General features: G+C 40.5%; 10 protein-coding genes and 2 long non-coding RNA genes across 13 annotated transcripts; 5 read left to right on the top strand and 7 right to left on the bottom strand.

Annotated features, from left to right (window-relative positions):
• Nucleotides 1-2,208: 2,208 nt before the first annotated feature.
• LOC146380628 (uncharacterized) lies at nt 2,209-6,149 on the bottom strand. Its single transcript, XM_084939947.1, has 3 exons — nt 6,140-6,149; nt 4,422-5,326; nt 2,209-4,096 (listed from the first exon to the last, which is right to left on the bottom strand). Exons 1-3 carry the CDS (start codon nt 6,147-6,149, stop codon nt 3,404-3,406), a joined length of 1,608 nt encoding a protein of 535 aa, XP_084796073.1. The 3' UTR covers nt 2,209-3,403.
• Nucleotides 6,150-29,259: 23,110 nt separating this feature from the next.
• Nucleotides 29,260-30,729, bottom strand: LOC146380627 (uncharacterized). Its single transcript, XM_084938775.1, has 4 exons — nt 30,571-30,729; nt 29,979-30,114; nt 29,545-29,617; nt 29,260-29,369 (listed from the first exon to the last, which is right to left on the bottom strand). Exons 1-4 carry the CDS (start codon nt 30,644-30,646, stop codon nt 29,334-29,336), a joined length of 321 nt encoding a protein of 106 aa, XP_084794901.1. The 5' UTR covers nt 30,647-30,729; the 3' UTR covers nt 29,260-29,333.
• Nucleotides 30,730-32,019: 1,290 nt separating this feature from the next.
• On the bottom strand, nt 32,020-36,303 carry LOC146380626 (uncharacterized). The gene is made up of 4 exons (XM_084938774.1): nt 36,184-36,303; nt 34,509-34,623; nt 33,572-33,650; nt 32,020-32,193 (listed from the first exon to the last, which is right to left on the bottom strand). The coding sequence occupies exons 1-4, from the start codon at nt 36,266-36,268 to the stop codon at nt 32,125-32,127; spliced, it is 348 nt and encodes a 115-aa protein (XP_084794900.1). The 5' UTR covers nt 36,269-36,303; the 3' UTR covers nt 32,020-32,124.
• An 8,656-nt stretch (nt 36,304-44,959) lies between these two features.
• On the top strand, nt 44,960-52,174 carry msl2b (MSL complex subunit 2b). The gene is made up of 3 exons (XM_084939824.1): nt 44,960-46,258; nt 48,536-49,902; nt 50,754-52,174. The coding sequence occupies exons 1-3, from the start codon at nt 46,117-46,119 to the stop codon at nt 51,051-51,053; spliced, it is 1,809 nt and encodes a 602-aa protein (XP_084795950.1). The 5' UTR covers nt 44,960-46,116; the 3' UTR covers nt 51,054-52,174.
• Nucleotides 52,175-56,306: 4,132 nt separating this feature from the next.
• On the bottom strand, nt 56,307-68,110 carry LOC146380624 (tumor necrosis factor ligand superfamily member 10-like). Its single transcript, XM_084939823.1, has 6 exons — nt 67,925-68,110; nt 66,813-66,938; nt 62,872-62,929; nt 62,663-62,758; nt 61,919-62,160; nt 56,307-59,778 (listed from the first exon to the last, which is right to left on the bottom strand). Exons 1-6 carry the CDS (start codon nt 68,030-68,032, stop codon nt 59,569-59,571), a joined length of 840 nt encoding a protein of 279 aa, XP_084795949.1. The 5' UTR covers nt 68,033-68,110; the 3' UTR covers nt 56,307-59,568.
• Nucleotides 68,111-69,648: 1,538 nt separating this feature from the next.
• On the bottom strand, nt 69,649-89,625 carry LOC146380623 (uncharacterized). The gene is made up of 4 exons (XR_014801329.1): nt 89,442-89,625; nt 83,368-83,698; nt 75,601-75,931; nt 69,649-70,152 (listed from the first exon to the last, which is right to left on the bottom strand). It is a non-coding gene; the product is annotated as an uncharacterized LOC146380623 (long non-coding RNA).
• Nucleotides 89,626-99,184: 9,559 nt separating this feature from the next.
• On the bottom strand, nt 99,185-110,451 carry LOC146380622 (neutral cholesterol ester hydrolase 1-like). Its single transcript, XM_084939822.1, has 5 exons — nt 110,225-110,451; nt 107,524-107,746; nt 106,799-106,868; nt 103,888-104,059; nt 99,185-103,119 (listed from the first exon to the last, which is right to left on the bottom strand). Exons 1-5 carry the CDS (start codon nt 110,357-110,359, stop codon nt 102,499-102,501), a joined length of 1,221 nt encoding a protein of 406 aa, XP_084795948.1. The 5' UTR covers nt 110,360-110,451; the 3' UTR covers nt 99,185-102,498.
• Nucleotides 110,452-111,450: 999 nt separating this feature from the next.
• On the top strand, nt 111,451-113,316 carry LOC146380621 (uncharacterized). The gene is made up of 3 exons (XM_084939821.1): nt 111,451-111,560; nt 111,645-111,691; nt 111,763-113,316. Exons 1-3 carry the CDS (start codon nt 111,544-111,546, stop codon nt 112,659-112,661), a joined length of 963 nt encoding a protein of 320 aa, XP_084795947.1. The 5' UTR covers nt 111,451-111,543; the 3' UTR covers nt 112,662-113,316.
• Nucleotides 113,317-114,326: 1,010 nt separating this feature from the next.
• On the top strand, nt 114,327-115,683 carry LOC146380620 (uncharacterized). 2 transcript variants are annotated; one of them, XM_084940382.1, is made up of 5 exons: nt 114,337-114,437; nt 114,509-114,561; nt 114,651-114,733; nt 114,819-115,314; nt 115,440-115,683. In XM_084940382.1, exons 1-5 carry the CDS (start codon nt 114,421-114,423, stop codon nt 115,556-115,558), a joined length of 768 nt encoding a protein of 255 aa, XP_084796508.1. In that variant the 5' UTR covers nt 114,337-114,420; the 3' UTR covers nt 115,559-115,683. The 2 variants fall into 2 exon arrangements, 1 of the variants encoding a protein (XP_084796508.1); XR_014801400.1 differs by lacking the exon at nt 114,509-114,561 and having other exon boundaries at nt 114,327-114,437.
• Nucleotides 115,684-118,110: 2,427 nt separating this feature from the next.
• On the top strand, nt 118,111-118,824 carry LOC146380619 (uncharacterized). The gene is made up of 3 exons (XR_014801328.1): nt 118,111-118,187; nt 118,282-118,328; nt 118,411-118,824. It is a non-coding gene; the product is annotated as an uncharacterized LOC146380619 (long non-coding RNA).
• Nucleotides 118,825-123,100: 4,276 nt separating this feature from the next.
• On the top strand, nt 123,101-125,805 carry emc9 (ER membrane protein complex subunit 9). Its single transcript, XM_084939819.1, has 6 exons — nt 123,101-123,276; nt 123,516-123,718; nt 123,952-124,028; nt 124,476-124,545; nt 124,716-124,810; nt 124,962-125,805. Exons 2-6 carry the CDS (start codon nt 123,524-123,526, stop codon nt 125,140-125,142), a joined length of 618 nt encoding a protein of 205 aa, XP_084795945.1. The 5' UTR covers nt 123,101-123,276; nt 123,516-123,523; the 3' UTR covers nt 125,143-125,805.
• On the bottom strand, nt 125,206-140,160 carry irf9 (interferon regulatory factor 9). The gene is made up of 10 exons (XM_084939818.1): nt 140,053-140,160; nt 139,534-139,609; nt 138,056-138,178; nt 137,786-137,966; nt 132,062-132,192; nt 131,688-131,754; nt 130,447-130,506; nt 129,916-130,305; nt 128,579-128,694; nt 125,206-127,905 (listed from the first exon to the last, which is right to left on the bottom strand). The coding sequence occupies exons 2-10, from the start codon at nt 139,588-139,590 to the stop codon at nt 127,738-127,740; spliced, it is 1,293 nt and encodes a 430-aa protein (XP_084795944.1). The 5' UTR covers nt 139,591-139,609; nt 140,053-140,160; the 3' UTR covers nt 125,206-127,737.
• Between the last annotated feature and the right edge of the window lie 794 nt (nt 140,161-140,954).

Here is a 140,954-nt window from a genome sequence, read left to right as displayed (position 1 = left end):
TCTCCTGGTTTCATCCTCATGTTTCCCTCTCACCACATATCCAAACCGACATCATGACCAGCAGCTTTACAGCTGTGGCTCCAGCAAACATCAGCTGATACTAGAAAGTAATATTAAATAAATTCTAACAACAGCTGATCAAGCTTAAACATGCTGCTGTTGTTTAGCGCGACATCCGCTGGTTTCCTGTTTCTGGCGCAAAGTGGGTGATAAACAAACAAGAGAGACGATCAGCTGATCATTGATCAGTTTCATGATTGAAGTAGCAATAGAAGAGGCAGCTGTAAAGACAGAATAACTCCAGCTTTGTGTCTTTTTCCATCCTAGCTGAAGTACGGGACAAACTGCGTTTCTTCTCAGCTCAATACGAAACGCGTAATATTTTCTCTGAATGAGGGACCATTCCATTTTTTAAGGAGCTGTTGGCAACTCTACTAACTAACCTTATGAATAAAATAAAGTTCACTATCAGTAACATCATAGCAACCGAACAGCTGTATAGAAACTCGTCATGCTAGCTCACGCAGTATGAGGTATTGTAACTGACTGTAAAAAGTCAGCACAACGAAAATAAACTGCACCTAAACTTGGTTTATATCTGACCCAGATAGATTGCAGGTCATAACTTCTTACCTGAAGTTCAGTTCACCTGACACTTGGACCGGCGGCCGCCTCGGGTCTCTCCTCCTGCCTCACCTTCCCTCATCCACCTGTTGCCTCTGTGGAAGCTCCGCCATAGCCACCACCAAACAACTGAGTTATTTTTACACATCGGCCAGCATCTGGACAATCCACCACCTCTCATTGTTCATGCCGTTACAAAAATAAATAAATAAATAAGTCATCAGCCCACCATGGAAACGTCCGATGGCTAGTCCAGCTATGTTAACTTGTTAATCTTTCGCCGAAAAAATGTTTTCTGCGGTGCCGTCTTTCGTGCTTGGCTCTCCTACCTTTGCTAACATGATGCGCATAGTGCAGAAGCCGGTGCTGCATTCACTTACCCTCGGATATCTGAGCTTCACTGTGAAACCATAATCGTACATTTTATATTTCATTAAATGTTATTGTTTTAGCTTCGGGGTGGCACCTGGGGTGGCCAGTCTGGTTGGGGGGGTGGCCTGTGCCCCCCCCAAGCCACCCTGCTGGACACGCCACTGCTGGGAACTGATAAAAAAAACGGAACCAGGTGACCTGAGGGATCTGGAAGGTTCATACTGGGTCAGGAGGTCACTGATGTATTTTGGTCCTAAACCATTCAGAGCTTTATAGACCAGCATCAGAACTTCAAAAATCTATCCTCTGACGGATAAGCAGCCAGAGTGAAGACCTCAGAGCTGGACTGGTGTGGTCCACTTTTTTGGTCTTAGTGAGGACTCGAGCAGCAGAGTTCTGAATGAGCTGTAGTTGTCTGACTGATTTCTTAGGTAGACCTGTAAAGATGCTGTTACAGTAATCAAGCCTACTAAAAATGAATGCATGGACTAGTTTTTCCAGGTCCTGTTGAGACATATCAGTACTTACTTTTAAACGTTTACTCTTTGGCCGCTCCGCTTCCACCGTTTTTTTCGGCAAACTTATCCACAGCCACCGCCGCGCTATGCAATCTGGGATATGTTGGGCCACGAAGTCTACACCGCCACATCCTTAGAATTCAGGGAAATGAAGGACGCATTTGAGGGCCGCATTTCGAGCAGCCTTTGAATTGGGACAGCCTTCGTCGCGTTGCTGTGACGTAATCGGCCTTAAAATGCGCCCTCTAAGGCTGCAGACCCTGAATTGGGATACAGACCAGGAGTGACATGTTTAGCCACATGTTCTCCTTAAGTTGCTGGCTGTCTGAGTGGTGTCCAAGACACGATGTGGGCTTCATAGATAATTGGAAAATCTTCTGGAGGAAACCTGGTCTTGTTAGGAGAGAGGGCATCGATCCCACTTTGGATGGAGCAGATCTCATTTCTAGAAATATGGACAAATTTATTAAACCCACTAAAATATGACTATCCAGAGCTGGGACCAGGAAACAGAGTTGCAGTCTTAAACACCTATCTGCAGCTTCTCTCCTCCTGAAACGACAGCCTCAACACAGCATTTAATCTGTTATTAGAATATTAAATATTTCACTTTAATGTTGCAACTACGCGGTCACTTCTGTCTTTAAACAAAATATTTTCCAGTTACAGAAATCATGAAATCCAAACTAAAGTGTTACTGTTGTATTATGCATTTAATATAAATAATCGATGATGGTACTGACATGAAGGAAGAGAAAGTTACAGGTTGCATCCTTTGACTTTGTCTCTGTGCCTTTGGGTGATTTTGAGAAGGACAGATGTTTCTGTTCAATTCTTAAATCCATTTTTTCAAACACAAACACTATTTTAAAGCTTCTAAAGATTAAAATATTAATGATAATTATAATAACAGTAATAAAAACAAAACCTCTCAGATCCATCAAACCAAGCAGCAGAAAGAACAATAACTGAAGAGAAAACTTTAACCTTGTAGACTTCATTATGTTCCAGCTGCTCTACAGACGCTGTGACCTCGAACTTAAGCAGGTCGTAAAGTATGTGCAGCTCAATAACTTCATAATTACACCCTGTGGTATTTAGGCAGCAGAACAACTAAGAATAACAACTACAAATAATGTTTTTAGGTTTCTGTTGTACTGCAAGGTTCTGTACAGGAGAACCAAACCAAGAGCAAATATTACGTCTCATTTACACCCGAGCACGAAGAGCCTTCAAAATTTAGCAAATTGAATCATCTTTGTTTAGATGCAAGAAGAATCATATAGAAATGAAAAAGTATAAATATAAATCCAGAGCAAAGATATCCTCTAAGTCAGCGTAGCACATGTGCAGCTGCTGGGATTCACGTAAGCATTCGGCTCGTCGCTGTTGCAGATTTTTCTCTCGCTGTTCTGGCTCACAGCGCTGCAAGCACAAAAATAAATATCCCCAAAGGTGTGAAAGGGAGCTAATTAGTAAGAGTATTGTTACTCTCCCCAGGAGTAGTCCAGCAGTAGAAATCAGTCCAATAACAAGGTGTGTAACATCTAGCAGGGTGACAGAAAAACCAAGGGTAACTTCTAAGGACCTCAACGTCTCTCTCACATTGCGTTTTTTAAACATGTTTCCATTTGTCACTTCAGTCTTTACTCTGAAATACAGGAAGAGAAATCATGGCTGAAACAATTTCTCATGAAACCAGGGGTGTGGTCCAACAGTCAGTTTTGGTGAGGAAGGTTCCTAACTGAGAGAAGTGACCCAGAAGTATCTGTGTAGCAGCCACAATGAATCAAGATCATGAGCTTTATTAAATGATCAAAGTCTATTCTTTCATTTTCTGTATTATTCAGTTTGCATTGGTAATGCAGAAGTTCGGCCCAGCAACCAGTTCAGTTCAACACAAGTTTAAATGATTCTATCTGAACTCTGTGGAGCCTGATCTCAAGCTTTTTGAGTCTGACACTGAAACCAGAGGATCTTTCTGTCTCTTCAGATTCACTGTGATCCAGTGATGGGAGTGATTTCAGCCCTGAGTGATCACGCTGATGTTTGCACAGAGCAGACAATGAGGTGAATGTTTTGGCACATTGGTAACAGTGAAACAGTTTATTAGTAACGTGGGATCGTTTGTGTTCAGAGTATGAACTGAGAATCCTGAAGCTCTTGTCACACTGGTCACAGCTGTAGTTTCCTTCCATGTGTGTACTTTCATGATAGTTACGACCATTTGACTGTGAGAAGCTTTTGTCACAGTGTCTGCACTTGTATGGTTTCTCTCCTGTGTGGACTCGTTTGTGTCTTTTAAGCTTACTTGTAGTGGTGAAGGATGACCCACACTGATCACAGAGGTGCTTTTTAACCCCACTGTGAATCAGTTCATGTCGTTTTAAGTCACCTGATGTGGTGAAGCTTCTCCCACATTCTTTGCAGTATTTCAGTTTGTCTCCAGTGTGTCTACGTTGATGTCTTTTTAGGGTGTCTTGTCGACTGAAAGTTTTTCCACAAAGGTCACAACGAAAGTCTTTCCCACCACCACGGTGATGACAGGGTTGAGAACTGGATCCATCTGTGTCGCTCTGCTTCTAAACAAAGACACAAAGACAGTGTAAGTCAGTCCTTCAACATTTTTATCCTGAACGTCGCCTGAAATAAAGAGCATCTCTGCAGACGTCCAATTACATTTGACTGTTTCAGTTAACACACTCAGTTTACTGGGCTGCAATAACTACAATACTACCACCATAATACTACAGTAATACTAAAATCATAACTGACATGAAAATCTGAATAATCACTCAGAGCTGCTTTTCCATGCAGTAGAATTGCTAACATGCTAACACAGTTTAATGAGCAGAGTTGTTCCAAACAGTCAGGCTAAAATGACAAGATAACAATATAAATACATACCTCACAGTAACTGCACTTGTAGAGTCTCTTTCTGGTGTGGATCTGTTGGTGTCGTCTCAGGTTACGTAGAGCTTTAAAAGACTTCTCACACAGGTCACATTTATAAGGTCTCTCCTCAGTGTGGGTAAACATGTGTCGTTGTAACTGTGCATCTGTTGTAAACTCTTTGCCACACTGTTCACAGCAGTACACAACATGTCTGGTGTGAATGCGTAGGTGTATATTTCGGTTTCCTCTCTGGCTGAAAGTTTTTCCACAGATGTCACAGCTGTATGCCTTAATTCCAGAGTGGGTAACTAGATGATTCTGTAAGCTGCTACTTTGAGTAAAAGCTCTGCCACACTGATCACAGCTGTACGCTTTAACTCCACTGTGGCTGAGTTGGTGGTTTTTTAGAGCACCCTTCCAGGAAAAAGACTTTCCACACAAGTCACAGCTGAACGGTCTCTCTCCAGTGTGGATGACCTGATGATGTTTTAGTGAAGCCTTCACAGTAAACTCCTTCCCACACTCGTCACAGCTGTATGCCTTAATTCCAGAGTGGGTAACTAGATGATTCTGTAAGCTGCTACTGTGAGTAAAAGCTCTGCCACACTGATCACAGCTGTACGCTTTAACTCCACTGTGGATGAGTTGGTGTTTTTTTAGGGATTCCTTCCAGGAAAAAGACTTTCCACACAAGTCACAGCTGAACGGTCTCTCTCCAGTGTGGATGACCTGATGACGTTTTAGTTCAGCCTTCCCAGTAAAACCCTTCCCACACTCGTCACAGGTGTATGTTTTCTCTCTCTTTCTTCTGTGAGGTTTGTCGGCCTCCTGAGAGCGCTGACTTCTCGCTCCATGTTGGTCCTGCAGTGACAGAGATACAAACAGAGGCAGTGAGTGAAATGCAGTCGTGGAACAAACTCAACCTTCAAACTCCCTCCATTAACACTAGTTTTAAACCTGAAGGTGGAGTGTGGCACCAAACACCTTAAAGGTCTCTTATCCCCACCTGCTGGTAGTTCTAACACATTACATCCAACCTGGTGTTAAAAGTAATTCATGACTGTTCAAACACTAAAATCATGCCCATCCCTCCTGATTGCACACACACACACACACACACACACACACTTTTATATTATTTTATAATTTATATTATAGTGTTGTTTCCTATTACATATTTCTTAAATTTTTATAGATTTATACATAATTATTCAGTGATAATAAATCCTATGTTTGTTTATTTGTTTATTCAAAAAGAACCCCATTAGCTTCCACAACAGATGTTGCTCATCTTCCGTCAAATACTATCACATAAAATATTATACAATAAAGTGGATTCAAGATATCCACATAATTTGGCTCTTACATCCACAGTGAGGTTTCACAATTCTTAAAATATAAGCAATCAATAATAATAATATAATAATAATATCAATAACATTCAGGCACATTACACAAATTTCAAAAACAAATCATCTCTTACAATATTTACAACAACTAAAAGCTCTGTGAATCGGCTTTTAAGTATGGAAGCCCGTTTCCGCCACTAAATAAAAACAAAACAGCCAGTATCCATAAGTCAAAATTTCGAGAAATATAACTCAAAATTTCGAGAAATATAACTCAAAATTTCGAGAAATATAACTCAAAATTTCGAGTTACTTTTCTCAAAATTTCGAGTTAGCGCTGCCAATCAAAAATATAGGTGAATGAGGTTGCTTTCTTGTTACCCGGAAGCATATGGCGCAGAGGAACGTGCACTCAAAAACGGATCCCAACAAATTGGCGCTTTCGCGAGTACGTTTGCTGATAGTAACACCATGTGATTCAGCTAATAAGGGATTTCATCATTTGTGAAGCCAGGCTGAAAACACTCAGCAATCTGTGCATTCACGACTGGATGTAATACCGGTAGCTTAGCTGTAGCATTTGTAGCTGAGGGCTTCAGCTTCCGGGTAACGAGGAAATGACGTCATTCACGTAGATTACTGATTGGCAGCGCTAACTCGAAATTTCGAGGAAGTAACTCGAAATTTCGAGAAAATAACTCGAAATTTTGAGTTATGGATCCTTTTTTTTTTTTTTTTTTTTAGTGGCGGACACGGGCTTCCATATTTAAGTGTTCATTGAAGTTTTGAATAGTTTGAATAATTCTCTAATTTTATAAGGCAATTTATTCCACTTAAAAGTTGCTCTAAATGTAACAGTTTTACAAAAAGTTACTTTTAACTCTAGGATTTACTAAATTGCAGTTTGTTGAAGACTGTGTAACATGATTATGTATTTCATCTGGATACTGCAGCTGAGCAGAAATAAATGTGGTGTGTTTAACAGAATTGCTTTCTTTATAAATACAAGTAAGCCATAGAATATTTTAGTCTGCACAGGAAGCCAAGAAAGTTGATTATGCATTTTATCGATATTAGTATAGTATGAACATCTTAACACTAATCTGGACGCCTTATTCTGGACTAACTGAAGTCTGTTAAGATCTGTCTTATTAGCTGCTGACCAAATGATTGAACAATACTCCAGATGAGACATTACTAGTGCATTAATGACATCTTTCATAATTGAAGAAGTGATACAGAAAGAGCATTTCATAGCCATAGCTATGCCTTGTCCCATTTTCTTAAAAACAATCGATGTGCTGAGACAATGAAAGGTGGTGATTTATGGTAATGCCGAGTATTTTAATCTGGGTGACGTGTGTTAGAACACTGGCTATGGAAAGACTCAGGTGTGGGCTGTTGACTAATCTGCTTCTAATTAACATAGATTTGGATTTAGATACATTTAAAATCATGTTGTTTTTACTTATCCAGTCAAAGACATTCAGCAAATTTTGTTGTGACACGCTGATCAATTCAGAATTGTCACTGGCTGAATAAAACAAGGTGGAATCATTGGCATACCCAAGATTAAGCCAAGACATATTGCAGATCGTTAGTGAAAACTGAATAGAGAAGTGGAGCGAGGCAGCTGCCTTGGGGTAAACGCAGTTCATAACTGAGAAATAACCATTACAATAAACCTTCTGCTATCTTCTGTCCAAATAATTTTTTTTCCAGCACAAAGCAGCTGGTGAAAATCCATAACATTTTAGTTTATCAATCAAAAGATCAAAATTTATCAAATCAAATGCAAGAAAAATGTCTGATTGTAACCTAAGGGGTTTTTTTTTTACATTAAGGAAAAGGCACCAAACATCAAACACATTTAAGCCTAAACAGTAACACATGAAAAATCCATCAATATATTTTCACTTAAACAAGCAGCTGTTTTTTATGTGCATTAAAGTTATATAAAAATTTAACAGTGCAAATGCAAATTGCTTGCTGACAGTTTAACCAAAAGGCATTTCCAGAGGAAATTGGCCGACATTTGCTCCAAGGCATTTGCATTTGCACTGTTAAATTTTTATATAATTTTAATACACATAAAAAACAGCTGCTTGGTTATGTGCAAATACATTGATGTTTTTTTTTTTTGCACTAATAAAGTTGTGGAGTTGTAAAGTATTTTGTCTAGTGTCAATTATATCGTCAGTTATATCGTTATCGCACATTTTCAAATGTATATCGTGATAAATATTTTTGGTCATATCGCCCTGCTCTGTCTGTCACCTTCTGTGTTGAGCTCATTGTTTTCTCTGTAGTGGCTGAGCTGAGTCCAAGTAGCTGAAAATGTTCCTCTGCTGCTCCGTCAGACTCTTCTCCTCCTGCTGATCAGCTGGGACACAAAACAGATCTTTGTTAGGCTCCACACTGCACTGAAGAGTCAAAGTGTCTCATATGTTCATCTGACAACAAAAACAACAAATTTTGCTTCCCGAGGTGGGCAAACAGACACAAAAGGTTTGAGCACGGATACCAAATTTAGCAGTATGGCAGACCAGTAGCAGGAGAGACTGAGGCCTGTTATTGGAATCAAATGCCCAGTGGGCCGACACACCGATTTGCACCGATAAGACAAAGACAGCTATGTTTTATCCTGGAATACTTTTTTTTTTTTTTTACATTTCCTTGAAATGTTTTTCATTCATTGTAGCACATATCAGGTCCCCATAAGGAGAATCATGTGCTAACGGTTGTCTAAATGACTCGGGTAAATTCTGTAGCATGCATGCTTGTTGTTTTTGTCTGCTTCCACTTGTCTTTGCATTAGGATGATGTCGCCGAAAATGTGCAGTGATATTCGCTGTGTTCCCACTAGTGCTGTCAGCGTTAATCTCGTTAAAATGACATTAACGCTATAACGCCGCAAATCTCTGTTAACGAGTTACCGCGGATCACCCCGTGCGTGGGGCTGGACGGCGTCAACACATTAACAAGCTAACTGCGCTAACGCACTAGTTCCCACCAATTGAGCATTGCGTGGCACATCCGACATACTGTTTTACTTTTGTCCATGACGCGCTTACCTTCAGGGTCATGCTTCACATGAACATCAAGATAGTTCTAAACGCCAGATCTGAATGAGGGTGGGGGAGGTTCAATTTCGGGTAGCGTTGAGGCAGTTGCCATGTTGCAACGAGCTTAGCTTCTGTCTTGCTAGCTTGCACTACGCTTAGTGGATCTGCACTCGACAGTGCAGCCTAGGCGGGGTAGTCGAACGCAGATCCACTGAGCGCTCAACACAGACAGCATCGTCGGAAGAAAAGTTGATAAAACAAATAAAAAATTTTGTATTGTTCGATACATGGTAAATGGTAAATGGCCTGCATTTGTATAGCGCTTTTCTAGTCCTTAAGGACCCCAAAGCGCTTTACACTACATTCAGTCATTCACACACACACATTCACACACTGGCAATAGCAAGCTACATTGTAGCCACAGCTGCCCTGGGGCGCACTGACAGAGGTGAGGCTGCCGGACACAGGCGCTACCTCTGACCACCACCAGTAGGCAAACATGGGGTTAGTATCTTGCCCAAGGATATTTGGCATGCAGCCAGGAGGCAGCCTGGGATCGAACCACCGACCTTCTGATTAGTGGCTGACCTGCTCTGCCACCTGAGCTACAGCCACCCCATATACATATGCGTACCGAACCGAAAGCACTGTATCGAACGGTTCAATATTGATACAAGTATTGTTGCACCCCTACTGCCAACATGCTGTTTGTTTGTTGTTTTTTAAAAACACACACTCCCTTCACCTCTTCTACATTCCTATGTTTCTCCCAGAGCAGATCTGAGGGACAGTCGCTCAGTCATACACATATACTTTTAATCTCACCCTTAAGGGGTGGTCCCCAGGAGTTTCACAGCATGGTTTAGAACAGTGGTTCTCAAACTGTGGTACACATACCACTAGTAGTACTTAGTCTCTCTCTGGTGGTACACGGAAAATCTAAAAAACTTTTTAAACACTAAACAATATGTAATTGTGGAGGTATGCAAAGACGACACAAGCGTTCCCGGGGCTCTTCTGGGAGAGAGAGTGGACCAGAAAACGTCTCCCCAAGCATGAGTCCTCTATAAAGAGCAGCATTTCCTTATTGCCAGTGGTCGCGGCCACTTCTGCAAGTGAGTAGTAATCCTTTGCAGCCAGCAACAGTGAATTGGTGAAGCCAGCTGTCGGAGGAAGACTTGAGTGAAGAGGAATCCGCCTTCATCTGTCTCTACATGAGCTCAAGAGCAATACCGTCACCCAGGCCCGAGAGAGAGGAGTTTCTCGGTCCGAGGGAGTAGCGCCATAGACGTGGACAAAATTGTTGGTACCCTTCAGTCAATGAAAGAAGAACTGACAATGGTCACAGAAAAAACTTTAATCTGACAAAAGTAATAATAAATAAAATTCTATGAATCTTAACCAATGAAAATCAGACATTGCTTTTCAACCCTGCTTCAACTGAATTATTTAAATAATAAATGGATGAAACAGGGCTGGACTAAAATGATGGTACCCCTAGAAAAGAATGAAAATAATGTGACCAAAGCGACATGTTAATCCAAGGTGTGTCCACTAATCAGCATCACAGGTGTCTACAATCTTGTAATAAGTCAGTGGGCCTATATATAGGACTCCAGGTGTTGTTTGGTGACAGGGTGAGTACCACACTCAACATGGACCAGAGGAAGCAAAGGAAGGAGTTGTCTCAGGAGATCAGAAAGAAAATCATAGACAAGCATGTTAAAGTTAAAGGCTATAAGACCACCTCCAAGCAGCTAGACGTTCCTGTGACTACAATTGCACATGTTATTCAGAAATTTAAGATCCATGGAACTGTAGCCAACCTCCCTGGATGTGGCCGTAGGAGGAAAATTGATGACAGATCAAAGAGACGGATAATCCGAATGGTAACAAAAGAGCCCAGAAAGACTTCTAAAGAGATCCAAGCTGAAGTTCATGCTCAAGGAACATCAGTGTCAGATCGCACGAGCCGTCATTGTTTCAGCCAAAGTAGGATACATGGGAGATGACCAAGGAGGACACCACTGTTAAAATCATATCACAAAAAATCCAGACTGGAATATGCCAAACTACGTGTTGACAAGCCACAAAGCTTCTGGGAGAATGTTGTGTGGACAGATGACACAAAAATTGAACTTTTTGCCAAGGCACATCAGCTCCATGTTCACAGATGGAAAAATGAAGCATATCAAGAAAAGAACATTATCCCAACTGTGAAACATGGGGGAGGCTCGGTTATGTTCTGGGGCTGCTTTGCTGCATCTGGCACAGGGTGTCTTGAATCTGTGCAGGGTACAATGAAATCTCAAGACTATCAACGGATTCTAGAGAGAAATGTGCCGGCCAGTGTCAGAAAGACAGGTCTCAGTCACAGGTCATGGGTCTTACAACAGGACAATGACCCAAAATACACAGCTAAAACCCAAGAATGGCTAAGAGGAAAACATTGGACTATGCCAGCCCTCCCAATTTTTCTGGGAGAATCCAGAATTTCATTGCCCCTCCCGAAACACACACACACACACACACACACCTTTTGAATGTTGGCAAATATGCTTATGTGGTGTCTGTGAAGGTTCTCAGTCATCCAGGTCATCGTAGTCTAAGAAGCTTGGAAAGAGAAGCGTCTGGACTTCTTCAAGTAGCTTGAAATACATTTAAATCTGGGACTCTCCACCATTTGACCCTTAGAACGGAAGAGGCTTCTCGGATAAGAGGTGAAACGTCTTCATGTGTATGTGGTGTTAAATAGGCCTATACTACTGCGCTTCGATGTCGCTCGTAAGGGTGAAACTCATTGTGAAACGTTTGAGAACCACTGCTACAGAACAATGGAGATTTCCGTTATATGGTAACACCTGCACCTCACGTGACGCCCAGAATTGTACAATACTGATGCTTGAGAGCGCGCGTGTGATGCAAGTATGTGTAGAGTGTTGAGCGCGTGATCAGTGGTGAGAAAAACAAATCACGAAACTTGACCTTTCTTTACTCGTGGCTCACTTGCACTTCTAATCTATTCGTTTGCACACTTACACACACCCAGCTGTGGTTTCCTGTTTTGCTACACTCTGGAGAGCCTCGCCTTTAACGGTCTTCTCTCACAGAGAGCAACAGAAAACTTCATTCAGAAAACTTCGAAAAACTCGAGATTGACTGAACTCAGTTCAAAGTTACCTTGACACTTACCTTTAGATGTGAGAGGTAGTGATGGTCCGCTTGAAGCTGACACTCCGGTGCCTGTGTGAAAAAGATCAACACACTGCTTCAGAAGCACTTTGTCGAGGCTTGATTCGTTTGGCCAGAGTCACGTGATTAGTGACGTCTGACGCTTCATTTAGAACGTATTTTTTTTTACTGAACTTTATTGAACACACAATAAGTATACAACATACAAACAGATGAAGTTTAAGAAAGAACAGAATATGAACATACAGAACCAGGGGTAAAAAAAAAATTATTATATGAGTGCGCGCAAAAATCAACATATATAAATATTGTTCTGAGAGCCTTTTTGTTGGTTGAGTCTGATATTGATTGTATGTACAATTCCATATCCTTATAAAAAGGCAGAAATATGGTGTTTTATTAATAAACTTACATTTATGGATAGAAAATTTAGCTAAACGTATTAAGAAATGTATTATAAAAAACATTTATCATTCTTCCTGGAGAACTTAAAGAAACAGAATAAAACATTTTCCCATCATTAAGAAAACTCCCTTAAAATATGGACAATAACAAAATTGCTAAATTCTTCCAGAATCTCTGTGTAGAGGAACAGTACCAAAAAAGATGTGCTACAGTTTCTGGATGATCCCCACAGAAAGTTCAATTAGTATTTATGTCTCTTTTAAATGTTACCATATAGTGACTGGCTGGGTAACATTTATGAAGAATTTTACATGAGATTTCCTTCACCTTGTTTACAATTAGATATTTATGGGATCATCCAGACTGTCTTCCAGGTGATATCTGGAACATGTCGGCTCCAGTAAGATATTATATATATGGGAGAGACATGATATCTTCTTGGAATAAACTACGTATTCTCTTATTGCTGTTACCAAGTTCCTGTGAAAAGCAGATTTTTCCCACTGCTGACTCAGCTGGATCAGGGAGAGTGACTGAGGTAGATATTGAACTGTCAGTGTTTTTATATAACATTAAAGTACCTGAGGGTATGGCACCAAGCACCATTGAGAATTCCCAAACACTGACGGGAAAATTATATAGTGTAAGGAATTCATTGTAAGTAAGCAGTACTCCCTCTTTATTAACCAGCTGAGCCACCAATAGGATCCCATTTTGGACCCAAGTTTCCAGGAAAAGTGATTTATTTTTAAATAAAATATCTCTGTTGTTCCAGATGAGTTATATGTGTGGTGAGAAGTTGTGTTTATAAATGAGGGTCCACGCTAAGAGGACCTGCTTATGGTTTTTCCATATAAAATTAAAGAGCATGCGGTCGATGTCTTTACTAATTTTCTTATCCAGATGTAAGGAGAGAGCAGCATATGCCAGTCGGGATATCCCTTCAGCTTTAGTAACTAAAACTCTACCTTTCAGAGATAAATCCCTTTGCAGCCACTGGTTGAACTTTTTTTGTGTTTTTTTGTATAATCGGAGTGAAGTTTGACGAGCATCTTGACTTTTGGTCTTTGGATATTAACAGTCCTGGGTATGTGACTTCTTGATTAACAGAACTGTTACAGATAGCATTTGCAGTGCAGTCTTTTATTGCTAGTAATTCACATTTTTTTAGATTTAGACATAAACCAGATGCCTCAGAGAAATCACTAATAACACTAAGGGCTGGACGGATTTGATTTGCATTCTTCAAGAAGAGTGTGGTCTCATCAGCTAGCTGGCTGATGATGAGCTCCATATCAGCTGTGGTGATTCTTTGTACAACAGGTCAAATCTCAAGGTGGAGTCTTAATCATTTTTAATTGAGCTATTGCCATTCGTGTACAAGGTTTTGAAGCTTTACAGAAAAATTCCCCAAAGCCAAATTTTTCCAAAGAGTGGAAAATAAATTGATGTTCAATTGTGTCAAAAGCCTTTTAAAAATCCAGGAAGAGAATGAAGCTATTGTCAGATACCAAATCAGAGTAATCAAGTAGATCTAAAACCAGTCTAATGTTATTAGAAATGTGTCTATTTCTCATAAAGCCTGATTGTGTCTCATCGATAATTGTATCCAAGAACTCTTTAATTCTGTTAGCAAGTACTAAAGCCATAATCTCATAGTCATTATTGAGCAGACAGATGGGTCTCCAATTATCAATAAGAAGTAAGTCTTTGTTTGGCTTTGGAATAAGTGTTATGAGACCCTGAGTAAGAGTAGGAGGGAGGGTGTTATTCTCTATACTTTCTATGAAAAGCTGCAGTAAGAACGGAGCCAGGAGATTAGAAAATGATTTATAAAACTCTGCAGTTAAACCATCTGTGCCAGGAGATTTGTTGGCCTTAAGTGCAGAAATAGAATTACAAACTTCCTCCTCAGTCAGAGGGCTGTCACAGAGACTTCTATCTTCCACAACAATAGTTTTTAGGTTTTTAATATTATTGAGAAACAGCGTTGAGACATCCTCATTATATTTTGAGTTGTACAGTTTAGTATAGAATTTGGCACAGAAATTTGAAATTTCTCTAGGATTGTCAGAGACAATGCCATTAATATTTAGTTGATTTTGGAATCTGTATTTTTCAAGCCTGAAAAAGCAGAATTTTGTTCTCCCTCCTCCAGCCACCTCTTCCTGGATCTTATAAAAGCACCCTCAGCCTTGTGTCGATATAAACCGTCCAATTTATTTTGAAGGTCTAGTAAAGTTAATTTATCTTCCTCTGAGATTTCTTCTGGGGAATTCTGGTAATAAGAGGCAATTTTGCTGATCACTTCTTCCTCTTCAGCTTTCCTTGATTTAATAATTTGACTCCCATATCTTCTCAAGAATTTGCATGCTTCAAATTTAAAAAGTTCCCAATTGGTACAAAAGGACTTCTCTCTGTTAGCTTTATTCCATAATGAGCCATTAATTTATTAATCTGCGTTCTAACCATTTTATTTATTTATTTTTTAGTAAGGAGTTATTCATTATTTCTTCTAAGGAGTCAAGTAATTTATCATTTTCAGATTTATTATTGTAACCATATATATTTGTTGTTTGCAAAACTTTTGCATATGATTTTAAAATTGTCAATTAATATTTGCATTTAAAATTATGAAATATGATTCATTAAACATGTTTGTGGTTGTTACAGTAAAATATATAACTTTTTCTACTCGGATTTATGTTTTTGTCTGATTTTAGATCAATTGTGTTAGTACAGTATGTCAAAATGAAAACATAACTGTAAATTCAGACACTTGAGGTTGTGCTGAAAAGAATGATACCAAACAAGGCAAAGTAAATCGTTTGTAAAGGTGAAATATGGAGGTAAAATCAAAAGTAGTTAAAAATGGCCAATTATCCCCTGGAGCCCAGAGGGTTAAACGTTTTTTTAAAGTAACACAATAGTTACTTTTCAAGTAATTCATTACTTTCAGAATCTTGTAACTCAGTTACTAACTAAGTGACTTATTTGAAGAAGTATCTAGTAACCAGTGTTGGGACTAACGCGTTATTAACTAACGCGTTACAGTAACTACGTTATTATTGTGGTAACGAGCACGGTAACTAGTTATTATGCCAAAATCAGGAACGCGTTACTCGTTACTGGGATTTAGATAGGCTCGTTATTCGTTACTTCTTGCGGTGGCTATCGCGGAGCTTCCACAGATTCAGTAACATTAGCAAGTGGTGGAGGCCAGCAGGTGGATGAGAGAAAGGGGAGGCAAGAGGAGAGACCCGAAGCGGCCACCCGTCCGAGTGTCAGGTGAACTGAACTTCAGGTAAGAAGTTATGACCTGCAGTCTATCTGGGTCAGATATAAACCAAGTTTAGTTGGAGTTTATTTTCGTTGTGCTGACTTTTTCCTACTGCGTGCTAGCTAGCATGACGGGGTTTCTATACAGCTGGGTGGTGCTATGTTACTGATGTTGAACTTTATTTTGTTCATACGGTTAATTATTAGAGTTGCCAACCATTTCCTAAAAAATCTCGTATTCAGAGAAAATATTATGCGTTTCGTCTTGAGGTGAAAAGGAACAGTTTGTCCCGGACTTCAGCTAGAATGAAAAAGGCACAAAGCTGGAGTTATTCTGTCTTTGCTGCACAGCTGCCTCTTCTTCTCTCATTCTCTCCCCTCCCTCTCCTGTTGCTACTTTAATCATGAAACTGATCAATGATCAGCTGATCGGCTTTTCCCTCTTGTTTGTTTATCGTCCACTTTGCGCCAGAAAGAGGAAACCACCGGATGTCGCGTTAAACAACAGCAGCACATTTGATCAGCTGTTGTTAGAATTTATTTAATATTACTTTCTAGTATCAGCTGATGTTTGCTGGAGCCACAGCTGTAAAGCTGCTGGTCATGATATCGGTTTGTATATCTGGTGAGAGGGAAACATGAGGATGAAACCAGGAGATGTCCTTACTGAATCATCAGAGCTGAACAGGTGATGGAGAAACAGGTTTACCTTTTAGGTGACATGAATGAGTTGAAGGGAAGTTATGAACTGTTTCTGAGAGATAAATAACACCAGGATCCTTTTCTATGTAGCTGACAGCTGGTAACTGTGCAGGGGCGGATCTAGCAAAGTGTTGCCAGGGGGGCAGGTAGGGCATTAACAGGGAAAGGGGGGCACAAAGAAATACTTTCTTATTCTCATTTCAAATGTCTAGCTTTTAATAAATAATTATCTGAATCTTACAACAAATGATTGATAGATTGATACATATATACCATCAAGACTGTGTACATCACTGTCACAACAGTGTTTGTTTTCATTCAAAGGCTTTATGATTTTTGCTATAATGGCGGGCCGGTCTCTAGTCAAAATGCCCGGGCTGATTTTTTGTCCCAGTCCAGCCCTGTATGCAGCTCATCTGCAGTCTGGTGTTACCTACATCTTCCTATTCAGAAGGCAGAATTTCCGAGTTCTGAGTACAATCAAAAGCACCACGACTGCGGTTTTTGTGTTAGATGTAAAAGGCGCACATGACGCTGTAACGTAGGCTAGAATCATGGCGGCGGTCAACGACGGTCCAGGCGTGGGATTTCTCTCGTGGAAATATGCACATTATTTTTTCCTTTGGTAGGTGGCACAGTGCACTTGTGGCAAGTAAGCAAGCTAGAAGACTGGCACTCTTGCTGGGTATCCAGTTAGCAACACATTAACAAGAGAAGTCTGAGTAAAACCAAAGTTACTTTCCCTAGTAACTAGTTACTTTGAAAGTAACGAGTAACTTGAGGTAACTAAGTTACTTTTGATGGAAGTAACTAGTAATGTAACTAAGTTACTAATTTAAAGTAACTTACCCAACACTGCTAGTAACTATAATTAGTTACTTTTTCAAAATAACTTGCCAACACTGTTTATAAGGAAGTGAGTCATTCGCAGGATTTGTGGAGCGTTCTGATGGTGAGAGATAGCAAACCACAGATCGTTCTATTGAGAGATATGGAGCCAGAGAGGCAGAGGAGAGGTTCTGTCGTGTGGGAGTATTTTTGGTTGATTTTGGTCAGTTTTGGTTGGGTTTGCCAGTTTTGTGTTCTTGTTGTTTGTTTTTTGCGTGTTTATTTTATCTAAAAAAGTAAAAAAACTTAAATTGTCAAAAATCTGCTTTTCATAATATAAATATCATGAAATAACTTTACAAAGACTTCCATTTGACTCTTTACATTTAATGTAATAAAAAATATATTTTATTTATAAAGTAATCTTAAATGTTATTCTACAAATGTGCAGCTATTTAATGTGTTTATTCTTTTTAGCTGATAGTCTGTGGAACCCAGGACGACCAGATACCTGCATCTCTACCAGTTTCTGTGCACTCCAGCCTCTTCTGAGAGGGTTTTTTTTTAAGGCAGGAGAAATTACTCCATGAAAACAAGCAGACTCGGCCATCACACAGTGGAACAAATTCTCTTCTTAAATAAAAATGAAAACGGGTTACCTTAAATGCATTGTTTTTTTAATTTGCAAGTTCATAAGCATTTTCCCTTTCCAGTTCACAATCAATTCTGCCCCCAGGTCAAAAATATGTATAAGAATATTGGCCTAATATAATATTATTAATAAACATACCAGTTCAGCTGTCCAGTGATTAATTGTATTCAAAAGGACTTCTCCCTGTGACTTTGTCTTTAATAGCATTTAAAGAGTGGTCTTCACAAAAACTGCTTCTTCAGTTAGTAGTTGTCAATAGGGATGGGTATCGTTTAGGTTTTATCTGATACCAGTACCAAACCGGTACTTTTGAAACGGTGTCGGTACTTAAACGGTCCTCAAACCAGTGCTTAAAGAATGAAGAACACACACTTTGTCCAAAAACCTCTCATGTTTAGCTGTTTTCCACTTTTTCTTTGGTCATTTTAGCCTTTTTGGCCGGGGTGAAGGGAGTATCTGCCATCAAACACGAAGACAGCCGCATGTAACTATGACGGTGTTTGCTAGTTCACCCTACATGCGTTAATGTAATAACGTGGTTAGCCTACTCAATGTAAATTACACACAAACAACATTAAGCTACTCACACAGAGAAGAACAGCTGCTGCTGCTGCCATCATCATCTGTCATCATTTCTGCTACACTGGCAGGGCTAGGGGCCAGGACTCTTCTCTTCGGGTTTTTGGGGGATGTTGCTAACTCCGGGTCCGATAACAGGCAAACCACCCACAGTAGATGTGCACGGTGTGAGGTCTCGCAGCAAGCTATCAAATACGGCGCATTTCTTGGCTTTTAAAAACCCGCTATGCGTCGACAGGTGTTTCATCAGATTGGAGGCGTTACCTCGTTTGCACATTATCACCTTATAGCACTTGTTGCAGACTGCTGAGTTTGCATCTTTTGCTGTGAAGTACAGCCAGACTTTTGACCGCTTCGCCTTGGGCATTTTAATCTGTAGCTCTGCTCTAAAAGAACGTACGTACCTGGGCCCGCCTACTACGCTTGCAAAGGTAAAATGATTGGCTAGAATCCAAAGAGTATGACATCTCAGGAAAAAAAGCACCAAAATAAAGCACCGAAATGTGCACTGCTTTTTGGTCTGGTTACTACCGTTTATGTCAGAACTGGTGCCATCATGGCACCAGATACCGGTACCCATCCCTAGTTGTCAACAGACCTTAAACTAGAGGTTTAAGATTACCATTTCGTAATCTTTAAAACAAACCTCAACACAGTGAAATGAAGTTTCTATCAATAGTTATTTAAACTAAATTAGCCAGCTGTATAAATTTTGGCACCCCAACAGAAAATTTACATCAATATTTAGTAGATCCTCCTTTTGCAGAAATAACAGCCTCTAATTGATTCCTATCGCTTCCAATGACAGTCTGGATTCTGGTTGAAGGTATTTTGGACCATTCTTCAATTTGTGACTCTGCTCTTACTTTGGATGTTCATATCAAATCTCTGGTTCAGTCCTGCTTCTATTATTTAAGACACATTTCTAAATCAAGCCCTATTGTATCTCGTTCTGAACTGGAGATTATTATTCATGCATTAATTTCATTCACTAGGAGGTCCCTGCGATCATGTGATCAGGACCTACTTGTTATTCAACATACAAAGCTGAGAACCAAGGGAGATAGAGCTTTTGACTGTGAAACTCTTCCTTGGAGTTTAAGATCTGTGCAGTCAGTGATCTCTTCTAAAAAACAACTAAAAACACATCTTTTTAGAATTGCATTTTGTTAACTTTTAACGTTTTATACTCTGTCATCCCTTTGAGAAGTACTTTGTGATGTTTTTACTTACTTAACGTCTGCTTCCTCCATGCATACCGCCTCTTGTTATGTCCAAATAACTCAATTTTAGTTTCATCAGTCCACAGCACCTTATTCCAAAATGAAGCTGGCTTGTCCAAATGTGCTTTAGCATAGCTAAAGCAACTCTGTTTGAGGCATGTGCGCAGAAAAGGCTTCTTCTGCATTACTCTCCTATACAGCATCTCCTTGTACAAATTGTTGTGCTGAATTGTTGAACACAGTGACACCATCTGCTGCAAGATGATGTTGTAGGTTTCATCTTACATTAGTTATTTTATTTTGTATACAGCTACATTTTATACATATCTCACATGCAGCACCTCAGTTTTGCAACTTTCTCATCACTTTAATATTTTCATCCAGTTTAGTTCATCTTCTAGCTGAACATCTTTGTGTTTCTAGATTTCAGATCATGTGTCTTTGTGTTGATGGTTTATGTATTCGTGAAGAACTTTCCAAGTGATTTCTGAATATTTACTTTTACTTCTGACATCTGTGCCTCCTGGTGTCCTGTGATTGTGACATCATCATGAGAATATGTTGTTACAGCAAATACTAAATAATCACACACACCATTATAAATCTGAACCACGGATTAAGTACCAAACTATCCAGTTGGCTAAAGACAAAGGGGGGTTTGGGGTTCCCATGTTTGAAAGATTATTATACTTCAGCTCAGTTGGGGATATTAGTGTGTTGGTGTAATGTAGACTACCAAGCGAGATGGAAAGAAACAGAAACAGGAACAGTGGCCTTAAGAGATTTTCCAATTCAGGCAAGCTTAGGGGATGTGACACTTATTAAAAAACAAATTAATCAAGGAAATCAATGGATTAACTTGCCTTTAAAACTTTGGTTACAATTTCTTAATAAGAATGATTGGAATGAAGAGGCCAGGATTTTAAGATGGTGCGCTTTTGATTTTGATTTTTTACCCAATAAGTTAGATGTAAGATATAAAAAATGGGCAGGACAAGGCTTAATGGCATATTGTATGTTTTATGATAAGGGAATTCTTAGGGACTTCCAATCAGTAAAAGATCAATACCAGTTAAGCAAAACTGATTTTTTTTTAGGTTTCTTCAAATTAGGCATCACCTACATAACTTTATACCTAAAAGAACAGATCTTTTCTCTCTTCCTGTTTTGAATATATTTGTCAAGGCTTACCAGGCAGACCCTGGCCTCAAGGTGATTTCTAGATTGTATAGGGGTCTACAAGAGGTTAAGAAGCGGAATACTACCTACATTAAAAAAATGGGAAAGGGAAACAAATACAGCAATTTCAACTGACATTTGGTATCAGCAGTGTGCTTTTCAGTGGAGAATTTCTAGTGCTAATATATGGAGATGTTTTGGTTGGAAGAGTCTCTGTAGGTTTTTTATTACTCCTGCACAAAGTAAACATTATTCTAATCACTCTAGCTGCTGGAGAAACTGTGGGGCCCAGGGAATAAAACACTTTCACTTGTTTTGATCCATTGATCAACACTTTTTGGGTATTGATTCATTCTGAGTTACAGATCATTTTTAGTATGCAACTTCCCTTTAATTGGGATGAACTTTTGTTTGGATATTTATACTCAGTGAATGTAGATAAAATGTCCAAGCTGTTGTATGGTATTCTGAGTCTGGCTGCCCGTAAGACTATTACCAAGAAATGGCTTAGTGTGAAAATTCCATCACTAAATGACTGGTATGAGATTGTTCATGGGATGTTTAAAATGGAAAGAATTACCTTCATTAATAGACTCCAATATGACATATTTAGTGATATTTGGGATAAATGGAAACATTACATTTTGTCAAGGAGACCCGATTTTGTTTGAATCTCTGTAATTATGTATGCCATATTTCTGAACTGTTATGTGTATATTTGTATATGTCAGTATGTATGAGTGTATAGGCGAATACATATGTATGTAGGTATAAGTATATGGGTGTGTATGTGTACGTATGTGTGTGTGGTTATATGTGTATGTGTATGTGTATGTGTATGTATGTATATATATATGTATGTGTATGTATATGTGTGTGTATATGTATATATATATATGTGTGTGTGTGTGTGTGTGTGTGTGTTTGTGTGTGTGTGTATACACACACTAGATGGTACACCCGTTTGTTTATTTTTGATTATTTGTTTATTTTGGTTTATTTGTGTTCTTATAGGTTGTTTATTAAAAAAATATATATTAAAAAATAAATAAATAAATAAATCTGAACTTAAAGGCTTTTATTGATTTATCTTTCTTCTCAGATTGAAGACAGAATAAAAAAAAATTCAAACATTCATATTTAATGACATTTTTAATAAATATAATATATAAGACTGTTTTTAAGTCATATGAATAATTTACAAAAATAATCTAAATTTCTTAACAAATATTTCTGTAAAAGTGTGAACTAGTAAGAACTAGCAGAAATGGTTCCAGTTGCTGCTTCAACTTTGTTTCATCATTTCCATCATCATCATTTAGGAATCACTGGAGGACACAGCAGAGTTTTCTGTGGTGGTGAAAGAGAGAAGGTGACATGAAAAGAAAAAGAAGAAGCACCATTACACAGATATACACAGTGTCTTTTTATTACCTATATTATAATCTTCACATGTTTGCCAGAAAGTCACTTTTGGTTTTTCTAAATTATTTTTATAAATAATTTGTTTCTCACCTCATTTATTTTCCTTTTAAGCCACTCGGTGTTTGGTCTGAGGAAAAATGTTCTTCCTCTGCTTGTTTTGACCCTGGAAGAAAAAAGAAGTTTATAATGAGAGGGAAATAAATCAAAGGATTCGACATTTTCACTTTATTGTTAACTGAACATGTGCAGTGTCCATTTTGCATTATGCTGTGAGAGAACAGCTCAGGTTTCCTCCAAGCTCATAAGCACAAACTCACAGATTCCCCAATGTCACCAAATTAGAAACAATCACAGAGCAAACAGTAATGCTGTATTTTAGAGAGGGGAACATTTATCTGCTACATCAAGGTTTCAGTGCAAATCTCATTTTCATTGTTGTGTTTGTGGATTTTTAGTCAAGAATTAATTTCTACATTTTATTTGGTTTAAGTGTATTTAGAAGTTCTACTTACTCATAGCCATGCAGGCAGCCATGTCTGTCGTCTTCAAAGCAGCTGATAATGTTTTTTGCCCATTTAGGTGTAGACATGTTTATTACACCACTGTTAGAATATGTTTTATAGCAGGTTTTCCCCACGAGGTCAGCCCCTGCAGCACATCATCACACACATTGTGATTATTCTTCAGAGCAAAACTTCACAAAACTGACAAAAAACTACAACTGGCTTTAATCAATCATATAGATTTTATTAAATGTAATCGACTGTATTTTGTCCAGAAACAGCTGCTCTGTTACCGTTTGTAAGAAAGTTACATTAAGACCAGATAGATTTATAACCGTGTTAAGAAACAGATTTTTAGCTGGTGTTACTGAACTTTCACAACAGAGAAATAAAAACTGTACCTGATACAGAGATGAGCATCACCACACTCAGGGAGATCAGAAGAATCAGGTGGCTGGTGGAGAGACTCGAACACATGTTGAGACGCTGAAAGGCACCAAATCTGAGTCTGGATCTGAGCCGTGAACAGGTTTGTTACCAGCTGATGAACTTGTCAAAGTGTGACAGCAGCTCATCTTATATACTGTAGCTTGTGACTGAATTAGGGGCTGTTTGGTGATGTATTTACACAAAAATAAACACTGATGGAAACACGACAACCACAGACTGCTGTGGCGTGCAGCTTCCTTTCTCATGTTGAGGTTTGTTGTACAGCTTAATGTGTCTGTAATGGGTTTAAACCTGATAATATGTACTATAAACTGGAAATATATGAACAGTCATCCCACAAGTATTGACATTTTATAGTAGTAGTATTAACATTACTAACAGCAGTTGGAGCAGCAGTACGCTGCTGTGAAACAAGTGTTGTTCTGCTGTTGGACAACATATATTATTTATCCAATAGCAATAAATAAAATCAAGATGTAGGTTTTGTATTTCTGGGCTCATGAACAACTGTTTGTTTTTTAATCTTTCCTTTTTAGAGATCGTAGATCTTCAGACGACAGCCAGTACAAACAAATGATTTATTAAATATGATGCTGGACATGAAACACAAGTGTATGAGTTTAACCTTAAACATAAGCTGCTGTAATATCAATGCATTTAACACTGAAGGGAAACATTTTACTAATTATTATTTTTATTTTTGATACTTTTTCACAGTTTTTCAATAACACAGTTTTGTGTATTATTGCAAGCGGTATAGCCCCCCTTTGTTTTAGAAGAAAAAGTTGCCCCCACCCCACCCCGCGCACGCGCACATCCTTCAAACACGCACACACATATTTTGTTTTCAAACTCCATTGCGGTTTATTTCACACCTCATACAGAGTTCGTCACGCATTGTCAAAGGTATGTGCCTTTTTTCACGTCACGCTGTGCGCCACGTTATAGACCCTGTGCACGAGAAAATGCTAACTTCCTGTTTTAAGACCAGATGTAAGGTTGTACAGTTCTGATTGCTTTATTTTGCAGTCAACTGCTACTGCGAAGGTGGACTCAAAAGTCATGACCAAAACTCGAAAACGGAAAGATTACGTTAGGTTACAAAGAGCAGAGGGTGGGAACACTCACCACTGCTGTGTCATAAAAAATCAAATGATCAATTTTGATGTTCGAAGTGTGTAGATCGATTGTTTGTTTACATCACTCAACATAAGCAGAACTGCATTACTGCAGCAGAAGACACATCGTCCACATTCAGAAGCACATCTCTGTATAGTGACTGTTCTTATGATTTAACAGGCCAATGTCCAGCATTCAAACTACAGGTGAAGAATAGTCAAAGCCAGATGTTTCCCTATTATGTCGATATCAGTACACACCTACACAGCATGTCAACAAACCGTGAAAAAAAGCCACAGGACATAAAAAAATACATGAATGATTGTGGGCAAGGGTCTCTATATGTTAGTATTTACGAAGGGTATGTTGGAACTTATCTTCACAATTACAGTGGTCCCTCGCTATAACGCGGTTCACCGTTTGAAGCCTCGCTGTTTCGCGAATTCTTTTAGTGCAATTTTGCATGATTTTTTTTTTTTAAAAGCGCATTGTGATCTGTGTCCCGATCGGCTGTAGATCATTGTCATCTCCCCCGTGCCATGCCGTGCTCCCCTCAACAGCACAGAATCGCTACATTGATCACTAGCAGTGTCCAAGCGTTCCATTTTTTTTTTCCTTTTCATACCGTGCCCCCCCTGCAATGGCTCTGCGCCCCCCCTCCCCCACAGGGGGCAGGCCCCACACTTTGGGAAGCTCTGGTTTAAATGGATTGTTGAGTAGTCCTGCGCATCTCTAATAAACAGATGGAGAATGAATGTTTTTGTTTCACTCTTTTGTTGGCTTGTTGGAAACTTGCACACAACTTAGTTTATTAATGACAAATCTTTAGTTTAATCCTCTCTGAAATGTAGAGAAAAGAAAAGAGAGAGCAGGAAAGGTAAAGTTAGTTATTTTATTACATACAGGGAAGTATTTTAACATGTTTTATTACAAATGTTCCCTCGGTCTGTGGAAAGGCTTTGCATTGGCTGAGCACGGGGACTCTCTGTGACGCGATCTTCCACCAGTTTCGTTCCTGTTAATCTGTGGGTGTTGATTTTATTAGTGGTTTGCACCTCCTACATCTAAATTCATGGTGGTTTCCTTTCAAAGACAACTCAGAATAAAACAGTGACATTACTGGGTGATCAGCTTCTGTGGCCACATTTAAGAGGACTTTCCCTGTGACTTTGTCTTTAATAGCGTTTAATGAGTGGGCTTCACAGAAACTGCTTCTACACTTAGTAATTGTCAACAGGTACAGACCTTAAATTAGAGGCTTAAGATTACCATTTAGTGATCTTTAACACAAGGTACGTGATGATCTATTTCCAAACTTTATTAATAAAGTGTTTGAGCTCAGGGGAAAAATATGTTTAAAAAAGCAGGTGGAAGAGCACAGACCACGGCCCGCGGGCCATTTGCGGCCCACATCACCTCTACTTGTGACCCGCATATTGATGTGAAGAAATGTTTTTTAAAAATATTATTCGAAAAATGATTTAATATGAAGGCAATAGGAGCAGAGTGTTACAGGCATGGCCCTTTACGACTGTAGCCGCATGGACGGTGTAGTCCGTGCTGCAGGGAGAACGTGTGGGACCGCCCCTCCCGCTGTTTGTGTGCGAGCGCGATGGTGGGAGAAAAAGCAAAGTCGAAAAGTACGAGGTGCTAGCGACCACAAACGGGAGATGGAAGCATGTATATATTATGATAATGGCCACTGCAGCCAAAAAGAGTGCCTGATGAGCCCAGTTCTAAGTAAGCTGTTAAGACTCGACTCTACACCATGTTCGTGTTAAAACAAACGAAACATTACATTTTTGGAAATATTAGTGGGGTTTTTCTTTTCTTTTCTTTTTTTTGTACTACTTGAACACTAAAGTGGCCCTCCAATGAGATGACGGTGCTAGAAGTGGCCCGCGGCTCATTTGAGTTTGAGACCCCTGCCATAGACAGTAAGACAGAGGTAGCCATGACAGTGATGTCATCTACTGGTTTCCTTCTGGGTTGTTCCTTATTGTCCTAATTAATTTCATCTTACAGCAAATTGATTACACAGTCAAAGAATTTGTGTTTATATACAATTGTTTGAACCTTTGACCCCACACTTGGTTAGATGGCTCCACAAGTCATTCTAGTGTAGTATAAATATACAGTGAGTTCTGTCGTTCAAAAGTCAATCCAACGAAGACTGTCAAACAAATTCCTTTTATGTTGCTGTATTAGGGACTTCTTTGTGGAAAATATTACACTTGTGTGTGCCACCAACTGTTCAGGGTCAGCTGGGATGTTAAGTTCATCTTGGTCACAGACATGTAGAGTTCATGTAGCTGTTGGGTCACATTTGATGATTCCTTTTCTGCCTGGCACCTGTGGACCGTGTTCATTTCACTTATAGTTGTTTGGCTGTGTGATGTACCAAGCAGCGAAGGAAACTTAGACACAGGTTAAAGTCCAAAAAAAGGATAAAATGGAATTTTTATGTGACCCCAAAACATAATTGGTTAAATCAGGCAAAAAAAATCAAAATCTTGGGCCCATAAAAGAGGTCAAAATAACAGAACTCTACTCAAAGTTAAAAAAAAACTAAAAAAACATACTGATAACTAAAAACTGACCTAACTGAAACTAACATAATGAACTCCTAATTCCCTCCCATGGTCCCAAGTTATGGCTCGCTCCGCCCCTTTCCCACCTATTGGCTCCTTAATCAAGGGACTGAAGCAGCTGCAACGAAGGTAACTCAGAAAACAAAGATTAATCATACATAACAGTGTAAACTAAAATGTGCACACGCATTTTAGAATGCAGTGTTATGTGGATATGTGAATTAATTCTAAACCAAAACCAGTTATTCAGTGTCCTGTAAATTAATTCTGTAAATATTGCTCCCCCTGGAGGTTCTTCCTACCTTTACACACGCATTCATACTCTGATGGATTCATCCAAGAGCAACATTGGGTTGGTATACAGACTGGGATTGAACCCCCAACCTTCTGTTTAATAGGTGACCCACACTATTGTCTGAGCTACAGCCACCCTGAAGTCATTATGTGTTGAAAGTATGATCGTTATTTACTCATTAACCTCACTGTGTTTGTAAAACTATGTTAACACCTTAGCTACATCAGAGCAAACAGTGGAAAGCACTGGAATGTTTCACGTTTTGTAATGAACCTTATCAAACACGAGAAATATCATTTAGAAAAAAACTAAAAGATAAATATGACCACAAAACTGTTTTTAAAGCTCTCTCAATAATTCACATGAAAACTATTTACATTTCATAACAAATATTTCTGTAAAATATTTGAACTAATAAATAAGCAGAACTGTTTCCAGTAGCTGTGTTGCTTAGAGAGAAGGTGACATGAAAAGAGAAATAAGAAGCACCATTGGACAGATATACAAAGTGTCTTTTTATAACCTTTTATTTCATTTATAATCTTCACACTTTAGCTAAAATGTTACTGTTGGTTTTCAGTGAGCACCCACTGCTTTACACTCTCTCCCTTTAATCCCCTGGGTCCTAAAGTATTTCCAGCAAAATATGTTCAGTTTTCTTGTCCAGGTTATCTACGTATCCCTGTCTCTGACTGGTCACATGCTGCCAACATCAACATCACCTCTTACCACTTGCATTCATAGCTGGAAAGATAAACTGTGGGTTTATGTATCCAAGCTACATGGATCTTAGTTTAATTGTCATGTTAGCATAATGTATGGATTGATTGTAGTCACCACCTTCACAAATGGCCACATGTTGTTGGATACAGACAAAAATATCAATGAATGAAGCAGTGGAAATAAACTTTCTCTAAAGGGTTTCTGGGCTCAGTCTCAGAAATCATTCAGAAGGCGCTCAGAGTAGAGCTCCAGTATTTTGGGCTTCTAACGAGTACACCCTCTGAGTGAGCTGCTCTACCACTTTGAAGAGATTAAGAATTTTATTTCCCAGATTTATTTGTAAAAATAGGAGAAAACAAAGACAAGACATAAAGATCAAACTCTACACAACACAACAGTAATATGGAAGTACAGAAGAACAAAGGAAGTGTAACTACAAGAATCCACAATCACTATAGCAATAAAAGACAAGTCACCATTCTTCTTTCTCTGATTCGTGCCTGTTCCCACTCCAAGTTGAAAGATGTCGCAACCTCTAATATGTATTTAGTGGACAGAGTGAGGAGGCTGCAGGAGGAGCTGTAATCAAGAAGGTACAGGTGTGTCTTTTCCTGATGTGTTTTTATGTTTTAAAACAAGGTGAGGATGTCTCATTGTGTTGACTTCCTGTTTCATCTGCTCTTATATCTCTTTCTCACCTTTTCCACTGGCATCTGTAGTGAGAGGTGCTAAAGCGTGAGGAGTAGGATTTTTCATGTGCAGCATAAGGAATGATAACGGTGCGTGTTTCTTGGCTGACTTGGGAACACCTCATTGTTTCCTTAAAGGAGCTGGAGGAGGTGGCTGAGGAGAGGGAGGCATGAGTGTCTGTGCTCAGTCTGCTGCTCCTGCAACCCAACATTAATAAAATAAGACTAATGAAATTTAACATAAACAGGAAATGTGCATTCTCCTCCACTAGAGTCATGGGGGTATCTGATGTGTTCATTTTAATTTTATATACATCTACATTTTATTCACATCTCACATGCAGCACCTCACAGCTGTGATACTCTCTCATTAGTTACATGTTTTACAGTAAATAGTAAATGATCACACAGAAACCATTAAAGAATGCAGTTTCAAAGGCTTTTATTGATTTTGTCTTTGTTCATAGCTTGAAGAAAGAATAAGAAAAATTCGAACATTCATATTTAATGACATTTTTACTAAATATGAAAACAAAAGTGGTTTTTAAATTCTATCTATAATTTACAAAAAATAATCAACATTTCTTAACAAATATTTCTGTAAAAGTGTGAACTCATAAATCTGCAGAACTGTTTCCATTTGCTGCTTTACTTTGCTTCATCGTTTCCATCATCTTCATTTAGAAATCCCTGGACGACACAGCAGAGTTTTCTGTGGTGGTGAAAGAGAGAAGGTGACATGAAAAGAAAAACAAGAAGCACCATTAGACAGATATACACAGTGTCTTTTTATAACCTATATTATAATCTTCACACTTTTGCTAGAAAGTCACTGCTGGTTTTTCTAAACTTTGTGTCCACATTTTTATAAATCGTTTGTTTCTCACCTCATTTATTTTCCTTTTAAGCCACTCGGTGTTTGGTCTGAGGAAAAATATTCTATTTCCACTTGTTTTGACCCTGGAAGAAAAAATAGAAGAATAAAGAAAGAAGTTTAGAGAGAGGAAGAAAAATTGAAGGATTCGACATTTTCACTTTATTGTTAACTGAACATGTGCAGTGTCCATTTTGCATTATGCTGTGAGAGAACAGCTCAGGTTTCCTCCAAGCTCATAAGCACAAACTCACAGATTCCCCAATGTCACCAAATTAGAAACAATCACAGAGCAAACAGTAGTGCTGTATGTTAGAGAGGGGAACATTTATCTGCTACATCAAGGTTTCAGTGCAAATCTCATTTTCATTGTTGTGTTTGTGGATTTTTAATCAAGAATTAACTTCTACATTTTAGTAATGTAGAAAGTAAGTAAGTTCTACTTACTCATAGCCATGTAGGCAGTTTGGTCTGTTGTCTTCAACGCAGCTGGTGATGTTTTTTGCCCATTTAGGTGCAAACGTGGTTCTTGTACTTTGTTTAGAATATGTTTTATAGCAGTTTTTCCCCACGTGGTCAGCCCCTGCAGCACATCATCACACACATTGTCATTATTCTTCAGGGCCTTTCAGATATCATGGAGCATGAAATAAACTGAGCTTTCAGATGTTGTATACATAATTTACTGATCCAGTTAGTATGTGTAATATGAAAAATCACATTACTGAAAAAAATACACCTGTCTTTTATCAGTGGTACAGATTTTGAAGTTGTGTTTTAAATTTGTCCAGAGTTGCTCCCTGTAGCCAAAAAAAACCCCAAAACCCTCTTTTAGTCAGTTATAATTTGTCCAGAAACACCTGCTCTGCTACAGTCTGTGCTAGCTTTAGTCTCTTTAGACACTATTAGTTATCAGGCAGTAAGTTGCATTAAGACCAGATAGATTTATAACCATGTTGAGAAACAGACTTTTAGCTGTTGTTGCTGCTGTTGTCCTGAACTTTGACAACAAAACAAACTCCAGAAATAAAAACTGTACCTGATACACAGATGAGCATCACCACACTCAGGGAGATCAGAAGAATCAGGCGGCTGGTGGAGAGATTCGAACACATGTTGAGACGCTGAAAGGCACCAAATCTGAGTCTGGATCTGAGCTGTGAACAGGTTTGTTACCAGCTGATGAACTTGTCAAAGTGTGACAGCGGCTCATCTTATATACTGTAGCTTGTCACTGAATTAGGGGCTGTTTGATGATGTATTCACACAAAAATAAACTCCCACAGAGTTGTGTGGTGGGTAGCTTCCTTCCTACTGTGTTGAGGTTTGTCATATAGTTTATTCCAGGTTAATAAGTTTCTGTTATGATTTTATACCTGATAATATCTATTATAAACCCCAATGGACTATATGTTGTCACACAAAAGGGACATTTTAGAGTGGTAGTTCCAAAGTAAGCTGCTGTGAAGCAATTGCATATGTGTTGTTTAATAACATATTTATAATTACAATATCGGGCTGCACTGTGATAAAGTGATGAAGTATTTTGTGTGCATTTATTTCCCAGTATAGAGGCAAATTCTGCATCCTAAGTGATTTTGTCAACCGTCTGTCAAATGGCATCAAAGTGCAGTTATTGGATGGTGACTGATATTATAATATGAAACTCCTCACCTAAAGGTAAGAGAAATAAGCAGACAGAATCATGACAGCTGACTATCTTAAGGCTCCAGCACTGAGGACGTCAGCAGACCTCAGCCCAAATGTACCATCTGTGAGGAGACGCTGGCTGCTGCTAATATACCAAGAAAGCTGCACAGATGCTGGGAAATCAAACTTCCCTTCTGAGAAGAAAATGGCCTACTTCATATACAAGGCTAAAACAGAAGAAACAATGTAACTGACACTGATGAGCCAAGTCAGATGTGTTTTCTTCTTTCATTGACTTTTGCTCTCTATGATTTGCTTGTTTGGTAGTATTAATCTTAATAAAATAAAAGTTGTCAGGGTGTGCTGTAAGGTCGAAAACATGCTACCTTCAATGAACTTCGGCATCTGGATGAAATGAGAGCTCACTAAAGAGTACAGGGCATCATTCATCATCAAGCAAATTATCCTGTGTGGACATTAGGAGTTTACTCCACACATGTGTATAAACACTCACAGGCTCCAAAACTGTATAACTGGAGATGGCAATAACATTGCCTGGGTTGATGAATCTAGACTAGTAACAACATGTTTATGTATAATCGACGAGTTATGCACATCCCAGTTAGATACATGGACAATAAATTTGCACCTGTTTAAATTAATGTGTCTGCTTGTCATATATTTGTTCTAAATGCTACTGTTTTACACAGAAGTCCCTTCAGCACTGCCATCACAGACAAACAAGAGAGATGCCAAACAGACACATTTTCCTTTTAACATGCAAAAAGACACTTTTATTGTTGAAATGTACAACAACTTAATAAAATAATGCCACCACAATGATCATTTTTCCAGTTACTTTAAAAAAATATCTTGTATTTTAAATAGATATGTATGTAAAAGAAATAAATAGTATTTCAGGATAAAACGTTGCTGTTTTACTTCATGCTGTTGTTGGCTTGTTGGGAACTTCATTTAATAATGACAGATCTTGAGGGCAGTTTAATTCTCCCTGCAAATGTAGAAAAAGGAAAGATACAGTTAGATGAGTTTATTACATACAGAGAAGTATTTTAATACGTTTTATTAATAAATGTTCCCTCGGTCCGTGGAACTAGCTTTCCACGGATCAAGCAGGGGGACTCAGTGTGGCGAGATCTTCCACCAGCTTCATACCTGATAACATGTGGGTGCTGCGCTTATTAACAAGTGGTTTGCACCTCCTACATTTCACTTTATGGGGTTTTCCTTTCAACAGGCATCTCTAATTAAAGCGATGACATTATTGGTTGACCAGCTTTTGTGGCCGAATCTGAAAGTACTTTCCTAAAAGTACTTTCCCCTGTGATTTTCATCTTTGACAACTTTTAATGAGAGGTCTTCACAAACACCTCCTCTACACCTTTAACCTGAGTGGTTGACAACAGATGTAGACTAGAGGTTAAAGATTACATTTAGTAATCTTTCACATGGCGCTGATCATGTAAAAAGGAGATGATCTACTTCAAAATTTTATTGATATATTGTTTAAATACAGGAGAATTACATTATTAAATGGTAGCTGTGACAGTGATGTCTCCCATTGGTTTTAGATTCATCGCTACGATGGTGATTGTGGTGTTTTGGAATGGGACATGATGAGTAAAGCTGTTAACCAAAGAGCATATTTTGAATATCCATCTTTCTAATTCTCAGCATTATCACAATTTACAAATTGAGCTTGTTGTTCTATCCAATATGACCTGAAACGAGCAGCTTTTATACAACAAGAAGTCTTTTTGCAATCAGACGGGTCGCCCCCTGCTGGCCATTAGAAAGAGTGCAGGTTTAAGATATTCAAAACAACTAAAGGACATCATAAAAACAGTCGATGAGCTAAATGGAAACACTAGATTGAAAGGACACGAGCTTGTTACAAGCAGCTGAACTTTGGTGAAAGAACTGATGAGTGCCCACTCTCCACACAGCAGTACACTGATGACACTATCTCAGATAAAAAGACAAACCACAAACCGTATAGTGGTAAAATGTAAATCTGCAGTGTGACTAGCATCTGAAACTATGCGATAACTAGATAACATGTGCAAATGAGGCAGAAAAAAAGAAATGTTCAGCTATTTCAGGGCTGTACTAATTTATATTACTAATAGAGCTAATAAATAATGTACATAAATTACATGTGTAGATGAGTAGATTAAGACAAAGTTCCATTTTTCCTTAATCCTCTATCCTTGGTCTGAATTGACTTTCTTTGGTTCAGATTTCAACGCAAATAATTATCTGAAATTAAATAAAATCACAAGCCATTTAATGTGGTATGACAAGGTGAACCACTAATTTACACTTTTTTGGTAGTTCAGACACAGATCTACAGTCTGGCTTCATGTTACCTTCTGTATTTTGTCCTTGAGCCACTTAGAATTTGGGTTGACACACCACGGTTTATCTTTATGGCGCTGGTTTGCAATCCTAGGAGCAGAAACATCAGTTAAAGTCAGTTACAAAATTTATGATATTAATGTCAAATCTGGTCCTCCAGGTAATAGGTATGTTACCTCTTTACAATTTTGGCCTGCTTAGCCGTAGGCAGCAAAGGCAGCTAACAATCTAGCTAACAGACAGCTTCAGGTGAGGTGACAGACTGTGCAGCCTTCATCTTTACTGAATGTGAAGAGAGGCATGCATGTCTACCTTGCCCGCAACAGTTTCATTTTTACTGTTTTCTTCTTTTGAGGTTTAATTCCACTTACCAGCAAAGACACAGTCATGCATGTGAATCAGAAGCTTCAGAAAGTTACAGAACTGGAAAGAGCATGTTTGTTCAACCGAAGTTTTAAAACTTTAGGCTGGTTTAATTTCCTCACATTGCTAAGCTGTACAGGTAAATTGCCTTGGTGGATGTTATAAAAGTTTTGTGGAGTTGCTGAGGGCGAATATGTTAACCAAATTGCACAGAAGAAGGCTATAATGAGCATTTATTTTCAATTACATGAAAATACACTGGAAAACTATGGTAGACCTTGATGTCATTGTCATTTCTCAGTGTAGCCATCAGTGAAACTGAATGTAACACCTCTGCCCCAGCAATATTGTATCTTTATTTCCCCCTGTTCTTATCTAGATTTAAGATCAACAGTGGGAATCACACTAACAGTTCTTCCCACCACATTAAACTTTAGAAAAAAAGTTCATACATTATTTATATTTACGGTGAAGCCCACGGTGGCAAATGTTGGGCGAGAAAAAGTCCAGAGACAGCTATTTAATATTTACATGTATGGAAACATTGTGAGTGGCGTGAGCGTGTTTAAATTATGATGATCTTACAAGAAAGCATGGCGGTTGCAGCCCTCGCGTGGTTTCTGCTCATAGCACCATTTGATCCGTGCTATCTTCCTGGTGCTGACGTTACGGCAGCAGGACAGACCTACAACCGAATCCGCTGCACAGACGAAAAGAGAGAAAAAAGAGAAAAATAAGGAGATTAGTCAATATTACAAGAATTCTTCTTTGGTCAGCTGTGGCGAGAATGAGGCGCTAAAAAGTAGAAGCACTTATGTAAAGCCATTTCACTGTGGTTGATGGTTAGATGGCTTCCTGTTGTACTGATCGAACCAGCTAGACAAGAAATGTATGAAATGACGGCTAATCTACGAACACTTTCATTTGACACTCATTCAGTAGTTAATTTTCCTAAAATCATGAGATATTGTTTCAGTTTGGGTCACTAGTTTTATTTTAAAATCAGTTACCATTGCTGTGTCTCAAATTTCTAACTCTTTTTAATAGCGCTCATGCTAACAAGGGCAGAATTTTGACTGTCTTCGAGTCACTTAGGCACTTCTAAATTGGCCTTATTTTTAGGCCAAGACGCAGCTGCTTGGCAAAGCTGCACATAACATGTTTTGTTGTATTGTTTGATGTCTGCGCATGTTAAATCTTCAAGGTTTAATGTTGTGGATAGTTAGAGGCTCAACAGGTAACAAAAAGCTCACAAAATAGAGCAACTAGCAAAATAATTACAGTTAACTGTGTTTGATTCGAGAAAAATGACTGTGCCATACAAGTAAATACGTCGAATACTGAAGAAGACTACATATAAATGTGGCAACACAAGTATCTACATTGCGACATACTGTTATCCCTGTTTGTTCTGCTTTCAGTCTTTGTTTGATTTCCAGCCTTCTGTTATTGCCTACCCCACCCAGTAGCACGTGTTTCCTATTATCCACACTGTTCTTTGTTCCCTGCCAGATTTGTCATCCTACCCACAGATTATTACATCCAAATTTAAGCATTCCTTCACTACTTACTTGTTACTGTAGAGGGAAGTCTTTACTCTTATTATTTTATCCCACAGTTACATACTGACAAATATTTTTGCTGAAATAAAAAAGCTGTGAGATGCTTTTTTGTGATAAACAAACCAGCTGGGTGTGTTTTTCAAATCACATAAAAAGGCTTTGTGGTGGTTTATGTTGTGATGCTCTGTTTTCATTCCTCTCATGCAGCTGTGTTTTTTTCAGCACATTGCATGTTGGTTTGGAGTGCTTGGGTACTTACCATTGATTGTACACTGCTTTTTTAAGAGGTGTTGTGGGATACATTGATTTCAGTATGAATTTAAAAAGCACTACAAAATGCCGAACTTACTATTGAGTGAGTCATGAGGGATTTCAGTCAGAGCCTGCTCGGTTTTACAACCATTTTCTTATTTTTAAAACCACTAATGTTCTCCGTTTGATTTCACCTGTTTGGGGATTTTTACTTTGGTTTCATTCCTACTCTCAGTATTTATTTACGTCCTGTTTACTGACTATTTACTGATCTCCTGTTAATAACCTCAAATGTAGGAGTTTTAACCCTTCTCTCTTTTGATCACAAGCACAACTTTTGACTGTTTCTCTGCATATTTCCTTTTTTTGTTTTGCATTGCACAGTGAGACCTGCAGAGGTTTAACATGACACATAAGACTGCATTCAATCATGAGTTCAGGCTTACCTTGAGATGCTGAGAAGAACATCACAACAGACAGGCTGAGGAGAAAAATCCAGCGGCTGACAGAGAGGGCCGCCCACATCTTCATGCTGACAGAGTCCCAGCAGTAAACAGCTTCCTGTTCTTTCTGTTACTTTGTGCAGAATTTGCAAAAGTCTGAGGATAAATGAGCCAGAGGAAGGTGATCTTTTATACTGTAGCTGCACACAAAAAGAGGAACAATATAGGAACTATATATGTCACGCAACATTTTTTGAATGGAAATACTCATGCACCAAAAATGACGAGACAGAGGACAAAGACTCATGCACTCAGAAAAGACTGGATCATATCCATATATGTGCAGATCCGTTTCAGTATCTCAGACAAGAGCTCATCGTTTTTGAGAACTCTGGTGTCCACCTTGTACTATTCCTCTCATGCAAAGTGACTTAATTTTCAAGATTTTGCCTTCAGAGCTGTCTTAATTCTTCATGTCACATACTCAACATGGTGCCTGAAACATTCCTCAAAGAATTTGGTCCATTTTTATTTCTCATAACATTTGCATGTCATGTTGTGTGAGTATCAGAACGTTTCTGCAGATCTGCACATGCATTATGTGAATCAGCACAGCAATCCCAAAGGTGCTCGATTGGATTGAAATCTGGTGATTGTGGAGTACAGTGAACTCATTATCATGTTCAAGAAACCAGTTTGAAGTGATTTGAGCTTTGTGATATGGTGTGTTATCCTGCTGGAAGTAGCCATCAGAAGATGTCCAATGTAATGGTAAAGGGCTGGTTCTTATGTAGCACATTTCTACTCTACCTGAGCACTCAAATCGTTTTATACACCATTGAACTACCAACCTACAGCCTGGTCTACCACCTGAGCTACAGCCAACACAATGTGGTCATAAAGAGCTGGTCAGCAACAGTACTCCTATTCAGTATTCAGGTAGGCAGTGGTGTTTAAATTATGCTCCACTGATACTAAGCCCCCATGCTATTACTTCACTGCCTGATTCGCTGCTAGAAGGCAGGATGGATCCATGCGTTCATGCTGTTTTTGCAAAATTGTGACCCTGTCATCTCATCAAACCAATAAATATTTTTACAGTCTTTTATTGTCCAACTTTGATGCAACATAGATGCTCATTTTCCTGTTCTTTGCAGACAGGAGCAACTGCTGTAGCTCATCTGCTTCAAAGTCAGGTTTGTATGCATTAAGAGATGTTCTTCTGCAGAACTTAAGCATTAGCCTAATGAGTGGGTTTTTGAGTTAATGTTGCCCATCAACTTGAAGCAGTTCACCAAGAGAACTGCTTCTGACTGGATATTTTCTCTATTTTAGACAGTTCTCTGTAAACACTAGAGATGATTGTGTAGGAGAATCCCAACAGATCAGAACTTTCTGAAGTAGTCAGACCAGCCTTTCCCCTTTCCGTCATTTTGATGTTCAGTTTAAATGTTAGCAGATAATTCTGACCATGTCTACATACCTAAATGTAGTCTTTGCCATATAATGAGCTGATTAAAAATTAACAAGAAGTTTAACACGTGTACCTAATGAAGTGGCCGTTGAAGAGAGATGGCTTAATGGCTCTCTCGAGTGATGAGAGTTTTGGTTGAAAAAGCATTAAAAATACAAGCTAGACTTGAAAATCAACTTGTAAGAACTTTAGAGAAATAAGAACACACTGTAACTGTTCTTAGTGTTGTTTCTGTATCATAATACCTTTTCTGAACTTCTTGAATCCTGCCTAAAACAAAAAAACAGATGAATCAGTGAGTTTAAACAGAAACTGCTGTATTTGTTTATAGAACATGTTCATTTCATTGGGTTTATCCCAAAATACACAAGGCAGATTAATCCATTTGTATCACTAAGTCTCCAATTTCCTGTCCTTTTATGGTGATATCTGTGACCAGGAGAACGTGTTTCCCAACTTTCTGCTGGAACAGAAAATACTGCTGAGAACTAAGAGAAACCCTTTGGTTTTTATTCCCAAATAAAAGCACATAATCGGGATTAAACTTTTAATAAAATCCTCCAGGAGAGTATAGATGCAGATGATTATATGTCTGTATGTAAGGCAACTGAGTATCAGTTCTTCCCATTTAGTTTGTAATTTTTATACAGTTTGCACAACTTCATTAAACATTTCAGTTTAGAGCCAAATGTTTTTGGCTGAAAAAGTCAAAAGATATACAGACAATTGTCATTAAATGCATAATGTAGGTACATAAACTTGGTGCAAATTGGACATGTTTTCTTGTTTGCATCTGCAAACGTGTCATTTTATCTGTAAACAAAAAAGCTCAAAAGAGTTTTGAATGGACTAAAGTCAAAAGTTCCAGAAGTAATTGGCATCTAAATACATATATATATATGCACATATATATATATTTGTGTAGTAGCATTCCAACAACGCCCTGTTTTCGTCTCTTGCCTACCGATGCCTTCTTGTTCCAGTAGCCCACTTGTCGTCAGGGTGCCCTGGTTCCTCAACACCTGACGCGGACCTTGTTGATCCGGGCGACGTCCGAGCCGGCATGCCTTCATATTTATCTGTCTCGCTCATGTCTGCGGTAGGCTCGCTTAGCATAGGGGGTCTAGCCTTAGGACCCTTACTGGATACAGACACCCCAGGCAGGAGTCGAACTTGCGATCCTCTGCTCCAAAGGCGTGTAGTCTAACCACTACGCTATCCAGCAGTTGTCAGCCACCTCCTGTACATGGATGACATCAAGCTGTATGCCAAGAGTGAACGAGACATCGATTCACTGATCCACACTACCAGGCTATACAGCAATGACATTGGAATGTCGTTCGGACTGGAGAAGTGTAGTCGAATGGTAACGAAGAGAGGGAAGGTAGTCAGAACTGAGGGGATTGAACTACCAGAAGGCAACATTGCAGACATAGAGGACAGTTACAAGTACCTGGGGATCCCGCAGGCGAATGGGAACCATGAAGAGGCCGCTAGAAAGGCTGCAACCACCAAGTACCTGCAGAGGGTCAGGCAAGTCCTGAGGAGTCAGCTGAACGGTAAGAACAAGATCCGGGCCATCAACACCTACGCCCTGCCCGTGATCAGGTACCCTGCTGGGGTAATAGGCTGGCCAAAGGAGGAGATAGAAGCCACTGACATAAAGACAAGAAAGCTCCTTACCATGCATGGAGGGTTTCACCCCAAGTCCAGCACCCTGAGGCTGTACGCTAAGCGGAAGGAAGGGGGCCGGGGACTGGTGAGTGTCAGCACCACAGTCCAGGATGAGACAATGAACATCCAAGAATACATTGGGAAGATGGCCCCAACTGACCGAGTGCTCAGTGAATACCTCAGGCAGCAGAAACCCAAGAAAGAGGAGGGAGACGAGGAACCATCATGGAAGGACAGGGCCCTGCACGGTATGTACCACCGGCAGATAGAGGAGGTGGCTGACATCCAGAAATCCTACCAGTGGCTGGACAAAGCTGGACTGAAAGACAGCACAGAGGCACTAATCATGGCAGCACAAGAACAAGCTCTGAGTACAAGATCCACAGAGGCTGGGGTCTATCACACCAGGCAAGACCCCAGGTGCAGGCTGTGTAAAGATGCTCCAGAGACAATCCAGCACATAACAGCAGGGTGCAAGATGCTAGCAGGCAAGGCATACATGGAACGCCATAACCAAGTGGCCGGCATAGTGTACAGGAACATCTGTGCCGAGTATAACCTGGAAGTCCCGAGGTCAAAATGGGAGATGCCCCCAAGGGTGGTGGAGAATGACCGAGCTAAGATCCTGTGGGACTTCCAGATACAGACGGACAAAATGGTGGTGGCTAACCAACCGGACATAGTGGTGGTAGACAAACAGAAGAAGACGGCCGTAGTGATCGATGTAGCGGTTCCAAATGACAGCAATATCAGGAAGAAGGAACACGAGAAGCTGGAGAAATACCAAGGGCTCAGAGAAGAGCTCGAGAGGATGTGGAGGGTGAAGGTGACGGTGGTTCCCGTGGTAATCGGAGCACTAGGTGCGGTGACTCCCAAGCTAGGCGAGTGGCTCCAGCAGATCCCGGGAACAACATCGGAGATCTCTGTCCAGAAGAGCGCAGTCCTAGGAACAGCTAAGATACTGCGCAGGACCCTCAAGCTCCCAGGCCTCTGGTAGAGGACCCGAGCTTGAAGGATAAACCGCCCGCAGGGGCGAGATGGGTGGTTTTTTTTTTTTTTTTTATATATATATATATGGAGAAAGACAGAGATGGAGAAAGACATTTTATAAAAGTTTGGCCTTATTTGAACTTGACAAAGAGATCCTGACATCCAGAGTAGCGTGATTTTTAGAATCCCCATGACCTTTGACCTTCTTATATGCTTATATGTTGTCAGTACAAACAGTGGCAGTGAGAAACATAATTTTAAATAGCTCTATATAGTATAATTATCACTTTAACATTCAGATGAATCTAATGACCTTGAAGGAAAGGTCAGAGGTCAGATTGGATATGATCTTTATATGGCACTTTCTATAATTTGGCAATAACTGCCACACTTGTAAGAATCGTAGTTTCTAAGTTATAAGGCATTTTATCAATTTTCGGCCAATAAAACAGTGAGCTGTCCTTGAAGGCCCAGACAGATTATAACGGCTTGTTAACATGACCCCACTCTAAACACCTACAAAGAATTCCTTTACAACTTTTCACACGATTGTGTTTACAGACAGAACGTCACGCACACATGCAAATACTACCAAAAATCATCTTGGGGCAGCAGTAATTAGCCCATAGAGCTTTTTAATGGAAAGCACTGTAATAAAAGGTCAAATCTTATGATAACACCTCAAATTAGAAGTAACGGAAAAACAATCCAATCACACAAACAGCGGGAAGATGCAAAAACCAGGAAACTGATCTGTGTCACATTTGTGAGACGACTGTCACAAGAGGAATGCTAGACTGCTATGAAATTTATAGACAATTTGGTGAGTTAATTCACAGATTAAGTAGGTGAAACACAGTAGAGTAGAGCAGGTAATGACGAAGGGAGGAGATGGAACCTGCACAGCAGACATAGGTGACATAGGTAAGTAGCTGAAAAATCACAGGCAGACTGATGAAAAATGTGCAATGACACAAGAATATAAGTTCAACAACCTGTCACCCTCTGACCTAGTTCTCTCTCACAGCTGGCCTTCTCCTAAATTGACCTGTTATTAAAATGCATACAGCAAGCTATAGCACTAAATAAGCTCTGGAAAATATAACTATTTCTCAACAAAGTCCACCAATATAAAGCAAAATTGCTGAACCTTTAACAGCTTCATTCATTATGGCCTTTTGATGCTTTGCTGTCTGTAATCGGAGCTCTGTTACCTCTTTTGCTTTCAACTGACAGCCACCACATTATAGTTCTTTCTTTCAGTGTCAGTTTTTATTGGTCGTTTTGAACTCATTCATGAAACTGACATTACAACTGAGGGCTCTTCCTCTGAAGACTGCTGTTCGGTCTCTTGGCCGTAACCACAGCCGAGTCTGTGGTTACGGCCCAGTCACCAGTGACGATCCTCCACTTGAAGCTGAAGGAACTGAAACTGAGTAGATGCAAGTGGTCACTGTAAGGCATGTGCTGATATTATGAACTGTACAAGTAGACACAGAATGTGGACTCATAAAAGCTGCTGCACAGGTTTGTGATGTTAAAACAGAAAGACTTAAATAATACAACAATACAACACAAATTATCTTAATGAATGCTCGATTAATTATTTCAGCATAGACAAACTATTCTTGGTGCCACATGTGAGAAACAGCAGGGGAATCACCCAAACTCATGGGCATGATCAGAGACACACTAAAAATAGCCCTCAGAGACTGACTAACCAGCTATTTGTAGCACCCACGGTTGCCATAATAAACAAAAAAGGAAACAGTCATGGTTCCATGAGACACTGTTTAACCTTAAAAGAGGAATTACTCTTGCACATGGAATGCACGTGTATATCAGAAACATTCAAACTATACTTGTGTCAGTTATAGCTTAAATTTTCACACTTTTTCCACATCTCATGGTCTTTATCAGCAGGCTTTTGTATATATTTGCACTTCTGAACACTAATAGCAAAATGTATTTATATAACAATTAAAAGAACCAGCAGTACAAATTGCTTCCCAGAAACGGAGAACAAAAGAACAAACTAGAACAGTTTACATACGGGTAAAGATAGGACACGCAAGACACAGGTGTAAGGTCAAAATAAGACAAAGAACAAAACCACGCTTTGACTCCACTGTGATTAATAACTTAAAACTACATTTTAAAACAGTACATTAAAAAAATAAGATGGACTTTGGTTGAGAATGTCAAAAATAAAAAATAGATTTTCAAAAAAGCCTTATGACATAAACAAGTCTTTAGCAGTGACTAAAAAAGAAGACACCGATGAGGTCATTCCACAACCGAGGAGCACTAACAGCAAACGCTCAGTCGCCTTTTGTCTTTTAGAATGAGCTGGGAACATTTAACAGTTTCTGCCTGAGAAACTGCAGGAACAACAGTTCGAGTATGTATTGTGTAGCCAGGCAAAGTCGTTGAACAGCTGTTAAAACTTCACCTTTTATTGAACTTTATATTGCTCAATAAAACCCACACAAGTTGAACGAATTCAAAAAGTGTAGTAAATGACATGCTCTGAGTGCTCAGACTGAGCAGAAAAGCACTATGCAATACACTGCTTTTACCTTTTACCCTGTGTATGTACAAACTAAAAGGTTTCTATAAGATGAGACTTTGACTGAAAAAGCTTCAGGTATTGTGGCTTTGAAATCTTTTATGTGCAACTACGACGTGTTGTTCTACTGCACAGAGTAAACTTCATTAACTATGTCAAAATCAAGACTTACACATAAAAAAACAACAAAAAACAGACACATCTGGGTCTACCCTGGCTCTAGCTGTGTTCTGAGGCTCTACTGAGGCCTAGATGTCATGGATTCTGAGCAGGGTTGAGTATGCAGCCATATTCACAGTCAACACTGTCAAGTGTAGTCAAAGGTAATATACAGCTATGAGCAGAATGTCTTATGCTGGCTGACCTTACTGTTATAAAGGAAAATAAAGGCGTTTGATGGCTGGTTGGCAGCTTTGTGTTTAGATCTATTCATACGTGAAAAGTGTGTCAGAGCATGTCAGTAAACTATATGCTAAGTTTGGCCTTCTTAGTGAAACTGAAATTCACACTTTTTGTCAATTTAAAACGGGAATACTAGAACTTTGAAACTTACAGACGGGCTACAGCAATGGTTTTCATCACTGATTCGTTGATTCTTTTTTATTACATGATTAATTATCCAATTAATAATTATTTAAGATTTCAAATGTTTTGTTTTGTCTAACCAGCTGTCAAATGAATGAAGGTTTTTAGCTCACTATTAGGCTTAACGAAAAAGAGCAGAAAGTGATTACATTTAAAAAGCTGAACACTTATTTGATAATGTGTTGGAAAATTTCTGAAATAATTCAAAATTTTAATTTCATCAGTTATCAAAGCTGACCAACTGTTTGTGCTGTGACTGGATGGTAAGGTAGCATGCTGTTGAAAATGCATCTTCCGCATAACTCAACGAGACAAAACGGAAAGTCCCTGGTGGTCAGCAGCCTTGCAGACAAAGAAAAAAAAAGAGAGAGGAAACAGAAGGTAATTTCTGGGATAGTTCATTGATAGATATCAGCTTGTTTCAATCAGACAGGCTGCCATTTTTTTTAAAACTAGTTTGACTTTTCCGTGAGTATGTATTTATATCCTCTCTTTCCGTGTTCCCCCGTCTTTGGTCAACCTTCTGGTTCTCAAACACCACCACACCGTGGTTTTATCTCTGAACTGCACCGAGTTCTCACCACGCACGGAAATACAAAGGAATAAAGTGTGACGTAGCTACCACTGTGGATACCAAAGTAAAATTAAAAGTCAAAATTGCAATAAATTGCAATGATATAGATATAGAGAATTTAATATGGAGCTTCAAATGAGCATAGTATGTCATTTTAAAAAAATAATATAGAAATAGTCATTTTAGGCTAAATTCCTTTTGTGTGTGTGTGTGTAGAAAAATATAATCTATTCATCTTTTAAACTAGCCTACCCAGTTATAATAGGGCATAGACGTTGGGCAGGTCACCAGTCCATTTAGAGTTTGACCCCAGTGTGAAACTGAAGAAGTCATCAGTTGAATGTAACTAAGTGTAATAGTATTTCTCAATAGGAAGTCACTGCACTAAGAGCGGTAGTGAAACTGTGCCTTACACTTACAATGGAAGGATTGTCTTTCAGATTTTTGTCTTTTAATGGCACATTTTTTCCACATGTGACATACATTATACCAGCGTACCAACTGAACCAAAGAGAGTACAGGAGATGAAAGTAGCCCACTGGATTTTAAGTCTAGTTGTGAAGTCTTAAAGTGGGCACTTTCACTGCCATCGTCATGTTTAGAAAAAATGAATGTAATCTAATGACTTTCTTACCGCCTTCTTAGATATAAAGAAGAAATGGAAACGTCATGTGAATATCAGAAATATCAGTCACTATTCCTAAATCAAAACCAAGAATAGGTTATGCTTTTTTCAACAACGTGGTCTTTGAAAAATAAAATATCTATCTGTCTAGAAGGTTAATTTTCGTTTATTATGTTTAAAAAGTGAAATAAATCATCTCAATATGTTAGATCTACCGCTCTTCCTTTTTTTAAATTGAACCGCCTTATCCGAGTTCTCGCGAGATGTGAGAAACAGCGCCCCCTTGTTTATGTGTAGGAAACGCGATGGGATGTGTGAGGACTACTCAGTGGCTAACGATAGCAAGGTACACAAACAGGGAAATTAATCATTTTTCTCTCCTTTGATATTCGGGAGGTCTAAAGAAAGCTCCAGAAGGATTGATAAACTCCCCTTTTCCCACCACATTCCCACCAAGGAGGGAAACGAGAACGAAAGACTCCCGCTAATCCCGCGAAGAGGGGAGCGGCCTTGCTTTTTTAGCCGGCTTCCCGGCGCAGCTCTGACGGCTAGCACTGTCACCAGAGGCCGGTGCTTCCGCTGGCTTGTTCGGCTCCACACGGATAGAACCGCGGCGGCTTCGATATTATTTTTCTTTCGGACGCCACCATCTGCTCGTCCGCACGCTAGCTCCCCTGTCTAGGCGCGGCTGTCGGCGTTTCTCTCCGAGGAGGAGCTTTTGAAGCCGAGGCGGCCTGTTTTGTTTTCGAGCCGCCGTGAATCTCTGCGAACAATAACACAACCATAACGAGCCTGCTGGGGCTGCACCGAGTGGGGAAATAGGAGCCGCTGACGCCCTAGTGTGGGGTAATTGATGCTCTGTGTGACACCAGCTCAACTCGGGACAGGCATGCATGTGGACTATGGGGATATCATGGGAGTACGATTGCAAACCGGGCCACTTTGTCACAGAGTAGCCTGCTTGAATCTCGGAGCTGCTAGCTAGTTAGCTAGCCAGCTGTGTCTGTGAGAAGCGTTAAAAAGGCCACTGGCGACGGAAGGAGTGCCTCACGATGCTTTGTCTTAATTTAAATTACGTATGGGAAGGAAACGAACCGAAACGGTGCGCATGAAGCTGCATTTTAATGCAAACAAATCTCCGATCGGAGGCTGCGGTGATTTCAAAGCTAAGACAGCGCATTGAAGATGGATTGGATGTGACCGGGGGATGACTAAACCTGGATCTTCACTCTTCATGTGGGATTTATCTAGCAACCGGGAACTGAAGCCGTGACATCCACCTATATGCCCCCTTCAAAGCCCCCACCGGACTCCCTTGATAAAAACAGTAATTTTATCTCACGGGAAGCGGGAGCTGCGGGTAGTTTGTTTATGCTCTTGTGTGACTTTGGTGTGTTTTTATTAACGTATTAATACATCTGGAGCGCCGGGCCCAGACAGCTGAGATGAACCCGGTGAATGCGACCTCTCTCTTCGTGTCTGCGAGCCGGTCGGTGCTGCAGTGCGACCCCCGAGACCCCCGGGCTCTTGCGGAGCTCTGCAAGCTCCTGCCGTTTTTCCGCCAGTCCCTCTCCTGCTTGGTCTGCGGTAAGTGTGAGTTTATATTATAGTTTAATTTAACAGCAAGCCAGTGTATATGTGTGTGTTTATTACTGAGAGGATGTTTTATAGGTAACGTTGTCAGTTGTCTTAACAGTGGGAGTGAGCCTTTAAATGGTGCTGCGTTCAAGCACTGACGGAAATGTCTGAGTACATTACAAAAGAAGTCAGCAGCATGGTGGAAACTGAGCTGTTGCGCATATGAAGTGTTGTACTTGAATATGTCTTGAAGTGCTTGTACTTTATTTAAATTTAGAGCTGGGCAATGAACCACATTTAATTGCATTTACGATTTTGGCTCCTGTGGATCATGAAAACCAGGTAATCAAACTATAGCCAGTATTATGTCTGACGTATTTGGCAACTACTGTTTGGATTTTTTTGCTGGGTCGTAGTTTTAGGAAATCTGCTTAACTTAAAAGACAAACATGTTTTTATTTTTAAGTAAGTTTAGTAAATCCAGAATCCCCCTTCCCAGAGTGAGTGCTTAAAAAATTAAGTTAAAATTAAATGCTTCTTTCCATATGAACACATTAAGAACATTTTATAGATATATTTTAGTTCACATTTGGCTATTTATTTGCTGTTGCTTACATTTAAAGGAAATCCTTTGAATTAAAGACACCTCCCCCCTTTTCTTTTTAACTTTAAATGAGTGTGACCTCAATATTGACTAAATAATTTGTTTTTGTTTATGCATTTAGTTATTGTTATAAATAACAGGTTCTGTTTTAAATTTGTAAAAAAAAAATTAAAATCAAGCTGCATTGTTAAACTGCTGTATTCTCCAAAAGGTTGTTTATATGGTAAATTCCGAGGTGTCATGAACGCATCTTAAGTCACAGCTACACCCATCCTGACACACCCCCTTCTGGGTGCTGTTTGGCAGCATCTGGGCGTTTCTCTGGTTCATCCTGTTGAATAACAGCCCCTTCACATGCTGGATGCTGAGCACCTAATCTGCTTTCTCACCCTCCTCCTCCTCAGATACAGAAATGTTCAACTCTATCTAGGAAAGGAAAGCAAAGGGAGTCGTTTAAGGAGACTGCTCGCTTACAGTGTTTACTTCACTGAACTAAAACTAACTTTAATAAAAGTATAGGGAGCATTTCTTCGGCTGGATATTAAAGTCAACCTTTTAATGTATATTTAATACAGGGTTTTCACCGCCCATACAAAATGCATTGCATTTCCCTTCGGCCAGAGTGAGTGTATATACCATTTCCAATATAGAGAGGAAGCTGTGGCTGCTGTTTTTGCAGGTTCTCAGTAAATGGATGGTTTGATGAATTATTTATGCGTTTATTTACGTAAAGGTGATATTTATGGTGCTGTGATTGCAAGAAGACTGAGAAACTTCCATGTCCTCTGTGATGGATGGCTATAATAGTCTTTATGACATTTAAATATAGAGTTATGCTTGATTTGTCAAACAGGCAGAGCCGTATGTGTAGGCCTGCTTGTTTCTTGTGAATGGAACTTCATCCCTTCCCCCTCTTTTTGCAGCTGCACTCTCTAGCAGGAAGCTCCCCTGAAAGAGAGGCTGTCTTTCACTCTGGAAAGTCTCCAAGCACAGCTCAGGTTTACAAATACATGTCAGTTTAGGAAGCTGTGGCAAAAAGGAACCAATCGTCTGTAAATAAAGCCATAATTTATCTCATGTTAATGATGATTGCTGGCTTGTTAAGGATTTTATTGCCAGGCGTGTTGCTATGTTCATGATTTTACATGCATATAAAACATTTTTGCTATCCCCAAAGGAAAATATACACTTTTAACCTTTATCAAAGGACCGTAAACATTAACTAGGGTAATGCAGACTCATTACCTTAAATATATGCAGACCACATGCTGTGTCATTTATTTAAAAAAACACACAAAAAAACTGCAACCTCACTTTGAACTTGTTATGATAAATACTGATTATTGTATTTATTGTTATTTGCAGAAGTGTGCAAATAGGCATAAATTTGCTTGAAATCTATTAGGAAATTTAGTGTATTCATTTTTTTTAGTGTTTGCACAGCGGTATAAAAGGAAGAGAACCCATCAGTCATCTTCTTCTAGTGCCCCACCAGTGTCCAAAGCTGAGAGGTGGAGTGACCCCCCCCCCCCTATTTTACACCAGAAATAAAAATTCATGCTGTCTTTTCTGGATCCTGCAATGGCCACTTAATCATCTATGTGGGCTGTTCTGCCTATTCCTGTGATATCTGCAATTTCATTCATGTTTTTTACCTTTTCTCCCTGTCCTCTCATGCTCAGGCAACCTGCTGCAGGACCCCATCGCTCCCACCAACTCGTCATGTCAGCATTACGTCTGTCGAGGCTGTAAGGGTCAAAGAATGCAGCTGAAGCCGTCCTGCAGCTGGTGCAAGGACTATTCCCGCTTCGAGGAAAACCGGCAGCTCTCTTTGCTCGTCCACTGTTACAGGAAGCTCTGTCTCTACATCACACAGTCGCCACTTGCACCACACATAGCCAGCGCTGCCAGTGACTCACCTGACCTGCAGGCTATCCTCAATGAGGGCCTGACATTGGCGGAGAGTGAGCCAGAAGCAGAGGATGTCTCAGACTCTGTTCGTTTGTCACAGACGGTGTCGACCTCTGAGGTGGGTCAGCCCGATGGTGGTCCAGCAACAAAGGAGCTCAAGGTGGAAGAACCGAGCCCCGTGGGCTTTAACGGACTGCATGACTGTAACGGCCTGGTCAGCTCAGACAGACTGCACCCCATCACCACGAAGCAGGAGAGCTTCTCAGAGGAGATCCCAGTGTGCATGAGTGTTACAGGCACTTCAGAGACGGGACTTTGTGACATCGGCGCTTTCGGGGACGACCTGAAACACGGCGGGGGGCCACTACTGTTGAGTGTAGAGGAGGTGCTCAGAACTTTAGAGACGGAGTCTGACCCTGACCCTTCACCTGAGCCCAACTCTCAGCCAGGCTGCCACCCCTCTGTACCTCAGTCTAGCCGAAACGGGCCTCACTGCCCATCAGGCCAAGACTCATCCCGCCTCATCGCCTCCCTCCCTTCAGAGAACAGCTCCCGTCGCCTCCAACCACACCCGCAGCCCTCACTGCAGCCCCCTCCTCAGCCCTCTGCAGTCACCCCCCGTATACCGCTTCGCTGCCACCGCAAACGCTCCCGCTCAGAAAGCGACAGCGAGAAGGTGCAACCCCTCCCTATTTCCAGCCTCCTACGAGGGCCCCCCATTGGTGCCAACAGTTCCCCCCACCACCCCAACCCTGGTGCCACCACCAAACAGGAACCTAAGTTCCCTGCAGCAACGCCTCACCCCCACCTAGCCCCGGTACCTAATGGCAGCACCCCAAAGGTGGGTAAGACTGTACTTGTCCCCAACAAGGCTCTGAAAAAGACTGTGGAGCACCACGGTGCCGCCAAGAAGTCGTACACCAAGGCCAGGCAAGGGGCCCCCAAACCCCGCACGCAGCCCCGTGACAGAGTACCCCCTCACCCTCACGCTCACCCCCTCACACACCCACCCAGCCCCTCGAAGCCACTGTACAAGAAGCCTGTGGAGAAGAAGGGCTGCAAGTGCGGCCGGGCTACCCAGAACCCTTCAGTGTTGACCTGTAGGGGGCAACGCTGCCCGTGTTACTCAAACCGCAAGGTGAGAATGCTCCACACACCATCCATACGCTAATAAAATCGCTTCTGTTTGTTATCACATCAAATTGAAACTAATTGCATTGTATTGAAGTAAGAAACTGGCATCTCTGTATGAAAATAATCATATTAAATTGTAAATTCAAATCAAAGCAATGGACTGCTTTTGGTTTTCTGTAAGTTGTGTGTTGAGTGGTAATAGCTGCTCTCAACTGTATAAAAGGTGGACATAGCCACTGAAAACTGCACTTTTTTTCTTAATGGACAAGAGGGAGTGACTCCAGCCCTCAGTTCCCCTTTTCTGTGACTTCAGTAAACACTTTCTTGATGACTTTATGGGCTCGGTCACTAGTTTATGGTCATATTTAATAAAACATTAAGTCCGTATTGTAAATTATGATCATTGTTACAATCAGAAAGTAGGCTTATCTCAGGTATGCTGACATGCTGTCGGTCAATAGGCATGTACTCGAATGTCACCAGCTGATCATTATGCCATAAATGCTTAACTTGAGGCTTCATTACTGGACTTCACCCATCCATGGATGACATCACAGTGGCTACAGCCATCTTTTATATACAGATTACACAACAGGCAATCATTTTGAAGTGTATAGAAGTGATGAGATGTCTTGAAAACTGTTAGAAGGCAAATTAAACTTAATATTTTCTTTTTAATAATACCTTTATTTATATTTGAAACCTTTAAAGGTGGTTTCCAAAGTTCGTTAAGAAACAAAAACATAATGTCGAAGTGAACCAGAAGACCAATAAAACGCGCAGCTATAACCCAAACATCATCCATTATGTTGTTGTTCTTTGTTAAATGTTATTGATCCCATTCGTTGTTCTCAGGCTTGCCTGGACTGCATCTGCCGCGGCTGCCAGAACTCGTACATGGCCAATGGCGAGAAGAAGCTGGAGGCCTTCGCCGTGCCAGAGAAAGCTCTGGAGCAGACCCGGCTCACGCTGGGCATCAACCTCACCAGTATCGCCGCAGCGGCCCTGCGCAGCCCGGCCACCAGCTCCCCGGGCAACACCCTCCTCAACGTCACCACAGCCACGGGGGCGCCTGTCACGGCCGCCTTCCTATCTGGGGCGGGGCACGACAACCGGGGCTATGACGATTCGCTGGAGATGCGGTTTGACTGTTGAGGTCCGGCCCCCCCTCCCCTTCCGCGGTCAGTAGTCACACACATTCCCCCACCCCTACCACCACCGCCGTCCCTCCCTCACCCTGCTGGGTGGCGTCACCCATCAGTTCGTACAGCGGCGGAGCCAGAACAAAGGCAGCTACAGTGACAGGCGGCAGCGAGGGTCACCAGCTGAAGCTGAGGAGGCGCCCTCCATCCAAACGCCCGAAACTGCACCATGCTTGTGGTCTTGCATACAGAGAAGAGAAGAAGAAAGAGGAGATGTAGCGTTACTGTATGTGCAGAGATTTCATTTCAGTGGGTATAGAGGGGTTTATTTTGTTGTTGTTTTCTTCTCTACTATGGGTAATATGTAGAGCATGTTGTGTAGCTAAGTCGGGCGTGCTGACCACGGTCACACGGCTCTCAGCGTGTGTGTATGTGTCTGTGTGTCCATGTCTGTGTGTGTGTGCGTTGAGCATGTGAGTGTGTATGGGAGGGTTTTATTTGAAGATGAACCTTACTAGCAGGAATGGAGACATCGTCACCACCACCTTCATCAGAGACTGGTGTAATTTATATATAAGAGAGAACCTTTTGTACATGGACTTATCGGTTTCCATTTAAGAAGACGTTTTATGATATATTTTATAAGTTACTTTAAAACCAATGGAAGCCGATGCAAAGCGGGGAGATGTCTGCATTCAACCAGAATGTTTTCGCACTGGTAAAAGTAGATTTTGTAAACCACCAGAAATAAAAGCTCTTATACGTAAGGAATAAAAATGATTAAAACCACCAGCCGAGTTTTGATTACGTCTTTTGAATGTTTAAAGATCCTGAAGCTTGGGGAAGGTTGGATGATTTGGTGAGTTTTGAGGCAGGAAGATGGTAAAACTTCAGCACTTATCCCACTTTTTTTTTTTTTTTTATGTTTTGTTGTTGTTGTTGTTCTTACTTGTGTATAAAAACTCTGGTTGATTGCAGGCCCTGTGCACTGCTTTTCCACAAGTTTTTTTTTTTTTTGGTTTCTGGAAGCTACACACTTGCTGCTAAATACTACAAAGGACTCAAAAGGAGGAGAGCACACCTGTTTTCCTTGTCTTGTTTTGTTTTCTTTTAAATAAAAATGCGTTAACAACATTTGCAGTATTTATTCGACGTCTCCTAACGTAGAGGTTACGTGTTGGGCACCAGTTTGTTTCCGGTTAAGTTCCTGTCGTCGTCGTCTTCTTAGCGTTAGTTTCTGGTGTCTCCAAAAAGGTTTTTGTTCTCCCTCTGGGCATTTAAATACCTGTAATATAACTGTAACATATTTCCACAAAAAAGAAAGAAAATCAGAAACTTACAAAGTGTTGTGTGGTTATTTGTTTCTACCCTTTATCACTGAGATTAAGCATGTTGAAAGTATTTATTGATCTATCGGCACTGCTAAAGTTAGGCAATAGAGGGCAGTGTTGGACCTAATGCTGCAGTAATTATTTGGCACCAGCAACATGCCTTGGCTATAAAGCAGTTTTGAGCCACTTTGACTGGACTAAAGATGTAACTGTAAATGCCTTTGTAGTAATAAACCTTTATGATGTAAAGGTTAAAACAGCAAACACATTTTATAAATTTAGACCCACAGGAATGATTTTGATTCAATGAAACTTGGCTTTAATTGTGACTGTGGGAACAATCCAGTTCTCTAAAACGTGACAATGCTCTCTTCACTTTTGTAATTTTATATCAGTAATGTTTAGGTTACCAGTGGTTTATTCTGCTACGTGATTTGTAGAGAAGTATCAATTCTAAGTAAGATAAGATCAACTTGTCCAAAGGTTTGGATATTCTTTTGTTACAACAGTCAAAAATCAGCTTGAACACAACAAATGTATAAAAAATAGCTTAATGAGTAGAATGGTATGTACCTAAAAGAATATGAGAGAACAACTACGTTTATTTTGTCTAATATTGTCAAAACAAATCTGAAATCAATGTAAATATCTTGACGTTAAACATAAATAACAAATAGTGCAATAAAGTGACTTTGTGTTGTCACATTACAGGGTTAAAATAAATTGTTAAATAAACAACCTTATAAATTTTCTTGTAAAACTTCCTGATAAAAATGTCGTGAAAAATAAATAGTCAAGGTTTATATTCTACACACCTCATAAAGAATTGACTGGATATCAGGAAATCTTAAATGGAAGACTTTAATGTAATTAAAAATTTAAAAACAATTTAACTGCTGTCCACAAAGTCTAGTTTAGAAGCAAGCGTTGTTACTTGGTAGCATTCTTCTTATTACGTGAGTTTAAAGCATTTTCAAAATGAACCGTATTATCATTCCTCAAATTTACTAAACAAATGCCTTTATAGAATCACTAGTAAATATAATTTAAAAGAGAATTTAAAAAGGTTGTCAACATATCCCCAAAATGTGATTTTAAAGAACTTTTATTGCCTGGAAGTTAAACAATCACACAGATCAGACACTACATATGTGTGTGTCTAGAAATTATTAATTGCAATTTCTGTTCTTTATCCAGATGTTTACATCCTTTCTCAGTAATCTTTCATATCTCAATATTCACATTTTTGTGGATCATGTTTACAACTGTATAAATTACTGTCAGTCGAGTGAGAACAAGTCTCCAATATAACATGTTCTGCTATTTACCAAAGCTTTTTAAATACATCTATTACAAATCTAAAAACTCTACAAAATGGAAACTTTTCATTAGATTTAATTTCTTTTAAAATCGACATGAATAAAAATATAGGTAATCAATAGATTTTGTCCCAGTTCCTTCTATATTATTACAATTATAAGTAATTTCTGGGTTAATTTCTAATTATTTATTTTCTAAGGCAAATAAGTTTGTGCAAAATGTTAAAATAGTTATAAATATTGTCAGAAGAATCCATCTCATTTGCCAAAATCTTACCAATCATTTTTTAGCTTAATTATTAAACATGATGTCTGATATACTTGGTTTGTTTCATCTTCTTCTGCATTACTTAAAAAATCTGTCTCCATGTTTTTAATTCTATTTGTAACACAATAGTTATTTATCATACCTTTATTTAATTATTTTTCAGACGTTTTTGTGCCATGCCTCTTCTGAATAATATGTCTTGTAAAAAGGAAAAATTATAATAATGATGATCAGTAACAATTTCTTTCTTTCTAATAATAAAACATTTACAAAAAAAAAAGACAAAACAGACACGGACGTCATCACAGCAATCGAAAAGCAAAATTACGTCAATTTCAAATTAAAATCTGTATTAATAATGTAATTGGTGAAACTACTGACAAACATCAAAATCTTATATTTTCATATTAAATGAATGTATTTTAAAAGACGCACTGACTTTATAGATTTACATTTTATTTGTAAATTCATGTGTCTTGTTCCTTTAATTCTGAGATTCCTTAATGATTTGGTCTCTATTCATTTATTGATATTGAACAGCTGAATATAAATGAAGTGCTTTACATCAACGCTGCATCCAAGCTCTCACCGAATCCCCAACCCCAGACAGCAGCCTCAAACTCGAAGGGGAGCTCAACACCGTCTTTGCTCAGTTTAAGCCCCCCCCTTACCCAGCACACCCCATGAGGTCAGGAGCAGACTGAGAACGGTAAACCCCACGAGCCAGCTCTGATGGCATCCCCGAGGCTGTGGTAAAAGCTTGCCCAGACCAACTGGCAGGGATGCTCACCAGGCTGTTCAACCTCTCTCTGACTTATGCCACCATTCCCACCTTTCGGAAGGCTTCCACCACTAGTCCCACCCCCCCACCCCCAAAAAAGAATGGCATAGACAGCCTCATTTTCTCATTTATTTATTTAGCACCATAGCCCTCGTGTCTGTAGTCATGAAGCCTTTCCAGCACAAAGTGTCTCAGCACATCAGAGTCTGTCTACCACCCCCCTCGACCCCCACCAGTTTGCTTACAGATCGGTCCACAGAGGATGTCATCACATCGCCCTGCAGATCCATCTGGAGAACAGAAAGAGCTACGTGAGGATGGTCTTTGTGGACTACGGCTTAATGTTCAACACCACCATTGCAGACATCCTCACCATCAAACTGCACCATCAGTCTGACCCCCCCCCCCCTCTTGTTTTGTATATATTTCTCTTGATTGTACATATTTCTTCTGTTTGATATTTATTCCTGCTATCTTACTATTGATAATTTACTCCTGCACAGTTGGTGTTAAGCACCCATAATTTTGTTGTATATGTACAATCACAATAAAGGGCTATTCTATTCTATTCTATTCTATTCAGAAACCCTGATTCATTGTTCTATTCTCTTATGTTTGCCTGCTTTTAGACCCGAGGCATGATTTGATGACTGTGTCTGATATCGGGCTCTTCGATGTTGCTTTCGTGTGTCTTATTTGGAGAAAAAACCTGGCACTTGTCATCTATTTAAATTTAAAATGTAATTTATAACCCCAGGTATTTCACATGAGGTACAATTTGTGCCCACGTTTAAAAAAGTTTTGCAAATTTAAATCATATAAATCACATAGATCTGTGATTTTAAGGATTTTAACCCCCCGTAGATCACAAATAATACACGTTCACACCTTTTTCTTATTTATTCAGCTGCTTATTTGTTTTTTTCCCTAAAAATTAATTCCTTAATTACACATAGTGTATTATTACATATATTTTTCTTTTTTTGTATAATTGTTAAATGCTAACGGTATTTTCTTTTTTTTGTCTTCTTTTTCTTTTTACGATGTCTGCTTTAATGCATTCACATTTCTTTGTTAAACTGCATAATTTTCTGTTCTCTTCAGCATTTAATGCCCCTAATTTATAACCACAAACAAACAGCAACCCTTCAAACTTTGAGGAGGATTAAAGTGACTCAGCTTATTTGGTTTTCAGACCTTTAGAGAAAGAAAAATCTCCTAATCCCAGGCTTCTTCCTCCATGACTTCTGTGACCCGCTTGCTTGCTCGTGCTACCAGAGAACATGCTGTACTGCTGCAGCCTGACATCACGTTACTGAGTGTGCTTTTGTAGTTTTCCAAAAACGTGGTGGTATTAATTTATGATTTACACTTTGACTGCTCAGAGAAGAAAGGCACAATATAAATACCGGTCCATTCAGCAGATGTTTCCTAGAATTTCTTATTATATCCTTAAGAGCTGACTTTCTGGACTCACAGAGTTTGCCAACCTCAGCTTTTGATTAGAGCTTGGACTTCACCCTCATCTCCAGTGCAACTGTCTCTCACATAAGACAATGGACAAAAATCCAAAGAGCTTTTTTATTGAATCTTTATTTCACATATTTACACCCACAAAAATTGGATTATTTACATTCACATTTAATTGTCTGGCAAAGAATTTAATTCTTAATAACCTGATGAGTGTCCGTTTTTGATGTCCGGCAAATAAACTGAAGTGGACAAAGAGGGCTGAATTTAAGGTACTGGCTTAATTCACATCAACTTCCCAGTCTGATCGGGAGTGAAAGGGAAAAATAGCATGGACTGTTTTGTAGTAGATCCACTTCATAAATAATTAACCCCAAAACACAAATGTGAAATCACATTTTTACACCAAAGCTGGTCCGGAGCATAACATGACTTAACAAAACTTAAACAACCACCTTTACAAAAGTTCAAACACGCGTTCTTAAACACAACGTACGAGAAATGATTGTGCTTTGTATTTATTTACATAAGTAATACAGTGAATGTTGCATTCATGTCTTTTTATGTCACGTTAAACTCAACTAAATCTTGCTGCATCCATCAGTGAATACAACAAAATACCTTTAATGGGGATACTTGAGATTGAATTCATAACCAGATTAAAAGTATTCGTTGCTTAAAGTTACATTACCAGGTGTAGTCTCGTGTTCAGCAGCATCGAGCTGATCATTTTTGTGGTAATGGTAAATATTTGGAGGGGGTTTACATTCACGCCATTAGCAGATGATGATGATGTTAATTATAGTAACTTCTCCAGGTTTTCTGCACCTTAAGTTAGAATCAAGATTTTATATTTTATTCCACTCAGAATGAAATTTGAGGCCAGCTGCTTTAAACAAGCAAAAACTGGAGGAAAAAAGCTGTTTGTGTGGTTTGTTTGATGCTCTAGTTGCACATGAAAACAAACATTTCCTTGGCAGGACAGTAGACGTGACCTGGAACTTGTTGGGGAGTGCACTGGTTTGATTCCCATCGCATAAATTTTGAAATCACTTGGCCGCCAGTTTTTACTGACAGCTAGCAGACAGGAAAAACCTGGTCACCTTATTTGTTATATATTCTGTTCTCACGCTTTATTATTTTTAAGACTTTTGAAAGACTGAGTAAAGACATTTTTCAACAGTTGAATTTCTTCTTTTCTGACACCAAATCATTAGTGCTGTACCAAACAATAGCTGCTCTGCTCTCACAAATCACTGGGACCTAATACGAGAGATCTGGAAGGTTAAATCAGGCTACGGTCCTATTTGATTGCCTCAAACATTTGTTTTCCATCATGCACCTCTGTCTGGTCATGTCTACTAAGGTTCGGGTCTGCAGAGCATGTGTGAAAACAGCTTTTTAATTTGAATTTACCTTGGAAGGCATCTGCTGTGTTGTTCACTACAACAATGTGGAAAGCAGCAGAGCTACACAGACATGAAAACAACATATTTCTGCTGTTTAGATGCAGACCATTTTCCAGAGTCTGAAAGTCACATCTGCAGTTAATCCAACATAGCATGAATACCAACTGCAAGGGAGCATTTAATGCACCTCTTGGAGAAAGGTTTGAGTGGACAAGCCAAAATGCTGACGTCTGACAGAAAAAAGCGAGACTGTAAGAAGTCTGTAAGCAGCCCTATTTCATAGTCCCAATATAGTTGTCAACATGATGGGTCTGTATATTAAGTATATCTGAAAGGCAGTAAATTGTCTCTAAGGTTTATACTTTTACCCACATGTTTGTACTCTGACTGGGGGAATATCAAGAACAAAGAGTTCATGAACTCAATACTTAAATGATTATTATAAAAATAAAAAAATATAGCACAGCATTTACATCTCTAAACAGGAATACACCTAAAATTTCTGTGTGGACTCAAATGACTTTTATACAAACATTTCTTAATGGCAGAACTGAAAACAACTGCAGCTGGTATTGCTTTTGTTTATTTGTGATTGGTGTATCCAGGCCTGGTGGGGAGCACTGTCCCCTCAAAGCAAGATGGTTCCTTGGTTTAAACTTTGTGGCCAGGTGGGCCTTTTATGTGGAGCTTTTGTGTTCTTCCTGTGCCTCCATGGGCTTTTCTTCAGGTGGTCCAGTTTGCTCCCTCAGTCCAAAGACGTACAAGTTTCTTAGTGTTTCTAAATTAGTCATAGGCTTGGATATAAGCGTTAAAGCTCTGATTCTTTGTGCTAGCCCCCTGATGGACTGGAAGCCTGTTCAGGCAACACAGGCAGTTTCAATGGTTCAAACTTTTGGTGGTTTTAGGCACGACTGCTTCAGGGGTTAAACAAGAATAAGAACAAAGAATAAAAGTTTGACAAACTCTCGGTCTTTGGCAAACCTTCCTGTGGATATTTGTGTTGCACAGCCACTTCACAGCCAAATTGTCTATCAGTTTAATCTACCCCAGGCAAGACCACTATGGCAAAACATTACTTCCATCTGCACTAATTTACTTTTGGCTACATGATTCTGCTCTGGGACCTCTGCAGCAGCAGCAAGACCCCGCAGAGAAGAAAAGAAAAAGAGGCGGTAGGTGAAGGTGGGCTACAAAGTGGCTTGCAGGTGTGGAGCAACTGTAGCTAGGCTGAAGCAGTTTAAAATGCATGCCCTACATTACATTTGCCTCAGGGTGTGTAGTAGGCTGTAAGAGTTGATCTGCAGGTTTGCATCTCAGTGTGACATTGAGACCTACCTATCCAAGATTTCAGCTAGTCTGTTGTTTAAGCCTCTGGAGACGCGTAATTTGGGGGGTATTCCGGTGTAGCCCGTGGATTAGTTTAGGAACTCCTTTCTAGATTGCATTTTAGCAAATTGAATCCTCCTTTTGCTCTCCACACAGATTGTAGATGACACAACAAGAAATTAAACAGTTTGTGCAACAAGTAGTCTATATTTTGCTGAAGATCTAGGTTGGATATTGGACCCAGAGCTATGAATTAGGCATTAGATGCCTAGTTGGATATTAAAATTGCTTTTGGGCCTACATATCCTTAAAAACTGTACTTCCGCCTTAAAGAGATGTTTGTAAAAAAAAACTACACCCCTGGAAAGTCCAGTCCACACTTACTTTAAGACACTCGAATACAAAAGTCTGTTTGGTTTGATAAGCACTCATGCACAGCCACATCAGTGTCTTCTCCCCCCAGAGAACCAGTGTCGTAAAAGTTGTTTGACTTCGCCTTGACTTTCATAGTTTTAAACTCTAGGAGAAGTCTAGATGTTACCACACTCATCATTACAGCACGGTAGCATCATTAAGCTATTTCATCAGGCAAAACCCGAGATGCCCAGTCCAGGACCTGCTACTCTAGCTGATCAGAAATGCACCGAAGAAGCTGGTCTCCTCGTCCATGTCCACAGCAGATGCATTTGTCACCGTGACGAACAGGCGGTCGCCGGTAGTGAGCGGGAACAGCCCCCCCTGGTGGGCAGAGTGAAGAGAGTACTGGGAACCTCGGGACCAGCAGGAAGTGCGGCTTGTTTTCATCAGCAGGATGGGAGCCGGGTATGAGCTCATCTGTTGGGAGAAGAGCAGGTGAGAGAAATGCGATATGTTAGAAGTGCTAAAGAATGAGTGCTTCAAAGGTGGCGTGAAGGCAGGAATTACAAATTTTGATTTCATGTTTGAGTCTCAACCACAGAGAAGAGAAGCAACCAATCAGCTGTCAGCGAGCTGTCACTGCTTATGATCAAAAAACTCCTAGATTTTGTCTTAAACAAAAGCTTTCTTGGGAGATGTTTACAAGTTTCTCAATCATACTCTGGTCCAAGAATGTCTTTTGCAGGACAAAACAAATTAATTTCAATTATAATCTCGGCTCAGAAAAACAAAGAAAAAGACAAAGAAGAACCCAATCCATGTGCTCCATGAGTACACTGGCATATGGCCCTTCGGTGGCTGGCTTCTAAATGCTCACTAATAAAAACCAAGACTGTTACTCAGAAAAACTTTAACACAGACTTCTTTGATGGCCTGTACTACACAGTATCATTTCAGCACCAGAGGTTTTCGCTTGGTAAAAAAATCAAGTGGAAGTTGGTCAGGTGATAGTTGAGGCAGCTAATTTGGCTAATGCTAATCAGCTGCAGCTTGCCTGGTGAGTGACTGGTTACTGTCACATACCTGCAAACATCAAGCATGACCACTGTTAAACTAGTGAAGTCCAACATTCACATTTAATAAAACATCCATTTACAAACAGATGGCACACGCCCGGGATGCCTTATAAAATTGTGACAATAAGTTCAGCATGTTTTTCCACTTGCACAGTCTCCACAGTCACTACAAGAAAGACTGTTGTCATAAATAACGGAGAAGCATCAGTGCAGATCCTCGGCTCAACCTCCTTAATTTGGTTTGTTATCACAGGCCATCTTAGAGCTGTTCAATATAACGATATATACCGGATGACGATATAAAAACGTCTGTTTCATTTTACGCTATCGTTTGTTTCGTTCTCTCTTTCTCTTATATTTAATATAACCAGACTACAGATGGACAAGCACCTGTTTTTATGTGTTGTTGTTAGCAACAACGACGGTAAAACCATCGCGTGTCCGCTTGTTTATGTTCCACATAAACCTTTCAAGCTCAAGACCCTGTTGAGACTTTTCAAAATAAACTGAATCATGTGAAAGAGCAGATTATTTACAGATGAGAAGTAAAAAAGAGCCGCCAGGTGCTAAAAAATAAACCTTAGACTCAAACGTTAGAACAGGCTGTTCCCCGCAGCACGCCGTGTAATAAATTCTCACAAAGAAAATGGCGGCCGTTACAACTTATGTCTAAAAATGTATAGTTTCATGCATCGGTTAAAACACTCGACTCCAGCTACACGACGCGCAGCTGGAAACACTTCACGCAAGTCGAGTTGCAGGAGATTCACAGAATTTACAAAAATGTTACATTTTTGTGATTTATATCGTTATCGGACGATATAATTCTTATATCGGGATATGAGATTTTGGTCATATCGCACAGCCCTAGGCCATCTGTAATGTCTTCTTCAGAAGGACTCCAAAGACTCCAAACAATGATTCAGGCGTCTGAATTGGCAGAAATTAACAGTTTGAACAAACACTCTCATGAACTCATCAGCTTTAAAACTTGCGACACAATCCCAACTATTACATCCTCCTCCACCAGACTGGATGCCCCAGTGGGCTCCATTTTCGACATTTTTATTTTAATTCATTTTTGATCCAAAAATAAAAAGCACAATGGATTTGAATGCCCATTAATACACAAGCATAATGCTAGAAAATGGCTCTTTTTCATTTTTATGGGTAAAATATGTCCCCTTTAATTGAAGTTTTAGCTGACAAAGCAGAAGCCAAAGGTTACTCGATATTTACAGCAATTCTGTCTGAATGCTTATTAGTCATCATATTTTACTAGTCAGACACCATCCTAACACACCCCCACCCCAGTGACTCAACAGTCTGCGATGTTCTGTGCAACAAACACTAAAAGATTACAAATAAATGTGCAGATAGGTCAAGACAAGCTGGATTTAATTCATGCAGAAGGAGTTTTGTTTTATCGCCAAAATGAATAATTAGACCGATGCATGAGTACAGGTCAAACCAAATATTTACAACACTAGACGAGTGAAAGAACAAAAAGTGATAAGTTAGTTTATGAATGTGTCTCTCACCTTCTTATAGATGTACTGCAGCAGAGGTTTCCCCCTATCCTCCACCTCCTCGCTGTCCTCTCCATCCTCCCCCAGGTGGCTGTGTCTGAAGTAAGTCTGGGCGTAGACGTAGTAGAGGCCCGGCTGCGACACCACCAGCTCCCCATCCACCAGCTGGACGTCCTGGAGGAAGGCCAGCCCCTTACGGCCCTCCCACCATGAGATCTTCTGGCCATAAACGCGCCGCCCAGCAAAGACTGGAGCTGAGGAAGTAAGGCAGTGGACAACATCAGATTCTGTTATGCAATCACATGTGATGACAGCTAAAACTTAATTTTAAGGGTGGTGGAGTTCAACAGTTTGTTTTAAAGACTCCTAATAACGAGGTCAGGATATGTGAAAGTAATCATTCTGAGCCAAAAACTCTCAGTTTTGGGAGTTTGTTCTACTCATAAATCTCTATGATGTCAGTGAGAGGGGATATCCCTAATGTGGTCATCTTAGGCCCAGAAGCCGCACCCAACTGCTGTCCAAATTTTGTTAATGAGGGGCATTCAATAAGAAGAAAGTTGGCTTAAAGGGCAAACAGCTTGTTTAAGACAGGGGATCTGGCTTATTTTGAAGTGTAACTCATGCAAAGCTACGCTAGTAGAGTCCAAGAATAAAATACAGACGTTGCCTTTAAATTGAAAGGTCACTCTGTGCATGCCGTTTAAATTTTGCTCTAACGCAATCCGCCTAGCGGCCACTTTCAGCAGCACTCACCTCCTCCTGCTCGCTCCAGTTTGGGGACAAAGCTGCCCGTGACATGAGCGGCAACTTTGGGGCGAGAGAGAGAGAGCAGCACCTGGGAGACTTCATCTAACGTGAAGGAAAGGATGGAAAATACACCCAGAAAAGTCCGATCAGAGGATAGATCAGTATTTAGTAGGTCATAGGTCAGATGTTTGCATGTTTCGGTTTTGCTTTCTCACCTTTCACTTCCGACGAATTCTGCCTCAGCCTCTGTCTCTGCCTCTGCTGAGACAATGACTGTAGGAAAAACAGTGGTAAAGTAAGATTTTTGAGTAATATGTCTGTAACATTAAACATAGTAATAACCTTTCGCCACTTTATCTGCCGAGTGGGGCCATCAGCTCATACCGCAGACCTGCCAAGCAGCGTCTTATCTAACTTTGACCCTGTAAATGTGCTGACATCAGATCAGGAGACTTGCTCCTTTTAATAAAAAAAGAAGTCTTCGTGTTAACGTTGGCAACGGATTCTTTCCTGGAAACGACCCGTCTCCAATTTCCTCGTGTTTTTCATTTCTTTTGCCAATTAATTGGAAACTACTGCCAAACCAACTAAAACCATTTTATAAATAATGGTTCTGGACAGTTTAGCTCAGCTGCAGAAATGTGTTTTAAAAGAAAATAAGAAGAGGCTTTCTGAAAGAATCTGAGAAAAGAGATAAGACATCATTTAATGATTATTTAGCGGTCAAAGAGATGATCAGAACATAACAACAGGTAACTTATTCAAATGATCGGAGATTAGAGATTCATGCATACTTTAAAAACAAGATGTCATAGTTTCAGCACGGGAATACTAATAGCAGGTTGTCAGTCTGACAAACTGCTGGTCAGCCGGTTCATTGCTTTGGTTCAAACGGAAATATTTTCTCCTACAGGATCAATTGTCTTAAGATGTCTTTTTTACGCAAATAATGCTTCTTAGTGGAAAAATCCTGCCGATATTGGTGCTAGCACATTTGTAGAAACTAAGACTCATCACACCAGGCGGACAGGAGAGTCGTCTGCTGCTGTAGCTCATCTGCTTCAAGTTTTGACATGTTCCGTGTTCAGAGAAGCTCTTCTTCATACCTTGGCTGTAACGAGTGGTTTGTTACTATCGCCTTCCTATCAGTTCAATCTGGCATCAATGAGGCATTTTCATCCAGAGAACTCCCGGTCACTGGATATTTCCTCTTTTTCAGACAAGTGTCTGTAAACCAAAGACATGACTGTGTGGGAAAATCCCAGCAGGTCAGCAGTTTCTGAGACACTCAGATCAGCCTGTCTGGCACCAACAACCTTTCAAAGTCACTTAAATCACCTTTTTTCCCCATTCTGATGATCAGGTTGAACTTTGTCTGCATGTCTAAATGCACTGAGTTGCTGCCATGTGATTGGCTGACTAGATATCTTTGTTAACAAGCAGCTCAACAGGTGTACCTAACAAAGTGGCCAGTGAGTACAATACAATGATTAAATTAGGTTTAACTGACGCTGTAAAACTTTACACCAACACATCTGCAGCTATGGGTGTTTTTTAGGTTTCTACCATTCACCTGCCTGTTGAATGTGTTTTTAGAGGAAATACTACTGTAAATTCAGATTCCTTCCAGGTTTAAAAACCCAAACCAACGTCCTGGATCAGACCGTCTCTGTGTTGTTTATATTCTGAACTAAATTTAATCAACCAGCAGAATTGGAAAAAATCCAACTTGAAGTATTTAGCAGAGCAGCAAAGTCAGAGGAGGAGAGAAGGGAACGAAAACAAACAATGTGCACAAATAGCAAGTAAAAGAAAATGAATATGTTTGCTCTGTGTGTGTGTGTGTGTGTGTGTGTGTGTGTGTGTGTGTGTGTGTGTGTGTGTGTGTGTGTGTGTGTGTGTGTGTGTGTCAGTGCAGGGCAGGTGAATGCATTCCTGTGCTGATTAAACCACACAGGATCACATCACATCTCCAGCTATGAAGGAGTTCATTGTGCATCCGCAGGCAGTGATTTGGATCATTTCAGTTTTTCTTTCTTCAGCGAATATCCACAGGAAGCCCCTAATAATGATAATAATATCCACAGGAAGCCCCTAATAATGATAATAATATCCACAGGAAGCCCCTAATAATGATAATAATAATGACCCCTCTTTGAGTTTAAGAGATAAAGCTGCCTTTATTCTACATTTTTCTTTCTGCCAATGAATCCCATGGAAAACAATAAATTAATAGTTTTAGGATAACAATGGAGCCCTGTTAAACAGAACCCTTGTTTTTTTAGTCGTACTCCTGATCTCCCGTGGCCCCCCTCTTGTGTTTATCATCAAGAGTAAAACTTTGCTTGAAATTTGCTTTGCTTGAAATTTAATTGAACTCCAGCTGTGCGGAGTTCAATTAAATAAGGGACCGCGGAATAAAAAATAACAATAAACCTTCTTCAGCATTTGCTTTGTAAGCATTTTTCAGACTTTGCAGCTGGGAGGAGTGTAGGAGGTTAGCAATGTCTCCAAAGCCCTGTGGGTGGGGAGTTTTTGATGCAGTGCAGTGAAGGAGAAGAAATTAAGTTTTGAAATCTCAGCAGCTGGCCAAATCATTCGAGTCATTAATAGAGATCGGCTGAAACCAATATGCACAGCTCATTTTCAGATTTTACCAAGCGGAAAAACTCTGCAGCTGAAACATGAAAGCAACTCTGAGCTGCCAGAAGCTGCAGATCCTCTAATGACCACTTGAGGCTCCTAAAGTGAGTCAGTCCCCCCAACTCCCAGGTTTAACAGGTACACCTTCACAGCAGATTTAAACAGGTTTACTGAAAACTGTTTTTATTCTAGTGACTCATTGAACCCTTCATAGTAGCTGTATGAGACCTGAATTATTTGAAGTTTATTAAGGCTTAAAGTTAGGGCTGTGCGTCTGATGAGTGACAGGTAGCCTGTAGCTCTCTGCTAATATGTGGATTCTGGATACCAACAGCTTTTCCAGGAAGTCTTTGTCTCTTCTTTGGTATTTTATCACTGTTTCTAAGTACTAATTATCTGATATATGTGTCTGTAGGTTACAACTAAACAGTCTATGGATGCAGCAACAACAACATCAGCATGGCATCAGCCAAAATGCTATCACTGAGGCTTCAGAAGAGGGTTTTAGAAAGAAGCAGGTGACGTCAGAGGCATTATATTCAGAGCAGCAAGTTAAAAGCCAATCAAGTTGCTGTGCATGTGAACAGGAGAGGCGGTTTCTGCTGTGTGGTAGCAGACACAGCTCTCTATTGGTTAAATATAAAGATGTATTTAAGTGTATTCTGACTTTTTCTTGGCTTCCTGTATCCATAGTGTCCATAAACATGGCGCGTATTCAGCATATGTTGAGTTGCTGTTTGTGTCGGCACTCTAATGAACGAATGATAACATTTCATGACTAATACTGGTTTACTCATCGTGTAGTCAGTGTGGGGCTCTGGAGTGTGTGTCAAACGTCTACAATAATGAATCTGTTAAAATGTTTATATTACTTTGAAACCCACTTTGAGGTTTAGATTTAAAATGTTTTTACAATGAGCACACTGTGTTTATACCCTGTTTATTTTAGCATAACTAACACCATTTCTCTTAGACGTTTCAGTGACGTTCTTCTTCTACAATAATGAAATTATTTAGATGTGTTAGCTGTTGTGTTGCTTGTTTATTAGTGAAGTTAGTTATTTGTATAACAAGCAAAACCGTCAATACTTCATTTTAAATACTGTTTTGTCAAATCTGTAACAAAACATATATTTCAATGAAAATGAACTTAAGAAATGCTTATTTGCCATCATTGGTATTCCTGCAGGATGAGGTCAAAATGATCCCCTAAGAGGTTTTAGTGTTAAACCTCATTTCAGGGCAAAGTAGCCAAAGAGGGTTTTATCAGATTTGCTGCTTATTCTCTACATGTTTTTACATCCCACTGACAGCTTAAAGTTAAGACGCTTTCTCTCTATTAATTTAGACTGTAGCTTTAAAGTATGCACCCTGATTTCTTTCACAGTTTTAATTTAATTTCAAAGTAATGCCACAGTGGCTGCATTCATTGTTTACATACAGTTTGTGGATTTTATAGGTCAGTTAAGTTCTGGGGGGTAAAAGTAAGCAATAATTCCTCGTGATACTGTACCTTCTCGATGAGGAGGTGAACCTGCTGAGTGACCTGCCAGCATAGATCCCCTCGCACATCCGTGATGCTCTGCAGGTCAGTGCCCGTCAGACAGGAGACACTGCTCCTGGCAAAAGTCTCCTTTATCTGCGAATAGTGAAGGTATGAAGAATAGCATGGAACAAGTGGAGCAATGTCTCTTTATTTTCCCATCAAACATTCCTGACACACCTGACGGTCTCTGTGGTTTCATTTTGTTTGCAAAACCAAAAGTTGTTTTCAAGGTCTGTTCGCTTTAAAAACACAATTTTACATGCTGATGTTAACTTAATTGCACCAATTTTTCTTGCTCTTTTTTTGTAGAAAAATGCCCATTGTCCACACTAAAACAATTACTGTCTAAAGAGTTGGCTTTAGAACCTGAGTCATCATAATTTCCTGGCATGCATCCCTTTCCTTCCTTGTCATGTGTTTAAGTTTCATTTTCCACATATCGCTGCTGCATCTCATCTCTGGGTTAATGATTGATTACTGTAAACAAAGGCTGAGAGTTGTACTGGACTGAATCCATCTGAGCAGAGGACTCTCAGATGTACTTCACCAAAAGTACAGTCAGGGCAGCACAATCACACTCACAAAAATTCAGGCGCATAGGTCTGTACAAACTCTTCCTGACAGTCACAGATGATCGTAAAATTATCTGCAGGCCACCTCTCCTGCTGTTTTTCTTTTTAACTTCCTTGTTCTCTGTTCTACGTTTGCAGCTGCAGAGAAAAACAAGGTGTGTATGTTTGCGTGACATTGCATTGTGCAAACCTAACTCCAGAGCAGCATAAGTGACCTGCATTACAATGTGTAAAAGAAAAGAAAAAAAGAAAAAGAAATTAAAAGTGGGCTATATGTTCTTTGGAGCGCAGCAGCAACACCAGAGCGCAAAACTAATTAAAGTGGTTTGCTCCAGAACTTGTCACCGCTCAACTGCGCATTAAAAGTCTAATTAAGTCAGCAGCAAAATGAAGTAAAACGCGGCTGCATCAACTTTGCCCCCGCCTCGCTGTGCGCAAAGCACGGCCATGCGTAAAAGCCTCCGCGCGTCCCTGACTCCTCTGTCCGAACTTTAAATTCTTCCTTACCGAGTTGAGAGCCGTTGTGAAGTGCAGCACGGTGATGGTAACGACCACAGTCTGCAGCAGAACCGCCACCAGCAGCAGGACCCCGAGCTTCGGACCGGAGCCCGTCATAACGACAGACTGCCGTCCGGTACCCGACCAGCGCCACCCGTCCCGTTCGCAGACGTCCAGAACAAGAACAATGGCAGAGAGCTGACTGCTTAACTTCTACCCTCTCTGTCCCCTGCAAGCAGGAGGAGGAGGAGGAGGCGGGGCCGGGCCTGAAGAACAAGAGCTTTTCCCTCTTTGAGATTTGTGCTGCAGGGATTATTGTTTCATTTCTGCGCTGAAAAAACACAGATAGCCTTCTAGTTTATTATGAAGTCTCATATCGTTGGTATAGATCTCTGCTCCGAGTTTTACTGTGAGAAAAATGCCTTTGACATGACCGGAGATCATGTTCTAAAACATGCTCAGAATAGCTCAGCAGTTGGATTTTGGAATGCACAGGACTTGCATAGAGAGTTTGTGGAGGCTAATCTAAACGAATGATTTCACCACTTGTATTAAATCTTTATGAATTTGTGGTCCAGGGCAACAATGGAACAGCTGTGTTTATCATTAGTATCCTAAATGAATTGTATCTTTTTTTTTTAAAAAGCAGAAGTTCAGATGTAAGGGGTCATATGTGTGTATCGCCCACTTAACTATTTTGATTTGGGGATTAACTTTTTCTAGTTTCAAGTTTTTCCTGCTGCCTGGTGTCAAGTTAATAAGCTGTTAATAAGCTGTGTTCCTTTCCATAAGGAAGAGGAAGAGCATTCATTCAGCAGTCATGCCTTACATAACAAATGGTATCTAAGTGTATGAATGAATAAAGTGTATTAATTAGTACAATAACAAATAGAAACTAAAATAAGCATATTTGTTATTCACCTGTTGTGTCATTTCAACTCATTGTGAGTCTTTACTACTTGCTGCTGTCATTTTACACTTGAACTGGTTTCTCTGTGGCACCTCCTTTTACTGCTCAGACACGCACAAGCATCACACTTGGCAAGAGGTGCGGTGAAATCATATTAATTGAGTTGACAACAACAATGTAATGTAATATCTCTTCCAACAAGTATTACACTGAACGAGTGAGAGCAAGAGAGACAAAGAAGCCAACAGGGAAAAAATTGTAGGAGGTTTTCAGTCATTTCAGTGTGTTTGACCACAGTTTGTGTTGAGGTCAAAACTCTTTACAGCCTCCAAACTGCTGGTCCTTTGTAGTTAGCTTCCTCCATGTAATGTCAATGCTATAAACACCGAACAACACCGGAGTAAAATGAATAAATTGTCCATTTGTCATTTTGTCATTTCTTAAGATTTTAAGACATTTTGAGATTTTTTTGAGATTCAGGTCTTTGAGTAAGTTTTGGATCGATACCTGATCCAAGTGTCACATTTTTGCATCATTTTTGGCACTTTAAGCTTTGTCCTTCAATGAACTCCTTCTTGGAAAATGGTCAGATTTAGATAATATTTTGTCATTCTTATCTTTAATATTCTAAAAGTTTAAACTTTTGCTACAGAATCCAGGGTGCTGTAGCAAATTTCAGAGAGTTTCATGAAAACAATACCGCAGTTTTAACTTCAAAGCACATGCTTAGGAGTCCATCTGAAGGGATCAGCGTGCATGAAATTCTTTGGCTGCATATAATATCCCAAGATGAACAAAACAACTTCTTGCAGACATACCCAAAATCCAACAGAAAACTGAATTTACTGTGTAATTGCTGACATTTACAGGCCTTATACGTAACAACAAACAAAGAAAAACCCGGTGGAGAAGGTTGATCAGGTCATCATGTAGGAAAAGTTTAAAGCAGGTTGGGAAGCTTTTGACTTTTTATTGACCAAAGGCTCCGTGGTGCAGGTTTTAATGCCGGCACTGTCCATTCTACCCTGTATTTATTATTCCTGATAAGTTGCATGTATGAAATTCTGTAGCCACACATATGAAAAACTCTTGTATCATCACCTTGAACTGTCAAGACTAATGGACTGTTAGAGTCAGGTGCACACTCGGGAGAGCTCAGTTCAGTGCATTTATTTACAGTGAAGACGCTATTGCAAATGTGCAAACAGGGAATGGTGCTCCAGAGAGGGGGTCCAATGGAAAGGGGTCCAAATATCCACTATGTGCAGTTTTCTCACTCTCACGCTCAAGGTCACACCCACCACAATGGTGGAGGAAATCCAGGAACCTGTGCACAGGGAACAGAGGGTCAAAATCCACAAAGCCAGGAGCAGAGCAAAAACACACGTAGATAGAAGCTGGAGCAGAAGCCAAGGAGGTTAAGGGACCACAACATAAACCTAACATGATGTCAGTCATTTTAAATTTACTGTGTGATTATGGTGCCATTTTTACTATTTGCAGGCTCCTCACAGAAAATTTATCACATTACCATATTTGGTCAGTTTATTCTTATAGGATGTTTGTGACGCTTTTGTTTCAAACCTTTGAGTTTTTATTGAAGGGCATGTAATTTGTGATTTTATATGTTTCTACCATGAAATATCAACCACCCTAAAAGCTTAATAACTCATATGTACATAGCACATACTCAAAGGCCTCAGTAAATAGGTGGCATTTTAATTGTTTTTAAAAATGTCCAGAAAAATGTCCACACTCTGAACACAGCCTAGTCTCCAATATCCACAATGGGTCATTGCAGATCTCACAGCCTAGGCTGTGTTCAGAGAATGGAAGCAGCAGCAGTAAAGGCTCTGTCCCCAAAGGACTGCAGTCTGGTGTGAGAGATGGAGAGTAAGCCTTTATCTGTGAAATACAGAATTTAAAATGGGGAGTAAGGGAGGAGAAGGTCAGATAAATACTGTGGAGCACATGCATGTAGGGATTTATAGGTGAGGAGAAGGATTTTATATGAGAAACATGTTTTATATGCAGGGTTTGATAGGGAGACCAAACAAGCAGGAACAAAGGTTTCAGCTGCAGAGTCTCAGCGCTTTGGCTGGAGTCTGGAGATGTTCTTTAGTTGGTAGAAGGCAGAGTTACAGATGGATTTAATATGGGATGAGAATAATTGGGTGGAATCCAGGATATGACACCCAGGTTGCGGACCTCTGGAGATGGTGAAATATATCATCCATCAATCTTAAAGTACAGATGGGCAGCTTTTTGAAGCAGAGATTTGAGAGCCATAAACCAGGAGTTCAGTTTTATTGTTGATCAGTTTTAGAAAACTGTTTGAGATCCTGTTTTTGATTTCTCCCAAGCAGCTGGTAAGGAACAAATGGGAGTACTGGCAACTGTATGTCATTAGCATAGCAGTGGAAACTGAAAGTGATGAAAGGAAGAGATCCCAATAGATCCTTGAAGAACTCCTTGGTTGACTGAAACAGAGGAACATAAGCATTTTTAGGTGACATATTGTGTACTGCCAGTAATGTAAGACTGAAACCAGAGCCAATGTGAAAGAAGAAGAAGAAGAGACTTTCTCAAAAGCTCAAAAACATCTTGTGTTTTTAAAGAATTCTGCCCTGCATGAGCTCAATATGCAAAATTCTGCAAAAACTGCTATTCTGATTTTGTTGTGCAACTGTGGCAACATCCCAGCTGTTTATAGACTTTGTGTCCCAACAGATTCCTGGAGAAATCCCGGAGAATCAACCGCGTCAACATCAAATATGTTCAGTCTCACCTTAATCTAAATTGCAAACCTTTCGACTTTTTGAACGCCGTGTTTGGTCTGTGGGGGAATTTTCCCTGAAATTGGAAGTATCACTCAGTCTATCCCAATATTTTCATGTTTGATGAAAGCTCTGGCAGCGTGAGTATTCTGGCAACAAGAAAGACAGCCTTTGGTGGACAGGACAAAATTAATTCTTGTGTTTTATACATGATATGCAGCAACATGAAGCGCAATTTTAACTAGGTGTTTTCTAAGAGATTTGTAACTCCGTTGTAACATCCTGTAAGAGTCCAGACCTGAATACATGCCTGAGATAAAGCCCATTGACTGCAGCGTGCCCCGACATGCAACAAGGTGCAAGGGCCCATGATTGCTGCTTGCAGCCTGAGCAACAGATATGTTTTGCATCAATGAACAACAGCCTTCTGATTTGAGTTAAAAAAGGGTATGCTCAGGAGAAAATCATAACTTAGAGTTTACTTCAAAGACTCCGACCACCTGAAGATATGTGTCAGGTTGTATAAATTAGCAGACTTTCCCAGCGTTCTCTGTTTTAGTTCAGAATGTCTCTACATATTGTCATGGACCATAAATCCATCTCATTTCTGTTGGAGTTGAGGATTGAAAAAAGGGCTTTTTAGAACTACACCAGGTGAAAAATGATCTGAAAAGATAATTGCCTGGTACCTTATATTTTTCACTGAAGGTGTTGAACCTTATTGCCTATTTTTGGACATATTTTCTCCTTGGGAGCAAATAATTGATGAGAACACTTTGAATGATTGCACTTTCTTGGAAGTGTACAGGGTTTTGATGTTCATGCGTTGAACATGCCTCTGCGTTGAAGGATAAAGTCGGATGGAAGGAATTTGAGGTTAAATGATGAAGTCGGTATGAAAGAAAGACAGTTGCTGCCCAACTTTACAGAAAAAATAGCTGCACTGACATTTAACCTTTAAACAATGGTGGCTAAAAGCCAAGTTTTGGGCGTCTCAGTGATAGAGTTCATTTTTCTCTTCCTGGCTTGAGTTTAAATTGTAAATAGCTGTGGGATGTGCTGCGATGCTGCGATGCAGAGACGAATTAAAGGAAAAGGTTTAATGTTCACCCTTGAAAATGCAGAGAGGGGATCTGATGTTTTTGTGATGGTCATTTTGCTCACTCGGTCTAGTTGTCCCCTCAGAGGAAAGGTTTTTCTGCAATTACAAACTCGATTGGGATGATCATTTTTATCCTATGATGACACATTTCGATCCCGCTGGGAGTGGTCTCTTCCAGCATGACAGTGTTCGTTTTTATAGGGCACATGGGGTCAGTGGATGATTTGATTATTATGAAAAATGATGTGAATCATCTGCTACGGCTTTCACAGTTAATAGATCTCAACCAAATTTAACACCTATGGAAGATCTTGGATCAACACCAACATCAAAACACCAAGTGAAGGAATATGTTTTGGAGGAATGGCATTCCAAACCCTTCAACGGAGTTTCAGAGTCTTGGAAAATCAACGTGAAGGTTGATTTTTAATGTGTTTCTCATCTGTGGGCAATACACCACACTTATAGCATGTGTTGGCTATGAATAAAAGACATTAAAACTTGTATAACCCAGTACATTATAATGCATTGCGTATATAAGGCCGTTCACACGTATGTATCGAACCAAATCTGGAATAAATTCCCACCTGAACCCCTTCGAATCACCTTTTACCTTGATGAAATTAATGTTTTCAGAGTTACAGCCTTCAAAGTACAGAGCAGTTGGTTAAATGTTTAATTCTTTTTTTTTTTTCCACAATATTTGAGCCCTCATAACTTCCTAACTACAGGAGATATCCACATGAATTTTTCAAGACTGCAAAAAACACCGAGGTCTGTTAAAAACTGAAACCAAATCGGTTGTACATCAACTCCAAGTGTCACAATCTAAGCCAAAATCTGTTTTTAGTCAGGGGATTTTTTTCCTATCACCAGCTTCAAGCACCAGAATCACAGCAGATATACTAGTTTCTATAGAAAGCAAGCAAAATGGTACAAAAAGAGAGAAGCATTGGGACAAAATGTTGTTGACAAACTTCAACAACATTTTGGGTCCACTGTTAAGGGGAATATCACTATGCAGGATAAGTGGAGGGTCAAAGGACGTTAGGTTTTATTTTCAATGTTGATTCCACCTTCTATTCAATTTCTTCTGGGTCAAAATAACTTCCACACACAACAAAATAAACGTATAACTCATCAGCTTATCTTTGAGGTTATTACTTATAAAACTAAACTTTACCTCCATCTTATTGTTTTAGTGATTACATTTTATGTCACTTCTAAATTTTTCAATAAAGTTTTGCAGTCACATTGAACTTGACTCTGATTGTGACGTTACACTTCACGTCTACTCAGCCTAGTTTAATTGATTTAGAATTTTCTTTAGAATTTCCTCTGAGTTTGTTCTTTTATTAATTATTTCTATGAAGCGCTTTGTGACACTGGTTTTGAAAAGTGTACAAAAGGATACAAATAAACTTTATTATTATAATGCATATGGTATTTTTGAATTAGTTTGATTCATATTCATGAGTTGTCAGTTGTTTAATTTGCTGGTTCTGTAAGGAAATCATACTTTGATATCGCAGCATAACATGAAACAGTGTCTGACCCTTTGCCAGAGGTAAGTGAGAATCTAATATCAGTAAACGTCTTCTCGTTCTTGAATTGACAACAACTTTAATGTAATAATGTCACTGTGTGAAAACCTATTTTTACATTTTTTCTAAAATCACAAAACTTTGTTTTTAAAGCAGAATGACTGTTATGCTGTAGTGTGATGATTTGTGTCATCACACTACAGCACAACAGTAACCCAGCAGCCCATAACCTTCACATCACTCCAGGCATCGCGAGGGTTTTACTCCACATCTGTGCATAGATGTCACATCGCTGTCAATTCTAATATAACAAATTAAAAATAATCAGAATAGTAAAACAGTATAATAAAAGATTTTATCACCCATGAAGCCTTATTCCATTTTTTAAAATTTTGACATTTTCAGAAACCCCCAGTTAGACCCCCGAGCATGACAGCTGCAGCAGAAATGCATCTCACACATTTGACCCATACAGGCCTTTGCCCAACATCAGTAGTCATGTTTCTCTCAAATGTGACACAAGTGGTAAAAATATTCTCTGAAAATATGACAAACTAAAACACTAATGTGGTTTCTTTTCATCAAATATTAGCCGTTGGTTCTTTGGGATAATGACTTTGGCAGTGCTCTTAAATCACTGCAGAGGAAGAAGTTGAACAAGTTGAAACAAGGACTCAAAATTGAAAAAATGCCAGTTAAACCTCAAACAATGGAAACCATTTGGAAAACATTATGTAAATATAACATTTATCCTCGCCCCAAGCTTCAGTTTGAGGAAGGTTACAGACTCCTTGTGGATATGTGGAAGAATGAGTGGGTCAAATGCTTTAAGTACATTATGATTAGATGTGTACAAAGCACTGTTTCCACTTTATCTGCTTCTATTAAAAAAAATCAACTCTTCCCTTTCTGCCAGCTTTAAAGGTGATATTTTGACTACAGTTTTTAATTTTTTGCGCTCAGTTTTTTATGGAAACATTTCATCATCTCTGCAACTAGCTTAAAAAACAAACAAACAAGCAAAAAACACTTTTACACTAAATATTTGAAACCATGTCCCTGTGGTGTTGTAGCAATCAGAGTTACAACTTCTAAACTAGACCAAAAATATCTTCACCATTCAATAGACTTTAAACTTTAGGGAATAAAAATCCCCAAAACTTACATCTCCAAGCATTTCCAGTATTTGGACATTTCAACATTTTCTGGAGCTATAAATGTTCACAATTTTTTGTTGCTTGTCCCTTGTGACTGAAAAAATGTCAACGTATTTTTAGACTGACCGTCCTGGCATTTTCGAGCTCAAGGAGAGGATTTGCTAAAGTACTTATAAAGATAGAGAATGAAAATACCTGCGTTAGAAAGCTTATACAGTGGAATCACTGGGGTTGTTCTCGCTCTAATGTTGCAGTCAGAGAGCAGCTCTGGTGATGTAATTATCAATACATTGTTGTGCAATAAGGCAGGCTGAGCCTATAAATGGATCCTGGTCCTGCTGGCTCGTTTCTGCATCTGCAACATCTGGCCTCAATCTGACTTCACGCTCCACCGCCCCCTTGGGAGACGAGCTCCCCGGTTAGGTTTCACTCAGCTCCGTGGCTAAGTCTGCAGGGTCTGCTGGGGGTAACGGCGTCTGTAAGCCATGTGGCGTGATAGAGAGTGCAGAGAAAAGGTCCATCAAGGCTGTAGGCGAGACAAAGACATACATGTTGACACAGAGACACAACTTAGTCATTAAAGAGGAGGTTAGATTGACTCATATTCAGCCTCTAAAGATTTCATCAGAGGGACGGCATGTCTGACCACGACCTTATTGCGAACCTTAAGCAAAAAAATACGTCTCAACCCTAAAATAAATCTTTACCTTTAAAGAACAACCTTCAAGGCCCCATAGCGTGATATAGAGGATTTAATCCCCACTTTATGATTAATACAGACCCAAGCTCACGGTCTGTGTGTATTTCTGAATGGTAGCCAAGTTTTGATAGGGATACGAAGGGGAGAGCTGACCGACTCCCCCACAAAGTTACTCCCTCCTGCCTCAGTCGCCTTCCAAACTTCGTCTTTCACTCCCTTCTGGCCTCATTTTCCTCACTCTCTTTGTCTCTCTGCCTCTGTTTCTTTCTCCCATTGTCCCTCAGTCCAAAGTTCTGATTTAGTTTAAAAATATATTCTTATTGTTATTACCATTACAGGAAGAGATTGTCCTCCTGTAAAAAAAAATGGCCCATTGAAGCTTATTATAAACTACTGCTATATAGTTATTCTGTTGCTTTATTGTCTGAGATTTTAGAAATTACTTTGTTGGACATCCTGGACTTACCAATAAAACCAGCAGCCAGAACTGCAAACCTTTCACTTTAATCACTTGGCTGTATAAGGTTTACAATTTACATGTAATAAATCTGAATGTAAGGGCTAAACAAAAGGGGCTTTGCATACAACTGGATATTTGGCACACCAAAACCAAAGGAAGAACAGAAAATGCCAACCAAGAGTGAGACACCTTGTAAAAAAGAAAAGAAAACAATGTTTTCTGTATTACTGCCAGCATGAAGTGGTTTCTAAAGTGGCTCTATTCAGCTCATTTACTGCTCCTTATTTCTATCCATGGACTTGAGTAGACTAGAGTAGCTTTGCGTGATTCACAGTTTAAAACGATCCTTATCTATCCGTTGCTGGGCTTCAGTGCAGCCCTTCGGTTCATCTTCTCAAACAACATGTTTTAGCTCCTCTACTCTTAACTTTCTTCTGATTGGTTGCTCCTGCCCCCGCGCCTTCAACAGTTAGATCCAGAAGCAGTGAGAGATGAGAAAACTAAACCGCATTAGTCTGATGCACAACCAGCTAAATAATGACAATGGGCCTCACACAGCTCATGAGGCTTCTCTGTATATATTTTAGTCTAATTTTCTCCATGTTAGAGTAAGTACTTCTGATACTGCCCTGAAGCTCTTAAAAGAAGACCAGTCCAGTTTAAACTGGTTACTGTCTAGTAACTAGTGAGTTTTGAAATTGGGTGTTGAGGTTTAAATAGGCCAGAACAAAATTATGTTTTTGATAATATTTGAGTTTGATCTGTTTTGCTCATTTACAGCTCTGAATGTATTTTTTATACTTGGACTCTACTGGAGAGTCTGCTTTATTATATATTATACAGTGTATTTCTTGTAGTTTTGCATTCATATTGTATTATGGTCTTATGTGATTGAATGTTGTAAATTTTATTTGTGTATAGTGAATGTAAAAACCCCACAAGGGACAAGGGTTGGAAATGAGCAAGAGCTATAAACTCTATGTGCAGCACATCAGTGTCATTCTCAGCTCCGTATTGGAACTATGTTAAACGGCAAGTGAGATTTCAATATAACCACAACAGTCTGTGAAGCTGGTTGAGCAACAGTCCTGCAGACATCCCAGATCTCCTCAGGCTGGTTGTGCTGAAAAATCCAACCAAACTGGCAAAGATTAAAAGTAAAGATGTTTTGTTTCCTTTTTCTAGTTCACTTAGTTCTGTAAGCACACATAGTTTTAGTTTTTAGTTTACTATAATGACCTTGGTTGTTGTGGCCCCTAAGTTCATCGTGTGTCAGAGATGATTGTTTTTATCTCCTCTGACTTTGAGCCAACTTTCTTCTGATTGAAGACGATTCTGATTCTGATTGAATACCCCTCATAAATAGAAGATCTTCAGAGCCTGAAAATGTCATGGTTGGCTGTGTGGCAGGCAGGCAAGCAGGAGTGGTGGATCCAAAATGCAGTACTCAGACACAGAAGTACAACTTAAAGCGCAGCTTTATTGCTGGGAAAAACCTCTTACTAAACTAAACTCACCAAAAGACAAACAAAAACGCTGGTGGACTAAAACACTGTAGCAGAAATACTGAACTGGAGCTGGAGACAAAACACTGGAAACACGGAGGCAAAACACACAGCTTGTTGAGGGTACAACACGACACTGACTCAGAGAAACACAGGGTTTAAATACACTGGGAAGTAACGAGGGGAATGAGACACAGAAGGAGAGCACAGCTAAGGGAAATAAGAACTGACAAGACAAGGAAGCGTAAAATTGAACACATTCACATAAGACACAGACCTTCAAAGTAAAACAGGAAGTATGACACAGAGACGCGAACTTGACACGGTGGAGACAGCAACTAAGAAACACAGAGACATAACCAGTAAGGCAGAGGACTCGATGAACCAAAAGACACAGAGGGAAACTCAAACATGCAGACACAGACTTACACAGAACAGAGGGGACACAGAGAGACATGAAGGGCAAGGGATCAAAACTAGAAACCATAGAATAAATCACACACAGGTACAATAATACAAAAATCACAAAGAACTAAAAACGCTGGGTCAGGAGACCCAGGACCCTGACAGAAAAGGCTGTATTAAAGTTTTGTAGTCATGTAATTGCTAATCACATGATGTTAACTTGCCATGCCAGTATGGACACATGACACTGTAGTGTCAAAACGATAAGGTCCCAGTCACAATGGCCTAAAGACTGGTTGGCAATCATCTGACAGCCACTGGTCCAAATGGGAAAATGAGTATTCCCTGACCGATTAGTAAGCGGTTATTGGAGGGTGATGGCAGTCACCGTGAAACTGATTATAAAGCCCCAGTCAAACAGGCCTACAGGCAAGTAAGTAACCCACTGGAAACAGAGAAGTTTGCCTTCGAAATAAAAGCTGCACCTTGCACAACTTTTACTTTGAAGGTGAACATTCTCCCTTTCCACTTTGTTTTGCACTTTATACTTTAATTTTACTCCAGCACAGATATTGGTTAGCAAGTTTTTGCAGACAAGTTAGCATCTTCACTGCAAACTACAGGTGACTGCTGCAGTGCAAGAGGGAACAAATCAGTCAAAAGGAGGTTTTGGTGCAGCGCCCTTTTTGCAGCCAATTTCACCTCCAGGAATCATCTGCAAACCAGTCAAAGCATACCAACTTCTCCCTCGCATTTCCTTCACATGCACTGACCTCATTGTTTCAAAATGGCCTTGTTTAAATGTCCAGGTGTGACTGTCTGCATGAAACAAACGAGACTATAAGCACAAAACAAGAGCTTGTCTGGAACACAGTGTAAAGATAAAACCATCCAATCTTGGAGGCACAGAACAAGAAAACGGTGTTGTGTGGGCAGCTCACAGCATGCATCAGGATGGACTTTGATTGTTTTGAACTGACTAAGTTTCCATGCCAGATGCTGGTGCTCTCTGCTGTTTGTAACTGTAATGTTTAATGACGTGCTGGCAGTATTTTCTCAATTCAGAATTCTTCCCGTGATTCAGATCAGCTGTGCTTACCCCAGGCAGTCAGTTCAGATCGATATATTTTCAGGAGTAGAAATCCATTCAGGTAATCACATTAGGGGAGCAAAGAGCTATTCACACAACAACCATTAATTTGAGGATTTAAAATTAAGGTTTTGATTTGCGTTGACAAGTTTATGTCTGTGGGAAATTTGTGTAATTAAAGCAAGCGAGTGTGAACCTAATTCTAAAGCTTTTGGAAGCCTATTAAAGCCTAAAGCCTGTTATTATAAACATACACATTATTAGAAAAGGAAAACAATCACTCCCTCTCTCCCCTTTTCTCTCTTTCTTGTATTGAGTGCTTGCCAAAGAAAACACCCTCCTACCACAAACACTCACACACTGTATTCGTTTTATCCATGCCAGTGGGAAGAACAGGACCCAGAGCTGAACAATATCACTGATATCTGCCACATGCACATGCACACCTCGGAAAAAGAGAGGTGGGACAATCGAGGCTGCCAATAGGCACACCGGAAAGCTGAGATCTGACCAATGAGCAAACAGGAAACTTTTGGGGACTTTCCAAAGTTTCTGTCTCCACTTGTATTTGTCAGATATTTTTATGTTGCTGTGTGGACTGTTCGGCATGTAACAGGCCCTAACTCCTACTCCCTTACTTGTATGTACGTGTTTGTACGCGTGTGCGCATGTGTGTGTGCAGGCTCCACTTTGCCATGTGTGTAAAGGCTCTAACGTCACTGCTGCTGGCTCCGTGCTTCGTTTCATTTCAGGAATCAGGAGTTCAGAACGGGCAATCGAGGAGTCCACTACTCCCCAGAGAAAGAGAGAGAGACCCCCCTCCCTCCCTCCACACACACACACACACACACACACACACACACACACACACACACACACACACACACACACACACACACAAATACAATTAACAACAATTGTGCACTTGCTGATGCTGTGGGGACATTTATAGTGGACCGACATCAAGCAGGTCGTCCCTCATAATGTAAATGTTTACATTTTAGTATGCAGTCTCAGTTCAAGGTAAGGTTTAGGGAAGTCATAGTTATAGTTAAAGCGAGTCTCTGAATGAATTTAAGTCAGTGTCAGTCAATCAGTCATTGTGGAGACCTAAAGGTTGTTATTTGTAGCCTAGTTGAGTGGCCAACACTGTTATACAGTAATGCAAGCACAGGGCGGCTGTGGCTCGGGACGTACTGAGCCACACCATTCAGCACGTGCATCTGCAAATGTTAGACAAGGTGCTTGGGTATAGAAAAAAGTACTGGTCCGTTTTAATTGGGGAAACGTTAGTTGATGGTGGAGTTGATCTCTCTTTCTATGTTATTCTCCTCCAGAGAAATAAAGAAGAAGAAGTAGGACGAATCAACAATACCAAATGGGGCAGAAACCATCCTTACTAGATGCTCTGGTGTGACATGCGGTTACTACACAGGTTACAGAGCATGGTTTCATGCGTGTCATAAGCAGTGTTGGCACTAACGCGTTATTAAGTAACGCGTTACAGTAACTACGTTATTATTGTGGTAACGAGCACGGTAACTAGTTATTATGCCAAAACCAGGAACGCGTTACTCGTTACTGGGATTTAGATAGGCTCGTTATTCGTTACTTCGTGTGGTGGCTATCGCAGAGCTTCCACAGATTCAGTAACATTAGCAAGTGGTGGAGGCCAGCAGGTGGATGAAGGAAAAGGGAGGTAAGAGGAGAGACCCGAAGCGGCCGCTGGTCCGAGAGTGTCAGGTGAACTGAACTTCAGGTAAGAAGTTATGACCTGCAGTCCATCTGGGTCAGATATGAACCAAGTTTAGGTGGAGTTTATTTTCGTTATGCTGACTTTTTCGTACTGCGTGCTAGCTAGCATGACGGAGTTTCTATACAGCTGGGTGGTGCTATGTTACTGATGTTGAACTTTATTTTGTTCATAAGGTTAATTATTAGTTGCCAACCGTCCCGTAAAAAACGGAATCGTCTCGTATTCAGAGAAAATATTACGCGTTTCGTATTGAGGTGAAAAGGAACACAGTTTGTCCCGGACTTCAGCTACAATGAAAAAGACAAAGCTGGAGTTATTCTGTGTTTACGCTGCACAGCTGCCTCTTCTTCTCTCATTCTCTCCCCTCCCTCTCCTGTTTCTACTTCAATCATGAAACTGATCAATGATCAGCTGATCGGCTTTTCTCTCTCGTTTATTTATCGCCCACTTTGCGCCAGAAAGAGGAAACCAGCGGATGTCGCGGTAAACAACAGCAGCACTTTTAAGCTTGATCAGCTGTTGTTAGAATTTATTTAATATTAATTTCTAGTATCAGCTGATGTTTGCTGGAGCCACAGCTGTAAACCTGCTGGTCATGATATCGGTTTGGATATGTGGTGAGAGGGAAACATGAAGATGAAACCAGGAGATGTCATCTTCAGTCTGGTGTTACCTACATCTTCCTATTCAGAAGGCAGAATTTCCGAGTTCTGAGTACAATCGAAAGCACCACGACTGCAGTTTTTGTGTTGGATGTAAAAAGCAGGCTAGGATAGAATCAGGCGTGGGATTTCTCTCGTGGAAATGTGCACATTATTTTTTCCTTTCTATTGGTAGGTGGCACAGTGCAGTTGTGGCAAGTAAGCAAGCTAGAAGACTGGCAATCTTGCTGGGTATCCAGTTACGGAAGCAACACATTAACAAGAGAATTCTGAGTAAAACCAAAGTTACTTTCCCTAGTAACTAGTTACTCTGAAAGTAACGAGTAACTTGAAGTAACTGAGTTACTTTTGATAGAAGTAACTAGTAATGTAACTAAGTTACTAATTTAAAGTAACTTACCCAACACTGGTCATAAGACACATTATAGTAATATGATTTCATGGCAGGTGCAAAAAGCAGGTTCCATAAATGCTAATTATTAGATTTTAAGTATTTTAACAGTAAAGCAAATTGTCCAACATCAGTAGTCATGTTTCTCTCAAATGTGACACAAGTGGTAAAAATATTCTCTGAAAATATGACAAACTAAAACACTAATGTGGTTTCTTTTCATCAAATATTAGCCGTTGGTTCTTTGGGATAATGACTTTGGCAGTGCTCTTAAATCACTGCAGAGGAAGAAGTTGAACAAGTTGAAACAAGGACTCAAAATTGAAAAAATGCCAGTTAAACCTCAAACAATGGAAACCATTTGGAAAACATTATGTAAATATAACATTTATCCTCGCCCCAAGCTTCAGTTTGAGGAAGGTTACAGACTCCTTGTGGATATGTGGAAGAATGAGTGGGTCAAATGCTTTAAGTACATTATGATTAGATGTGTACAAAGCACTGTTTCCACTTTATCTGCTTCTATTAAAAAAAATCAACTCTTCCCTTTCTGCCAGCTTTAAAGGTGATATTTTGACTACAGTTTTTAATTTTTTGCGCTCAGTTTTTTATGGAAACATTTCATCATCTCTGCAACTAGCTTAAAAAACAAACAAACAAGCAAAAAACACTTTTACACTAAATATTTGAAACCATGTCCCTGTGGTGTTGTAGCAATCAGAGTTACAACTTCTAAACTAGACCAAAAATATCTTCACCATTCAATAGACTTTAAACTTTAGGGAATAAAAATCCCCAAAACTTACATCTCCAAGTATTTCCAGTATTTGGACATTTCAACATTTTCTGGAGCTATAAATGTTCACAATTTTTTGTTGCTTGTCCCTTGTGACTGAAAAAATGTCAACGTATTTTTAGACTGACCGTCCTGGCATTTTCGAGCTCAAGGAGAGGATTTGCTAAAGTATTTATAAAGATAGAGAATGAAAATACCTGCGTTAGAAAGCTTATACAGTGGAATCACTGGGGTTGTTCTCGCTCTAATGTTGCAGTCAGAGAGCAGCTCTGGTGATGTAATTATCAATACATTGTTGTGCAATAAGGCAGGCTGAGCCTATAAATGGATCCTGGTCCTGCTGGCTCGTTTCTGCATCTGCAACATCTGGCCTCAATCTGACTTCACGCTCCACCGCCCCCTTGGGAGACGAGCTCCCCGGTTAGGTTTCACTCAGCTCCGTGGCTAAGTCTGCAGGGTCTGCTGGGGGTAACGGCGTCTGTAAGCCATGTGGCGTGATAGAGAGTGCAGAGAAAAGGTCCATCAAGGCTGTAGGCGAGACAAAGACATACATGTTGACACAGAGACACTATAAGCACAAAACAAGAGCTTGTCTGGAACACAGTGTAAAGATAAAACCATCCAATCTTGGAGGCACAGAACAAGAAAACGGTGTTGTGTGGGCAGCTCACAGCATGCATCAGGATGGACTTTGATTGTTTTGAACTGACTAAGTTTCCATGCCAGATGCTGGTGCTCTCTGCTGTTTGTAACTGTAATGTTTAATGACGTGCTGGCAGTATTTTCTCAATTCAGAATTCTTCCTGTGATTCAGATCAGCTGTGCTTACCCCAGGCAGTCAGTTCAGATCGATATATTTTCAGGAGTAGAAATCCATTCAGGTAATCACATTAGGGGAGCAAAGAGCTGTTCACACAACAACCATTAATTTGAGGATTTAAAATTAAGGTTTTGATTTGCGTTGACAAGTTTATGTCTGTGGGAAATTTGTGTAATTAAAGCAAGCGAGTGTGAACCTAATTCTAAAGCTTTTGGAAGCCTATTAAAGCCTAAAGCCTGTTATTATAAACATACACATTATTAGAAAAGGAAAACAATCACTCCCTCTCTCCCCTTTTCTCTCTTTCTTGTATTGAGTGCTTGCCAAAGAAAACACCCTCCTACCACAAACACTCACACACTGTATTCGTTTTATCCATGCCAGTGGGAAGAACAGGACCCAGAGCTGAACAATATCACTGATATCTGCCACATGCACATGCACACCTCGGAAAAAGAGAGGTGGGACAATCGAGGCTGCCAATAGGCACACCGGAAAGCTGAGATCTGACCAATGAGCAAACAGGAAACTTTTGGGGACTTTCCAAAGTTTCTGTCTCCACTTGTATTTGTCAGATATTTTTATGTTGCTGTGTGGACTGTTCGGCATGTAACAGGCCCTAACTCCTACTCCCTTACTTGTATGTACGTGTTTGTACGCGTGTGCGCATGTGTGTGTGCAGGCTCCACTTTGCCATGTGTGTAAAGGCTCTAACGTCACTGCTGCTGGCTCCGTGCTTCGTTTCATTTCAGGAATCAGGAGTTCAGAACGGGCAATCGAGGAGTCCACTACTCCCCAGAGAAAGAGAGAGAGACCCCCCTCCCTCCCTCCCTCCACACACACACACACACACACACACACACACACACACACACACACACACATACAATTAACAACAATTGTGCACTTGCTGATGCTGTGGGGACATTTATAGTGGACCGACCTCAAGCAGGTCGTCCCTCATAATGTAAATGTTTACATTTTAGTATGCAGTCTCAGTTCAAGGTAAGGTTTAGGGAAGTCATAGTTATAGTTAAAGCGAGTCTCTGAATGAATTTAAGTCAGTGTCAGTCAATCAGTCATTGTGGAGACCTAAAGGTTGTTATTTGTAGCCTAGTTGAGTGGCCAACACTGTTATACAGTAATGCAAGCACAGGGCGGCTGTGGCTCGGGACGTACTGAGCCACACCATTCAGCACGTGCATCTGCAAATGTTAGACAAGGTGCTTGGGTATAGAAAAAAGTACTGGTCCGTTTTAATTGGGGAAACGTTAGTTGATGGTGGAGTTGATCTCTCTTTCTATGTTATTCTCCTCCAGAGAAATAAAGAAGAAGAAGTAGGACGAATCAACAATACCAAATGGGGCAGAAACCATCCTTACTAGATGCTGTGGTGTGACATGCGGTTACTACACAGGTTACAGAGCATGGTTTCATGCGTGTCATAAGACACATTATAGTAATATGATTTCATGGCAGGTGCAAAAAGCAGGTTCCATAAATGCTAATTATTAGATTTTAAGTATTTTAACAGTAAAGCAAATTGTGCATTTAGACACAGGGTTAAGCAGGAGCAGGTTATGGTTAAGGTTACTGTAAAGACATCCTTGTCTCTCTCAGTGTATGTGTGTTTTGGCTTTATCAGTTGTAGATGTCAGTATGTGGTCCTTCCATAATGTCTGCATACTTTTGGTACAGAGTGTGCCTCAATCCCAACAATCAATCCCATAACGACTCTGACACTGATCACAACAAAGAGGGGAAATACCTCAACAAACATGCACAAACATTTAATCCACAGCATGCAACTAATTTGCATGAATGGAATTTCTTTATTGCTCCTTAGCAGTGGTGACTCTCAAAACGGAGTTAATGAGAACCCAATGACAATCCAGAAGTTAGTTGCATTTTGCACAACTCTGTTGCTTGTGAAGCTTGCACACAAGAATTTCACTCGCATGTGCTGCACCAGTGTACCAGCACATGTGATGTGACAATAAAAGTGATTTATTTTATTTTAAGAGAATCGATAAGGAATTGAATTAATAAGTGATATCAGTAATGGAATCAGAATTGCTAAATTCTTATCAGCTCACCTCACTAGTCCCGCATGGAAAGCACATGATTACCACTTCTCGGATGAACTCCTTACCAGACAGTTCAGGATTTCCAGCATGTCTTGACTGCACAGCTGTGTTAGGTTCATGCCACTGCATCTCACTGTGCTTAATGTCAGGATTTCAGGGTGACTTTTACAAAACATGAATATTCGTCTCCTCCTGTGTTAGCGTTCTTTTTGCTTTGCATTATTGTTTGTTTGATTAGCTAAACCTGTCGGGTTTCAGGTTTCAAGCTTGAAGTCATGCAGAGCCACCCTGCAACATTTCTTTAAAGGAACTTTGAATTCATTGTTACTTCAGTGGTTGCAAACCCTTCTGTCACTGGGATAGCGTAGCAGCCAGTCATGATACCGCCACCATGCTTTACAGCAGAAATGAGGTATTTCTTTTAAACACGTCTTTAATTAAGGAGTAAAACTCTTCAGATTTTAAATCTCTTTTGCAAGATTTTTCCTTGGCCTTGATAAACAGAATTATTTGCATGTTTTTGAAGAGGGAAACAATAGTTACAAAAGAAAACCCACACAAACATCAGAGAAAATTCCAACTCCACAGAAAAGGATCCTGTCAGTGTTAAACCACAGTGCTGACAGTGCTAAGCCATCCAGGATTTGATGCTGGTTTGCAGTATTATTCTTTCCACTAAATGTAGCATTGTGTATTTTACCAGAAAGGCAGATTTTTTTTGTCTCGTGTGTACACACAACATTGCTCTAGAACACAGGTGTCGAACTCCAGGCCTTGAGGGCCGGTGTCCTGCAGGTTTTAGATGTTTCCTTGATCCAACACAGCTGATTTAAATGGCTAAATTACCTCCTCAACATGTCCTGAAGTTCTCCAGAGGCCTGGTAATGAACTGATCACTTGATTCAGGTGTGTTGACCCAGGGTGAGATCTAAAACCTGCAGGGCACCGGCCCTCGAGGCCTGGAGTTCGACACCCCTGCAGAAGTACTATGGAAAAGCCATGTGCTTCCATATAAACTGTTCTTATCCATTATACTGTATTTACAATCACCAAGGGAGATCATCTGTTTGTAAGTAGGATTATCGAAAAAGTTAAGGGGGATTCACATTTTATGTGGGTCAACTTAGAAATCATTCCATTTATGACATCCAGAGCTGGATCCAGAATTTGTTTCATTACGAGTTTTGAGAAAGTTTAAAACTGGATATTTCATGTCAAATCTTCATAAATACACATCAGATTAAAATGGGAGACATTGTCTTGATCATACCCTGGGCCTCGATGCATGCATGGTGCAGAGGAAATGTTCAGGCTAACTGGAGGTCTGCTGTCTCTGTTTGCTCGTGTTTTTATAGCGGACAGATGGAAACAGATTTTAGCACATTGTAGACATGTTTGGGTCTGCAGGTGTTTTGTTGTTCCCCCTTTTGTTTGTTTTTTACCTCTTTCAGGAATGGTTGGTACTAAATTTCCTCCATTTGAAAATAGTTTGCCCCGTTGTGGATTAAAGAACTCCCAAGACATTTGATAAGCTTTTATGGCCTTTCCAGGGTTTGGTGATGTTTTATGCTTCTTATAAATGTCATGACATGATTTAAACCAGCCAATCTTTCTTCAGATAGCCTTCGTATGTCTTTATTTGTAGGGATGGGCAGCTTTGCAACCCAAGGTTTGAATCTCACCCCTTGTAATTAAATACTTGACTCTGTGTAGTTTTTGGAAAAGTCATGAGCACAGAGGTCCACTTAGTTTTTCCAGTCTTAACTGTAAGTTATTACTCAGCTTGTTTTCAGGCATGAAACCTGCATTTATTTGTGTGTGTGTGTGTGTGATTAGTTTGGTCAAATTGTTTTTGTCTGTAACTAAGATTTATGTATTCATGAGTAATCAGTGCAGAAATAATTCCGCAAACCTTTTCTCCAGCTCAGGCTCAAGGTTGAGATTTTATGGTGTCCGCATACTTTTGGCTAGATTTGTATGTGTGTTTGCATGTCAAACGTGTCCTTGTGCAGTCTGAGGCCCACATTGTGGTTTTCTGTTCCTCCCTACCAATCTTTCTCTGTCCTCCCTCTGCCTTTCTCTCCCTCTCTTTCTGCAGTTTCACCCTCCCTCCACCTCTTTTCAAATTGCCTTACACTCCCTTTTCTCTCTTTGCCGGTCAGGAAGAAGTGAACAATATGACCTTTAGTCGCAGCGATAACATTCTCCCTCATGAATTCCCAACTGCTCCGGCTTTCATTTCACATTCTCACCAGTTTGTTTTCGCTCCTGGCAGCTCTGTTTTCCCAAGAAATGATCATCCAGGCACCCGGTGATTAACGAGCAGCACAAGGGGGCAGGGAGCAAGTCGGGCCTCTGCAGGGTCACACATAGGCAAACGGCACAGGCGCTAACTATACTTCCATGGTATAGAATGTCTCATCTGTGTTCTTATCTTCTCACATATGTCCCACTCATAAATGCAGTGGGAGGTTTTCAAAGTGGTGTGAACGGTAAGAGCTGCATGTTTTTAAATCTCCATGTGGGGCGAATGGAAATGTTTGCAAATGAGACCCAGAGGCAGGGATGACTTAAGCCAAACTGGGTCCCTGGAGCACAATTTGAGCTGCTGGGAACCCCCCATTAAAACCCCAGTTCAACCTATTCTGTCACTTTTAAGTAACAGCTAACTACAGTAGATACAGCTGACTACACACGGCTACATTATTATGTTTTGTCTGGAGCGTCTCTTACGTCAGTCAGGACACCTGTACGGAGTAATGTTTATGTGGCAGCAGATGATTTCGACTTGGAGCTTCTTTGGAAAATTTGGTAATAACACAGGACTTTCCTAAAGATATAACCCTGCTTAAGATAAACAAGTTTATTTTGAACATTTACAAGAATTAAGTACAATTGACACATATGGACATTCAAAGAAATAACATCACAACATATTAATTGCCATTGTACAAATAATTCAAAATGTAGGTTTGAAAGGAATTAAGAAGTGTAAACTTATATGATTCTACACCTTCTTCCTGTAAATGATCACAATATTCTTAATTTTCAAAGTATTAAGGTTAAAGTGAAAAATCAACCAAAGTCAATCAATCAGGATTGGATTCTTTCTAATGAACAGCGAGGGCGGCTCTAAAAGAAAACATTAAAAAACCCAGGGGAGAATGATCACACTGCTGCCTTTATCTGTGACCTCTGTAAACACTCTTTTGATGAGTTTATGTTATTAAATGATAGTTTCAAGTCTGGTTTAATGTAACACAATGTCCATTTTGTATGTTCTGAGTAACTTTAGCGTAAAAAGACATTAAATAGAATTACATTTGCCCTGTATTCAAATTATTAACTGAAAATTTACACTTACCACTTCATCAGGTACACCTTGCTAGTACTGGACCCCTTTTCTTTCTAGAGCTGCCTTAATTCTTCATAGAATAGCTTCAACAAGATGCTGGAAACTTGGAGACTTGGTCCACATTGCCACATTGCATCGATGATGCAATCCTCCTGCACTGAGACAGTGACATGATCCTCAGACGATGGATACACTGTGGTCATAAAGGGACGGACAAAGGCTGTGGTGTTTAAGCGATGCTCAGCTGGCACTACACTGAATCGTCAGTGCAGGATGGATCTGTGTTTTCATGCTGTTTGCTCCAGTTTCCGACCAACTGAATGTTGCAGCAGAAATCAAGAATCATCAGACTAAAGTCCTGTTGTTAAATTTGTTGAGCCCATGGAATCTGCAGCCTTATGTCTGCCGAGTCAGCACCCTGCAACAGCTGCAACCATAAGCTAGATGAGAAAATAGATGAATGGTCTGTTTGTTAAAATTAAGGCAGATATATTGATTTTTCACTCCCTAATTTTTATAACCCAGTACGTGACAATAACAAAACTATCAGAATATCTGTAGAAATATAATAATTTTACTCTGAATCTCATCTTATCTTAGTTTACTGTGTTGCTTGTGCATAATTATACAAGAAGAACAACTGCACAGTTATTTTGGGATTACCACTTGGGTATTATAAACATAATATAGATATGTAATTTTTAAATAGCAAGGGTTGTGGCAATATAAATAGATCACAACATCCTTTGTTAGAATGTTTATTTTTGTTCTCTGATTACATAAAGTTAGGAGGCCAGTTTACAAAAGCCAAAAAAAATCACATATCTGATAGTGCACAGCTAAAGGTTAAAGGTTAATGTACTTGTCATCATCGCTGATTACTTAGACTTCACAGGGTTACATTTGGGGATTAGGCTATAGATTTTTTCTACATTTCCCAGAGTCTTTGACATGTGGCAGTTCTCGTGAGCCTGTGATTTATTCCCTGTTGAATTGCAGACTTTGAAGGATCCAGCCTCTGATCTGCAGACAGAATGCATGCTGGGATAAGCTCTTGGCTCTGCAGTGGCTCTAAATGGGATTAAGTGGTTGTGGAAAAACAATAGCTGAGAGAATATTCATGCAGTACTTGCACTCACGTGTGGCTTGTTTGGCGTCAGGCTGCAGCTGTGTCACTGACCCACCACCCACTCGCTCAGAAAAAGAGTGTGGGGTAATGAAGTCCTTATGGGCAATTACGCGCTAATCAAGTGTGCAATCAAACACTGAGCATGCCCAGTGGCCAAGAGAATAGGTTTCCTTTGAACATGTGGGGGAGTGTGCATTAAGAAGTAATCCCCTGGGAAATATTCAGGATCAGACTCTTCAGTTTGTGAATTCTGATGATTTTTTTTTTTTTTTACTCTATTTTTACTTCTGCATCAACACATTGTGTGTCTTTATTTTATGTGAAGGAAAACATAAGAAAAATCAGGTGCTGTTAATTGCAAATATTATTCTCATATTTTCCCATTTAACATTTACTTTTCTGAGTCAGCACAGATGTAGGCGTAAGTTACTCTTCTCTTGCACGCCTGCGTTTTTGACGAGGAAGATTTTTAGTAATCACAGGCTGAGACTGACTCAATGCAAAGAGGATAGGCAAGATCATCTGAACCCTCAAGTAATCATGCTATTTCATGCTACACTACAGAAAATAGTGGTTGGAGACCACAGCACAAGCAAAATTACTACAACTGAATTTGCCGTCTCATTGCCTTTGAAATGGTTGCTTTAAAAACAGGCTGTGTAACACTGTAATAAATTGCTGTTTACATAAATGGCAAATAGTCAAATTCAATGTGTGATTAAAACATGCTGGAAAAAACATTCAGAAAAATATAATATGGGAAAGCGTCATTTTTGTTGGCCTTTTTTTGTTTTGCTTATAGTATATGAAGTCAGCTTGGGGTACTACAGCAATTAACAATGATACATCAGCAAATACTGCAATGCTGTTGCTGTCTACATACACAGGAATTCACATCAATGACTACATTCAGAGTCCAGCCTGAGCCACAGCGAGTGATGCTGCAGGACAGCAGTGTATAAGTGACATAGTTTCTCCATGACATTGCTTTTATATACAAACATAGAGTTGTCTGCTTACAATAATGAATAATAGTTTGCAAATCTTCTGGAATCTAAGTGACTGCAGTCAGTCCAAGTCAGACTGACTGTTTGGGGACAGGTCGCCCTCACTAGATGATCTGTGCAACAGGGGCGGATCTACTGTGGTGGCATGGGGTGGCGTGTGCCACCCTAAAAATCGTTCAGCCAATAGCATCGAAACAGCTTTATTTCTTGTTGCCAGTAGCAACCAAAGCCTATGATTTCACCAGAGCACATTTTGAATCAACACCATTGGCATTTCAAATTTCAACAAAGGTGTTTGATTCCTAAACTTTGGAAATGGAATGACGGTGAGAGTTATTAACCCAATAAATCATGAAAAAAATTCTCCAGATTTTTGAAATGTTTTGTAAATTTAAGCATCGAACATTTTGATTATTTCTAATAAAAAGAGTGTGAAACAAAATTAGAGTTGTATTTCTAACTGATCCACCTCATGTTCTGTAGCCTTCTGGGTTTTATATTTTTGGGCTACATGCTGGTTTATTATATAGGCTATACAGTACATAAAATCAAAAATGTAACTGTAGTTATTTGGGCTAAAGCCAATAAGAAAGTTACAGACTATGTTCATATGAAAGGTGTATACTTACTGCATTTGATGTATTTTAACCATATATAATACATATTACAGAATGTAAAACCTGTACAAGGGTAAAGAAATGGCTTTGATTTTGCCACCCTGTTTGATTCCAGTGCCACCCTAAAAAGATTTCTCTAGCTCCACCCCTGCTGTGCAGTCACCTTTAAGTTGAAAGTGCTCACCCAGAGGTTGAGGCTGTTATGTGCTAAACCTCTGAGCAAGTAGTTGGTCACTTCTACTATTTCCAGTGAATCACTAAAGGTGAAAAAAACAAACAAGCAGGTTGCAAAAACCAATTTTTCTTAGTCTTAAAGAGGCTTCAGTCCTGTTTTTATTCTAATGTGAGTGAACCAAATCAAGTTTGAGTTGGGTGCCTGTTACAATTACTGTTTTCTTAGATCTTTTATTATAACAGCTTTATTTCTTGTGACATCTTTGAATATTTGATTCATGTTGGTCATTCCAGTGATGAGTTTCAGTGTCGCATCAATAGTTTTTGGTTTGTGTCGTGGAAGTTTAAGTTCATTCCTCCTTCTCCTCCACTTTTCCCTCTTCTTCGTCTTCAGGTTTAGTTTGAGTCTTCGTGTCTCCATGTTCAGAATGTTTCCTATTAAAATGTAGTTATTAGAAGTGAAAGATTGCAATCAAAGCATATAATCTTAACCTTGTGAGAGCTAAGTCATCATATGATGACATTAACTCTACACTATCAGAACATGTATTACTGTTTTTACATTTTTTGGCAACTCGGAGACAAAAAGAAATAACTACCCTGACATGTATCAAATATATTTACATTTTTCCAAGACATGTGGTTAGAGTTGAGGGTTCTCATCAAGTTATTATTCTCGCACCAATGTGCCAATTCCTGTGAACCCTGAAACGCAGTAGAGGCAGATTAATGATGGGAAATGTATTTATTATTGAAATAAAATACCCATCCTAGTCAGATGGCAAAATGTGAAATGAAACGTAATTTATCCATTTGTATTCATGAGCACGAACTGTCATGAACTGTTGTGTGACGATCAGCAAGATTTTGAATCTCACGTATTTTCAAAAGGAAGTATATTTCATGTCTGCAGCACATATGTGGTCCAGACAAAGCGGGGACACGCCACCAAGAAAACCGAAGTTTAGAAGAAGCGGCAAGCATTGCATTTTAACACAAGCAAAGATCTTTTTTAAGCCTAACCGAGGCACTTTTGATATCCAAACCAAATCAAGTAATGGATTCAATGGATTATTTATTAAAAATAATAAAAATGATGTGTGGCTCGGGTCCCTGGTGTGAGCAATGAAATGATTTATTTTATGTTAATGTCAGTTGGCAGAACAAAAATCATATTCAGTGACAGGAAAAACTGTAAAATTCAAATCTATAAATTAAAGGTCGTAACTACCTGCTGTGAGACTGTGTGGGAATATCACAATGATACATATAAAAATAAAGGTGGTATCATAAATTACACCGCTGGGTCACTTGAAGGAAACCGACCACATCTAAACTTAAGAAAGAGCAGCTCGCTATCTTTTTAAACTTTTCTCCTTTCTAGCTCTCCGTAGTTGTGAACATACACGTGTTCATGGTTTTACACAAGATCCTGTGCAGCAGGAGGGTCTGTACCTTACAATGTAAAGCACCTTTGGGATGATAGTTGCTCTGATTTGGAGCTAGATAAATAAAACTGAATTGAATTGAATAGCAGCTAACTGAAATTAAAACGTGTTTAGAAAAGACAACAGGAAAGAGTCATAATTCACATTTTGGCAGTGAAATATGATAAATCTTCAAAGAAAAAAGACCCACCCGTGTTAGAGACATTGCTGCCTTGATATGGTATATAATCTTTTCCCCTCTGATTCCTTCATGCTTTTCATCAGTGGGGATCTCCTGAATCCCTCCTCAGCTGTGCTCATTGCAGGCTTGATGATGCAGGTTTGGTTGTTCATAGCATGCAAAGACAGAAAGACCTGTTTGTCAGGGAGAAGCATATTTTTGCCATTTCTTGATCACATGACCAGGCAGGCATGTTGTTTACTGTCACGCAAGCACCTGATGAATTTCCGGTTCCTTGCAAGCTTTGACTTGAAGAACAAAAAAACAAAAACAAACAAACAAGGAAACCTTGGGATGGGAAGCCAACCTATTTCTTTGATATCCAGTGTGAGATCGGCTCAGACTGAAGCCAGTTTTTCACCCGGATGACAGATGGAGAAAGTCTGGCACAAGTCTCTCGCTCTGCACATGTTTTTACTCTCCAAAATGTCAAATAAGAGACACTGATCAAAATCAGTCTTAAAAACTGAGTCGAGGAATTAAAAATATTGAAGTGCAAATCTATCACATTCACAACAGAACAATTTGGTTTTACATCGTTTCTAGAAATATGGTAGTGATAAATAACATCAACCCATATGCGTAATGGTGGATTTACTGGCTGAAGGTTTGCGGGCATTGGAGGATTTGGCGCCATCTCCTGTGGTAGACTTTTATTGTGAAATTCAATACCAGTTCATTAAACGATGCTAAAAAATAAGTGCTAGCACGTGCATGCTGTATATTTGAAAGATTTAGAATACGTGTAATAGACATACACGCTTACTTACTTAGAAATGACAGCAGTGGGATGACGAATAAAATAAGTACATTATAGGCAATTATAATAAATGCTAATTTAGTGACTATAATTTATGAATGTGTGATCCATAGCGAATTAACTGAATAAATAATTATGTAAAGTCTAATTAAATCACTACGGAATATTTGTTTTGTTATTTCAAATATTCCAATCATAATAAATAAACCCCTATTTCATTTTTAATATCACTAATGCGTGTAATCTAGGCTCCTAATAACAATAATTAAATGTGAATATCAGACTTACTGTTGGCTCATGATGGACATTTAAGGGTAAAAGCAACACACATACAGATGTGAAAAATGAAGTACACCCTCACTGTTTGCATAAAAAGTAGTAAGGTAAGTAGAAGCTGGGTCCTGCTAATTAATTCCACCTGATTATCTGATCACCAGCAAATGTGAAAACATCTATAAAAACAGCAGTTTGGGCAGTTTTGCTGGTGAGGACCATTCAGGTATGCCACAGAGAAAAGACATCAGCAATGATCTTAGAAAAGCTGCCCATCAAACTGGGAAGGGCTATGAGGTCATTTCCACACTGAAGTCTATCCCATCAATGCAACTTGAACGTTGTCTTTAGAATCACATAACAGAGCTTATTTAATGAGGATAACATATGCAATGAGGGGCAGTTCTCTGTTGATGCCAGAGGTTGGAGGAGAATACCCAGACAGCTTTGAGCTGACGGGAACACAACAGCAACTCAAGTAACCCTTTGTTACATGAAGTTACGCAAAAGAGCATCTCTAAACAGACAACGCATTGAACTGTGAGGCAGATGAGCATTAGCACAGACCTTCCCAAAGTGTGGGGCCCGCCCCCTAGGGGGGGCGCAGAGCCATTACAGCCATTACAAGCAACTTCATTCTAAGCCAAAGAGTAGAAAATATGGTGAAGCATATCTTCCCTTTGGTTTCACCTGCACAAGTGCTGAGGTAGGTCTCCCCTGCAGAATTGGTTTTCCCTGTGTCGGGAGCACCGCTGGGCTGTTCAAATCACGGACAAACAGCATCCCACAGTTGTTTATGTTTTTAAACCCATTTTGCACAGAGAGGCATTTTTTGAAAAATGCATTGATAGCAATGTTGAATATTATTACACATGAAAAAACTACAGTAAAATAATCACACCGTGAGGCCTCTGCCTTTCTAAATGGAGGGACAGTAACTGCGTAAAACCTGAGGATAGTCAGATTAACAGTAACAGTATTTTGTCTCTATCTGTCATTCTGCAATTCATCTCATGTAAACGTGGCGCACAGCGTGACATGAAAAAATACCCGTGTAGGTGTGGACGTAGCGTAAAAGAGTTAGTAGTTTATTTTATTACTACCTGTCATTTATTGCAGATTACTTGTATTTGCTTAATTGTTTACTAAATGTTTGAGGTGTGAAAGAAACCACAATGGAGCAAAATATGGGTGTGTGTGGTTGGAGGATGTGTTTGTGCAGGTGCGTGCACGCGTGCACGCGCAAGAAGGGGGGGGGGGGGGGGGCGCGAACATTTTTCTTGTAAAACAAAGGGGGGCCCAGCAAAAAAAGTTTGGGAACCACCACACTAGATTCCACTTCCCTCAAGTGAGAAATGGTTTCCAAAATTGGCTTTCTGGAATTGGCCATCCTCTGATGGATGATTCGGGTTAATGCTCCATGTTGCAAAACTCAAATCCTCTCAAACTGGTTTCTTGACCATGACAATGAGTTCACAGTACCCAAATGAATTTGTAATTAAATTGTGTAAGAGTACTTAAGTTGCTGTATACTAGAATAATTATAACTATTAATATAATGATAAAATCTAATTATAAATAATACAGGTAATGACATTATATAAAATACATATTAATATATAATTGTATTTATACTTAACATTATTTAGTAATATTGATAAATATTAATTAACATATAACAAATGTTAATTAATTTGTTCATAATAACAAAATCAAAACATAAGAATATTATTACATTAACTTATCCAATATGTTTATTTCTAATATTTTTTTATATATTTAAAAATATATGTTTTTTTGTTGTTTATTAAAAAAACAGTTGGGTAGTTGTTTTTTTAATCATAATTCATCATCATTTCACACCTTGGGAGCAGTTCGTTGCCCACCCCCCTCTCTTACTGCATGCGTTTGTGTTGTGTCTGTGTATCTGTACCCCATAGTTAAAGCTGCAGGTCCAAAGCCTTCCTCAGTGTCATTCCCAACACTGGTGACTACTCAGTAACAGGCTCCCTTCATGAAGCCGTGTGGGCTCTGTTTTTGTTTTTGGTGTATGTGGGCGCTGTGCTGGCCCCTCCGATCAGGTCTAGAGGTGACTCTGTGCAACTGTGAGATAAGTAACAGCAAAGTAATAGTGACTTTAAAACTGAGGAAATCTGACCTTTGACTGGACCATTTGTTCTTTTTTCCTTATTACTATTATCCTTATAGATCTATAAACTGTAGTTTACGATTATATAAATTATATACTATAACCGCATATATTATGACTTTGTTATATAATTACCTGTGTGTATAATAATAAAGACAATGTGATGATGATTTGCTGTTGAAATGATGATGATGAGAATTAGAATAGGATAATGATGATGGTCTTAGACAAATTGTTTTAGTTTTCCATTTTTTTGCATTTTTCTGCTTGTCTTGTACTATTTTGTCTGGCTCAGTTGTAAGTGTAGTAATGAAAATAAAGCAGTTTGAAAAAGAAATTAAAAACATCACTTCATTCTTCTGTTTTCTTAGCGTAGTCGAAGAGTCTGTCAATCTTCACTTGGAGACGAGTATATTGTTATTGAAATTACTGCCAGATCATCTGTGCCGTTAAGATCTTCCATTTGTGCAAACATCCTCCGTTGGACGCATCGTGGACGGTCACATGTTGTTTGACGCCTCAACCAGTCGATGGTAGTGAAAAGCAGGATCGGAGAAAGGCAGGAGCGGCACCAGCACCGAGGAATTGAAGTGTTGCGTTTGTGTTTTTGCCAACACCGTCTACAGAACTTTTAACTGTAACTGTGACCACCAGGTGGCAGTATTTAACCAGCAGGTGCGTGGCATGTTTTCTGAAGTGTAAAGTTTTTGGTCTTGATGTTTCTTCTTTTCCTGCCATGGTAAATAAGAACATGTTTTTAATTACTTGGTTAAAAAAGGTTACACTGACTCACTGCTCCATCTTGTGGTAAAAACCGGTATTACACAAAAGTAAACCGCAGCCCAAGTTCAGCGTGACTTGACATTTCTTCAGATCGATAGATTTTTTTGACAAAGTCACAGCAGTTATTGTTTCACATTCTGATAATAGTTTAGGTGAATGTTGCAGGAGATTTAAAATAAAAGAATTCTATGACTGAAGTGCTGTGCAAATGTGTCAAGCTACCCCTTGTTTCTTTATATTTCCTTCCAAGGTGTCAGACATTCTTGAAATTTTTAAAGTGGTCTTGAGTTGTAGTTCCCCACACTTTCTGGTAGTCTTTCAAATTTTTTCTCTAGACACTGACTGCTTTTTCCCACACCTTCAGTCCAGTGCCTGTACTTGAACTGTTTGTTCCGCTCCTTATCACTTAAGCAAAACAAAGATACCCAACTCAAGGGATGAATCAGTGGTGTCTGCACACAGCAGATAACTTGGCAAAGAATCAATTTTGAACTGTATCTTTAGGGTCACAAATTTCCAAATTTTTCAGCTGAGTCTACAAAAATGTCACAGATAAAACAGTTTGGCAGGCAAAAGAAATGCAATTTTACATTAACATGGTGATGCAGAGATCCCAAAGAGCTATTAGCTGAAAACTTAAATATATCTCTGCATTCTGTGTCCTTAAAGAACAAAAACTGGACAGTGATAGAACAAAAGAAGCACTTGCAGGCTTAATAAATTATCTACAGCAGATGAACAGTGTGTGGAAGTCGTGTCCTTAAGGAGAAGGAAACACCACTCCTGCAGAGACCTCACACAGGACCTGAGATCGGCATCTGGCCCTTCAATCACACAAGCTTCATCAGAAATGGTCTCAGTGGAAGGGTGGCTGTCAAGAAGCCCAGGAGAAAAGGCTGTGGTAAGTCAAATTACACAAGAACTGGACTGAAAATCAGGGCAACAGGTCTAATGGAGGGAATCCAAATTTTACATTTTGATTGAAATCATCGTCAGCGTGTGCGGAGGCGGTCAGGCTGCTCAGAAAGTTCAGGCTGTGTTGAAGAATAAAGGTGGTCACACCAAGATATCGAATTGTATAAATTCGGGTTTTGCCTGATATACTGTAACATATGTTTGCACCACATTTTTCAATAAATCACTGCACATTTTTCCACTTTTTTTCCGAGCAAACTACAAAGAAATGGCTTGAGACTTTTGCCCAGTACAGTACCTTTAATGGTCAAAAACATATGGGTTGTGACTTGAAGAGGGATATGCCAGAAAGAAACAGTTTAAAAAGCACTCTGACAATAGTACTTCACTGTGTCTGATATCATTTCTATGCTGCTTTTACATGCTCAGCAGGACGGTTAATTAAAGCACAGTGTTACCAAAACCTGAACCTCATTTCAGCTGCAGTCATATCAACATCAGTAAAGTTATAAATGATTTATGGGTCTGGATCTTGGCTTTTTTGAATAACAGCAGATGTAGATAACAAACCATTATGTTGCTCTTCTACCCGGTGCTGCTGAGCACCGCCTGCAGTTCCTTTGTCCTTGTAATCACAGCTTAAAAACGTATCCAGGAGTGTCACGGGTCTCCCGCACTGACACGTGCACGGACAGAAAATTCAAACCCAGATTACAACAAACATACAGCGCAGAATGGAAATAAAAACATAGATAACATAAAAGGAAACCTCTTCATCCTCCCTGCACAGTTGTGACAGCAGCCAATAAAACAGCACATCTGGGCCCGGTTTTCCATATCGGCTCGCCTGAAACAACCTGTTGCATAACCCGCCTCGCATTAAAACCTTATTTATACAATGTGAACCCATTAAACGCATAATTTCACATACAGAATTAAAATGACAGCACTCAGACTTACTTTACCGCAAGCCCGCGTGTCTAATTTATAGATGAGTTATACCATTATACATGTACGTGAATAAAAGCCACATGTTAGAAATAAGACGTCTGGAATCATTTCCTTTAAAGGAGAGAAAGAAAATTAAATTTTTGTGGAATAATTCGAGGGGTGTAATGACCACCCTCAGCTCGGCGTTCCTGCTACAGTCTGGCTGAACGCCAACAGCGAGTCATTCACCGCCGTCAGTTCATTATATTTGTTTTGAGCCAGCAGCACCGGGCGAGCGGGAAACGTGATATTCCGCTTGGGACCGATTCTCTCGTGGCGATAGAGCAATTTTACTCTTGTTTAAAAAATAATAATTCACAGCGTGTATCATTGCATTGGCCCCGTGGTCATCTGAGAGTGAAGTTACAGAGATTGAGAGACAGTTTGAGACATACATTATTGCACAACCCAGTGAGTATACACAGCTGTGAACTCTGACATACTTTTACAACACACACACACACTAAGCCCGACTGTCTGGCTTTGTGTGTGTGTGTCTTCAGTGTCTCGTTACATCATAAAACATCATATCTGAGGAATTTTGAGCCATACTACAGGCCAGCTGGGCCTGTTGTCATCTCTCTTCATAATTATGCTGAAAATGAATGTTGAAAATGCTGAAAATGAAATCGAATGTTTTCAGTCATTTCAGTCCTGAATGTCACCCAAAAGTCAAACTTCCTGCTGCAAAAAAACCCCCAATTTGCAGCAAATGACGTCACTTTGTAATCAAACTTGCGAGGTTTAAGTTATCAGCCATCAGAACGTGTGATTTTTTGCTTTTAAAAAAGCCTAACTCACAGCAATCAAGTAAAAAAAACGCACTAAACGGTCTAACGTTAAAGAAAAACTGTTTCATTTCTTGTCACAGAAGTCCTGTTTGTTTATCCTGTAAATTACAGGGTTTAGTTTGGGAGCAGGGCAGCTGGAATATTTACGCCTCTGAGGGTTAAAACGACCCAGAGAAAATGCAACTGATGGCAGGAAATGTTGGAAATAAGCCACAGATTATCCTTCAGCACGGTTAAGCTGTGGCTGTGTCGTTTCTTCTTGCACTTCTTCTTAAACTAAATAAAACGTTTTTTCACCACCTCGGCTGTGTTTAAAAAAAAATAACAAAATAATAATAATTTAGTATCCAGTGTTTTCTCAATTCTGAGTGTTAATATGTATATTTTATATTTCCCGATGAACACAGAAAAAATAGTTTTCAGAGGAACTTTGCTAATAAAAATCAAAAAGCATACCTGACTATGATAAATATCAACCCTTTGAGTCACATTTAACTGATTTGTACTTCTTAGTGAGGCGTATCACTGAGATCAGATATTAAGATGTGAACTAGCAGGGATGCAGTGACCAGACTAAAGTGGCTACTAATGATACAGCTGACTGCGGCTGACATTAGAGGGATAAATTAAGCCTGAAATATCCCCTAATCACTGACCGTCAGCAACAAAGTGGCGTACGACAAGGTTTTAAGTTACGACTCAGAAATTAAACGGTTTTAGTGGAAGTTGAAACCACACACAGGAGCAAGCTTGTCATTTTTTACGACACTCACGGGGTTATACACCATGAATCTCTCCCCCGTGGCAGACTGTAATCATGCAAACTCTACGATAATCTCCTGAGGTATCTGAGGGTTACAACCGTGCTGACTCAAAGCATTTAAAAGCGTTTTTTTAGTAGCCACATGGTTTGGGTTTTTTAAATCATCAGCCAGTACTCACCACCATTCAAGTTCTAAGGTCCCCATTTTCACACAGTGGAGTAGATCCAGAGAGCATTGCAGAAAAGTCCAAATGGTCAGAATTGGACTCCTGGGGAGCAATCTAACTGATCGCTGCCTGAGGAGGCGACCTTGAAGGGTTAGATCAGCCCAATTTAAACCAGGTTTGACTTTTATGGGCGGAGCTGTGGAGCAAAAATACCGCCGTGTAGCTGTGCATCTGGCAGTGATGATGCCGAATTATGATAATTTGATTTACTGCTGAGTAAAACAAGAGCCGCTCTTAGTTTTCCTGTTGTTGCACTGACCCACTAACTGACAGCAGTAATTATACTGTGGGCCAAAACTGCTGCAGCGTTAGCATTTGTTTTATTGAATCACCTGCCAGCGAATCACAAGACTGTTTTATGCTGCTATGGCACAATGTTTTAAGCTTTAGGGGTTTTATTATTGTAGTATTATTGTATAAAGAAGTTTCTTATATGTTTATATTTGTAGTTTTCTACTCGTTTCCATTTTAAAACTAATAAATAAAGGTAATAAGTATAAAACCTGTCTTTATAAGTTTGCCATTAATTATATAGATACTTCTATATAAAAACTTTCTTTGGTCACAGTTGCTTGAAGACGTTTTGGTGTCAGGACACACTGAGGATGTGCGGTGGCGTGTTTGATTGTAGATTTATAGGTCCAGTGGTTTTAAACTTTAATGTGCTAAACAGACGCCTCCGCATCGACACAGTGGATCCAACCTTTGACCTTCTTGGCTCAAGCTGGGATGTTTTAACAGCTATGATCATGTTTTTTTCCCCAGATTTCTGCCCCAGTACATCTTTCATTCCACAAAGTGGAAACTATGATTTTTTTTCCTACAGATTTTGGTCCAGCCAGCGGATGTAGTTGTTCATGCTCCTCCGTCCCACGCTCGACATCATCGGCAGATACGCAAACACCATGCAGCCGTGAAAGCCGTCCTCATAGTGGTCACTGGTCACCGTGACGCCAGCGTCTTGCAAACGTCTGGCGTACATTAACCCGTCATCCCTGAGCACGTCAAACTCACAAGTCATCACGTACGCCTTAGGCGTCCTGCCCAGAACGCCCTGCTCCGCCAGCAGCGGCGACGCCCTCACGTCTGTGAGCCCCGGCACCTCGCCCACCACGCCAGGTGACCCGGTTTCTTTAAGCACCGGCCGGAAGTGCTTCCTGCGCTCAGTCGGCAGCAAAGCGGTCCAGTTCAGCTTCGAGCGAGTCTCGGCGCTGATGCCCGACTCGTCCAGAGAGCTGTGGTTGTTGGCGAGCAGGAGAGGCTCCAGGGAGGTGTTGCCGCCCAGGTACTGCAGCCAGAAGCGAGCCATGACGGGCCTGTAGAGGATGGGCATGGCCTGGTTCTGCTGGTAGGATGGGGTGTGGAAGTCAAGCGCCTGTAGCACGGGGTAGATCAGCGCCTGGACCTTGAACTTCACCTTCAGGGTGTCATCTGAGCTGAGCTGTGGACACACGCAAGCTTTAGATTTTAGTTCAGAGGAAAAACACTCAGAAACACCAGATTTCAGTCCTTACATAAAATATTCGGTGGCAGCTTTTTGCCTGATATTTAAAGCCCGACCAATTTTCTTTTTTTTGACTGACACCAATATCAATATAGGCCAATGTTTTTTTCTCCTTTCAGAAATAGGAAACGTTAACATTGATTCCTATGCATTCTAAGATAATGTGATAATGCATGTTTAAAATAAAGTTGTTCTACAGTCACAGTCGCAGCTTACTCGCTTGCGCTCTTCCCGACCCTGCACACTGTAAATGCTCTTCTTTTAGCAGGGGAAGGGCACTTTAGGACAAACCTGATTAAAACTGTCCACATGCTGCCTTGTGTCACCTGTGTAATAACTCAAGCTGATGAGGTTAGTTTCTGAACACAGCTGGTGTCTTCTGACAGTTCCCACTGTCTCCGCTGTGATAGGCTGGTTAAACCAGGCTGTAATGATGTCAAGGAGTGAAGGAGGACATGCAGAGGGTTGGTGGGACAGATCTGGATGTGATAGAGGCGGACGACCCACTGTGGCACCCACTCAAGGGAGCAGCCAAAAATAGAAGAACACGAAGATGTGCCCATTGCTGCACTTTACATACAGGGTCGCTAACACCACGTAATCATTTCAAGAGATAAACAAACAGAAACGTGTGTATTCTGCGTAAACAGAAAGCAAACTACCCCAAAACTGCTTCTCCTTCTATGTATGCATTTGTTTTTCTACCTTTTGCGCCACAGCGGCAGCCAGGTTTCCTCCAGCGCTGTCCCCCGACACACACACCCTCTCTGGATCGATGCTGTAGTGCTCTAAAACCTCAGTGGACAGGAAGGCCCGCGACGCCGCTATTGCATCATGGTACTGATCTGGGAACACGGCCTCTGGAGCAAGACGGTAGCTACAGCAAACGGACAATTTAACATGACAGCAATATTATACTCAGGTGTTATAATGACGATAATTAAAATCAGTTTAAGTGAGAAATAGACAGAAAAAGCTAAAACTGGAGCGTGTGCTGCTGAACTTGGGGAGCCGCTACAACGAGTCTTCAATCTCAGTCTGCGACTGGGGAGAGTGCCCGCCCTATGGAAGACATCCTGCATCGTCCCGGTCCCCAAAAGGAACCGGCCCAATGAGCTGAATGACTTCCGACCGGTGGCACTGACGTCACATCTTATGAAGACTCTAGAGCGGCTCTTCCTCAACCTCCTCCGACCACAGGTACAACATGCCCAGGACCCACTACAGTTTGCATACAAGGCGGATGTCGGAGTGGAGGATGCCATCCTGTACCTCCAACATAGAGCCCACTCACACCTGGATGGTGGGAAAAGGCACGGTCAGGATCCTGTTTCTTGACTTTTCCAGTGCCTTTAATACCATCCGGCCCTGTCTGCTTCAGGAAAAACTGAACAGGATGGAGGTGGACCCCTGCCTGGTGGCTTGGATCTCCGACTACCTCACCGACAGACCACAGTACGTCAGGCTGAAGGACATCACGTCTGACACTGTGGTCAGCAGCACAGGAGCACCACAGGGAACTGTGCTGTCCCCTCTTCTCTTCACCCTGTACACCTCTGACTTCTGCTACAACTCTGAATTATGCCACATTCAGAAGTTTGCAGATGACACGGCCATCATGGGGTGTATCTGGGATGATCAGGAAGAGGAGTACAGAAGTCTGGTGAGGAACTTTGTCGCATGGAGTCACACAAACCACCTGCAACTCAACACCTCAAAGACTAAGGAACTGGTTGTGGACTTCGGGAGGTCCAGAGAAGGTTCACTGCCGGTTCAGATAGAGGGGGAGGAGGTGGAGGTGGTCAACAAGTACAAGTACCTCGGGCTGTGGGTGGACAATAAACTGGACTGGTCATGCAACACAGAGCACCTGTATAAAAAAGCCCAAAGCCGACTGTACTTCCTCAGGAGACTGAGGTCTTTTAACATCTGCAGGAAGCTCCTGAGGATGTTTTACCAGTCAGTGGTTGCTGGAGTCCTTTTCTATGCTGTGGTGTGCTGGGGGAGCAGCACAGCAAAGAAGGACTCATCCAGGCTGGAGAAACTGATCAGGAAGGCTGGCTGTGTGGTCGGCATGAAGCTGGACACTCTGGTGACAGTGGCAGAGAAAAGGACACTAAAAAAAACTGCTGGACATTATGAACAATGCTGGGCATCCTCTGCACACGGCCATTAACAACCAGATGAGTCTGTTCAGTGACAGGTTGCTTCTCCCAAAGACAAGAACCAACAGACTTAAAAACTCCTTTGTCCCACACGCCATCAGACTGTTTAACTCCTCTCTGGAGGGGAGAGGGAGGGGAAACAGGAGGACAGAGGAGGGGGGAACAACTAAGCTGTAGTGCCTCTTCACTTCACTGTGCAATACTTTTGTTAATAGTCAATGGTGCAATAGACCTCAATACTTGAAATGTGCAATTCACTTGTATTTTTATTTTTATTTCTATTTATTCTATTTATCCCCTTCGTATATTTTATTTATATATGTCTCTGTATTTATATATGTGTGTGTGTGTATATATATATATAATATTCTGTAACTCTGTAACTTCTGTCGGTGCTGTGCTTTTGGAAACCGAATTTCCCAGAGGAACCCACCCGAGGGATTAATAAAGTTTTATCTTATCTTATCTTAAAAATGAACATCTGTAATATTAAATGTTCACTTTCTCTGTATTTCACAGAATATTAAAGTTTTAAATCCTTCATCTGTGATGATACTCCTGAGCTAGCAGCTGGGGTGAACAGTGATTTCAGTAGGTGCTTACTGCAGAGTCAAACAGGCTGAGCTGGGCCTGGTTAAAGGCTGTGGCAGGGATGTAGATGGGTTTAAAGGCAGAGCTGGACTAGACCAGGGGCTCTGCAGTAAGCAGCCTTTCTGGCAGTGCTGAAGAGGAGAGCATATGAAGATGGATTTGGATAAAGAAGAAAAACAAAAGGAAGAATCCAAGTCCAGAAACTCTCCATTAAGAGGAGAGAGTCACCAGCGGGGGCAAACTGATTTGAAAGAGTAATCTTTTCCTGTGTAATCTTTCTCATGTCAAGACAGGACAGAAACTTCAGGGGGATTTTTACCAAAAGGGTAAACTAAAATAACAGAAAAGTAAATTTACACGCACACACAAAAATATCTGTGAGTAAATGGGTCTTTCAAATACTGACATCAGCCTAGAATGGCACAATTGGTACATCTCTGACCATAATCTCATCACAAGTTTCACTGACGTTTTGAGCACATTCAGCCACATCACATGGCCTTCAGCTAAACCACGTCCATGATAAATGAACAGACCCGAGTCTGTGCGGCAGACTGCTGCAGACTGTTTCCAAGGTCACAAATGGGCCGTGATGCTAAACATGGAAAAAAAAAAACTCTTGAAAACTTTCACCCAGTTTTCCTCCTTTGGGAAGAGTTTGAAACATGCTGTCTGAAAACATCAATAATTGACTTTCAGATCAAAATGAAACAATCAGCTGTCATTGCTACGATTGGCTAAACAACAAGAGAAAAGCATAACTTGTTGTCTTCAAACCTTTTACATAAAAATCCACCACCTGCAGCTTCAATGTGAGGTTTGTTCCTTCTAGATTCACGTGATCGACGCCCAAAACTTACTCAACTGACATAATGACAGCATCCAGGTCCTCCGCCATCTTCCGGCAAAGATGGTCATAGGAGCGCATTCCTGTGAAGCACATAAACAGTGACCAATGCTCAAGTTACAGTAAGGCTACAGTAATATATTGCAAATTCATTTTAGGCTTAGTTGGTATTACATTATACTCGATACCAAGAGATTTAGAAGTCTCAGCATTCCTGGGCAGCAGAGGATGACTCATACGGCTGCTTGTATAACTTCCTGTAGTAGTAAAGTCTTTGGGAATATGACTTTCAGATCATTTGACCTGTGACTTTATTCCTTTATGGATTCAGTCGTTTGTTTCGACTCATATTGAATAAAAACTTAAGTTATTTCTGTAAAATACTGGAGGTAGAAGCTACAATATGCTCACAAACTAAATACAGCAAGTCTTTAGGCAATGAAAGCACCACACACCGAATAAATGAGGCTCAGTGATGATGACACAGGTATGAAGATGATAGCATCTTCATACAAAAATGAACTTTAGCCCAAAAAGAAAAGCAGTGTTTGCTCCTAATGTGAGAAAAAAGTTCACCCTTCATATAAGACTGTGTTTAACAAGCTCACGTTGTCACAGTGAGATCTAAACACTGAAACCAGCAGAAAAATAGGCTTTAAAACAGACTTAAGTTGATTGGATTTGTTTAACCGTCAGCAGCTTTATGGTTGTCTGAAGCCTCTTATGCACCGCACTCACGTCCGCTGCCGAGGGCCCAGCCGCCACCGTGGAAATAAATAACCCCTCTTTTCAGCTTCTCCCCTCCGATGGGATGAAACACCCGGGTGGGCACGCCTCCCAGCGCGGAGTCCGTGACGTTCACGGCGGGGCTGGAGCGAGCCTCAATCACCTCCACCCAGGACACCACCCGGTTCAACACGTGGACGCGGTGGCACACGCCCATCGCATGAGCTACATCACTCTGGAAATTTTAAAAAAGAAATAACTTTTATATTTTGTGCTCAAGGAAATTTTTTCAAGTACTTTTTGCAGTTCTCTTCTGTGGATTCTGTTGGTCTCCATCACAAACACTGAAATATTGCAGGTTTGCAGTTGAAACTATGATAAATCCCATAATACTGATGCTCAAAGCTGGTTACAGAACCAAGATTTTGGCTTTAGATCGTCACACTTAGACTGAGCATGCAGGGAGTTAGCACAGGGTTTGCCTACAAGACCTCATCTGACACTTTCACCAGTCTTAAAAGATTTTTTAGGTTTAGCTACAGCTCTGCTCTGAAGCAGAGCAGATCATTAGTTAAGCTTGTGTGGCACCATTCGCCTATTCCCTGAAATCAGTTTACAATGTAACCCGATAATCATTCCCACCATCAGGCACAACGATTGTCCTCAAACTACACATCCAGCAAATTTTAATCTGGACTTTTTGTGCGGTTGCAAAGAGATTTAAAAATGCATTTTTGTAATAATATTCACAGTTTTCTAAGGGAACTGATTTAGTTTGAACTGGAATGCCACAGGTTTGGTGTTGCAGTGACCCATTTGTCTCTTTGTGCTCAAAGTGACGGGACCTGAAGGTAAGAAACAGGCAGGGCGTGAAAACCTGTTCAATGTGGGGAACACGCATGGAAACTCGTCACTCAAGATGTGGGCGTGTAAACTGTGTGGTGTTTAATTAAATGTGAAGCATTTCAGGTGAGCTACAGCTCTGTGGCATGTGGCCTGCCTAGTTAAAGGTCCCTTTTATGTTATTCCCTGAATACAGATTGAAGGACTGTGGCTGCTACTGATTTTACAGTTAAAGTAGAGCCCCCATTTTACCCCCCCATGTGCATTCAGTTTAATTCTCCAATATCCACATCCACACCATTATTTCCAACTTTTTTGGGTGGTGGTTGGGGCAGATTTGTAATTTTCCATTGATGGAAAGCCAAAACCTGTTTGGTCAGTGCCAATATTTTCTGTATGGAGGAAAAACTCTAATATATATAATATAGTTTATAATTAAATTCCCTGGAAAAACTGTCAGGATCAGGTTAAAATCTGCCAAATCCAATATGCAGATTTATCAACAACCCTTTGTGAAAGAAGCTTCATGCAGTAGTTCTGATTCTACTGTGAAAGTTCTGGTTTACTCAAGTGTAGGACAAAGTTTCCCAGATAAGGTGAGGTGAAAGTCTTCAGATTTAGTCTTTGCCAATGTGTTGAAATGGTGACGACAACCAGCCTGAGGAGGTGTTATTGCTCCGTATCAGTGAGTCACCAGCCTTGAAAAAATGCTGTGGTTAGTTGGAATCTCAAATTCCCAAAATTTCCCCTTACAAACCACTTATAATTAAATAATAATAATAATAATAATAATAATAACAAATATGAATTTTCACAATTTTCACACCGTTTAATCAAAAATTAAACCAACAAACTCCTTGTTCTGTGTAAAGAGCAAAACAAAAAACAAAAAAACCCCGAAGTTGTTGCTGTGCATTATTGCACTAATGCTCATTATAATTATTCTGGCCAATATAGTAAACAAAATTAGTAATGACTAAACAAATACATAAGGAGCATATTTAAATATGAGTGAAAGGGATGCGCTGAAAGGCAAAACGAGGATAGTTTGAAAAAAATTGATATTTTGTTTTAATAATGGCTGCAGTCAAGCCCAGCCACCTGGTGGGATTTTCCAAAGTCTGGGAACATAAATTGAAAAAATTGCATTAAGAGTTTTTCTCTCTGGATCCCGTTCAGATTTAAGACTGCAATCAGGACAGAGAGAGCAAATCTATTTTAAGTGTCATATACAAGGATTCTGTAGCATAGCCAGTAATGAAAGAACAATGAATGAATGCATAAACAAGAAGACAGAAAGGCCATCTTAGTGATGAAAGCAAGCTTTAAAATAACCCCAAGACTTTCTAAAACTTCTGGGTTTATCCTCTCAATTAACCTGTTGAACCTATGAACAGACTTAAGTTAGTTGTATATTTTCTAGTTACCTTTTATTTCTCTTCCCATTTCTGTATTTTGTTTTGTTTTTTGTGGTTGTTGTTGTTGTGATTTTGTCTTGACGTTATCAATTTCAGTGTAGAGTTAGATCTTTTTAATCATTAGATTATAGTAGACATTCGTCAACGGCGAGATTTTAGAAGGTGAGAATAGATACTGGCTGAGACTAAAACCATATTTTTATTGTTGTTTAGATTTGGCTTTTACAGACATTTTTATTTTGGCTCATTCGTCATACCAGGCTTTCATTTTAACCAGTAACTTCCTTCTCTCTGCACTACCTCGGATCTGCTATAAAATAAACCCTGATTCTCATATCACCCGTTCACCTGCACGGTTTCGTGCTTCAGGTGTTGTGATCCTGACAGCCCTGTCTTTCCTCACATCAACCTGCCCTTTTCTGCCCTCCTGTCAGTCATCAGTCAGCTCTCACCGCCTGCATGAAGCTCCGGAAAAGCGCGTCCAGCAACATCAGTTTCCACGGCTCGCTAACTCCGCTCGGTAGCGGCAGGTAGACGTAGTAGGCGGCCGCTGACAGCAGCACGGCTCCGGCCAAACGGAGCCTCATCGCGTCCACGGTTGAAACGAGATTAACCCTCCCACACGGTCCTGAGCGGTCGCTGCCTCCGCCAGAGATCGACGAGAATGGGAGGAATGACCCCGGCTTCAAAATTAAAGCTCTATGCAGAGAGCATGGATCTTTTCACAAAGATAGGACGTTACGCTGGAAACATACATCTTATTTTGAAATGCTTCCTAAGGAAGTAGCTTAAGAATTTCGTAACATTGTTGCATTTGGGAAATGTAGTCCGTTTGAGCTCCGATGGTAAACCGAAATAAAATGCTGAAATAAAACTGCGACATTTTGTCAAATTTAAATTCAAATATTTTCTTTTCGTGTCAGTTTTGATCAGATTTATAGCTATATTTGCAAACATTTTAATCTAAACGTTAAATAGAAATGTCAATTTATTAAGTATGACTATAAATTAAAATGGTAAATCCAAATATGACATTATAAATATTTATGTAAAATATGTAGGAAATTTAAAAAAATAAAAATTGCGACGTGTAAATAAAAGTGATATACGCTTAATATAAATAAACAATTTGAATTCTTAAATATAAAGTATACATTTTAAATCACAATTTGAAAGTAATCTATGCGTTTTACAAATTTTTTATATATATTATATTTTTTATAGTTAAAAATGCATATTTTTAAATTTAACATGTTTGTATTAAAATAATGTAAATATAAAAATATTACTGTAAACATTAAAAGTTTGTTTTAATAATTAAGTGATGAATCTAAATACTGAAATTTAAAATATCAAATAAAAATTAAAAATAAATATGCATTAAAATTAAATGTCAATTTATTAAAATACTGATTTTAAAAACAAACAAATATTAGATATAAAAATATATTAAATAGAAATATTAAGAAATCTGAACACTACGCAGGTCTGCTTCATTTCAAACAGCCCTGATAAAACATTTGAAGAAAGCTGAACTAAAGGTTGGCAGAGTGTTGCTTAAATCTGCCTGCAGTGCCTCATTGTGCTTCGCTGGTTTCTTAATTAGCTTCACCTGGCTTCAAGTAGTCACACAGCTGGCCAATTAAGCAAGAAGGTAAGAAAATAAAGTTTTGCAAAGAGTTTCGCTGACTCACTGTCTGTTCATTAGTTTCTAGGTCCATAGTTTGGTAGCAGCTGACAGAAGTGTCTGTCTTTGCTGCTTCCTGTAGCTATGATGTTTATATTAAGGCAAGCCTTAAAGAAGTTTTTTTTAAAGATAAATCAAACATATTTTTAATGTCACTATTAAAGCTTAGTCTCTTTTATGTCTAGATGGTTGCTGTTGTTCTTGCTAGCTGTCAAAAGTCATCAAGAAAATGGTAAGCAAATAAAATTTGATAATTTTATGCACCAACATTTTTGTCTAACATATTCCAATGTTCTCTCACAGATCAAGAATTACCCCATACGGATGATCAACTGGATTTAAGCGTTTACTTTAAAAATGAGACATTAGGGACCAGTGGGATACTTGATAACTATAATTCAACCTTGAATGAGAATAACTACAACACAACAGTAGCAGTGGATTATCAGCCTGAAGCCGAAACACTGGCACAAAACAGGTCTTTGCCAGATCTCCAGTATTCATTAAGTAATACTGAACCTCCACTAAAAGAAGTGGAGTCTGGTTTTCAGGTACAGGTGCTCCAACAGCAGCGTACCTTCTCATCCAGGCAGTCACAGGAGCCCCAGGTGCCGCCACCTACCTCCCCACCCAGTGAGACTACCTGCCCATCACAGGTGCTCTTGCAGGTGCCAATGCCGCGTAGTCCTCCACTTTGGCAGCTGGAGGTACCACAGCAGCCCCGTTCTCCACTCAACCGGCTGTGGGTGCCTAAGGTGTCCCAGGTATCCCCAGAGTTCTACTCTCCATCTCAACAGCTGTGGGTGCCAGAGGAGCCTGGTTCATCACACCAGCGGCTGGATTTAATCCAAATGCATGAATCCCCTCTCCAACAGCTACAATTTGCAGAGGTGCGCCAGCAGCCTAGAGCTGAACTCAAATGGGCACAGGTGGCTCAGGCACCCCAGCAGCCTGGTTCGGCCCTAAAGTGGCAGCAGGTACCCCGGCCAAGTATCCGGCTCCAGCAGCCGCAAATGGCCCAGTGGCCCCAACAGCCACCCTACCAGCTCCTGATCCCTCGCTACCAGGCCAAGTACTCACATTACCGGCCCATGATATCCCGTTACCAGGAAAGGCTGCTAGGACACCGACCCAAGACTCCGCTCTTTCGGATCAAGCATCTTCGACACCCCCAGCAGATCAGATATACACGTTGGAAATAAGTTTTTCAAACAGACTCATTGAAATTATGATCCAAATCTTTTTCTCTTTTTTTTCTCCCCTCAAATTTTGTAATCAAACTGTCTCCGCTGGGACGTTATAAAAGTAGGCGGGGCAACATCGGGGGACTTTTGTGTTTAACATGAATTTCTTTCCGGCACAGCAGCTAATAAGCATGCGGCAGCAACACTAAGAGAAACAATGGGGAAGGTTATCTAGTGAAACCTCTAAGATCATCCAAGAGTTCAGATGTTACTTTCCTGAACTCACGATTTCTGTTTTAGGCACTGCAACATTGAAACACTGTTATGACCTTTCAAAGTAAAATACAGCTACTGCTATAATTATTTTGCTATGTGTCTATTTATTTGTTGAAAAGCTCAATATCTAGTTTAGCGTTAAGCTAAACTAAATCCCTATATTATCCCCTATATTGTTACACCATCTTTGACAAAGGCTGCCTGCATAATGTGTGCCCCAAAAGGGTTTTTGCAACATTTCCATTGAACACATCTTAAAAATTCCATTCCACAGCACATCTACTCCATTACACTCAGAAGTCTAAGAACTGCTTCTAACAGGACATGACTTGTTGTCTTTAAAACATTGGATCAAAGTAGATACTGTTCACCTGGCAGACCTTTGTGTTTCAATGTGTTATGAGTGTGCAAAGTTCACAGGGTTTTTTTCTTAGACGTTGGTGCTTTCTGCTTCAGTAAACTTTATTGTAACTCTAATAATGCAGCTTTTACAATCCCCTCCACTAGAGGGAGCACTACTCCACAGACGTTGGTTAAAGATAATAGACATCTGATTCACATTTCAGTGGTACCAATTTAATTTGCATGAAGAACATTTAGAACATTATATTCCTACTCCTAATTATGCATCTATGGTTCATAGATGTAGTGAAGGGCATCATTGGTGGGACAGAAGGGAATAGTAAGGGTAGGGTGAAATCGAGGCAGATGATCAGCTGTGGTAACCTGTAAAGTGAGCAATCAAAACAAGAAGAAAGGCTTCACGTTTGTACGTATAGTAAGAATCTACCTTCTCTTTGGAAGTTATGATTTGGTCAAAGATTTAAAACAAAATGTATACCACTTCTCAGTGTTGGGGGGGTCAGCAGGCTTTCTTTTCTAAGCTATATGATATTCTTAAACTTTTGCAATAAATGAAATAAAGGAGATTTTTAGACTAGTACACTTATTTAATGTGTTGTTTATGTTTGTTAAGCTAAACCTACTTTTTAATGTTTGTAGCAAAGGAATTTCCAAACTTTGCAATGATTTTATTGATAGAAATCATGTTTATATAGACATAAAGCCAATGGCGGAATACTTCTGTCAGCTGCACATGTATTATTTTAGCAGAATTAACCTTCATAATTTAAAATCATACTATTTGGAAATCCAGTGAAAACATTTAGGCTTCTTTAAGAACAAACATCTAAACCAATCAGCAGCTCCAAATAAATTCAGCTGCAGGTTTTTCACATTTAAGTCATCTGAACAGGATCTGCACAATGGAAGCTGCTGAAAATGATTTGCAAAGAGTTGCAAAATACCTCAAGGTCCTTTCCTGGTGTCATAGTGAGCTTAATCTGCTCTGAAGTAGAAACACCTGTGGTCACTTAATCAACAAGATAAAGGGTAAACCTTTTAAAGGTTTTCGAGAGTTCAGGTTCTTTCGCTGGTCTCCTGGTTTGGTAGCAGCTGACAGCAGTAGCTGCTGGGTTTGTGGGTTCTTGCTGCTGAAGCCATGAGGTTTTCATTAAGGCAAGTACTAAATAGGTTTCTATGAAGCTAAAAGTTTTCAGTTAGAGCTTACAGACACTTGTTTTCTTTAGTTGGCTGTTGTTGTTGTTGTTACTTCTCACTGTTGGAAGTCATCAAGCAAACGGTAAGCAAGTTAAATTGCATCACTGGTTAATTGCATAGATTAAATATTCTTAAAGGTTAACAAACTGCTTTTTGCTGGATACCAACCAGATTCAGGTAGTCGTTACCCCAGAGTGAATGCTTCATGGCGCAGCGAGTCAAATGCTGCTCATACTTTAACCCTGAATGCAAAGGCAAGTGATCCTGGTACAACAGTGAATCTAACCGTGCAAGTCTCTGCCTGATAACTAGTTTTATGCACATCCTCAAATGTCACAGGTAGCGAAGTCTGGTTTGCAGTCACGGGTCCCCCGGCAGCAGCATAAACCTCAGGCACCCATTCAGCGTGTATGCCGGCACAGCTCAAAGGCTTTGTGCTTTCCCCAGAAGGCCCAGCAGTTCACCAGTGCACCACAGCTTCCCAGACAGCAGGTTGACTCCCTATCTTGGGCAACCCAGCCAAAGTGGAAGCCTTCCTGCCCGCCCAAGCACTTCTGCCAATCCAAGGAGCCTCGGGTGTCCCACCGGCCTGGTTCTCCACTCAGGCTGCCTGGTTTCCTGCCCCAGTGGCCCCAGTGGCCTGACCGTCCACTTTACCAGCTTCAGAGACCTCACTATCAGGCCAAGTGGCCACTATACTCACTCCAGATGCCTCAGTACCATGCAAAATGGCCACACTACCAGTCCAAGCGTCCACACTACATGACTGTCTTGCCCATCTACAGGGGGAAAGTTATTGGTCTACCCAGGCAAGCAACTCCAGTATCCCCACCAGGTGAGTTACTTCTAGAAAGTTAAACTTTTTAAACAGTCCAATTTCTGCTCAACCTTCATCTGGGTGAGCTCTTCTTACTGGCTGAGTAACAGGAGTGAATTTTAAGTGGGATTTATTTCTTTCAGGCACAGAACGTGGTGCTAATGTAATAGCCACACAAAGGGACCAATGGGCATGGTCATGGAAAACGATTAATGAGAGAATTGGTTTTCAATGGCCTTTATTCATGAATGTTTTCTCTTAGGCACAGCAATGTTGAGCCTTCTGAATCATTGTACGGACCTTTCCAATTAAAATAACTTTCATCTTGACTCTGTAAGCATTTATTGAATGATTTGGTAATAAAGTTTGACAAGATGTGTGTATGATGCCAACACAATGCTTTCCTTCTGTTAAGTGTTACAATTTGTAGAAACTTGTATACAAAGCAGATTGAAATTTTACACTGCAGATAAAAGAGATGCTGTGGAAGAGCTCTCCCCAAAGATAATTACTAAGGATTAAATACAGAGTGGTTCATAAACAGTGTGAAAGGTGACTAAAAATACTTGGTGCATCATGGGAATCCCCCCCAGAAACTATTGCAGCGTAACAAAGGGAGGTTTTTGGTTCACCTGATCCAGCCCCAACTATATGCTATAACAGAAGTTTTAACTCTATTTTTAAAAGTAGAGATGGTGTCTGTCTCCTAAATCCAAATTTGAAGGTGGTTCCACAGAAGATGCGCCTGACAGCTGAAGACTCTGCCTCCTGTCCTACTTTTGAATACTCTAGGAACGACAAGATTCTTTGTCACATACATTGTCATACAAGTACAACACACAATGAAATGTTCTGAACTGCTCCTTTGATCAAGACTTAAACAATAAGAAAGTAAGTAAGTCAGTGGTCTCAGTGGTCTCAGAGTGAAGTACTTCACTCTGAGACCACTGACTTACTTGCAGGTTTCCCACTATCAGTGAGCACCAATAGAGCACGTGTGCTCTATTGGGGTGATGCAGTACTATAAGGTCTTTAAGATAAGATGGGGGGGGCTGATTATTCAAGACCTTGTATGTGAGGAGCAGGATTTTAAATTCAATTAACAGCGAGGCAAGGAAGAGAAGAGAAAAATTTGATCTTTCTAGACCGTATCAGTGCTCTTGCTGTGGGTTTTGGATAAACTGAAGGCTTTTAAGGGAGGTTTTTGTTTTTTCTTACATCCTGATAATAATAAATTTCAGTAGTCCACCCCAGAAGTAATAAATGCATGAACTAGTTTTTCAGTGTCACTCTGAGATGGGACAGTTTTAACTTTAGAGATGTTGTGCAAATGGAAGAAAGCAGTCATAATTGTTTAATATGTGCATTGAAGGACATGTCCTGGTCAAACTTCACTCCAAGATTCCTCACAGTGTTACTGGAGGCCAAGGTAATGCCATCCAGAGTAAGAATCTGGTTAGATACCATATTTCTAAGATTTTCAGGACAGAATACAATAACCTTGTCCTGCACTCTCTCTCTCTCTCTTTCTTTCTCTCTGATTGTGGAATAAAAGTATGAACATGTATTTATAAGTTACACTTGTGTTTGAATCCTGCAGCTTATCACACATTTGATTTCCATGTGTGACAACTGCAAGTGTCCAGAGTGAGGACAGACTGAGGGACCCACTGCTGCACATCATCTGTGAGGCTTTGCACCCCTGATGATCCACCAGGACAAACTCAGCAGTGTGTGAGGAAGAGGAGGAGGAAGAGCCAGCAGCAGCTGACAGATGGAGAGAATAGACAGACTGTTCCCTGTTTGTGAAGGACTGCTAGAAAAGTTTAACATAACTGTCTGTCCTGAATCAGTCTTATTAGGTAATGTTCAAATAATTGTATCATTCCAGTGTTTTCAGTGTGGGAGAAAGAACGCAGGGCCTTCAGGTTAAACACTATGAAAGGCAGCAACAAGTTTAATGTTCAGAAACCTAAAGTATGTATTAGCAGCAGAATGGAGCTGAAAATAAATGTTTGTTTCAGTTCTATGAAGCTTTGAGTATTTTGCATTAGTAGCACTGCTGTGTTTGTTGCATCATATTGCTGTAATTGTTTATATGCTTTATATATTCTGAGGTAAGTTGATCTATAGTGTTACATCATATTCTATAAGGATGTTATGTGTTTGTATACTTTCTGCCCAGTTTGACCCATTTAGCAGAAGTCAGCCTGTTTAAGGCTCTGATATCTATTCTGTGTGACTTAAAGCAGTTATGACATGGTCTGATTTTCTCACCCAATAAAGGAATATTCAATATATCAGTCTACTCTTCATTCTATCAGAAACAGTTTTCACAGCTCGTACATTTTCTTTTTACACATATATGTAAGCATTGAGCCAAATTTAGTAATGCCAACAAATTAAACGAACAATATTTGTCTCTTATGTAATACATCTATATATACACTGTCACAGCAACTTGAATCTTTACTGAAGCTCAGTATTTGACACAGAGTTCAAACTCATTGCTGTAATGACTAATAATGATTAATATAATAACTATAATATTGGCCATATTATATTTGCATTTCGAGCAGCCTTCGAATTGGGACAGCCTTCGTCGCGTCGCTGTGACGTAATCGGCTATAAAATGCGGCCTTTAAGGCTGCAGACCCTGAATTGGGATACAGCCTGTTTCCCCAAAATCCTTTTCTGTTTTTCTAATTAGCTACACCTGCATACAAACAATCACACCTGAGTCCAATTAACCACCCATGACAGAGAGGAAAAGTTTTTAAAAGGGCTGCACTGGCGTTGCTGTGTTTTTCAGCTTCTTGATTTGGTAGCAGCTGACAGAAGTGGCAGAGTTTGCTGCTTCCTGCAGCTGAGACCATGAGTTTTCTATTAAGGTAAGCTTTTAAAACTGTTTTTACTAATATCTGTATCAAACCATCTCTTAAGTTGTGTTACTAAAGCTTAGAGTCATTTTGGTATTTTGTCTAGATGGTGGATGCTGTTCTTGTTAGTTGTGGGAGGACCTCAAGCAAATGGTAAGCAAACACACCATTGCATTTTGTAGACTTAAATTTTTGCTTAAAAGCCTATACACTGTCCCTTTTGAAAAACATGCAGATCAGAAGGTGCCTGTTGCAGATGATCGATTGGATTTAAGTAGTCTTAACTCTGGGAATGACACTTTGCATGGTAGTGAGACATTTGGAAATCATACCTCACCCTTGAATGCAAAAAGCCAAAACACAACTATGTCCTCTACTAACCAGTATCACCCTGAATCTGAAACCCTAAAACAGAATGGCTCTGTGTCCAAAGAACCAAAGCCTGATGTTCAGCTCCTACCAAACCTACGGGCATCTCAACCACGTCAGTACAAACCCAAGCAGTCACAGGTGCCCCAGCAACAACTAAAAGCTTCCTGCCTACCCAATAAGGAGCCTTCATGCCGACCCTGTCCACCCCAGGGGCCTAGCTGCCGGCCCTGCCGACCCTGTCCACCCCAGGGGCCTAGCTGCCGGCCCTGCCGACCCTGTCCACCCCAGGGGCCTAGCTGCCGGCCCTGCCGACCCTGTCCACCCCAGGGGCCTAGCTGCCGGCCCTGCCGACCCTGTCCACCCCAGGGGCAGTCTGCCTGCCGGCCCTGCCGACCCTGCCCACCCCAGGGGCAGTCTGCCTGCCGGCCCTGCCGACCCTGCCCACCCCAGGGGCAGTCTGCCTGCCGGCCCTGCCGACCCTGCCCACCCCAGGAGCAGTCTGCCTGCCGGCCCTGCCGACCCTGCCCACCCCAGGAGCAGTCTGCCTGCCGGCCCTGCCGACCCTGCCCACCCCAGGAGCAGTCTGCCTGCCGGCCCTGCCGACCCTGCCCACCCCAGGAGCAGTCTGCCTGCCGGCCCTGCCGACCCTGCCCACCCCAGGAGCAGTCTGCCTGCCGGCCCTGCCGACCCTGCCCACCCCAGGAGCAGTCTGCCTGCCGGCCCTGCCGACCCTGCCCACCCCAGGAGCAGTCTGCCTGCCGGCCCTGCCGACCCTGCCCACCCCAGGAGCAGTCTGCCTGCCGGCCCTGCCGACCCTGCCCACCCCAGGAGCAGTCTGCCTGCCGGCCTTGCCCAACCCTGAGCTGCCAGGTAAAGCAGCCCCAAAAGCCAGAGTTGTCAGAGCATGTTGGTAAGCCCGCACTGCATCAGACTCGGGTGCATCCACCCAGTGTGCCTCGGGAAAGCCAGCAGGCTGTTTTGCGTCCACCCAGTGTGCCTCGGGAGAGCCAGCAGGCTGTTTTGCGTCCACCCAGTGTGCCTCAGGAGAGCAAGCAGACAGTTTTGCATCCACCCAGTGTGCCTCAGCAGAGCAAGCAGACAGTTTTGCATCCACCCAGTGTGCCTCAGGAGAGCAAGCAGACAGTTTTGCATCCACCCAGTGTGCCTCAGGAGAGCAAGCAGACAGTTTTGCATCCACCCAGTGTGCCTCAGGAGAGCAAGCAGACAGTTTTGCATCCACCCAGTGTGCCTCAGGAGAGCAAGCAGACAGTTTTGCATCCACCCAGTGTGCCTCAGGAGAGCAAGCAGACAGTTTTGCATCCACCCAGTGTGCCTCAGCAGAGCAAGCAGACAGTTTTGCATCCACCCAGTGTGCCTCAGGAGAGCAAGCAGACAGTTTTGCATCCACCCAGTGTGCCTCAGCAGAGCAAGCAGACAGTTTTGCATCCACCCAGTGTGCCTCAGGAGAGCAAGCAGACAGTTTTGCATCCACCCAGTGTGCCTCAGGAGAGCAAGCAGACAGTTTTGCATCCACCCAGTGTGCCTCAGGAGAGCCAGCAGACAGTTTTGCATCCACCCAGTGTGCCTCAGGAGAGCCAGCAGGCTGTTTTGCATCCACCCAGTGTGCCTCAGCTGAGCCAGCAGGCTGTTTTGCATCCACCCAGTGTGCCTCAGCTGAGCCAGCAGGCTGTTTTGCATCCACCCAGTGTGCCTCAGCTGAGCCAGCAGGCTGTTTTGCATCCACCCAGTGTGCCTCAGCTGAGCCAGCAGGCTGTTTTGCATCCACCCAGTGTGCCTCAGCAGAGCCAGCAGGCTTGTTTACATCCACACCATCTACCCACTCCATCTCAGGTGACCCGGCACACTGGTTTGCATCCACCCAGTCTCTCTCAGGTGACCCAGCAGGCTCATTTGCATCCACACCATCCACCAAGTCTCCCTAAGTCGAAGCAGCAGACTGGTTTACGTCCACATCAGGTTCCCCAGCAGACTGGTTTGCATTCACACTCTCTGCCTCTGGCAATGCAGCAGAAGGGTTTCCCACCCCTGCATCCTCAGCCACCACAGGGCCCTGCCTTTCTGCCCCAGCACCCCCATCCACAGGTTCCCCAGCAAGCTGTCTTTCCATCCCTGCACCCCCATTCACAAGTGCACCAGCAGGCAGTCTTCCCACCCGTGTACCTCCATCCGCAGGTGCCCCAGCAGGCTGCCGTTCTGCCCCTGTACCCTCAGCCCATGCCTCAGCAGACATATTACCAATTCAAGCAGCTTCTGGAAGCCCAATGGCCCAAACGGCCACTCTACCAGCTCCAGGCCAAGCAGCCACGCTACCAGCCTTTCATGTCACACTACCAATCCCGATTGCCAAGCTACAATCCCAAGGTGCCACTGTACCAGGCCAAGAAGCTTCAGCACCCCCTGCAGATCAGATACCAACCTTAATGATTTCATAGCTTCATGTTGGTAAGCCACCCACACTGGCACATCAGAAAACGAAATGGGCAAAATGAATTTATTGTGGGTTTCTTTCAGGCACATCATCCTTGTTGAGGGGAGCAGGGTATGTATAAAAAAACAATGAGGCAATCTAAGTTTCAAACACTACATTAAATCTATGCCTTTTATTTTAGGAACTGCAGTGTGGAACCTGCTGGACTACTGGACTGACCTTTCAAATGAACATTTAGTTTGTGCTTTATACTCTTGACTACTAAATGTTTTGTATGTGCTGATCCGCTTGATGCCAAATTTCTGAGCACCTTTGAATGTTTTAAACATGAGTCTTGAGGTCTGGTTTAGCTCATGCGTTTTGTTTTTGGTTTTTGTTTTTTTTTGTTAAGCCTGTGCAAAAAATAATCCACATCAACCAACACGCCAGTGCTTTTCCCAGACTTGTAGAAATTCTTTTGTAAATGGTGAAAAGCTGATACCAACAAGTCTCTGCATTCTTTGAGAAATGAATGTTGCATCATAACTGTTGTGACACATGGGGATTCATGGTACCCACATCCAGTCTCTTTAAGATTTTCTCTATTTTATGATTGTGGTTAATGGTTCTTAGAAGTTATTTAAATGTATAAAGGTCTTAAAGTAGTGCACCTGTTTAGTATAAGCTTGGTGGGGTAAGTGGGACCAGGTGCCCAATTTCCCCATGAAGCAGCCAAACATTTAAAATGTAACTATAGGGAGGCAGCACGTGCCCAAGAAGCTACTGCAATCTCCCAATTTTTGCTCAAGCTCCAAAGCTGCTGGTGTCTGCTTTCTAGGTACAGTTTAAATACTAACCAAATCTGAAAGAGCACTGGACAAAGATGGGTGTGTGATTTAAAATTTGCAGATTATTTTTAATCCCTGTATTCTCACTGCAACACTGAAGATGCTTAGTTTTTGGCATTTGAACCACTGTCATCTGAACTTGTCACATTAAATTAATATAAAAAGTACTTTCTGCCATCCTGCCACTTAATCTGTTTTTAGAAATAACACGCATGCTAGCTGCACTGCAGTGAACTTGCTGTGAGGTTTCTACCTAAATGTATTGACACCCAGGGATTCAGGCTGTTTAAACATAACTTGAATTCCTATTGAGTTAATTACTTTAGAAAGGACAAACAAATATAAGTTACATCTTGTACCGATACCCCTTTACTGATAAAGTTAGGGTTTCTATTAGTTGGATAAGAGGCTGAAGAAAATGGATTCTCACACTCAAACATTTTATACACTCTGCACTTCTGGGAGATGTGCTGAAATTTGTATCTAAGGACTTCTCTAGTTCTGTCTTGCATTTTATCTAGCCATACAATCATAAGAAAATCTGAAGCCACTTGAAAGTTACTTGAAAATATACAAATATACACACATACTGAGCAATGTTTTGTTTTGTTTTTGTTTTTGTTTTTGGACACTGGTAGTTTGGCAAAGAACCCATTTTACATTCATCTTTAGATACTTTACCAGCATCCTTTGCAAAACACAACTTGTTCATATTTTTGTTCAAAACAGTTTGACAAGTGAAGGTGATTCCTAAAGAGCTACTAGCCAGCATCTGGCCTTTCACTTGATCCACTGTTCAATAAAACCTTATCACAAATAGTCTCAGTGGAAGAGCATCTGTCAAGAAGCCATTGTTGACAGGGAAAGGCTGGGTTATAAATGTAACATTTATTTAAAATATTTAATTCAAATTTGAGTTTTCAGAGTGAGTTTGTTTTGTTTTCTCAGAACCAGAATCTTTGTCATTGTAGCAATGAAACTACAATAACAAAGTAGTTTTATTAGACTAAATAGAGGTGCAGTTCTGTCAGTGCAAAAGAAGTCAGTCACACAAATTAAGTCATGTATATTTTATTCTATTGTACTTGATATGCTTTACTTTTCTTTACACACACACACCTATTTTTTTAATCCCCTCGGTCATCCTCTTCAGTAGAGGGCGCACTACCGTAAAGCGTAAACATAGTCGTGTTTACGTTGAACGCCTGACGAAATGATTGGCATCTTTTATCTCGAACCGCATTACAAAGCCTTTATCTCTTAGCCAATCAGGTAATTACATTTAAGACATGTAGGCGGGACCAAAAGCAGCCGTTCAGACGCTCTTCATGTATCTGTCAAGTGAATTGGGTCTGTTTTTTAAAAGCCCGTGTCAACAGTTGCGTGCAAAGCTTAATTTAATATTTCCAGTTTGAAGCTGTAGATTTTGGTGTTTACTGATATTCCCACTCAGGTAAGGCGGAATTAAATTCTCTGCTTGGTTAGCTTGGATGCTAATGCTCATTCAGTGTGGCCGGCTGGCAGCTCATTGAGCAACAAGCCACTTGCGGACGTTTTTCCTTCTGATTTTCGATAAATTCAGCGACATTATTAACGGCAGCCCTTTGTTATGTGTCTCATCAGTGCTTCTCCCGCTAGCCTCGGTCCTCTGAGGCAAGTTTTCAGTGCTTCTGTGCTCTTATCGCCCCGCAGCGGACACCATGGGTGAGGTGGAGCTGTCCTGTCGCGCTTACGTGAAGATGTACCTGCACGCCTGCCTCTTTCCGCGTTGTAGCATCAATGGCCTGCTGTTGTCGTCCAGCCCGACAGGTGGCGCTGTTTGCGTGACTGACTGTGTCCCGCTGCTCCACTCCCACCTGCCCCTGGCTCCTATCACCCAGCTGGCCCTTACACAGGTGCTCACAGGTGTTTTTCTGCCCTCACAATTTTGTTTAATAGCACCACAGTCTGGAGCTCTGATCCTGGAGAAGCAAAAGACCTTAAAGACTCCTCGTGATTGTTTATTGTGAAGGCATAAAACCCTGCAGTCAGATATTCTGGACCAAGCTACCAAGTTATTAAGAATTTATAACTTTCATCAGCATTAAATGAAGTTTAAAAGTGGCGGTGGGTGCTCTCCTCCTTCCAGGTGGATGTTTGGTGTTCACAGACTCAGCAGAGGATAGTGGGATATTACCAAGCCAACGCCTGCGTGTCTGATAACAAGTGGGTTTCCAGAGCTTCGTGTCACTAAAGAGGTTTTCATTTGACCCTGTTTTTTGTTTTGAGATGCGGCAAAGCTGCACATTTAGCCTTTCGTACCTCATGCAGTAACACTTTACAGCTCAGCACATCTGTCTAGATGGGAAAACCAGCATGAAAAGGTTATTAAATAAAAACTAAAACAAGATGTAAAAAGACATTTTAGTTAAAATTTAAAAAAAATCTGAAATCATACAGAAACCTCTGTTCAGAAAAGAGATTAAAGGGCTACCTTTTGTCAGTTTTCAAGCAGTAAAGTTAGCTTTGGAATGAATAAACTGGATCTTCATACATATCAAAATGATATTCTCAAGAAAAATATGGCATCCTTCTGTAACTTTGCGGCTTTGGCGGAGGCGTGTGGTCTCAGGAGTTTCTCTTTAACATGTTTTTATGTTTTCTACTCGGCAGCCCGACACCGTGTGCGCTGAAGGTCGCCGATAAGATTGCAGAGCAGTTTGACAATGCAGTTTTATTAATGGTAAGAAAAACAGAAGTAAAATTTTTTTATCGGCTGTCTCTTACCTGCTGGTTTAACCTGGACATAGTTTTTTATTGCTGGTAAGCAGGCTTTCAGAAATAAGTTAAGCTTAGCTGAGCTGTCTGTTTAATAAAGTAGTTCAGGATGATTTTTTTTATTTTTTTTAACAGCTCGATGGCAGTAAGATGTCTCCAGACTATCGGGTTCCTCCCATCGTGATGTACGAGCGCAAAGACTCAAGATGGATACTCAAAGACAAACACACGTAAGAGCATGAATGACCAGATCCCAGCAAACTGCACGTTTATGTGGGACACGCTGTGAACGCTGAGCAGCACGTCTGTTTTTTATTTTTGCGCCTGAATTCTGTCTGAAAACCACACTCACCTGTTCCTTTTTTCCTCTGTCCTGTTCAGGATAATGCTGAGACAGTGGGAGGAGACTCGGGCCATAGCGAGCCAGATGATGGAGTCAGGTGATCACACGCTATTGGTGGATTTTGACAGCCACCTGGACGACATCACAAAAGACTGGACCAATCAGAAACTTAACACCAAGATAGAGGAGCTCGCCTCGCCGGCCAACGGAAACATCTAGACTGAAGAGTAGCATCACTTTTTCAGCACAAATGTGATTTTACAGAACAACGCACACTTGACACCGAGTTTAAGGAGACGTTTATTTTTTTCTGAGTGAACAAGGACATATATGCATAAATAACAATATTTACATCTCACTAGTTTCCCGCCCAACCCCAGAGTGTGCCTTGTGGTCCATCCCAATACCCTGCTCATTTAAAGGACACTTCCACCTTGAAGTCCTCCTCTAACACTACTACAACATATAGATATATGTTCCCCCTCTTTCCCTTAGTTTATGCATTAGTATGATTCCAGCAAACTATACATGAAACAGGATGGACAAAAGGACAAAAATGCCTTACGATACTAAAATCCTGCAGTAAATACCAAGCTAGATGAAGCTCAAAATATTTGTTTTTCATTAGGTTTGATTTAAAAGGAACTCTCAAGTTTGTGTTTTTGACTTTGGGAAGACTTAAAGTAATATATTAAAAATAAAATGGGGGGAGGGGGGGATACATCCACCCTTTATTTAACACCGTGCAGATGTGTTTGTTATGACTTCAATGCCTCGTGCGGGCACTTGTACTGTTAAGAACTGGTTAAACAGAGTTGTGAACTTGAATGAAATTACAAATATAACAGTTGACCATTCAAATAAACTCCCTGTCAAAGTTTATACTGTTTAGTGTCTTTATTCTGTGTTGTTACCTTAAATCCTCAATTAAAGCGTGTTTTTGCAGCTGTTCTTGTTATTTGCTGTTCAGCAAATACCTGCCAAACTTCTGCAGCAGGTGCTACAAAAATAACATGAGTCTAGAGGAAATTTCTTCTAAATCATGTTAACTTCAGGAAAGAGGAACAATGTGTTGCAAGTTCGGGAAACCTGCCTTACAACGTGTCAAACTGAGGCTGCCTTACACTCTCAATAAGCCAAATATTCAGAGCTTCTCCTCCCTGTGTTCACTGCAGAACTTTTGTATTGAAATGTGTGTTTTGTTCGTCCTTCACAAACCCCCAAAGAAACCGTTAACAGGCATTTAAAATGAATAAAACTGTTCAGCTGTCTAACAGCGCACAGTCATGTAAATCGGGCGAGTTTTTCACTGTAAATGGTTAAAAAATAAATGCGCTGAATGTGATATTCCTGACTGACCTGCTCCAGGGTGACACGCTCCTCCTTTCTCATCTCCAGTTTCAGTTTTTGTCTATTAAAAGATGACCATTTAAGACACATTTGTAAAAAAAAAGAGTACTCGTGTTTTTAACTACAAAACCCTAACGGTGTAAAGGACACATCTGCACTGGATCTGAAAAGACTTGACGGCAATATAGTAAAGATAAAGGTGCTTTACAAAATAGTCTACTGAACTACTACAGGCTATTATGATGCTTTTTTCCCCTTTGATTGTACAGTGAAACTTCTATCTAGTCCTGTGGTATAAACAATTTTCATCAACACAACTTAAGCAGCGTGTACAGTACTAAATGGCTCCACCCCCAATCCCTAACCAAAACAATAGACTTATATCGAAAATGACCCAGTAGTTAATGAGAGGAATTTACAGGAAGAGGATTGCTCAGCTCTGATCGGCATGCTGCTTACATCACATTCTGAGATGCACGATGAGTATAAAAAGCTTCCAAGTGTTGGCTTACATGTAGTGTTTCCAGTACACTAACTAATATCTAAAATGAAAAAGAAGGTGCACCCCAAAACTGATATTAAAGAGGACCTATTAATGCTTATTTCCAACTCTGTTTTTACTCTGGGAGCTTTGCATGATTCACAGTTCAAAATAAGTCCTATTTGTTTTGCAGGATGCCCTGCAGCAGCGTCAAAAGGTGCAGTTTCTTTAATGGCCACTTGAGGCTGCTGGTTACAAAAGGGAGTCAATCCCTGTGTTAAAATTCTCAGCTTTACGCCACCTGAAAGCATAAAAACAGCCTGAGACAAAAAGTATTTTAGTCTGAATGGAAAGTTTCTCCTGTAAACGCGATCTTTTGTTCTCTTAGTATTTTTAGCATTGTTGATGCTATTGTCTGATAAAGAATACAGCCTGTTGTGAGGCACAAGTCTGTGCTACGGTTTTAGTCACTCCACCCTCTTATCCAAATGCTCCTCCCTCTTCAAGCCAGCTTTTTTTCTGATTGGCTGCCCCTCTTAAACAGCCCTCATTGGAAACAGGAACTGCAGGTTCCTGTTTCCAGTGAGGGCTGTTTCTGTGCTAACGGTCAAAACTATGTGTGTAATATGACAGTATTGGGTAAATCTACTCTTGTTTGAAACTGAGTTTGTCAAACTTTTTTCATATGGGTTTTGACCACTGTGGCAAAAAATAAGGAAAAGCAGAATAGGTCCCCTTTATATTAGTGCACCATTTGATTTCCTATTTCTCTTAAATGCTATGCATCCGTTTCTGTGCAACATGTTTGGGCAATATGAAAAAAAAAAAACAATTACCACAGAAAATAACTGCAGGTTCCTGTTTTGATATCTTATTATAATCTGTCTTAATTAGAATAATAAAAGAAAAAATTCCTACTAGCTGTCGGATTTATAATAAGGGGGAAATGTGTCTTATTTTTCAAATGCCACCCATCAAAGTGCTTAGAAAGTCCCGCAGCCGATGCTCTCGTTGGTTGGCGAAGGCACCGTGACGAGGTTCAGGGTTATTTCTCCCAGCGGGGACTGGCTGGCCAGAGACTGGAGGATGGTGATGGATTCAAAGATGGACTGAGCGTTCTGTACCTGCTGTTCTTCCCACGGTAGAGTGATCTGCAGAGGAAAGAGCAGTAAAGGCAGTTTTTACCATTTACTGAAATCAGACGGACTGAGTGTTCTGGACCTGCCGTTGTTCCCATCGTAAAGTAATCTGTAGAGGAGAGAGTAGTGAAGGTAGTTTTTGTTAGTTACTCAGATCTCCTGTGTTGGAGCTGCGGATTTCTCCACATTTAAAGGTCCCTAAAAATGAATTTTAAAACTGGTTTTAACGCTTCCCTTTCAGCTGATTGGCTTCCCCTTACAAGCTGAAGGTTTGAACAGCATGTGGGTGGGGGTTTCTATGCCCCTCTCTGACATCACAAAGAGCCAAAAATGGGGCATTCAGAGCAGTGTGAACCCTGAGCTTTTGGATGAGGAGTGTGCAAGTCCACTTTAGCGAATCACAAAAAGGAGAGCAGGGAAGAGGGCACCAGTTAAGCACAAGTTGTTACAGAAGAATAAATAAGTTAGGTGTCACTAAAATCACATGTGAGTAACAATCCCAGCACCTGAAGGATGATTTAAAGGAAACTCGTGTAGAAAAATGAATACTGGTGACAATTAAAGGACAAAGAAAGGCAACTTTTCTGTAGTTACAGTTTTCAATAATCCAGTGTGTGGTTTACCTGAAATTCCCTGGAAAATCCCCACCACAGAAAAAACATACTGCTGAGTGTGTGTGGTTTACCTGAACAATGATCAGCTTTTTGGAAGGGTCCTCTGAGTCACTCAGCTCTTCTCCAAAACACAGGGTGAAGCCAAACTGGGGAGGCTCGCCGCCATTTGTACGGAAGTGGTCCAACTCTGATGATTGAGGAGGGAAGGGGGGCGTGGGTTATTTGCGCTTCATGTAAGTTATCAGCTCAGGGCAAAAAACAGCCCTACAGTGAATCTTTGCTCATGACATTTAAAATCAAAATTCCAGATGGACAATTCCAACCAAAAACTAAAGTCTTTTGAAGATTGGACCTTATTATCACGAAAACTCTCTAAAATTAAAAAATAACATGCACTTAACATTGATTTTTCAGTCTTAAACAGCGCTGCCAGATGTATAATGAACATGCGTATTGTGTTTCCAAGTGTGGGAGGATTGATTGCCTGCTACGGTAAAGAAAGAGCTGAGAATGAAGGGAAAGCAGCTTATTTACTGCTCGACCTGCATTCCTACCCTCACCTATCGCTACGAGCTGGCTTCATCTGAGTACCAGCCTGTAACACCGTTCAGGAGCAGCCCTCCACTTCACGTTGCCGAAAACTGCACTATTTTTAAATGTTTTTATTTTTTCCTGTAGTCAGGTCAAGCTGCACAGAGCAGGTAAGGAATGCGACAAGTCAAACACAGAACTGAATTAGCAGCTTTTCAAAATAAAAGATCCTGAACACCCCTAGTTTAAGAACAAAGCTGTGTTGGAGACACGTAAACGGTGTTCTCCTGGAGTCAGACTAAAGCTGCTGCTGGGTATGGCATGTGTCCAAATGGGAGGATGACATGCTGCAGAGATTATGTGCATCTGCTGTGTTTGAAAGGCTTCTGCATTTCCTCAAAGGAGAGCTGGACAGGAAGACGAAGACATCTCTGGTTAGACTGCTGCCCAGACAAGCACCAGGCAACGGTTTTATCCAATAACAAGAAATAAGGCAATTTGATAGCAGTGTTATTATCTATCGTGAGCTAACCATGTCAGCAGTGCATTAGAGCAAAATGATCCTGGATGTCCAGTCAATTATCCAATCACAGCTGCAGACTGGCGCCAAACCATGTTTTGGTGGCAAAAACACACTTAGTTCATAAAACAGTGATGGCAATGAGTCTGTGATACTTCAGTTAATAAACCCTAATTCAAAAAACTAATGACATATTTTGATTAAAGTCCTGGTGAGTTCCTTTTTTCCTGCAGAGTACATATTAGCTTCACTGCGCAGACATTCAAGCTCTTGCTGTGATAACATCTGTGTGATAATTTGTTTTGCAGCATCTGGCAGGGCTGTTAACAAATATCAGCACGCTCATTTCTGACTTACGTTGCTTGAAGATTTCTTTATTGAAAAGAAGCACCGGCTCTGTGTTCCTCTCCATCTTGTGCAGGTCCGGCATGGTCGTGTGCGGCCCCGTCCAGAAGACCCGCCCCTGGCAGAACCTCTTGCCGTAAACTCCCTGCGGAGTGGAAGTCAGCACCACCCCTTTCTCCATGAAGGGGAGCAGGGTGAAGAGGGCCTGCAGCTCCGGACCGGCCGGCAACGTGGAGGGCGGCTCGGGTAGCGGGATGCGTGGGAACCTGGCTTTCAGGACGAGTGGCGTGGGGGGAATAGGCGAGGAGGGCAGGTACGTTATCCGCACATCGGTGCCCTGAATCTGACGTTTGAGCACCTCCTGTCCTAAATAGTAAACTGCCACATTGAAGGAGTCCTGGGCTGTAGAGATGGAGACAGAGGAGTCGTTATCTTCTCGAGCCAACAAAAACAACACTCAGTATTTTTACAGCAGGTCGTGACTGGGTTCATGACTCTGAACCCTGCATATCACAGCCTGCTCAGCTGTAAATGCTTTATTACCTCCTACGGGAGTGGTCACACTCTCCTCAATCCGCACGTCCAACCTGATCTCATCGACCGCTGAAGGGACATAAAACAGTTACATCAGCGGCTTCTTTTGGTCGCCTGTGAGTTTGATTTGTTAGTTGAAATGTAAACACATGATGAAATAAGAACACAAGGTTACACTGCAGTAATCCATTTGCTTCACAATGTGTGTGTGTAGGCTTGTATGTTACTTCTTTGTAAAGTTTGTTTAGTTTTTACTGCCTTAACCCTCTCGAGGCAGGCGTTGCCGATTTGCAACAGTTAAAAACTAACAACCTGATTACCCCACATACATATTTTATGAGTTCTTTTACTCAGAAGTACCACTGCAGGACTTGGTTGTGCATTAGCAACAAAAGAGTTCATTTGAGCCTGAGAGGGTTAAGGAACAGCAGACCTACACAGGATTTTATGTTTTTAGTTTTAAGCACACTGACACCTGTATACGTGCTATGACATGTGGCGTATAAATAAAATTACCCGACCCAAGGTCAGCGATTAGATTTCTCCTCAGACATGACCTGATTTCAGAGGCAGCGACAGACCTGCTCGTCCTCGAAGTGCAAATATGATTTTTACAAAGCAAAGACTGTGACTGCAGCCTCACGGGATCACAGGAAAAAACTGACTCAGACAGAAAGGAAATTTGTCCCTTTGGCTTAACTTTTAGATCCTGCGCCAAACTCAAAGCAAAGTTTTCTTAAAGTGTGAAATATGGAAACTTATTTCCACCAGTGAAAAAAAACTTTAAACTAATCTTTGTCGTTCGTAAGTCAAAGTTTCACATTGTTATGTCTCTCAAACTACTGATGAAATTACTTGAAACTGAGGTAAGAACTTGAAATTTGTAAATCAAAATTTTAGGTTATTGCGTGGACTCAATAACCTAAAATTTTGATTTACGAATGACAAAAAAATACCTTTTTTCCAGTGGTGTAAACAAGTTTCTGAGATAATATTTGTGTGGGCTAGAGGCGAAGCCTTCAACTGTGTGAAATGGAGAATTAACTCATTGTTTACATTTGAGGAAGCCAGAGATCACGATTCAGATGGATCTTTTAGATCTTTTTAGATGGAAAAGAGAACAAATGTGAGGGGAAATCATAGGATACTCCTCGCATCGCTAACTCTATACATAAGAAAAAAATCCCGATTACGAAGAAGTAATTAGAAGTAATCAGAAGTAATCAGATTACAAAGACAGTTAAACTCACAGTCCGTCTGAATGAAGGTGGGGCACTGAGTGGGCTCCTCCGTCTGGACGGGGCTTTCCTCGACAGACTGAGAATCAGACAAAAAAAAAATGTAATCAGTATTTATGAACTTCAGTTCGGTTCACTTCAATTATGCTGTTTATGCTGCGCAGCTTTTAAGTCACTGTTAATTTGCCTCTCAGATGCTCAGATTAGCTGAGCTCCAGCAGGCAGGAAGGAATCATTACACCAACATCTATAATTCAAACTACACAGAAATGGCAAACAGCGTTTGATACTGCAGGACTTCGAGATGCTATCAGATGCTCTCCTATCTCGGAGCAAACATTGAGGCTAAAATGACTCGGCATACGCCCCACATCCTATAAACCCACCAGCTGAGACGTGGCTTCTTCCCTCTTTATCTGTTTGTCATCACTGGCGTCGTCGCTGTCTGAATCGCTTCTCCTCCTTTTCGACCTCCTGGAGGCTTTTTCTCTGCTCTTCTTTTGAGGCACCACCACACCTAAACGCACACAGAGGAAACACTCGTGAAGCAGCTGAAAACAATCGGCTGTTTTTACTTTTGAGTCATTTTAGTGCTCTTCCGTCCCATTGCTTCCACGAGAATTTTACTCATTTGGCAAAATAAAAAGTCTTTGATTAAATGTCCTCACTAGAACTAGCAAACAAACAGCTCTGCAGATGTTTATTTTATTTTCCATGTAATTACCAAAATAATAACCAAAGATAAACTCCGTCAGGCTCCCTCATGTTTGTACTTTGACCTCTGAATGGTGATGCACAGACAGTTTATTTTTATAGCAGCTTTAAAATACGACAATAATGCAAAGTGAGTCGCACTGATCTTCTGCAGCCCTTTAAGCGCACCACAAAATTAGTTTTACAAAGTCTCATACTGAGAGAATGAAGAAAAGATACAGAACAGATGGATTTACTGACATTTAAATCAGTTACATGTGTTTTTGTCAGTACTTCCCCATGCTATCTCACCAGAGTGCCACCTTAATTGATGGGGAAGCATTCGATGGTTTGAGCTTCCCAAATGTCGGGCTTTGTTTTTCCACTGGTCCTAGTGCCGTGAAGTGAATATTTAGAGATTTTATACGCGAAAAAGTGTAATGATCAAATGATTACTCTTAAGTTATGAATCACTGGCTCCAGTCATTGCATGCATGAGCATAATGTACATAACTGTGGCTACAACAGGCTGCAGGAAGAGCCAATGCAGGGGAGAAGCCTTATTTTAGTAGCTCTGTAGATGAAAATGAAGAAAAAATGTACACCTCCTTAAATGCCAGGATGCACATTTAACATAAAATGTTATTTAGCCTAAATCCTGCAAGGCTGTGATTGACACTTTATATGAGAGCGCTGCCACATGTGGTTGGCACCCTACAGCAGGGGTCACCAACTCCAGCCCTCGAGAGCTACTGTCCTGCAGCTCTCAGACACATCCTTGTTCCGACACACCAGAATCAAACGAATGGCTTGTTATCAGGCCTTTGCCAAACTTGTTGGCTGAAGAGGTAATCCAACCAATTGATTCAGCTGTGTTGGAGTAGGGATGCATCTAAAAGCTGCAGGACAGTAGCTCTCGAGGGCTGGAGTTTGACACCTCAGCCCTAAAGCATGATGATAAATCTCTATAAATAACTGGGGGCTTTTATTTTGGGAATCTCACATATTTCCTGAGCACTGTGCAGTATATTGATTGGTGCCGTTCTGCCTGAAGAACTTTCTACTACATCGTTTCACACAAGTGCTTTTTTTGATGCCTCAGACGCCTCTTAATCCTTCGCTGCATCGACCCGACACGTGGTTACATTCCTATCAAAGTGTGCATCAGGTTACGCGTAGATTGCCCGCTGAAGCCTAATTCAGGAATCAAGTGTGAGTGTATCACCCCAGATGACTTTAACAAGCAGCCTGGAGGACCCAGGCATCAAATTGCAAACCTCCCAAATAACAGAGATACCCACTGTGCCTGCTGAGCCCCAGCTGCTCATGTCTCTTTTTGTAAATCTCAGGGACCAACCAGTTTATCGACTGACAAACTGACCGTTTATCGAAAACATCTGTGAGCAGCAGCCCTGATAGCAGTAACTGAATCAGTATTTAGCAGCGCGGTGGCCGGATACTGTGCAGAATTTGCATGTTACTGACAGCGATGCTCCAGTTTCTCCTGCTATCAAAATGAAATACGCAAAGTTAACGCACCTTATCCTGACCCGGAGCAATCTTACAAAACAGATGTAAATTCAAAGTGCTTTAACTTGCTGATTAAATGAAGTTTACAGAAAGTAAAAATAACTAATCTGAACCTGGTTAAGCAGCAGAGGAACTGTTTAAACAGTTAAAATATACAACTAATAACTTTAAGGTCAAGTGTGAATTTTATAAAAGAAGTCAGACATCTGGAAAGAAAGTTACTGATAATTTTTTTTTTGGCTTAAAATCAAAAGCAGATGTTTTAAAATATATTTATTTTTGATTATAATTTTTTTAAAGAAACGATAAGACACAGCAGAACTACACGCAATGATTAAAAGAGGAACTTCTTTCTAAGTATTTTCCTTCTCCATCCATCTCCATCTCTGTCATGATTTATAGGCTTTTATTAACATGTGTTTAATAATGTATGTTTCTCTGTTTTAACATGTGACTGATTGTGTTGCATGTCTTGTTTACTTTTTAAGACTTTTCAGTGATTCAAATAAAATCTAAAGTAAAGAAAAGTTGAAAAAAAGTAACTTAAAAACAGATAAAGTTCACGCAAAGACCAAAGTGCAGGAGATTATCAGAAGAAAAGATGGTCATAAATCCAGACTAGAATCCAGGTATTTCTCCCTGGAAACAGACAAACATCAGCAACACAACGAGAGCAGAGGGCACGGCACAGCTTTAAATACCCTTCGGCCTACATTTAACATATTTGTTTGGCACTTTTATGACATTAAACAGGCAAAGCAGCAGAAAATAGGTCAAGAGTCAGCGGGTCCAAAAGCACGGCCACTTAAAAAAAAAGGTGTGAGAGAAATAAACAGCGAGAGGGCTTAACGCTGCAGAAAAGGTGGAAGTGGTGATCAGACTAACCGTGCGCTAATAGAGAAGAAAGTTCACCAGTTTCTGCAGGCACATTGTGCAACATTTACTCTGCAACACCCAACGCAGCTAAACCTCCATTTTCTCATCTACTGTTAGTCTGAAATCAAACAGAAATCCTGTGAGTGGCCAGCACCCACAGCAGATAAACACTCCGATTAAAACCACACTTATATGTCATATGTGTACATTCATTTCTCTGATGTAAATAAAGGTTATTCTAATTATTTTAGTGAATCAAACCTTTAAAAATGGAGAACAATGTCGACCACAACAACAAAGAAAACCTATATACATACATTTGATTACCCTTCCTTCAGTTCTTGCTTAGGTTTGCTTCGGTGTCACTCATTCTGACATTTAGAATTATATTATATTAAATTTTTTCTGCTAGTTTTAAAAAGTCTTGCAGGGACGAACAACTAAAACCAGCTGAAAACTAAAGGCTGTTTTTGCAGCACATTTAACATTAAGTTCGCTGGCTGCCGCTGATAAACTTATCAGAGTATTTCTGATGGTCTGTGACGTCCTGCTGACAGATTAAATATTCAACTCTCTCAAACAGAGGAGCTATTAAGCTATAAACCCGGCATCAACTTTCAGCAGCGGCGATGCCAGCCCTGCTAACAGTCGGGCAAAACTGTAAACACGTTACCATCAGCCGTGGGAAACTTTTAGATCCAATTTTTCAGTTCGTTCACGTTAATTATGGAGTTTGTAGTTAGTGATGGTGGGCTTCTGGGTGTTCCTAATATTCTGACCGGTTCATGTATAATAGTAATAGTTTAATCCAGTATTTATGAGGTGTTATGATGATAAAGAAAAGCTGACTAACTGCATTTACTAAAAGTGAGAGGAAACTAGTTTTAGTTCATCTTTCCTTAATCTTCACACGATCTCTGAGATGTAACCAACCAATCAACGCGCTGGATCTGTGCGCCTGCAGCCTGAAGAGACAGACGCAGTCGTCATGTGCTTCCTGAGGTTTCTGTTTCTCAGAAAAAGAGCTGCTGCATTTTGAGACATCGCCGGCCTGCAGTTGCTCATCTCACCCTACACTTTAATGAGCATGCACAGGCGTGGCAAAGCACGTGAACTGTTTTTGCTTCTGAATCAATAACTGGAACAGTTTTAAGTGGCAGCCAGACAAACATCCACTGTTGCGTTAAATGCAACAGACTGTTGTGAAAGTGTATTGCAAACAGAATGGGTTTGTAGGTTAACCCCCATCATGACTAAATACGAACCCCGAGGAGCTACAAGTATTCCCATACTACCTGCTTTAAATGAGTTCACCAGTCTGACTCAGAGAGGTCAGGATTAAGTCAGTTTATTTTTTGGCTGTTAAAGTGACGCAAAGACTGTTGCTCATTATCTTGAGATAAAAATCCAACCTGGCAGAGGGAATCTGCTCACCAGAGGTTCCAATAACCTTAAACTCTGGGATTTTAATAACTGTAATAACAAGGCGATTACACAGATCTCCTGGTGGGAGGCAACCTGTCTCCAAACAAACAGTCCAACTGACTGCAATCACTGTGGAACAACTGGTTTTCCATGTGATCACCGTCTTAATGTATAAACACAGACAGACTGCCAACGTGCTGCAATCAGACTGAGTCAGTCTGGACCAATGAGGGCAAATTATTTGTTACATGACTCTTTGCAAGAGAGGAAGTAATTGCACACAATAACACAGATATTGTGTGTAAATGCCAACTTGACCCCTTTCAGTTGTAAACTGATTGCAGACTGACTTCATCACCCACTGACTCAAGTGGTTGCAGATACTTCAAAGCAGTGAGATTGCATATCTGCATATCTGCAATTTCGCTGCAACCTTCTTATTTGTGGGACTCCAGCATTACCGAGCCACAGTGCCATGCTAACATATGCTGCAAACCACACCTGCTCCAGATAAGAGATCAACGCATACCGGCACCCACCACTTAGTGACCTAACAATTCTCCGAAAAGTGTCACCACTTCCTGTGTGTAGGTAGAGAGTCTGTAGTCGTAGAGACCCTCTTAAGACTCTGATGGCTCAGAGATTATATCAAATACGCAAAGTTTATACTAAATCAGGGAGCCTAAGCTGCATGCTAGCTGATCTTGTATAAAATTTTCAACAATTCTGAAAAAACTATAAAACTATCTTACATGCTCTACAAAAATACCTTCACCAAACCTTCACATTGATTTAGGAGTAGTTTAGATCTATTCTTCATCATTGAGCAGGGATACCAAGAACTTTGACATTCAACATTTTTGCCAGCTTTTCCAGTCTTACTGACCTTTTAAAGCACATATACAAGACTTTTTAACACTACACTCTTTCTCTCACGCACACTCCCAGCCTGCTTCATTGCTTTCGGGCTGTAATGTGTCTTAAACCTACTGAGAGTTTTCAAATATTGTACTTTGTCCTTGGTTTCGTAAAACAAGGCAGGGGTATAATTTATGGTGCTTCTTTGAATTCCCGCCACAACGGGTCCTTGTGCGCTGGTGTGCCTGCATTGTTCTGCCATCAGGAGTGAAACCGGGTTGTTCGTGTTAGACTGTGAGCTAATATATCTTAAACAGCAGTTATTTTTAATGAAATACAGATGTCTTGAGATGGAAGACATCTGAGCCAGTGAAGTGTGAACACCAACTATCAGAGCTCTTACAGAAAAACATCCCATTTCTACCCTGGCAGAAGATATCATGGTTACATTATTGAATTCAGCGTCTTTACACTGCACATTCGGGCCTCGCCTGGTCTTCATATGTATGTTTTTGTAATTGCTGTCACATGTCTGTCCTGCCTCCTGTGCCCTCATGTGACCCACTGGGAAGTTTTGGGTTGACTTAACCACCTTCGTGTGACCACGAGACTGATTTTGTCATTGAGGTTATCAGGTCTGAGGTAAGCCAAATGCTTTGCTGCTGAGGTATAACTAAGTCGTACTACGACCTAGCCAGAGCATGCTGAGTAGGTACGTCAAGCCTCACCTTGCTCGCTGATGGGGACCAGGCGGTACACCTTGTACGGTTCTGAGATGTCCAGCTGGGCTCGGTCCATCACCTCCTTAAACTCAGGACTCTTGTTGAGGGCGCAGCGCAGACGGGTCTTCCAAGCGGCCGGGTTGTCCTGGCCCCCGTCTGTCAGCTTCCCCTTGAACTCTGCCCACGCCTGGGGAGGACAGCGATGGCGATCTCAGAGATTTAAAGCACACAAGATTTGTGGCATTTAAAGCAAATCTTGAGAATTTCAAGAGCTACCTTGAAGATCGCGGCGTCTTCGTCTTTGCGGAAGTCCTGTTTCCCCGCGTGCTTCCAGGGGATGCGGAACATGGTTTTGGCCTCGTCATCCCACACCAGCCCCGGATATTTCCCACTGCTGACCTGAAACAAACCAAAAAACACAGCAAAGTTAGAGAAGCTTATAGTTTTCCTGAATTTCACCTAAAGCTGAATACCTGCAGACATAAATCAGGGCTGCTAACCAGCCACCTCTTCTGCATGTCTTTGTAGAAAAAACACTTTTAGATTCACTAATACTGCAGAAAACACAACATCATCCACCTTTAAAGCAAAAATATGCAAACTTTAGTGTTCTGAAATGATCAAATCTGACAATTGTATTGGTTTTTTTTATTGTTTTTGTGTCACCGTAAATTATTTATATCTTTACTTTGGGCGAATTTGACCTGTCTCTCCCTCATCACCCTCAATCAGTCACAGCAGATGGCTGCTCCTTCTTGAGCCTGGTTCTGATGGGGGTGTTCTTCCTGTTAAAAGGGAGTTTTTTCTTCCCACTGTTGCCAAGTGCTTGCTCAAAGGGGGTCATTTGTTTGTTGTGGTTGTCTCTGTATTATTGTGGGGTCTTTACCTTACAATATAAACCAACATGAGGCGACTGATGTTGTGATTTGGCACTATATAAATAAAATTGAACTGAGCATTTTTATTACTGGACTCCACTAAAGTAGCTTTGCATGATTAACAGTTCAGAATAATCCTTATTTATCTCATATCAGGCCCCATTAATTCATCTGTAACTAGCCATTTTAGTTCTCTCCAGGCTAACTCTCTTCTGATTTGCTCTCTGTGACCTCATAAAGCTCCAAGAGTGGAAGGAACTGCCTGAAACTGAGTGTTTAGAGCTACAGTGAAGTTTGCACTTGCACTGATTTCACTTATATATGTCAGAAAGCAAGAAAAAGCAGAACACATTCACATAATTGGAGCAATATCTGTTTATTTCTTAACCAACTAATCTAAAAAATATAAACTTGATGAAAGTGCAGCTGAGCTCAACTTCAGCTGATATCACTTCTACACTATACACAGAATTTTGTAGCCTTAAGTCAAAATCAGCTATTTCCTGATATTCAGTTTATGACTTTAGTTCATTTTTAAGGGTTTAAACTGTTTTATAAAAATAAAAAGTAGCAATAAGCACCTATAACACATTTATATGATAGTAGAAACAGAAAAGTGCATTTTTCCACAGCTGACCTACAATTTGCTTAAGCAGATTATGCAATTGCAGCTGATTTTCTAACAAGAGAAAAGTTAAACTTTTGCTGGTGTCATTTTCAGCCCCATAGTTATGAATATATGTTTGTTAGTGACCTCTCAATCACCCTTTTCCTCTTCCTGTTTCCCTTCCCCCCCCCACTCTTTCATTTGTCCTTACCCTCTCCCTGCCTCCCTCTCACACTCATGTATACACACACATACACAGCCACACACACCTGCTCGACGATCCAGGAGCGCAGTCTGCGAGTGGAGCGCATTCTCCCAGCTGCCATCGCTGCTTCTTTAAAAATGCTGAAAACACCGCAAAGTTTCAGGGCCAGCGGCAAAACATCAACACAAACAACTTCGATCAACCGCCCCGACATGCCCTCTTACACCCACCCCGCCTCACATTTTTTTTTATAATAGCACAGCTTCACTCTGGGCACATCAAAAACATCCAATATTAGACATAAGAAATGTGTAAAAATATGAATAAAGGTCGATTTGCTTTCGTGTAAAAAGCCAAGTTCAAGCCTCGTGTTCAAGCCGGGTCTTTAAACAGAGCCGACACACATTAAAAAAGAAAAGAAAGACAAAAATTTTCTAAAATTAGGTCTTTTTTAAATGGAGTCTGGTCTGGAAACAACAAAGCAGCTGCAAACATCCTCCCACCGCCGCATGTTATATTTATAAAAAATCAAATATAGACGCCAAGGTGTTAAATTAAGGAAGTTGATTTAAGTTTCGTTTACCTCGGTCGTGTTTCCTCCGCGGTGCCTGCGGACTGACTGTCTTCTCCTCTTCAGTTCTGCGGCTCAGTCTATGAAGACGCTCCTTTTCCCAGAAGTCACGTGGTTTTAGAGAAAGGCTCTGCTAGCCTGACACCAGGGGGCGAAAGTGAGCACACACAGAGACACAGTCAGGTCCCTGAGTATGTGCACAGTGGAGAGTGGAGATGTGACTGAAGTGCAGACTTTCACCTTTCATTCGAGGGGATTGGAATAAATATTCCATTACCTGTTTAGGAATGACATTCAAAGGCTCTAAAATAATTGGACGATAAGTAAGAAGCAGATTCATGGCCAGGTAAGGCCTTGTTCCTCATTGCTGCATGACAAATAAAGCAGATATATGAGCTGGAAATGAACTAACCAGCCAGGAACACGCAAATATCCAATCAGCCAATCACGTGGCAGCAGCTCGGTTCATTTGGGCATGTGGACACAGCCAAGACAACCTGCTGAAGTTCAAACCAAGCATCAGATCAATAAAGAAAGGTGATTTAAGTGACTTTGAATGTGGCATGATTGTTAGCTCGAGTATTTCAGAAACTGCTCATGTGATGGGATTTTATCACATAACCATCTCTAGTGCTTACAGAAAATGATCCAAAGAAGGGAAAATATCCAGTGGGCGGCACTTATCTGGATGAAAATGTCATGTTTATGACAGACGTAACATACCATGTCACAAATGTCAGATCATCTCAAGCTGGTTTCTTGAACATGACAATGAGTTCACTCTACCCAGTGACCTCCACATGCACCAGACCTCAGTCTATTAGAGCAACTTTGGTATGTGGTGGAACAGGAGATTCACATCACAGCAGCCTAGAAAGCTGCAGCTGCTGTGATGCTATCTTGTCAATAAGGGC

Source organism: Perissodus microlepis, chromosome 9 (genome assembly GCF_051167445.1).
Source record: "Perissodus microlepis isolate ML-2025 ecotype Zambia chromosome 9, ASM5116744v1, whole genome shotgun sequence".
Lineage (NCBI taxonomy): Eukaryota > Metazoa > Chordata > Actinopteri > Cichliformes > Cichlidae > Perissodus > Perissodus microlepis.
Note: the sequence above shows the minus strand (reverse complement) of the source record. Positions and strands in the feature narration are given on the sequence as shown.

What these genes read in the sequence shown, in the direction of transcription:
- irf9 (XM_084939818.1), bottom strand. Translation starts at nt 139,590, where the DNA reads ATGGCAGCTGGGAGAATGCGCTCCACTCGCAGACTGCGCTCCTGGATC. An exon ending in GCTCCTGGATCGTCGAGCAG is followed by an intron (nt 138,179 to 139,533) that starts GTGTGTGTGGCT and finishes GGTTTGTTTCAG; the next exon opens with GTCAGCAGTGGGAAATATCC. An exon ending in TAAAGAAATCTTCAAGCAAC is followed by an intron (nt 128,695 to 129,915) that starts GTAAGTCAGAAA and finishes CTCAATCATCAG; the next exon opens with AGTTGGACCACTTCCGTACA.
- LOC146380620 (XM_084940382.1), top strand. An exon ending in CTTTAACCCTGAATGCAAAG is followed by an intron (nt 114,734 to 114,818) that starts GCAAGTGATCCT and finishes CAAATGTCACAG; the next exon opens with GTAGCGAAGTCTGGTTTGCA. An exon ending in AACTCCAGTATCCCCACCAG is followed by an intron (nt 115,315 to 115,439) that starts GTGAGTTACTTC and finishes TATTTCTTTCAG; the next exon opens with GCACAGAACGTGGTGCTAAT.
- LOC146380628 (XM_084939947.1), bottom strand. An exon ending in ACAAGTGCAGTTACTGTGAG is followed by an intron (nt 4,097 to 4,421) that starts GTATGTATTTAT and finishes GTCTTTGTTTAG; the next exon opens with AAGCAGAGCGACACAGATGG.
- msl2b (XM_084939824.1), top strand. Translation starts at nt 46,117, where the DNA reads ATGAACCCGGTGAATGCGACCTCTCTCTTCGTGTCTGCGAGCCGGTCG. An exon ending in CCTCTCCTGCTTGGTCTGCG is followed by an intron (nt 46,259 to 48,535) that starts GTAAGTGTGAGT and finishes TCTCATGCTCAG; the next exon opens with GCAACCTGCTGCAGGACCCC. An exon ending in CGTGTTACTCAAACCGCAAG is followed by an intron (nt 49,903 to 50,753) that starts GTGAGAATGCTC and finishes CGTTGTTCTCAG; the next exon opens with GCTTGCCTGGACTGCATCTG.
- emc9 (XM_084939819.1), top strand. Translation starts at nt 123,524, where the DNA reads ATGGGTGAGGTGGAGCTGTCCTGTCGCGCTTACGTGAAGATGTACCTG. An exon ending in ACAATGCAGTTTTATTAATG is followed by an intron (nt 124,546 to 124,715) that starts GTAAGAAAAACA and finishes TTTTTTTAACAG; the next exon opens with CTCGATGGCAGTAAGATGTC. An exon ending in ATACTCAAAGACAAACACAC is followed by an intron (nt 124,811 to 124,961) that starts GTAAGAGCATGA and finishes TGTCCTGTTCAG; the next exon opens with GATAATGCTGAGACAGTGGG.
- LOC146380622 (XM_084939822.1), bottom strand. Translation starts at nt 110,359, where the DNA reads ATGAGGCTCCGTTTGGCCGGAGCCGTGCTGCTGTCAGCGGCCGCCTAC. An exon ending in TCCGGAGCTTCATGCAGGCG is followed by an intron (nt 107,747 to 110,224) that starts GTGAGAGCTGAC and finishes TAAAATTTCCAG; the next exon opens with AGTGATGTAGCTCATGCGAT. An exon ending in CTGGGCCCTCGGCAGCGGAC is followed by an intron (nt 106,869 to 107,523) that starts GTGAGTGCGGTG and finishes TGTGCTTCACAG; the next exon opens with GAATGCGCTCCTATGACCAT.
- LOC146380624 (XM_084939823.1), bottom strand. Translation starts at nt 68,032, where the DNA reads ATGACGGGCTCCGGTCCGAAGCTCGGGGTCCTGCTGCTGGTGGCGGTT. An exon ending in TCACAACGGCTCTCAACTCG is followed by an intron (nt 66,939 to 67,924) that starts GTAAGGAAGAAT and finishes CACTATTCGCAG; the next exon opens with ATAAAGGAGACTTTTGCCAG. An exon ending in TGCAGTACATCTATAAGAAG is followed by an intron (nt 59,779 to 61,918) that starts GTGAGAGACACA and finishes TTCTCCCAACAG; the next exon opens with ATGAGCTCATACCCGGCTCC.
- LOC146380626 (XM_084938774.1), bottom strand. Translation starts at nt 36,268, where the DNA reads ATGAAGATGTGGGCGGCCCTCTCTGTCAGCCGCTGGATTTTTCTCCTC. An exon ending in TGCAACCGCCATGCTTTCTT is followed by an intron (nt 33,651 to 34,508) that starts GTAAGATCATCA and finishes TTCTGCTCCTAG; the next exon opens with GATTGCAAACCAGCGCCATA. An exon ending in TCAAGGACAAAATACAGAAG is followed by an intron (nt 32,194 to 33,571) that starts GTAACATGAAGC and finishes CTACATTTGCAG; the next exon opens with GGAGAATTAAACTGCCCTCA.
- LOC146380621 (XM_084939821.1), top strand. An exon ending in CAAAAGTCATCAAGAAAATG is followed by an intron (nt 111,692 to 111,762) that starts GTAAGCAAATAA and finishes GTTCTCTCACAG; the next exon opens with ATCAAGAATTACCCCATACG.
- LOC146380627 (XM_084938775.1), bottom strand. Translation starts at nt 30,646, where the DNA reads ATGTGTTCGAATCTCTCCACCAGCCGCCTGATTCTTCTGATCTCCCTG. An exon ending in GATGCTCATCTGTGTATCAG is followed by an intron (nt 30,115 to 30,570) that starts GTACAGTTTTTA and finishes GATGTGCTGCAG; the next exon opens with GGGCTGACCACGTGGGGAAA. An exon ending in TTAAAAGGAAAATAAATGAG is followed by an intron (nt 29,370 to 29,544) that starts GTGAGAAACAAA and finishes TCACCACCACAG; the next exon opens with AAAACTCTGCTGTGTCGTCC.